Below are 114,844 nucleotides of genomic sequence, written 5' to 3'. Positions count from 1 at the left end.
TTTTGCTCTGAAAGCCATCAAAGAAGAATCTAGCAAAATAGAAGGGAAAGCAGGATTAAGGTATACAAAAGTTTACACAGGCAAAGGGGTTACCAACTAAAGAGGCAGAAATCAAACTCCCAGCTTCTAGGGGAAAAAGTAGTGCCCAGCCTGGTACAACATGGCAAAAGGTACAAAGCGGTCTAGTTAGCTTTAGCAACACTTAGACTCCCTTCATTACCTACCCCACCACCTCTCCTGCCACTCAAAAGCATAGGAACTCTAAAAGCTAGGTCTTTCTCTCACTGTGGCAGTCCAACAGAAGACATCATAGGGAGAAACCCTGTGGCTCCTCTGACCTTACAGTGATGGCTTCTCCAGCAGTGAGAGGGAAACCTGCCCCCGCCCTCCCCTTCTTTGCCCCCAGATACTGAATACTGCAGTGACACTCTACCCAAATCTCTCCTCTGGAGGGTTTTCCTTTTTCCTTGTTGAGCACAGCAGTAGGCATCTTTTGCAATGGTCTCCACAAACAGTTCCTATGAGGGGAACAAGGAGAATTGAATCAATGGGTTCTAGCACAATTCTGGTGAGCACTTCTATTTGAGTGGTGGGAAGGGAGTAAGGGCTGCTCTGGAGAGGTTTTCAGTCCGGGACTTCATGAGTGTCTATTATTCCCTTTCCCCCTACCCTGGTAGCGCAAGACACGTCCCTCCCTCACCTGTAGATCCCCACTCCTTCACTTGACACTCTTACAAGTTAAGTTAGACACTCGAAATGCAACTTGAAGTCGTTGTCCAAACCCCTTATGACGAGGCAGGTCTGTTACGTCTTTCTCCTAGTCTTCCCTCCGACACTTCGTCTCGGAATCTGAGCCGGCACCTTACTCACCTCCTTACCCCCAGTCCAGACCCTCTCCTCCCTCCTCGCTTCCCCGCCTCCCCAAGTCGCCCCAGTTGCCGCTACGCCCCGCCCCCCGAAAGCTACCCGAGGCCCCGCCCCTGGCCTCCACTCCGCCCTGCAACCCCGTGTGGCCCCAACGCTCCCGCCGCACCGCGGCTCGTGCCAGAATGAAGATGGCTTCCTGTCCCGCGAGGGTTACGTCGGGGTCGGCCTTCACCAAAGCCTTCACTCGCGCTAAAGGCAGCCTCGAGAGACGAGCCCCGGGCGCGCTCGTCGGGGCTTGGGGCTGCGGAGCAGCCGCCTCCCCGCTGGGCCCCTCCTCCTCCCGGGGCGTCCCGCTCCCAGCCGCCGCCGCCATCCGGGCCCCGAGCGTGCTGCGCGCGGCCGCCGACTGTGCGCGCGCAAACGACGCCAGCCCCTTTCCCGCGCGCGCTGGGGGCCACGCCCCCAATGGGCGCGTGGCTCCGCCCTTTACGTGGCTGGACGCTCCCGGGACTCCCGGAGGGCGGAGACCGGCTCAAGGCGTGGTGGCTCTGAGTGTACTGTGCCGTTAGGTTCGCGTGTACACTTCTTCCTGGTCCCGGTGAGCGCGGTCAGGCCTAGTTGACCCCGGGCACCGTCCTTTAGTGATTGAATGTGGTTGAGCCGAGCTAGTGCCTGGAGGAGCTCGTCGGTCTGGAGAAACCCAAGACCTGACCTTCAAGAGTCTCAGTCAAGTGATAAGCGAGTGACAGAGAGGACTGAGAAGGTCAGGGGACCATGCAAGGCCCGGGTGTCCCCGGGAGGTCCAGCCTGAAAACAGGGTACCGAGAGGGGCGTGAAATCTGGACCAGTGCTGAAGAGAACAAGATGCCCTCGAAGGGAGGGAGGACCTTGGCAAGCAGAGATCGAAGAATTTCAGTCCTGACAGGAAACCACAAATAAAAATCGTCGAGGTCACAAGCCGTCCACGCCTGTTCAGTCACGAGTTGCACCAGAGCGTTGGCTCTCAAACTTTTGGTTCGCAGGCTCCCTTTACGGTCTTAGAGATTACTGAGGACCCCGAAGAGCTTTGGTTTCTGTGGTTGTATTTGTGTTTATTGTATTCGAAATTAAAAGTTTCCGAATCCAATTTACGATAACTAATATACGTTAACATAAATAACATTTTAAAACAGAATTCCCCCCCCCCAAAAAGAAAAGTCTAATGAGAAAATTCTTTTTTAACGTATGGCTTTTATAGAAGACCACTGGTTTCTCCAGCTGCTTCTGTATGTTAACGTTAGCACTTATCCCATAGATCTGGAAATTCCTCTGCATGTTCTTGAGAAATGAGAATGAAAAGGGCAAATAACCTCTTAGAATTGTTAAGAAAATAGGTTTGACTTCACAGACACCTGAGAAGGGCCTTTAGAATACACTCCACCCCTGATTAGTCCCCACACCAAAGTCTGAACCAGACATAGAGGAACATTCATATTTGCAGTAACAGTTTTAATCTAAGTTCTAATAGCTCACATTTTTTAGCATTTTCTGTGTGCATGATTCATTCTTTTTCATGTGCTCTTACATTTATGTATTTATGTACTAAGTAACATTCTCTTAATACCCTTTTTGGAGTAGGTAATATTTTAACTTTGCAGTTGAGGAAGTTAAAAGACACACGAGGTGGCTAATTTACGGACAACAGAATGCAGTCAAGCCAAAATGAGGTTGAATTAGATAATCTCTATCTCCATTCATCAATAATGTAGTAAACTCTACATAACTAGATTAGCAGAGGCTCCCCTAGAACAGAACAAGAGGCTTGGCCAAGATTAAAATATTCAGAAATGAGGTTGTGTCACTGAAAATTTCACTACAACCTCCTTTAGGACCTCAGTCCCGAGTCCCCCTTCAGATAACATTTGTGGACACTCCTGCACAGGGAAAGCTCCACACAAAATTCCTAAAGGCACAACAGACAGATTCTTGTGTCCCCTTGCAATGGAACACTAAATGGAGCAAAAGTCTAACAGTGTCAAAGTAGTTAAGTACTAATGGCTGTCTAAATTCTGAATTAACACAAAACACGAACACTGTGGGGACAGGAATTTGTTCAGACTAACAGAAGGGTTGAGTCAAACTGGCTTTCTGGGAGGATTCTCTTTAACCTCTTTTTCTTCCCAGTTTTCCCTGTTATCCATTTATTCCCTACATTTCTTCCACTGCTCCTCTTCCCCTCACTTCTCTCCCCCAGTTCCTACTTTTTTTTCCTCATTAGTTGTGTATTTTACCACTTGGCCCAGCTCCATCCTCCTTTCCCTGGTTTTACTATGACTAATAAAAAGAGGTTTATTTAGACCACACAGGAGTTCTTGACTATGAGCCGTGAAAGGGACTAAGTCATGTTAAAAGGGGGAATCATGAGGTGCCTGGGTGGCCCAGTTGGGTAAGTGTCTGCCTTGGGCTCAGATCATGATCCCAGGATCACTTCCCTTTAGGAGATGGCAGTGATCTATCAGGCATATTACTTAACTAATTGATCAGGCAATTCCTGACTGACTAAGATTCCATTTCAGGGAGAGCCAGAAGTGTCTTGGTCTGATGATGTAGGACTTAGCAATAGTGACTCCATTTGGGGCCTGTTGTCTTGCTTTTAACAGTGTGTTAAAGAGCAAGATTCAACTGAGTAAATATAAAGGTCTTACTGGCTTTATTCAACAGTTCATGAATTGGGTAGCATCCAACCCAGCAGATAGACAGAAAGCTGCTCTGAAGAGCTGTACAAGTCAAGGTATTTTTATAGACCGGGACGCCTGGGTGGCTCAGTTGGTTGGGCGGCTGCCTTCGGCTCAGGTCATGATCCCAGAGTCCTGGGATCGAGTCCCACATCGGGCTCCTTGCTTGGCAGGGAGCCTGCTTCTCCCTCTGCCTCTGCCTGCCATTCTGTCTGCCTGTGCTCGCTCTCTCTCCCTCTCTCTCTGACAAATAAATAAATAAAATCTTTTTAAAAAAAAAGATATTTTTATAGACCAAAGTGAGCAGGAATAAGGAAGTTTTACTGGACATCTGCTAATTGGTTAAAGCAGGGTTAGTTTCCCTATATGGAGCAAAGGGAAGTTTTAGAGCCTGATTAGATAACTTATACTGATCAGGCAAGCATTGACTGGTTGACCTAAGTCTTCCTTTTCTAGAAGAACCAAGCATGGAAACTAATTAAGTTTTGATTTGCTGACATGGGGCTTATCATGAGGAACTCCATCTTGGGCCTAATCTGGTTGCTTTAACAAATGTACATATACATATCTATATATATTTATGTGTGTCTGTGTACGCATTACACACACACACACACACACACACATATATTTATAGGGTCAAATGTTAAATAAGCCATAGGGAAAACATAGGGAATGCTAAGGTAAATTTAAAAAAACAAAAACAAAAAACAAAAAACCATCGGACTGTTTAAAAGGGGAAAAAAGTATCATGAACTGGGCCGTAGAAACCTCAGGATGCCCGAATTGCTTAAGTACTTAAAAGTCAGAAAGAGAAAAGCATTCATTCTCTTTCTCAGAAACAGAAAGCATATGGAGAAATAAAAGGAAAAGGTTTTTTTTTAAGTCTTAAAAAGATACAAAGAAAATTTTACCCTTAATTCGGTATTTAAAGAAATTGTTTCTGCAGTGGTTCTCAATCTTTCACCTCCAACTTTGACTGAAATGATAAAAACTCATGCAGTCTATAAAACACTCCATAAGTGGGCTCCTTTTAACCTCTCCAGGCCCATTTCATACCACATCCCCTCCTGTTGTGTACCCAAGCCACAGATTTTGTTTCCAGCTCTACAGCACTTATGCCATGAAAGATTTATCTTACCTTCCTTCAGATTGCAAAAGCCTTCCATCACTAATTCACCCTCCCAGAGAAGAGGTTAAGTTACTCAGACCACTGAGCACCTATCTTTCATAGTATTGATCACAGATTGCAATCCTGCATTTACCTTTATAATTATTTGATCAGTGTTTGGCTCTTCTCTTCCCCCCACACTCCTTAGACTGTAAGCTCATTAGGGGAGTGCCTCTGTCTACTTTTGTTCATTGACTTTATGGTACAGTGCCTGGCACTCAGTAGGTACTCAACAGGTATTTCATGAATGAATGAATCATTAACTGTAGCTCATCTGGAATTGCCATCCCCTGATGAAGCATGTCAGAACCTGGAGAGAGAATTGTTATTTGAAAGTATCAACCAAGAGTTTCTAGAACAGTTGACCCTTGAACAATGTGGGGCTTAGAAGCACCAACACCCCTGCGCAGTTGAAAATCTATGCAAACGGCACCTGTACACAACAGTGCTAAACTTGCCACCTACATCTATAATGTTTGCCTCAACTAGACTAGAGATTGTGAACCCATGTGCCTTCCTGAGCCAAGCTGATAATACAAATCAGAGCCCCGCAAGCTATAGACTGGAGGCCACTTTTTTAAGCCTGCTACTTTTTTTTTTTTAAAGTAAATAAAGGTGCTTGGAAATAGACCATAACCATATGTATTTTCTGTATAACCTAAAGGTGACTGTAGCAGGGATTTAGCATTATGGAAAGAAAGGCACTCTGTCTCAGGATTGCCCTTACTGCCATTTATACTATTTATATAATCTTGTGACCAAGAAGAATCAATCAATGAGCCAATTAATAACATGTGGCAATAAGATGAAAATTACAAATGAAGAAAGTAAGTAATTTAGCATAGTACAAAGATGGGATAAAGGGTCCCTGATAAGTTGCCCTCAAATACATATTTTGAACAAAGTAGGGTAAAACTACAAGAATAGAAGATAACATGTGTGGCTATTGAGAAACTTGGTGGGACCTCCCTCAAGTAGGTGTAAACTAAAGAAATAAAGTTATGCTCTTTGAGAGTTAAGTTCTACAGCTACATAGAACAGAACAGGTATAAAGTCATCTTAAGGAGAAAGAATAAGTCTGAAAATGTAAGCAAAGAAAAAGATAAAAAGGGCCATCAAAGCAAGGCTGGTTGGCCATGAAAGCATAGAGAAAGGAGCATCACAGTGGTGGACCTCAGCAGAGCCCTTTTAAGAAATGCCCACTAGAGATGGGCCCTCAACTAATGTCTGTGAATATTCTGGTGTCATTGGTATGGCCATTCTTATAGTCAAAAATGGCAGTGTCAGGCTTTCCCAGCTTAATGCCATTATAAATTTGAATCATCTAACCTGCTCCCCTTTTTCAGATTCCATGCTCACTCACTAAGCAGCTTTCTGATAATTTACCTTTCTTAGAGGTCTGTCTTCAGTGAAAGAATGTGCTAGCCAGGGCACCTGGGTGTCTCAGTGGGTTAAGCCTCTGCCTTTGGCTCAGGTCATGATCTCAGGGTCCTGGGATCGAGGCCCACGTCAGGCTCTCTGCTCAGTGAGGAGCCTGCTTCCCCCCTCTCTCTCTGTCGCCTTTCTGCCTACTTGTGATCTCTCTCTCTCTCTCTGTCAGATAAATAAATAAAATCTGAAAAAAAAAAAAAAGTGCCAGCCATGCGGCAAGACAAGTAATCCAGACACACAAGTGGTTCTGATCCTCTTGTGAATTGGTAAGTAGACATTCTGGCTTTATGCATCTGCTCTCTGAGCTTATTTAAGAAGAAAGCAATGAGATGGATCCCCATTCATGGTATGCTGACAGATCCAGTTTCTAAACGTACAGGATGGAGACCAGACTCTTGGCAGAGGGAATGCCACCATGTGAAGTACAGGGAGACAACCAAATCCTCATTCTTTTTTTTTTTTTTAAGGCACCTAGGAATGTGCATTTTTAAAAGATTTTATTCATTTATGTGACAGAGAGAGAGATCACAAGTAGGCAGAGAGGCAGGCAGAGAGAGAGAGAAGCAGGCTCCGCTGAGCAGAGAGTCCGATTCAGGGCTCGATCCTAGGACCCTGGAGATCATGACCTGAGCCAAAGGCAGAGGCTCAACCCACTGAGCCACCTAGGCGCCCCCAAATCCTCAACCTCTGATATCCCTTGACTGCCTTTCCAGTGAAATTCCACTAAGTTTTGTATCTGTCTGCTAACTCTGAGAGCATTGATTTATAGGGAAAGAACTAGATGCAGATTGGCAAATTTCTGATCCAGGTTAGAGAAGGATGATAGGTGAATTCAAAGCATATATGACCGTTTTCAATAACCAGCTACACTAACTCCTAATACAACTGGCACCAGAAGATGTTTTTTATCTTGACCCATTTTTAGTTAATTTTGGTTAATAAAATGCCATTTGTGTCTCTGGGTTGTGATTACTAAGTATCTTTTCATACCTTTTAATTTTCTCCACTATATAATGACAACACTAACACTTCTCATCTCATTGATTTACTAATCATTCATTCAACAAATATTTATTGAGTGCCCACCATGTGAGAGGCACCATGCCAGGCACTGGTAATATTGGGGAAATAGAGGTGATGTTGGGGAAATCAATTTCTAATGGGGAAGACATAATTTAAATCAATTGGGTTGGTCTGCTTGGGCTGCTATAACCAAATATTGTAGATTGGTGGCTTTAACAACAGAAATTTACTTCTGGAGGCTGAGAAATTCAAAATCAAGGTGTCAGTTGATTTGATTCCTAGGGAAAACTCTTTGCCTGGCTTGTAGACAACCACCTTTTCACTGTGTGTGATCTCTTCTTTGTGCATGCACACAGAGGGAGAGCTCTTTGGTATTTTGTCTTGCCTATCAGATCAGGGCCCCACTCTTATGACTATAGTTTGTCCTTAATTATTTCTGTTAAAGACCCTATCTCCAAATATAGTCACCTCTCTAAAGACTCTCTTTCCAAAGAAGGTCCCATTTTGAGGTACTAGGCTTCAGGGCTTCAGCATATAAGTTTGAGGAGGACACACATCATTAATGGCAACTGAATCAACCATGGCAACACCTTGAGTTTTGATTTCAGATGTCTAGCCTTCAGACCCAGTTTATGGTACTTTGTTATGGCACAAAACTAATACACTAGTGTTCTAGAGTCCAACCGCAGTATCAATATCCTCTCTACCAATTTTACTCAAGCAAACAGAACTCCCAAAGGCCTGCTGATACACCAGCACTCTCAAAGTCCTCATGTGGATCAGCCTTCCTCTCCACCATGGCTGTTACTTCTTTGTTAATGCATCCCCCTTAATATCTATATGACAATCATCTCCTTGGGAACTAGGGATTAAATAAGACCCAAAGTTTTGAAAATTTAATGAAATCTTGGAATATTTTTTTGTTCTTTATTTTTGAAGCTAAGATGGTACCAAGGAAAAAAGTAGAAATGAAAGCTTAATATAAAAAATTACTGATTGTAATGGGCATTGACTATTAAGGAGTAAAGACAACTAAAGAAAAGAAGAATTACAAGTATAGGGAGCAGCCACTACCCCCCAGAGCTGGGGCAGAAAACCCAATGATGGAATGAACACAGGAGAGCACCCTTACCACCAGAGCTGAAAGTCAAAACCTTGGTGGAGAGGGTATAGCACTCGCTGAGCAGTGAACTCACCGAAGTGCCTGCTGGCAGGACTTGCTGGCAAGTCACCGTCCGGGTGCTTTGAGAAGATGCTTTTGAAGAGGTGTTGCACACTGCCTGCCACTATGCCCTACAAAAGCCTGCTCTGGAAAAAGCACACTGGAACCAGGAAATGTCACCTTTTCCCTCCAGTGCCCTCTACTGATGAAGCACAGCATCATGTCATCTGGCCACAGAGAAATATCCCAACATCACCAGCAAGCAATGAAGTTGGATTTCATTACCAAGAGGCAATGGACTGATAACAGCATGTTAACCCCGGTGAAATCAAATCCTACGCCTGTTCTATACTGACAGCCACCCATGCAGCTGTGCATGACAAGAGAAAACAACACCAACAACAAAAACCAAACTGACAGGTCTCACTAGTCTTGTCAGTCTCAAGTGGGTATCAGGGCAGCCAGCAATCCTACCACATTTCCCTGGCCTGCTCACCCACGCAGTGCTTCCTGTCTCCCACCTCTTCAAACACACATCACCTCACTGTCCACGTGCTCTCTCCGCTGATGATCGCACTTCCTATTTTATGGAGAAAATAGAAACACTGAGAAGAGAGCTTCTGCCCACTCACCTACACACACCTACACACCTGGCCACCCCTGCACCCACATACTTTGCCTTCCTACCCACTACTATGCTAAGATGCCCAAGCCCCTCTTCACGGCCAACCCCATGACCTCTCTCCATTAGGTTGCCATCCCTTCTTGCCCATTCAAGGAAACTGCTCTTGCTCCTACAGCATTGACTTTTCCTCCCTCTGCTGAACCATGCCCATCAGCATATACCTAAAAAAAAAAAAAAAAGGCATATTCTTCACTCCATGCACCCCTCTAACTTCTGCCTCATTTATTTGCCTCTTATTTACAGCAAAAGTCTTCTTAAAATTTAGTCTATATTCATTGTCTCCAATTTTTCTCTTCTCAGTTCCTCTTGCACTTACTGCAATGAGATACTTATCACCACCAGTCCACTGAGACCATTTTCATGATCACCAATGACCCAGGACACCCCTGGTGGGCAGAACCCTGGAAAGATATTTTTTTCAGGGTTCTTGTCCATCTTAACAATTTGATTTTAAAATGCATTTCCCAAAAAAATGTGTTTCAGAATTTGTGGGCCCATGTGAGATGTTGACATTTATCAATGAAGATTTAGAATCATCAGTAGCAAAGAGGGACTTATGTGTTTATTGTTCTATCACTCCACATGAAGATTCTTTATAGAGTCCAGGCACCAAGTACTTCTGTTCAGATGCAGGAAGCATCTCTTCTTGCTCTTTGGGCTAACATTCTATCTCTTGCAGCAAGAACTATTCACAAGGTCATGCTTTGAAACCTGTTTGTATTGAAACAAGATGGTTTGGGGTTGGGTTTTTTGTTTGGGGTGGGGTTTTTTTGGTGATTTTTTTTTTTGTGCCTCTGCAGTTCTCTAGTACTATTAATTTAGTGCTGATCACATCATTAGTTATGACATTGCACCATGCATCACAGCAACCATGCATGCTGGCCTCCAAAAACTCTATTGAAGGTTGTCTCTGTGCTTCACTGATGATGACCAAGAATGTAAGTCTTACCCAGAATGTGCAGAAAAATATGAATGATAATCCATTTTCTGATTATGTTAAATTTTCTGGTTGGAGTGTTCTAGTGCTAGGAAAAAACATGTCTTCAAACATGTATTCTCTAATTCTTTAGGCCATAATCACATTACATGTTCAGAATATTATTACTTCTAGTCGTTGCCTATATCCCTGCTTTCACACACCACTACCAACAGGGAGGAAAGGCAAGAAGACATGGAACAAGCAAGAAAAACAAGTCTCACTCATGTAAGGAATGTCCATTCCTTATTCAGCATAGCCTCAAGACAGACTTGGGAAAGCACAGCATGACCATATCAGTTGCAGGCAAGAGAGGACATCGGTTGGAAGAACCTATAGGTGTGGCAAAGCAACAGTCTTAGTATTCCTCAGAGGGGCTAATGCATAGCCACCCCTGAAGGCCTTCCTCAAAGGTGGTGTGAAGCCTGCAGGGGGTGACGACCTCAAGAGGCAAGGGAGTACACAGAGTAAAGGAAGCCTGCCACTATCCCACACCTTTGGGTGACATAAATCAGAGACAGCACTTAAACACAGACATGTGTAAGCTGAGGCATGGGCCCACACACACGGCTCAAGTGCACATATTGGACTTGAATTTGCTCTGTGTCTGATGTGAGAGTCACCCTCAATTCAGTGTTGGCACTGAATTTGCTCTGTGTCTGATGTGAGAGTCACCCTCAATCGGTGTGTCAGTGCCATTCTGGGGACCCACTCTCACACAATCCCACACCAGCGAGCAGAAGCAATCCCAGTGCCAGACTATCCTCCCAGACCAGGGTCTAGCTGAGAACCCTCTGATGACTCCACTGACACAAACCTGGAGTGCCTTGCCTAACAAGTTAACCCTGCACATAGAGTGCAGATTCAGAGAGTGCTCCAAAGGGGAGAAAACAAGGGTTGGGGTCCACACAGGTCCCTATATAAAGACAAGGGCTGCCATTTGTCTCTAGTCACCTGTGGGGTCTGCTATGACTAAACCATCTCTCCTGGAATCAGATATCAGAAAACCCCACATTATTTTTCCACTGCCATTTATGCCCTAGCTTCCTTCCAGTCATCTCCATTTTTGTTCTGAGCTTGACCGCACCCATGATTGCTTTAAGGCCCAGATACAGAATTTCTTATTGTCAAGAATTATTTTTTTATGGTCTTTGGAGAGACAGAAAAATTCACCAGGAAGTTTGTTTTTTCAAAGATGCAATACAGTCACAGAATTTCTTAGCTTTAGGGGATTTGAGACATTCATAAAATCATAGACATTCAGACCTGGAGGAGCCTTAGACCAAGTCTTTCTTTCTGAATTCACTCTTTCCAAGCCTCCTCTCATTGTTTCTGCAACATCCAGTGCTCTGATTTCCCTCTTATCTCTTTGGCCACTCTTCACTCTTTTTCAGGCTACTCTTTCTAGGACTAAATCCTCATACCCTTGCTCACTCTAGATCCCCAAGTGATCTCATCCAGACCCATGGCTTTAAATACCATCTATACGCTGCTGATGATTCCCAAATTTGTATTTCCAACCCCATACTCTCCACTGAGTTTCAAGCTCACATACCAAGCTGTCTGTTCATTGTTACTGGTATATTTCACAAACATCTCAAACTTTAGTACTTAAAATTAGACTCGAAATTTTACCTATCACCCATATCAACAAGTCCCCCCTCACTGCCCCGCAGTCTTCCAATCAAAGTCTCCATTACACACACAGATGCTCTTGCCTGAAACCTGAGAGTCCTTCTTGCCTACTTTCCTTTCCCTCACTCTCACATCCAGTCTATCAAAAAAATTCTTTCCACCTTTCCCACCTTTTCTCAAGTGCATCTACTTATCTTCATCTCTAGTGCCAGTGTTCTTAGTCCAAGCCATCATCATCTCTCTGTTGGACCTCTCTAGTAATGTCCTAACTGGTTTTCCCTATTCCTGTATCACTTCAATCCATTCTCCATGTAACAACTGGAGGATCCTTCCTTTCAGGATGTGAATTTAAATATTAAATCTTTCAATTGCTCCCACTGCACTTAGAATAAAAGCTAAACTCCTACAGCTGGTTAATATGGTTCTTTCCCTCTAACCTCATCCCATACATCATTCCCCCTTGCTCACTGTGCTCCAGGCTTGCTGGCCTTGCATTGCCTTGAACTCAACAAGCTTTTTTCTACCCTTGGAGCCTTTATATACTAGGACCTCCTGGAATGCTCTTCTTCTAATTTCTTCTTTTAGTCATAGCTTGTCATAGTTTTAAACATATCCGCAAATTCTTAGACTTTAACCTGTCAGAAGGTGGAGTCCAGTTCTCCTCCCCTTGAATATGGACTGGCCTTAGCCACGTGCTTCTATGAATAAAATGCTGTAGAATTGACTCTGTGTAAGTGCTAACACTAGGTCAAAAAAGATGATACAGCTTCCAACCTAGTTCTCCCTTGGGAGGCTCCCTCTGGGAACTTGCCACCGTACTATGAAAAAGATAAGCAACCACATGGAGAGGTCACCTGCAGGTGTCTCAGTTGACTGCCCCAGCTGAGATCCCTGCCAACAGCCAGCATCGACTACTAGCCATGTAAATGAGGATGCCTTCAGATGAGTCCCGTCCCTAGCTTCCAAGCTGCCCCAGCTGATGCTGGGTTGAACAGAGACACATTGTCCCCACCAACCCCTGACTAAATTGTAGATTCATGAGAAAATAATTGCAGTCATTGTTTGAGCCACTAAGTTTTGTGGTGGTTTGTTACACAGCAGCGGACACCTGAAACATACCTAATATTGTCCCTTCCTTCGAACTGTCCTCTGACCATCCTAAGTGCCCTTTGGCTCCATCCATGACTAAAAAGTGATTATTAACCTCACTGCCTAGCCTGGGGCCAGACACACAGGAGGAGCTCAGTAAATATTTATGGTATGATTGGATGAGTGAGTAAATCCTCTTGTCACATTTGAAGTTATCTGTCATTGATAAGATAGAGGTTTGTTTAGTCCTTTGCAGGGTGGTGACAACAAACTTCAATTCAACTAGAGGAAGGATCATCATGCATCATCATGCTGTCCCAGAACTGCTGTCCAGGACTGGGGGGGCAGGTTCATGACCAGAACTCAGGGGCCTTAGATGACCACAGGTCATCTGGGTCTGGGGAGGTAGGTAGGGGTGTCCCAACGGTGCTAGTCTTGATGTCAGTGCTGCAGACAGGATGCCTTATCTTTGTTGAGGATGCGAGCGACTATTCTTGTTTTCTGTCATGCCTGCCCGCACTTGTCTTTCTCAGAAGTGGGCCTATTATCAATTTGGGAGACAGAAGATGGGGGGAATGGAGGCAGAGAAGTTTCAGAGAATCATTCTTGCAGGAGAGGCTGCACTTCGGCAGAGCCGAAAATGACAACATGTCAGATGACTGAGTCTCAGGCTGGCTCCTGGGGGCCTATTCATGGCTTTCTGCTCTGACATGTGGTTTCCTTGGTGACAGGACGGCTGTAGGGCGAAAGGCAGCTTCAGGGGTCACCTGACTAGCTCTGATGCTAACAGGCTCTGACAGCTTTGATTGGGTTGAAAGGATTTAGGGTCCCTACTGGCTTTCTTAAATTAAACCCTCCCTCCTGGAGTGAGTTTGTTTATAAATGTTGCGTTGGATTAGGAGCATTTTCCTGTGAGCACAGAGCTCCTTTCCCATAGGGGTTGACTTGTTGGGGCTGCTGGCAGTTCCTGAGGTCAGGCCCCTCAAAGCAGCCCAGCCAGGCAGGGATCTGCCCTGGTCAGCTTCCAGACCAAGGCCTCCAAGGGTGTGTACCAGGCACTCTCAGCGGGAGCCCAGGACCCACTCCAGTCATTTTAACAGAGGGAATTTAATCTAGGCGATAGGTGAGGCTGGTATTGGAGGCTGAAAAGGCAAAAAGAGACTATCAAGGTAGAGAAGAGCTTCTCAAAGGCGAGAGATGGGGTTCCGGTCACTTAGAGGTTCGGAACAGGGGCCTGCAGAGCTGAGACCCTGACCCCCGATGAGGGGCGACTGCCTGGTATCTCTGATGATGGTGCCGGACGTGTGGAAACAGCTAGAAATGGGGACACATTGCCGTGAGAAGAAACGGTCCCGGCAAGGTGGAGGCTCCTTGCTGGAGCGTCGCTCAAAGGACCAGAAAGCAGCAGGGAAGGAGCAGGCCCACTCACAGCCCCTCACGGACAGAGCCGCTTGCCACAGAGAACTGGTTTGCAGAGTCCCGGCCCTGGCGCCACAGAGTAGGGGATGGAAGGGTGAGTCTGAGCTGAGCGACGTCCACTTCATCACCAGCAGGGAGAGGCTGAAGAAGAGTCATGGTGGGGAGCCAGATGGAACACCTGGCCAGGAACATCCACGCCTCCCCATTCACTGTGGAAACCATCTAACGTTTACCTAGCTCCTTGCACAGTACAGGCAGCTTTTTACATTATCTTTTCAAAGCTAGCTAATGGTAACTGCCGGTGTCTTCTGGCCCTGAGGAGAATTGAGACTGTCCCGTGGCCAGCATAGGTCCCTTTCCCCTCAGCCTTGACCCAGAACTCTGACTCCCAGGGCCTGGAACAGCTTGATGCCCCCTGACCTGTGCTCCCCTCATCTAGTGCACTCCCCAGATCTAGAAGTTTCCACCTTATTCCTCTGGAGCAGGTGGACGTCCCCAACCAGGACTGTCACCTACCCCCTAGCCCTGTTTCAGCCGGACTAGCTCCACAACATTTGCTCCTCACATTGGCTTTCCAAGCCAGCTGACATTTGAAGAGGAGATTCTGCACGAAACAGCTTGGGAACCCTCACCCTAGAGGAGAATCCTTCAACTCACCAGCAAGACTTACTTCCCATAGTCTCCTCTTCTGAGATGTTCTCTATCCCTACCAGCTTCAGGCATATGTCAGTTCCCATCTGTCCTCTATAGAGGCCAATTGTCCCCCCAAATCCCTTAAGAGTATTCTTTCAAAGGCATGTTGGTGGGTGGTCTGCTAAGTGCTCCGTCTGAGCCCGTGGGTTGTGCAGTTTGTGTGAAGTATAGTCTGAAGTACTGTTTTTTTGCTCATTTGTTGATTGGTGTGTTTTTCCTGAAGAAGCCTTTTTAATCCACCCTAAAGGAAGAAAAGTGTAGGGAAGGGAGTTACTCAGTAAGAAGGAAGGAATAGTAATTTTCCTTTCCCTGACAGACCCCAGACCCACACCTGCCCCTAAAATTTGCAAAGCAATCTGCCTGCATTCCCATATTTTCCTCCTACCCCCAGCTCCACCCACATGCCTAAATTCTATCCAAAGCTTTGCTAAAAACAGCTGGCCTTGGTGGTCCCTGAGGCCCGGGTGAGCTCCCCACAGGCAGGACTGATGGGGAAGAGGCCCCTACAGTTCTGGAAGAGGCTGGGGCATTTGAGCAGAGAATTTTGGGTCCCAGGTACCCAAGGGATAGGACACTCAGAAAGGACTGACCCTGTTGGCATTGACTTGGCTCTTGGCCTGTGGGGAGGGATTGGCCCCCGCCAGAGCCAAAACAGGGCTCCTGAAACAAAGGTCCAGGACTGCAGCCTGAGAAAACAAAAGAGGCTTCCCTGGACATAGTGGAGCCCAGGGGAGGGGTTGCCTGCAGCCAGCCTCCTTCCGAAGTCCCCACCCAAGCAAGCGCTCCTCAGCCAGTGGAAGAAGCAACGGTCAAGGTATGGGCCAAAGCTCAGTCGCTTGGCAGAGGGGCAAGAGTAGCTGTGGCCATTTGCTGAGAAGCCTGGGGAAGCTCCCCTCGGGCCTGCACAGGCCCCCAGCATCCCAGGAACACATGTGAAGAAGGCGGGCTTCCAGAGATGAACACTGGGCCCTGCCCTGTCTTGGCTGATGATAGGGGCAGTGCGGGGCTAGAAGGTGGCAGAGAGGAAGGGAAAGAGATACCTGGTTGCATATTAATTCTAGAAAAGCCCAAATATGATATTTCTTCATTTCGGTACACTTGCCAATTTTAGGCATCTTCCCCACTCTGCCCAACATCCCCACTCACCTACACTCAAGAGTTCTTGGGTCTACTGCTCTTTATTTTAATGCCCTTTATTTTAATACATTGTTTTAAATCTTTTCTTATATAGAAATTCAGACAAAGGCAGAAGCAGATGAAGAATACAGTGAACCCCCATGGGCCCTTCACCAAGGCTCAGCCACCAACAACTCGGAGTCAGTCTTGTTCCGTCCAAATTCCCACCTATGTTTCCCCTCCTGTATTATTATTTTTTAATATTCTTTTTTTAAAGATTTTATTTGATGTGAGAGAGAGCACAAGCAGGCAGAGTGGTAGGCAGTGGTAGGCAGAGGTAGGCTCCTCAGCTGAGCAGAGAGGCCGATGTGGGGCTCAATCCCAGGACCCTGGGATCATGACTTGAGCCAAAGGCAGAAGTTAACCGACTGAGCCACCCAGGTGCCCCCTCCTGTATTTTCAGGCCAGTCCAAGTATCCTTGATTTCATCAATTAATGCTTCAGTGTATGTCTCCTAAAACTAATTCTTTTTTAAAAAATATAACCTCAATGCCTTTAGCACACCTAGACAAAGAAAAAACCACCTTAACATCATCCACTATGCAGTCAGTGGTCTCATTTCCGTGTTTCCTATATACCGCTCATGGAGCTATGGGAAGGGCATGGCAGAGGACAATCCGTAATAGGACAACAGTGGCCCCAGCTGTGGCCCAGATCAGGCAGGTGGCAAAGCCTCAAGTGGGGGAGGAGACGGTGAGAGATGTCCAGGGAGCGTGGGGACTATAGGCCACTGCGGATCAGAAGTGGACAGAGTCCTCGCCTGTTCCTTCCCAGCCTGATGGAAAGGAGAGGCTGGAGGAAGAGGCACGGGACAAGAACCCCTTGTGAGAGGTGAAGTCTTCCTGAATGCTGGGGAGCGTTCATTACCAGTAAATGGAAGTGTACACCTATCACCTCAGCAGGCTCTGGGGAGGAAATTGAATTTCCTCAGGAGGTAATCACTGCGCTGCGGTGGAGGGAGGTGCAGGAAGAAGAGCTGGATTCAGTGTGTGTGTAAGTGTCAGACCTAACGCTGCCCCTTTGGAGAGGGACACGGAAAGGGAAAAAGCATGTAGACTTTGTCCTCACACCAACCGAGGCTTAACGTCTGCAGCTGCCAGTTACTAGCTGTGTGACATGAAGCAAGATCTCAACCTTTCTGAGCCTATTCCCTCCTCTCTAAAGTGATAAAAAGGGGAACATAAAGGGCCCTTAAAGGGATAGATTCATGAACACATGTGAAATGCCTCATCAACACTTAGCCAGAGAAAGCCCAGCTGCTTGGTTCTTTCCCAGCTTCTTTCTTCCCTTGACGTCTGAATTCAGTCACACGGGCAGCGGAGGAGACCAGGCTCTGAGAGGGCTCACTGTGACAGAGAGTCTCACTCTTTGTCTCCCATGCCTTGCGGTCCAAATGGCTCTCACCCTGGTGGGAACTCCAGCCTTTCTCCTCCACTCAAGAAAGCCTTCCAGAATGCAAGTGAGGCAGGAGAGAGGTTGTCTGGGACTGAAACATTATGGGATAGCTGAGGACGGCCGATGGAGAGGGCAGGACAGATAGCAGCTCTGAGACACTGGGGGGCGGGGAGGGGTGGGGGACCAGTCAGCCCTGCAAGCTCTGTGAAGGGGGAGTCATGTTTATGACCTAGCATCAGGGCTCCAAGACTGTGTGACTTGTGCAGTCTCACAGAGTCCCATGCTTGGAAGGGCTTGTACTTCGTTTAATGCCTTGGTGTCACCATCTTGAACTTGTTAGAATTTTTTTTTTTAAAGATTTTATTTATTTGACAGACAGAGATCACAAGTAGGCAGAGGCAGGCAGAGAGAGAAGGGGAAGCAGGCTCCCCGCTGAGCAGAGAGCCCGATGTGGGTCTCGATCCCAGGACCCCAAGACCATGACCCAAGCCGAAGGCAGAGGCTTTAACCCACTGAGCCACCCAGGCGCCCCTGTTAGAATTTTTAACAAAGACCCCATATCTTCATTTTGCAGTGGGTCCCACAAATCATGCAGCCAGCCCTACTGGGCACCAACCTGCCAACTGTGTGGATTCCTGCAGCTCCCCAGTGAGGCAGAGAAAGCCGATCCCAGCTGAAGCAGCCTGGTGGACTTCGAGAGCAGGTGTTTACATGGAGAAAGAAAAGTTGAGGGACCATCACAGGGTTCCAGCGACCACTTGTGGTGTGTCTAGGATGGGCAAGCAGCGGACTGATGCATTCAAAGAAAAGGAGAGACTAGCGTCTGCAGGTCTCACAGGCAACACTAGCTGGGGTGGAAGTAGAAGTGTGATTGAGCCACAACAAGTGATTTTATTATTTACTGATAATGAAAACTATCCAGCTCTCAAGCTGGGGCATGAGGACTTCACAGGTGGAGCTCATGGCGTGGCTGGGCTGGGGCCTTGGAAAACTGAGCTCAGCGGAGGCTGGGCAAGCCGCAGCTGTAGGTGATGGAGTCGGGATGGCAATGGGAAAATGTGAGGACAATGGAGGCAGTGGAGGTCCTCTGCAAGTTTTCCAGGATGAAACTGGAGAGGGGGCTGCCTGAGCCCCAACAGGTTTCTAGTACCAAGACTGATGGACAAAAAAAAAAGGAAGACCAATATAGGAATGAGACACCAGAAAAAAAGCCAGGTGGGCTGCCTGGGAAGACAGTGAGAAGGCTGACATCCCCATTCCCGCCACTGTCCTGGGCATCTAGTTGGCACACACACACACACACACACACACACACACACACCCAACACTTTGGTCTCCCTTGACAGCCTGAGGCTCCTGAAAGGCAGATGCTTTCTTTCACCTGCTTATCCCCAAGGCAAGGGCAGGTACTTGGCGTACGGCAGGTGCTAAATGAATGTAGCCTTGTTGGCTGGGCACTAGATGGTTGGGCAGTTGGCCACACAGCTCAGCAGCCAGAGGGAAGCCATGCCATGTTGCAGAGTGGAAAGCCTGCACATCCTGGCACCAGACGGCCTGGGGTCTATCCCTTTCTCTGCTACTGGTTAAATGAGCAATCTTGGCTGAGTTCTTTAACCTCAGCGCCTGAGTTTCCTCGCTATAAAATGTCAATTTTATTTTTTCTTATCTTATAATGTGCCTTTGAATTAATATATGTAAAGCACTTAGAACAGTGCTTGACACCTAGTAAGTGTGCTGGAAAAGTCATGCACTTGCTTTTATCACCATTATGACCGATAAATAACATTTTGTGTGTATGCGTGTCGCAGCTGGCAGCCAGCCGCCAGCAGAGATGGGACTCCTTCGCCTGCCAGCACCAGAGACTTAAACATCACTCAAGAGGCACCGGAAGGCGGCAGCCCTCCTCACCCCTCCCTAGTTAACGTTTCTAAAATATTTGCGAGGTCCAACTGCGTAGGCAGACAACGCACCTCTGACTCAGAAAAAGAAGTGGTGCGTCCACGCGGGCAAGGGCACCAGGCTCTGCGCGGCCGCGATACCCCGCCCCCCAACCCCACCCCAAGCGTCACCACCTCTTGGCGGCGGGCGCCACCTGGAGGCCGCCTCATGATCTGCGGGGAACCCGCGGGCACTTGAGAACGTGGGGGAATCCTTTCATTCTATTTGATCCTTTATTGAGCCACTCCTGTGTGTTATGCTGTGGTGACACGGGTAGAAATAAAGCTAACGTCTGGTCTTCCATGACATTTATGGATTGATGGAGACGACAGATCCTTGATAAATAATCCAATGTGGAAAGTTAGGGCTGGGAAAGAAATGGATACAAAGGAGGGAATAACCAGAGCGCCTGGGTGGCTCAGTCCGTGAAGCCAAACTCTTGATATCCACTCAGGTTTGATTTCAGGGTCCTGGGATCAAGTACCAAGGTAGGGCTCCACACTGGAGGCGGAGTCTGCTTAAGATTTTCTCTCTGCCGGGCGCCTGGGTGGCTCAGTGGGTTAAGCCGCTGCCTTAGGCTCAGGTCATGATCTCAGGGTCCTGGAATCGAGTGCCACACCGGGCTCTCTGCTCAGCAGGGAGCCTGCTTCCCCCTCTCTCTCTCTCTCTGACTGCCTCTCTCTCCGTCTACTTGTGATCTCTCTCTGTCAAATAAATAGATGGAATTAAAAAAAAAAAAAGATTTTCTCTCTGCCCCCCCCACCCCTTTCCCTGCTCAGGGTTTGTCGATGTCACTCTCAAAAAAAAAAAAAAAAAAGGGAGAAACCAACCACCCAAGATAATTTATTGGTGCCAGGTGCCTTTAAAGGCACTAAAAATAAAGAAAGGAACAAAACAGCTCCTACTCTTTTTTTTTTTAAGATTTTATTTATTTATTTGACAGAGATCACAAGTAGGCACAGGCAGGCAGAGAGACAGGAGAAAGCAGGCTCCCTGCTGAGCAGAGAGACTGATGCCGGGCTCAATCCCAGGACCCTGAGATCATGACCTGAGCCGAAGGCAGAGGCTTAACCCACTGAGCCACCCAGGTGCCCCCAAACAGCTCCTACTCTTGAGGAGTTCATCATAGGTAGGACAGCCAGACAAACTTAGAGGGAGGGGACAGAATTAAGAATGAGCCAGCCCGGGATCAGAGGTGTCCAGAGGGAGGTCAGGGACATCCTCTAGGAAAACCTATTACTTAAGTTGAATTTTAAAGAATGGGCAGGATTCCTCCAGGTTGGTAGGTGGGGGCAGGGTACCTTTTGTGAAATAATGGAAGAAAAAAAAAAAAGACATAGGTTGGAGAGTGACACGTTCTGTGTCTGAAATACAAGGAACATGGAAGCTGGGACACCGGGCTGGAGAAGGAGTTGGAGTCAGATGGTGAAGGACTCCGTTTGACAAGTGAAGAAATCTAGACCAGATCTGGAGGACAGCAGGGAGTCTCCCAGCATCCACAACAGAGACCTGCGCTTGCCCCAAGATGCAGAAGTGAGGGCAGGTGAGAATACTAGCAGCTCAAACTTTTAGGTGTCAGAGACAAGCTGAGCTCTTGGCACCCTCTACATGAGCCTGTGGGCTCAGTACTAACATTCCAATTTAGCCAATGGAAAAAACGGGCAGCCCCTGAGCGCCGGCTACAGTGAAGCTGGGTTCAAACTCCTGGGCCAGTTGCAGACCTGGGCAACTCCGTGGACAGCAGGGCCTGCCACACCACTGGGGCGAGGGCCAGAACCAAGACCCGCTTCATGGGGAACATCAGCAGTACAAAATGATTTGCAAGATGGAGAATAGGAAAGCGCTGTGAACCAGATTGTTAGGGAAAGTTCACTTTTGAGATGATCAATTGTCAGACCTGAAAAAAACCTTATGGCTCATCCAGAACAACCCTGTTCTGCCGCCAGTTGGGGCCTGGATTCAAGCCCCACGAAGTCCATACCAGATCTCTGCCTCCCACCCCCGAGTCGCACCCCTCGGAAAGCACAAGCCCTGCAGGTTCCCAAGTGCAGGCCTCTGCCGGATCTCAGCCTTGTGATCCGGCAGAGGATCACAATGGCCCCTCTCAACTACATGAACACTTTTTTTTTTTTTGAGAGAGAGAGAGCGAGCATCTGCATGTGAGGGGGGCACTCAGTGTGAAGCCAGTTGGGGGCTCAGTCCCACTGCCTTGAGGTCATGCCCTGAGCCAAAATCAAGAATTGGTTGCTTAACTGACTGAGCCACCCAGGTGCCCCCACCCCAATTTTTTTTTAATCTTTCTTTCTACTGAAGGAAACATGCACGTGTTCCCAAAACATGCAGAGGTACTGTAATGTCTTCCATCTAAAATGTTCTTTTAATTTTAAAAATCCCATTGACCCCAGATCTCTCCCACGGCCACCATTCTATTACATCAATCCTCTTCCAAGGAGTTAATTATCCTCCGACTACACTTTCTCTCAAGTCTTTGTTGAACCCACTTCAATCAGTTTCATTCCTGTAATGTCCCCCAAATTGCTCTCGCAGAGGTCACTAATCTCTCCACGGCACACTCTCTAGTCAGTGGAGAGTTCTCATCTTAGCGAACTGTCAGCAGCATTCAACACTGCTGAATGTCTTTACTCGGTGCCTTCAAGCTGTCTACGCTTTTCTCCACCTGTACCCACTTCCTCGGGATCTGACCTGGCCTCCTGCTTACAACCCCCAAGTGTGTATTTCCAGCCTGACTTCTTCAAGGAAATCAGACCCACGTTTCCAGCTGCTGACTTAACATCTGCACTTGGATGCCCGATGCCTGATACGATCTCAAACTTAGTGTGTCCAAAAACAAGCTCAGAATCCTTCCCCCCAAATCCATTCCTCCCACACTCCCTCCCGTCTCAAGAAATGAAAAGCCCAATATTCCAGTTGCTCAGAACAAACCCTTCCCTCCTGCGATCTGAATCGTCAGGATAAATTAGGTTGTGCCGCAGTGGCACAGAAGCCCCAGATCTCAGAGGCATCACACACAGATCTTTATTTTGTTGTTTGTGTCCAGCCTGAGCTGGTAGGAGCTCTACCCATCATGATCACTTAGGGACCTGACCAAATAGCTCCACGTGATCTGAGGCGGGAGAAGGCATGTTGCAAGGTCTTGTTCTCACACTTACATGCCACACACATTCCTCTGCTCATATTCTGTTGTCCAAAGCAAGTATGGCCACCCCTAACTTAAAGGAGGGTGGAAAATGCAAACCTACTATATGCCCCCCCAAAAAGAAAGAAAACAACTGAAATCTCATGCACAGCTCCCACCATCCTTGACCTCTCTCTTTCCCCGCCCCATCTTTCACTTGGGTCATTGCAATAGCTTCTTTACTGGACTTGCTGCTTCTGCCCTTGGCCCCCCTGGCTGATTCTCCACATAGCATCTTAGTGATTCTTTTAACAGTGTCACCCCTCTTCTCAGACCCTTCCAATGTTTCCCATCTGAGGGAGGGTAACAGAGTCCTTACCATGAGTCATGAGGCTATGTAAGCTGCCCGCCCTGTTCCCACTTCTCAAACCTAACCTCCTACAGCCTCCTCCTTTGATCGCTCTTCGGACCCGTTGGGCCCGGGGGCTTCTGGGATACCGACCAAGCTCATCCTTAAGACCTTCACACCTGCTTGCTCCTTGCACCTAAAATGTTCTCACCAGGTAACCGTGTGTCTTTCTCCTTCAGATCTCTGCTCAAATGTCGCCTATTCATAGAGGCCTTCCCTGATCACCCTTAAAATCACAACCACACATACAAACACAGACACACACACACCAGCAACACTCCCCATGCCCCACCCCAACGCTGCTTTATTTCTCTTCAAAGAACTTGTCACTGCGTGGCATGCTATGTATTTGGTTTAATCTGCTTAACATCTGTCTCCCCAACTAGAATATATGTTTTATACAAGCAACAATTCTGTTTTATCACCGCTGCATCTCCAGTGCCTGCAACATAAAACGTGTTGAACTTGAGGACATGAGGCCCAAAGCTGGTCACCGCAGAGCTTGAAATAAATTGTCACTCTCCAGACCTTCTATCCACAGCTCTTCCCAGTATACCACGAAGTATCTTGAAAAGCCATAGTTGGGCCCAAATTCCCCGGGGAAATGAAGAGCTGCTCGTGTACCTGAATCAGAAGCCAGACCAGGATGTGGGAAATCTCACTGTGCATGGAGAGCCCCTCCCCACGGGAAGTGGGTGTGAGCAGAGGCTGGGGGAGGCCACTCTGCTCCACCACGTGTGGTGAGCCTTTTGTTTAGGGAGCCACGTGCGGACACCCAGGAAGGCAGACTCAACCAGCGGTGATAGAACATTCATGATTGGCCCCTAAGGGTCTACCAGACCTATTATTATTCACATAATGGAAATAAAAAGAGACTTAATACAAGAACCCATAAGGGCCAGAATTCCTCCAGTGTCCTCATCCCCAGCACCTGCCCTGGTCCCAGCTCCAACCCCAGCCTTCCCTCTGGCCTCCTCCTTAGCCCCAGAAGCAGCATGTGGACCTCCTGCACCCGCACAGCCCCGCTCTCCTGGCTCCTTCTGTAACACGGGGCCTGGCCAGGTCTCATCCCAGTGTCCCCCACCACAGACAACAAGGAGCCTCATTGTAGGGGCACAGCCAGATTCATCTGGCTGCTGCTGGGAAACCGTGCACACACGCTTGTGTCGGACTCAGAAGAAAGTGCTTTGCAGTGCCACCCAGTTCATGCAAGGAGAGGACTTGGCTAAGAATGCGTACACGTTACCCAAGAACATATCCCCAGATGCTCCCAACCTGGGCTGATGCAGCGCCTCACAGAACGCTCTGCGCTGATCCGTGAGCCCTATGCTCAGTGGGGGTGTTGGGGGTGGTGGTGGGCAGGGCAGGGAGCCGCATCCTCATGTCCTCACTGTGGATTCAGCTCCAGAATGGCCGGGGGAGCATCAAGGCTACATCAGCACTTTCGCGGAGCCCCTGGGAAGGCCACAGGCTGATACTCAGGCTTCAGCCCGTGGAAGGTGTGTGTCCTAACACCCAATGCATCCGAGTCAGCCTGCTCAGGGATGACCCCGAGCATCCTGCTGGTAATCGCCCCTCTCCTCCCATCATTACTGATTCCCTCTGTGTCTCTGCTGCATGATTCTCATCAGAACAGAAACATGCCGAAATTCCTCTTGCCCCGAAAACTCAACTGTCCACTGTTCCCTTGCAAAACTCTTCTAAAGATTCAAGCATGTTCACTGCCTCTGGTGCCCTCTGCCTTCTGGAATCCTCCCCATCCTCCCCACCCTCCCCTCAGCTGCTCTGGTCCAGGTCAGGGATGGCCTCCCTAGGCCAATGACATGATCAGCAGCCACACCTGCTTTTCTGCCTCAGCATCCAGACCGCTCAGGTTTGGAAATCCTTAAGATTTAGTCGGTAACATCTCCTTTTTTTTTTTTTTTTTAAGATTTTATTAATTTATTTGACAGACAGAGATCACAAGTAGGCAGAGAGGCAGGCAGAGAGAGAGGAGGAAGCAGGCTCCCTTCCGAGCAGAAAGCCCGATGCGGGGGCTCGATCCTAGGACCCTGGGATCATGACCTGGGCCGAAGGCAGAGGCTTTAACCCACTGAGCCCGCCAGGCACCCCTGTAACATCTCTTTTCCCTTATTTATATTCACTTTTAAAGTGATCTTACCTAGTTCTGTGATTTTAATACACATATAAATTTAGGACTCCTTGATTTTTGTTTCCAACCTTAACACTCTGCTGAACTTCAGGCTCCCATACAAAATGCTTCCGCATGCCTTCCTACCTCCCCCCTCCCACTCACCCCTCGCGCACCCCACTGGTCACACTGGTCCCTCTGTGGCTCCTCCGTAGCCCTTCCCCCACAGAGGCACGTGGCTCCCCTCTATTTGAAGCACTTTTTTTCCTTCCCTATGTAGAATAGCCACACTGCCCCAACACCATCATTCCATCTCCCCTAACCCGGCTGTATTTTTCTTCACAGCACTAACCACGTGTGACATCATAGATGTTAGGTGCTCGCTCTCTCGCTACAAGGATGGAAGGTAGGAGTCGGTTTATTTTGTCCACCGTTGTCTCCTCAGCATCAAAACAACAGTCCTCATCATCATTCAACCAGTATTGGATGAATGAGTGAATTAAGGCAAGGGACAGGAGGAAACATCCGTGGGGGCAAGGTTGAGCCTCTGAGGTAACTGGCTGGTTGTGGAGTTTCAGGCTCTAGGAGAAGCGTTGAGAAGTGGAAGGAGTGAAGGGTTAGACCAGAGAAAGAACCCGCAAACCTGTTGGAGCTGCGGGAGAGGGAAAGCCTCCAAGGAGAGAACACTAGCAACAGCCGTGACAGATGAAATCTGGGACGTCCCATGAGGGACACTTTCCCACTGACCCTAAGCGGAGAAGATGCTGGAGCTAATAGGTAGAAAATCTGGCCTATCTGCGGTGGTCTCTGCCCAGCCACAGTGAGCTTGTGCAGGGAAGGGCCTGGGGACCTCTCTCTTAGCCTTTGGTGGCAGGGTGTCATCCTTGATCTCACTCTGCCTGGTGAGGTGTTGCTAGTAAGAAAGAACACACAGGTCTCAACTGTCCCAGACTCTCTAATTAAAACATCCCTTCCTGGTCTACCACAAAAGTATCCCTTATTTGACCTCGAGACAAGTCACGATTCAGCCCTGAGCCCTAAGCAAGAAAAGTTATCCCAGAGAACTGGAAGAAACAGTATTAGAAAGACAAAAGAAACAGTGTGAGACAGAGAAAAATAAGCACTCCCCTGTTCCCATAAACACAAGAGAGCAAGAAAACCCAGAAAACTCTGTGTTAGTGACAGGTCAAACAGAGCTGGCTTGGCCCTTGGAAGCAACCCAGCGAGAGGCCCAGGGCCACGCGGATGCGAATTTCTCCGAGTGCGTTTCTCCACAGCCAGCCTGCTCACTGCTCCCACCACAGCCTTCAGGTGGGAAATTTAAAGTATTGACTTACAAGAAACTTAACTGACTTTCCATTTATTAAATTGTTGATTTACTGTAAAGAACTGACTCTCACACTGTCCAGGGTTGACCACTTGGGAAGTCTGACTGTCTCTTTAAGACGACCATCTCTCTTCTGAGGCGCCCTCTGCAGGGTGAGGACCTGCGGGATGGGGACCCAGAGGTACTGGGGTAATGGTGGAGCAAGGTAGAGATGGACAGAGCCCTGAATGCTCACACCAGACAAAGCCCTCTGCCAATTCTCCCTGCAGCTCACTACCCTTATCCCTGCCTTCCTGACCATTCTCTGGAATGTTCAAGCCTTCTTAGCAATCTCTCCCTCCTTTTCCCTTTTCCTTGCCCTCCTCCTTTGAAATATTATCCATAAGGAAACAAAGAAAGCACGCACTATTTTAAAATAATCTGCTTATCTGGGGGGGGGTCTACATGAAAAATACCCATCCAGTGTCTGAGGCTGGAGCAGCCTCCAGTCTTTAAGGTGAATTGCAGACCCAGAGCGGGGTTTGGGGACCAGGAGAACGAGGACCCAAACGCTGGGGCAGGCCCTTGGGCTGTTTGGGGGTGAAGGGTGTCGCCGTTCCCATACGTGACCACACGAGGGCGCTTCTGAGTCGGAGCTGCTGACAGCGCAGGGCTGGGCATTTGCCCAATGGGATGTAGGTGCTGCTTCCAGGGGCGCCAAAGCAGGGTCTGGACCAGCGTCTGCTGCTGAGTGAGATGGGTACTTGCTCAGGGGCCCCGGCAGGCTGGCAGGCACCAGTGCTTCTCCAACAGGTCACCTGGGCTTGGAAAGTTGGGGTCCCCTGGGTGCCCAGAACTGAAGGCCCTTTCTCAGGTGCTTGCGGGACTGTGTTGTCCCCAGGGACTGGGTAGGGGAAGGGCACCCCAATAATACCCGATATTGGCCATTTCATCCTCTCGGTGAGGGAGAGTTCAGAGCTAACTTCAAGTGCTGTACCATTTCTTGCATTCGAGCAATGGGAAGCAAATTCATACTTGCTTCATGTATAATGTACATAAACTGGATAATACACAGGGGCACACACACCTCCCCATCCCCACCCCACCCCCACACCTCCACTCTCTGGACCATGGGAAAATGGACTGGGGGCAGCACCTGGGGCTTTGAGATGTGTAGAAACTGGCCCAAGAGAGGGTCACTTGATTTTGCCAAAAGAAGGAGAAGCTGGTCCCGTGGGAACAAGATGAAGAATCCCAAGGTGAAGGCATTCCGGGCATGGATGAGTAGAACAGGAAAATAGAAGCTCAGATGCCTACCAGTACACCATCCCCAGTCCCTAGCGTCGGCAGACGGCCACAGACCGTTCTGGCATGTCCCAGTGTTTATTAAAAAGGAAAACATTTAATAAAACAGAGAGCACACGTTTGTCCCTCAGCAGGCCTGAAGCCCTGGGCCTGCCAAGGGTATGGATACCTGTTTATTTCAGCATTCCAAGCAGCGTCCTTCATGTCTGCTCTCCCTGGAAATGGGCTCGCAGCCTGGAAAACAGAGAACATGACGCAGAAAGCAATATGTTTATCACTAAGTAGAAGAAGGGGAATGGCCACATCATCCCCTGATGTTGCGGTAAGGAAGGCCTCATCCCCTATGTGTGGGTGGGAGCACGCTTGCCCTGGAGGGCCCGGGTTTGTGAAGCTTCCAGCCACGCTGGCATCAGAGCCTGGCCCATGGTGCCAGGATTGTCAGCTAACCACGCCAACAGCAGATGGAGCTTACAAATAACAGCGCATAAACGTTTGAGCTGGGCAGGAGCTTAAATCCCCTCATTTCACAGAGCAAGATGGCGGGCCAGGAAGGAGGAGTGAGTCATCCACCTGGTCTGCAGTGGCAAATGTCACCTGCTGGCCAGAGCAGTGCCCTTATCCGCCGGGGAAAGGAGGGGTGCGTGTTAAACCTCTGACACCAATTTCAAGAACATTTGGAAACACAAACAAAAGCAAATGTTGTCCAAGAAGGAGAAAATAAAGGTCACCTGGGCTTCCACTGTCAATAGCTCAGAAAAGCTGTAGAATATGTCCACTCTGGCTCAGTGTTTATCTTTCCATCTCCCTCTGTCCCGTTCTGTGTCCAACACCAGAGAAGACAGACTTTTCAGACACATATAGAAGGGTTACAGCACTGTCCATGTAGTATGCCACAAAGGACGACTTAATAATTCTGAAAATTCATTATCAAACAGACCATATTCTCAGACCATCATCCCCTCCAAAATCAGAAATGAGTAACAGAGTGACAGTGTGAAAAACATACTACTGGAAACAAATATTGAATTTTTAAAAGGGAAAAAAAAGAAAACTTTTGCCAAATTACTAATTACTTAGAATTCCAGTGCAGTGTTTCAAAATGTGCGGGACTTAACATAGTAGAGGGAAACGTAATTTCAAAGACAAGCCAAACAACTCACTAAAAAAGTTGGAACAGGAGCAGCAAAGCGAGGTCAGGAAACAAGAAAGGAAGAAACATACAAGGGCAAACATTAATGAAGGGGAGAAGAAAAAAGAACAAAAATTAACAGAACTCATAAGCTAATTCTTTAATGAAATAAAATTCTGACAAGACTGATCAAGAAAAGGGATGAGAAAGAGAAATGATACATTGAAATATACAAATATACAACGAAGGGGAGGACCAAGCACAGACACAACACAATATGTAAATAATGGAAGGACCCCTTTGAAATAGTCCTGCTAAAATAGCAAATGTGCAAGGCGCCTGGGAGTCTCAACTAAGAGCCTGACTTTTGATTTCGGCTCAGGTCATGATCCCAGGGTCATGAAATAGAGCCCCTCGCTGGGCTCTGCATTCAGCAAGGAATCGACTGGAGAATCTCTTTCTCTCTCTCCCTCCACCCTTTGCCCCACTCAAGCTGTCTCTCTAATTAAATAAAATCTTTTGTTATGCTCCACAAATAAGTGAAACCATATGATAATTGATTCTCTCTGCTTGACTTATTTCACTCAGCATAATCTCTTCCAGTCCCGTCCATGTTGCTACAAAAATAATGAATACTGTTATGCTGAAAATAAATTAATAAAAATAAATAAATAAATAATAAAATCTTTTTAAAACATATCAAATGTGTATCTGATCAAGAGTGGAGACTACACAGAGGTACCTGGATAGCTCAGTCAGTTAAGTGCCTGCCTCCCGCTCAGGTCATGATCCCCAGGATCCTGGGGTCGAGCTCGTCCACATGGGGCTCCCTGCTCGGTGGGGAATCTGTTCCTCCCTCTCCCCTTGGTGGCCACTCTGCCTAATTGTGCTTTCTCTCTCAAATAAGTAAACAAAAATCTTAAAAGAAAAAAAAACAAAAAAAAAAAACAGAATAAAGCCTACCATAATTAATAGTGTTTCTCTGCACCAGTGGTTCTCAACTAGGACCGACTATACCTCCCTGGTAAGGTTGATAAATTTAACAAAATTTAAAAGGACCATCCATTAAATCTGAATTTCAGATAAGCAATAAATAATATGTGGTCAAACATGTCCCACAGAATATTGGGGATAAAATACTAGGTCAGTATTTTATACTAGGTCAGTATTTTATGGGACAACCCCACCCCCGGAGGACATTTGGCAATGTCCGAAGCCATTTTGTCACAACTGGGGAAGGGGATGCTACTGGTGTCTGATGGGTATAGGCCAGGGATGCTGCGAACATCCCACAGGGCACAGGACAGCCCTCACAACGAAGGATCGCCAGCCCTAAAGGTCAGTAGCATTGAGGCTGAAACACTCTGGGAAAACCAACCAGAAAATATAATAAAAATCAAGGACCCTGCACAGCAAGTATAAACTATCTGGGGATTAATTTAACAAAAGAATTCACAGAATCTCTATAGAGAAAACTCTGAAACTCTGAGAAAAGGCAGAAAAGATTACATGAATACACAGAGACATTCTATGCTCTTGTGAACATGCAAAATGTCATTCTACTCCGAAAATCGCTACGGTCTTTGTAACTCTAATCAAACTTGAAGCTGATTTTTCTTCAGAGATTTGGTAGACTTTTTCTAAAATTTACATGGAGTAATAATGGACCATGACTCACTAGAGTCTGAAAAAGAAAAGAGGAGAGACTTGCTTTGCTAAACACTAAGGCACCCTAAAAGTTGTGGTGTTAGAAACTCAGTTACTGGCTCAAGAACAAACAAGGGAGATCAGGGCAGAAAAAAGCAGAGCCAGACCCTGGCAAACTTCGTATGTTTCCGAAACGCTGCTACAAAACAATGGGGAAGGACAGACTAACTCACCCGACCACATAAAAAAAACCAAACCCATCCTCTCTCTCTGCCTGCCTCTCTGCCTAGTTGTGATTTTTCTCTGTCAAATAAAATTAAAAAAAAAAAAAAAGAAAGAAAGAGAAGAAAAAAAGTGGGGGGGGCACCTGGGTGGCTCAGTGGGTTAGGGCCTCTGCCTTTGGCTCAGGTCATGATCCCAGGGTCCTGGGATCGGGCCCGCATCCGGCTCTCTGCTCCTCTGGGAGCCTGCTTCCTCCTCTCTCTGCCTGCCTCTCTGCCTAGTCGTGATTTCTCTCTGTCAAATAAATATTAAAAAAAACAAACAAAACTGGACCTTACCCATTATATGGAAGGTGCACACGCACAGGGTTTACATTATCCCTTTTAAGTGAAAAGTTAACACTATAAAAAAAAAAAAAAAGTAACACTATACCTAACAGTAACAAGACAATGTCAGTGGGCTAAGGATGAGAAAGGTCAAGCCATGTGAGTGGATTTGTTTACACCAAAAGAAAGGACTCCTAGTCAAGAAAGGATGCCCGTGGCACGAGTAACAGACTAGGAGAAGCTAGTCATACCTAAGGCAACAAGAGATTGAGTCCTACGTCCAACTAGGGACTCTGGTCAATCAGCAAGGAAAAAGAACCCTGCTTACAAAGTCAGCAAAGAATGTCGACGGACAGTGAACTGAAGACCTTAAAAGCTAAGAAACATCCAAAGAGATGCTCACGCGTCTTGTAGAGAAATGTAAATTGGGCCAACCATGGAATCTCACTTTATGCTCAGCACATTAATAAAAATTAGGAAGCTGGATAATGCCCAGGGGTGCCAGAAATTCACCGTTGGCGTCTGGGGGCAGCCTTTCAGGAGAGTCTGAAATGGATCAGATGAAGGAAATGAATGATCTGTGATCCCGCTCTCCCGTTCCGCATACATGCCCTGAGAGATCATCCAAAGATGATTAAGGGGACATGTGCAAAGACACTTGCCGCACGGATGTTTGTTCAGCCAGAGCGGGCCGAGCCACAACGTCCGTGCGTCACTGGGAGCGTGGGTGGGAACACGGCGCATGCGCACATGGGAGGTTGCGCTGTAGTGGGAAGGAATGGGTTAGAGGGCCTTACAGCTGCAGCTGTGGGTCTTTAAAAGCGTGATGCTTAACTTGAGGGAAAAAAAGACTTTCAGCCAGTAACATTTGTAAATTAAAAAGCATGCCCACAAAGCAATATACGCTTCAGACACACAAATAAGTTGCACATCACATCGATGCAGTAACTGGATTGCTGATCTTGAGTGGAGAAGGGGAAAGAGAAAGGAGGATAAAGGAGAATAAGATAAAAAAGCAAGAAGGATCCTTGCAAAGATTAAAAAATAAATGCGCTGAACTGAGGAGCGTGAGTAATTCAGCTCTTGCACCTGGGGCCTAAAGAAAACAAAGTTAACAGAAAAAAAGGCACAATGGGCTTGACGGAAGCTGGAAAAGCTATTTCCCAGCTCCAAGGACTTGGGTACAGACCATCCAATTGCCTGAAGGAAATGGTTTTCCTAGTGGTGAGGGGCTCCCCCTCCACCCCCCAACTCAGGAGGCGGCTTCGGGAGCTGGGCAGAGCCCAAGGAAGGGGAACCGGTGAGCGCAGGGGTGCAACACGGAGGGTCTCCCATGGCGGTGCCCGAACCCCAGAGGGGTGGGGGGGTCAGCTGAGGGGGTGCTGAGGCCATTACCACAGATGGAGGCCTCATTCGAGCCCGCTGTCCAGCGAGGCAGAGGGGACATTCAGGGAACTATGATAATCCTCACAGGCCACATCATCTCTTAACAAAACCAGGATAATGTGTTGTATAACATACTTTCAGCATGAAACAGCATGCTGTCAACACTCCCAAATTAAATGTTCTTCTAGAACATTGTCAAGGTTTTAAGGGGTCCATGCAAGTTACTTACTGCTCGCAGCCAGGGCTCACCTCCTCTGCTCTGCTCAGTCTCCCTTCCCAGCTGGTTCCCTGCCAGGTTTGGCCAAGAGAGACACTGCAGAAAACTAGACAGGAGGGCTGTTTCTAACCCCCCTTTTCCCCTGTTCTGTGGTTCCACCCTCTCCCCAGCTTTTGGCCTCTGGCCCAGCCACTGGGATAGAAAGGCTAATTCTTTGGTGTTACTCTCTGGCTTCTCAGCTCTTTCATCACCTGTATAACCAAGCCCCTGCAGCAAAATCTGAAATAACAGGCATGGATTGTCTTCCTGACTGGACTCTAACACAGGATGGGCAGACCCACTGGATAGGGTGCTCCTTTTTTGTTATTATAAAGCACGTAATAGTCAATACCCTCAAAGCTGATTCTTGATCTCCGTTTCCTCTGTACAAATTTCTAGAAAATTACACAAAACATGCTTTTGGTGCACGTTGCCTCTTTTTCCCCCATCTAAATGGTTGTACCAGCTTGCACCCCACCAGCGTAGGAGATACTTCCATAATCTCATTGTCAAATGGGACCATGACCGTGGGGGTCAGTAGGGTCTCATGTGGAAGGGATTGCCCAGGTTTGTATTATGTTTATTGGAGAGAGGGGAAAGGCAAGGAGAGGACAGAGGTACATGCTCTTCAGATATTCTAAGTAGTGGCTTTACATCCTGAATTTGAGTCACATACCTACAGAGACCAGCCAGAGCCCTGGAGGCCTCTGCTAACGGCTCAGCCAGACTCCTTCAGTGGTAGTCTCCTGTGCCTGCCACCCTTCTTCCTGATGCTTGAAAGCTAGGGGCTCAAAAATGGCCTAGGAAAGGTCATCTATCCTCCAGTTCCACTGGAACGGAGTTTCTGGGAAGAGAAGTATCTGGGGTCAGGACAAGTCTCTGCCACATGCCTATCAAGCAAGCCTATTACCATTATCGAGACAGTCATCCATCGTTCAGACCAGGCAGTAATGGGCCCACACTCTTAAAAAAAAAAAAAAAAATCCTCATGAACCACACGCTGGGTATTTTGAAAAATGTTAAAATTTATTAATAGTTAACATCACATAGTTAATTCAACTAGCTCTTTACTATACATGACAACACGTTTACTAGACTGAGTGCTCAAAGATTTGAGATTCAACACATCCCAGCTGAAGACTGAGACTGTGTTTACACCAGGCAAAGCAGCATCAGCAAGGAACAGTCACCTAACTGTGGGAACACAGACGTTCAAAATGCATTTCCCATTTTGGAAACCAACAACATATTTTGAATAGCCACACGCACACACACACAGCTCTACCTTAAAAAAAAAAAAGGTGCAATTTCACAGACAGAGCCTAATTTTCAAGTTTAAAAGTTAAAATTCATCTCTACTTCTTGGGCGTTCTTTAGTGATACTTGGATCTAGACGTTCTTAGTACAAGTATGATAAATGTGCAAAGTCGGGTGCTACTCAGCCCTGTTTTTGCTTCCTTGTTGTGATCCTTGACTCCTACTCAGTAGTGTTCTAGGGCTATTCCCTCTTTACCATGTAGTTGCAGTGTGAGGGTGTGCATATTTTAGGGAGGAAGTGGCCTTCGGGTTCAGAATTAACTGCATCCCTGAAAGGTAGAGCGTGGAAGATCTCAGGCCACCCCACTCCCCTCACCCCCATCAACAGTTGGAAATAAATACTGTGTACAAAAACAGCTCAGCCTCCAGAAGCCCTCGGACAACGCTTCTTAGAAAAACATTTACAAAACACATCAGTTTTGCCAGGAGGGCACAAATCCGCCTTTAACGGTGTTGTCCCTGAGGTTTTCTGCGTTTGATTGTTTCATTGCTTGGTTTTGGTTTGCTATTAACAGGGAGACAGAATTTTTTTAAGAAATGCTCTTGGTGGCTTCCTTTATCTTCTCAGAGAGCTTAAAAATACTGACTGCCCTAAGAATAAACAATTCTTAAGCGAGTCTGTCTGAAAGGATTCCTGTCTGCTTTGGTTAAGAGCCCGTGTTCTGGTGCCCCAGGAAGGTCTACAGAGAGCAGCCAGTTGCTGCAGTTTCTTCCATCCATAGACCCAGCTTCCCTCGCTGTGCCCTGCCTTCCATGGTTTCCGGTCTGCAGGTTAAAAAGGAGCCGGGAAGGAGCTACTTGGCCATCCACTCACCCTGAAGGGGCTTCCCTTCTCTTCCCGCAGGCGAATGAGGTATTTCTAGTAACCTGTCAGTATCTTCACCTTCCATCCTCTAGTGACGCTCGTCTACAACAGAGGCCAAGTCTGGAAAGACTCTGTGTTTATGTACATCACACACTGACATATAAATACATTACATACAACCAATCATTACATACAGTGTCAAGGTAAAGGAACGGATGTACTTCATGAACTAAATAAATTTCAAACATAAATTAAAATGAAAGTAAGAGTTGTTTCCATTTCTGCAGGAAATATTTTTAAAAACAGACAAAAAGTCTCCCCTGCCCCCAAAGGTCCATTGCTCATGGATGACTCAGGAACCCACGTGTGGCCTTGGTGTTGCTTTTTCGGATTCAGGATGCTGTAATTCCAGAGATGAGCCTCTCCTGGAACTCACCAGGCACGTAAAGGAGGTTAAAGAGGGGGTGCCACGTGGCTATCCATGGATTCCCCCATTGCTGGTCTTCTCCCACCCCTGCCCCTTCTGCCTGTGGGAGTATCAGGCTCAAGTGAGTGGTGGTCCCTCCAGATCTCAGAGGAGAAACATTATCGGCCTCTGAGCGAGGACTGCTCTTCACCTAGAAATACCGTGCTCAGAGTCCATGGGGAAGCCACCGTATCTTCTCATTAGTGTCCCCATCCTGCAGGATTAAGCAGGGATGTGGAATTTGGCCAGGGGGAGGACTAAAGGTTAAAATCTGTCTTGAGTTTTCAAAGAACCAGTAGGAACAGTTGTGACAAGTATAAACAAGTCCTTATTTTAAAACATACGGATCTCGGGAGGGCCAAGACTTGGGCACTAAACTCAACAGTGAGTATCCAGAGAGACCACACCCAGTCCCCTCTCTGCCAAGGAAATGCCCAGGGGCCCATCTATGACACAGGGGGTGACATTTTATAATTTAAAGCAGGGAAGACGGGGAACCAGAGGAAGTCCCTTCCGACTCTACCGCTGGCCAGCATCGCGGATGCGGCAGGCCACAGCAGTGATGAGCGCTGCCCCCTTCCCGCTGCCGTCCTCTGACTCCAGGAAGGACACGTCACATTTCGGAGCCAGGTCCTTTACCGTCTCGTGCATCACTTGGGCAAAGCTGCAAACATGGGGAGGAAGACACGGGGGAAAAAAGAACACCTCAGTCATGATTGATTTATGTCCCCCAAGGTGAGATCCTAGGAAGTGATCCTGGAATTACTGAGGTGAGCAAAAGGATGATAGCTATCATGTATTAAATGCTATTATTGTGTGTATCAGAAAACCATGGCTTCGAGCGGCTGGCAACATGCCCCACGTCTATGTCACAGTGGGCCAAGTGGGAGCAGAGAGCCACTGGGAGGCAACTGTCTGAGATTCTGGGGTTGTGTTCTTAAAATTCAGTGGAAGACAGGGTCAAGGGTCATGGGCACCACAGGTGTGCCCTGTGGAAGTACACAGCCTGTCCACGAACTCTGGAAGACCAAGCCTCATGTATGTAATAACTTGATTTTCCAGGAGTATGGACTCACGCAGACCCACATCTAATCCAAAATGCCATTAAAGATGAAAGGAGCAGGCTCAGGAGCTTGCTGTTGGCACATTATGGTGATCATCAAGCTTTCAGTATGGGATCAGAGAGAGAGACAGTCACCATGTCCCCCAACACAGCAGGATACCATACTGTTTGGTTTTCTTTCGATTTGAACCTGTCGCAAGGAGAATTCCTGCCCTCTCTCCTTTTGGGACTGGCTTCTCCCCACAGCCTGTAAGTTTTGAGATGCATCCACATGGAAGTATGGGATTGCAGTATGTGAATTTTCCAGGCTGTGGAGCGTATCTTTGAATGAGTATACTGCAGTTTTATTGTAAAGCTAATGGATAGTGGTTACGGCGATGGCCTCGTCATCTATGGAACACACCTAGCATCAGGAGCTTGACTTCTGTCCCCCTCCCCACTCTCATCTGGGACGAAGATTCCCACTTACAAGGCACCGATCAACAAGAGAATGGGCTTGGAAAGGCAAGCTTCTCTCTGAGGCAACATTTCCATCGAGGAGTCTCCCTGTCCTCACTCTTTCCCACCTACTGCCCAGACCAGGATAACAGCTCTATTCTTTTAATTTTGAGCAGGGACGCTTCCAGGGGGAAGGGATTGGGGCAATTCCTGAATTCAGGATCATTTACTCAAAACATATGCAAATGAGTGAAAAGGGAGATGGAGAGACAGGGTTAAGTGTAGAAAGAAAAGGGAATTCAGTGCTTCCACACTGGGGCTGGGGAGGTTCGAGCGACACACTTTCTATCAAGAGCCAGACAGTAGATACTTTCAGCCTTGTGGGTAACTACTCTGTCATCGTGGCGTGAAAGCAGCCAGAGACAACACATATGTGAGTGGGCAGGGCCGAATTCCAATAAAACTTTATTTACAAAAAGTGTCATGGCTCTAGTCGGCCAGCCCCCATGCAAGACTGCAGAAAATACCCCACTCTGCAACTCCAGCATACCTTCCCAGAATGTTCTCAGGAGCACTGTTTGTAACGGACACAATCTAGAAATAACCCAATATCCATTAACAGTACAATAAAACTACAGTATACTCGTTCAAAGGTATGCTCCACAGCCTGGAAAATTCACAAACTGCGATCCCACACTTCCAGGTGGACGCATCTCAAAACTATACATTCTGTGTCGGAGAAGCCAGTCCCGAAAGGAGAGATGCCCAGGGGGATTCCCCTCCCAACTGGTTCAAATTTAAGGAAAACCAAACAGTACGGTGCAAACACAGACACACAGGGAAAGGCAGCTAGGGGCCGAGTCACCAGAGGACCTTCCCCCAGCAGGAGCCAGGGGTGCGATACTGAGTTCTACAAGCTGGGTGGTCAAACACAGGCCTACTTCTGGTTATTAACCTTTAAACTCAAGCGTCTATGCTATGAACACTCACTTGAACACTAGGCGGTTTGCTGTAAAATGGCGGGGAGGCGGTAAGGAAAGAGCTGGACAGAGAGAGAGAGATGGACGGGAGAACGTGGCGTGAGGTCAGGTACTCACTGGGGATGCAGCTTGTACAGGGTCCCGTCCACGCCCACGGTCACTTTGAGGGTGTCCAGCCCCCGGTTTTCTCGTATCTTGTCCACCACGGCGGCCATGCCTGCGCCACAGAGCTGGGCTGCCCGCCGCGCCACCACGATGCACACCTCCTTGACGATGATGCTGTCGTCACAGGTGCTCTCGAGCCCCAGGTGATGCAGGATGGCACGGACCTGGAGCAGCGCCAGGCAGTCACTGCAGGGGGTGGGGTGAGGGAGGGGGTACAGCGAGCGGTCAGTCACATACATGAGTGGCTGGCAGCCCACACGCCAGGGGTCTGGCCTGGCAGTGGCCCCCACCAGGTGCCTCCTGTTCTTGAAGTTGGTCCAGAAACCAACGCTCATCCCACTGGATCCCCTGGGTGTGACAGCAATGCCAGGACACAGCTCCTATTTCCACCTGGCCCACGTGAGGCATGGCCCTGCTCTCCACAGCTGGTACTCAAGAGAACAGTCTAGGGAAAGTCACCGTCTAGTGTTCCACTTGTTCGGCAAGAATAAAGGCAGTGTGGATGCCGGGAGTTGGTATTTTCAGCTGCAAAGCTCTTTCCTACCCATCTCCTCCACGTTGTTCCCGGGTCAAGAGGACAGGCACCCCCTACCTCCCAGCACAGATCCTCGCTCCAGCTCTACTCCCCCTCCCAGGGGGGGTCTGATGGCAACTTGCACACACTCTTCATGAAACAAGACATGAATCGAATTGTAAGAATATACTTGTTATTCTATCAAGGGAACTGTCTTAGGAATCGGCCCCCTGCACGCAAACGGACACGCAGACGTGAACATATGCCTTCTCTTCACTGGTGCAGAAGCGCTATGGCCCCCAACCCGGCCGCCCGCCTGCCTCCTGCTTTCCCACGCACCAGAGAGTGATGCACAGCAGTCATTTGTGAAGGGCTCCGAAAGGCTCTGTTCTAATTTGCAGTGGACCTTGCTGCCATTACTGGCCGTGAGGAGAGAGCCTATGTTCTAAAAAGCCACTGCACAGCCGGATTTCTGACTGCCGGGTACGCCAGCCCTCACTCGGCCCTGCTTCTCCCATCACCGCGGCCGTGGTCAGAAGCGCCCTCCTGCCAGGCATGAACGCTTGAACAGGCCACATCCTCTGTGCGTTCCCAATTTATTGCCGGTGCACAGGTTATCTTCCCACCTTTGAGAGTTGGCCTAAAACCCAACAATATTACTTTGCAAGGACTCCTGGCAACTCAGCAGGATTTCTCATGCTTAAAATGCCAACTATCCATGCGTTACTCAATAAACAGTACAGTAGGACTGTCTCTGCAACCAAACTGACCTGTAATAGAAGCCATACCCCTGGTCTTACTTGGGGTCTGGAAACCCTGCGGCTTGCTGTCCCAGGAAAGGGAGGACAGAGGTCCCACCCAACCCTGGGCCCTAATTCTCACCTCTCAATCTGAGACAGGAACTTGGTCTCAAAGATCCCTCTTGTCTTGAGTCGTTCTGAGATGCGGCCACGGAAGAGGAGCCCACGCTTGGTGAAGTCGATGAGGATGTTTCGGACAATCTCACCCAGGTACATTCCGCTGATCATTTTCTCGAACCTGCAATGCCGGTAACATTCACGGAGGTTACGGAGGAGAGAGGGAGCCACCCTGGGCATCAGCAAGGAGAAGGCATGCTGAATCCCTTGGGCGGGAAAGGACGTGTTGCTTGACTGGCTTGGGCAGGACAGCTGCTGTCTGCACACACTGACCCATGGCCTTTGGCAACACCGGCCACAGCGCCTGCCTGAGGCCCGTGGGGTTCCCTGGGATCGTTCCCATCTTCTGGGCTCACTACCTTCCAGTGCTTACTCCCAGCCCCTCACAGACATGTACCAGGACCCACACGCACTGGGGCACCCACCTCTGTCTGCCGGGGTTGAGGGAGAGCTCATCCACGGCCACATCGAATTCCGTGCGGAAGTCGTCGAGGCATCCGTTGTCCCCGAAGGCCCCCCACTCCATGTTGACACACATGCGGCCCTCTTCCCCCTCCACCAGCTCCACGTTCCGCATCTCCTCCATGTAGCAGGCGTTGCTGCCCGTGCCTGCCGATCACAAACACGTCGGCGCCTCACCCGGCACCGTCCTCCCTCCACGCGAGCCTGTGGGTCCCGAGCCAGGTCCTTACCTACGATGAGGCCGACTTCGCAGTGAGGGTCTTCATAGCCACAGGTCATCATCGTCCCAACCGTGTCATTCACCACAGCAACCACATCCAGGTCAAACTCCTGAGGGGGCAAACGAACCCCAACATTTTCCTTCAGACGCTTGCAAGGGAAATTTGTGTGTATATGAAGTGTACTTTATACAGCATGGCTCGTTCTCTCTTTTCATTCATGCCCCTAGGGGCTCAAGTGTCACCTCCTCAGGGAGGTTCCCTGGTTGTGCTATTAAGAAGGCCCTTCTCCAGACCACTCACCCTGTCCTCACCCGACTTCCTTTCTTGTCCCGGTGCGACAGCACCTGACATTAGCTCATGGGTTTGTTTATAGCTCAACAGTTTGTTGTGGTCATTCCTGAGTCCCCAGTGCCAAGAGCAAGGCCTGACACACAGGGGACACTCAATCATCACTGAAGGATCACGTTCATTCTCCCCCTCACCCACACGCCTGCTCCCAGCGTCTCCCCACTTTCTGAACAAGGTCATTCTGGGCCTCGTCCCGCGCCTGTCCCACCTCTCGCCGGTGGATGGCCTCCTTCAGCAGCGTGACCACGTCCTCACCCTCGCAGCCCGATGCCTTGAAGCCTTTAGTCCACTTGAGGAGGATGCTCTAAAAAAAAAAAAAGAAAATCACACAGGACCATCCATAGAGGAGGGTATCAGAGGATATGTGTGCCTTCCCCGCAGCCTGATTGTGTCCCCGGTTCCCAACCTCACCACCAAGTAGTACGGTCCCCCCTTCAGTGACCAACGGTCTCTCCCACACGCCACGCAACGGCGCACCTGCCAGGCACGTATTCCATCATTTACTCCTCACAGCAAAGTGGTGAAATGTCATCATGAGGCCCCTTTTCTAGGCAACTATAGCTCTGGGGTAAGCTGCCCAAGGCCCGAAACCAACGGTAAGGCCCAGGCACCCCAATTCCATGGGCCCCCAAGCACAACACCACTGCCCCAGCCATGGAGCCAAGCTCTGTACCCGTTTCTTTCACTGGAAAAGCAGTTTGCTCTGTCATTGTCCTGTATTTACATCAGAAGTCAAAGTATGTCTCTTAATTGTCAAACTCCCCGGGCATGAATGAGTGCCCTGACCCTAGGTGAGTGACAGCCAGGCTTCACACCACCCCAGGGAGGGACGTGCTCTCCTCTCCTCACAGACCACGGGAAGTCACTCGTCTCTAATGTGGCCGTCCGCTGTGTCGCAGGGCCCTCTGGGGAACAGATGGATACGTGGCGGTTTTCCATGTGGGAGAACTGATTCGTGTTATCGTCCCCTGGTCCCTCTCCACTGCTGGAGCCCATCGGGAAACAGGCACTCAGGGTTCCTGGGGCCCTTCCTGCAAGGCCAAAATCCATAAGCGGGCTGGAGGCTCACTATCCACCCACATCTGGGTTTCTCCAAGCCTTGCCTGGCCTCACCACGACCTTGGCATTTTACAGCCCAGGCGAGTTTGGAACCACAAGTCAGCCTGGCTGTGTCACACTGTGCTCCAATCCCAGGACTTTTGGAAAACAAGCTAACGTCCATCCCAGCCATGTCTGGCTTTGCATACCTACACCCTAGTGACGGTGTGCTCATCTCCACCTGACTGTCTTGCCCACAGATTAGCTCCGTGTCCCTAATGAAATTTTGTATTTGGCACTTTCAAGTTTATAGAATGATCAAATGACATTATGTCAGGTGGTCCTTTATAGTAACACACGCAGAGGCCTCTGCTGCGGGGAGACACGCCCCAGGCCACCAGGTGGTTAAGGCAGCATGAGGTCTCTGGGCCGTGGCACCTGCTGATTTCCCACTCAACAGGGTATCTTAGCAGAGCAGAACCCAGCTTACAGACAGATGGAATGACAGAGAGAACCCAGCTCCCACTTTATCTGCTCTTAATTTTTATAAAGTTCAAGTATATACATGCCCCCTACAGAAACTTAGAACATATGGAATGAAATCTGATACAATGACCCAGAATCTTATCATTCGGGTAAAACAGTGAAGGTGTTCTTGGGTCACCTGATAAATACTTCAAAATACATACATGTTAGCATGAAAAGGAAGGCATGTTTATTTAAAAATATTTCAGTAGGAAAAGTTTTATAAATTGCAGTTTTTGTGGGTTTTTATATTGTAGAGACTACCTTTTTCTTAAAAAATTTGGGTCTTACCATTCAGTTTTTTTCCCCCATCATTGAAAAAAAAATTTTTTTTTTAAGATTTTATTTATTTATTTGGCAGAGAGAGATCACAAGTAGGCAGAGAGGCAGGCAGAGAAGAGGAAGCAGGCTCCCTGCTGGGCAGAGAGCCCAATGCGGGAATCGATCCCAAGACCCTTAGATCATGACCTGAGCTGAAGGCAGAGGCTTAACCCACTGAACCACCCAGGCACTCCATCATTGAAATTTCTTTAAAAAAAAAAAAGGAACAACAACAAAAAAAACTAGTTATTGATACGAGACAGTGGATGGCTCGGAATTTGTTAACTATTTCCCAAGTGTCGAACAACTGGGTTTGTTCCTAATGTTTTCATTATAATAAGCAATGTTTCACTAAGTATCACGTAAGTATGTATCTCTATGTTCCCTTTGGTAAACTGAGGCAAACAGAGACATTCCTATACAATATATTTGAAAACTGTGAAAGAGAAGATCCTTAAACTTCTTACAAGAAAAAAAAAAGGCCCACTTTTTCATTCTTTTTTTTTCTTGTTTTGTCTCTATAGGGGATGGCAGATGCTAACTAAACTTTTTGTGGTGCTGGACTCCTTAAACCTCTATGGCATGGATGTTACCAGCTCAATAAAACCAGTAAAGAACAAAAAGTGAAAACCAACACTGCCCTAGGGACAGCAGACACATGATGACACAGGTGTTGGGAAATACTACATTAGGCAAAGTTTTTCATTGTCGGACACCCCCAAAGCCTTCAGCAGACTGGGGCACACGATGAATTCAGCTGAGGGGAAGAGGAGGAAGCACTTACAAAACTCAGCTGAGCAACATGGAGGCCCTATTCTGGAACCCTACACCAAATGCTGGCCTTCCTTCCCCGCCGGACCAAGCTCCCTGTACCTGGGACACTTCCCACCTCCGTCCTCTCCTGCACATGGCCAGGCCTACCTGCCCTTCTTCCCCATCCACTCCTTCTTTGGACTTGGAAGACGATCCAAATCTCCATGCTCACCGGGTATGTGCTCAGATTAACATCACACTGCGTGTCCTCGGAACTCTGGCGCCCCGTTGCTGCCCTGTTCCCACCAGCAGCTCATGCCTTCCCACCCTTGCTTACTTGCCATCAGCACAGTTCGTGCCTCAGCCCCTAAAGCAGGGACCAGGCCTTGTGGACCCTGGCCACTCTGTCCATGTATAAACACGTATGCACGCTCCAATCGAGACGGGGAACAACTGCTTAGACAACAGTATCCTAACATCTCGTACGCCTACTGTCCGCCCAGAACAAGCCCAAGCACAGTACTCAGCTCCCCTCTGTTCTCAACAGACCGTGACCAGAACGGCAGAGCACACAGCTCTCAGCCTGCCTGCTTCACTCACGCAAGGCTGGCAGAAAAGGCATGAAAAGCAAAGCTACGACAAGAGAAACACCGGGGCATCTGAACGCCAGGAGGTGAATGAAAATATCCTGCAGGAGCTGGTGAGCTTCCCTGAGAACACAGACTCGGGGATCAGGAACCAGAACTGAAATCCTGGCTTGGCCACTCCCAAGCCTTCTGATCTGGGGCAAGACACCTGGCATCTCTGTAGACTGTTTTCTTTCCTGCAAGATGGGCATGCAAACACCTACCTACCTTCTATGGTTGCCATGAGGGTTAAATGAGGTGACACACATAGGAAGCCTAGCACCATGCCTGGCGTCAAATGCTGTAAAAACATTTGTCCTTCGTATTTTGGTAAGCACCATCTTCATTTCCCCGAAGATTGTGCCCTAAGTAATCTCCAAGCCCATCACGAGGCCGGTCACCATGACTGCTGACTCGTGCCCTTCTTTGCCTCCTCTCAACTCAACCTTCTCCCCAGTTCCAAACCCAGGCTGGAGTAGGGTCAATAAAGCCCAGAGGCCAGTGCCCTGGGAGACTCTGTTACCTCATCCAGGCTGTTCTGCTGGCAGGGGAAGGAGAAGGTAAAACCCAGAGGCAAGGACACGCCCTTCATGCCCATGTATTCCAGGAAGTCGGCGATGCACTGGACAATGTGGTCAAAGAGCTGCAGGGAAAAGTGAGGCAGTGAGGGAGGGGCCTCAGCCAGGGTAGGCTGGCCCCCCCATAGTGCCTGGCCACGAGCCCGGGGGCTCCAATGGGGACAAACTCACGCTCAGGCACAAACCTGGGGGGGGAGACCAGGCCAGAGCCCCAGGCCCCTGGCCTTCCCTGGGACCATGGCTGAGAGGAAGCACCGTCCTCCCGGGCGAGAAGGGGTATCCACTGGGGTCCCCTCCCAGAGGTGACACACGCCTGGTCTCACCTCGTCCCCTGTGCCGTGCATGACCTCCTGCGGGATAGAGTAGATCTTGTTGTGCATCTCCACGCCGCGCCGCTTTCCATTCCTCACGCGCACCAGCAGGACCCGGAAATTGGTGCCCCCAAGGTCCAAAGCCAGGAAGTCACCTTTCTCTGAAAAATAAACAAACCCAGGAGGGTGACGGGCTGGAGCGTCAGCATGTCAGCACCACAGAGAGGGATGGTCTAAAGCCCTTTCCCCTAACACAGACCTCTCCTGTCAGCCCCAACCCACTCAGGGGGGATGGACTGTGTGTTCCACCGAACAGGAAAGAAAATAAGATCCCTGGGATGAGATCCTGCTGCCTCCATAGTGGTCCTCAGATGAGGTCACAGGTGGCCCCAGAAGTCACAGTGAGTTCCACAGGACACTGGAGATTATGATCTGTGATACAGTACACTCAAAAATATCTAGGGGCACCTGGGTGGCTCAGTTGGTTAAGTGTCTGCCTTCGGCTCAGGTCATGATCCCAGGGTCCTGAGATCAAGCCCCGCATCAAGCTCCCTGCTCAGCAGAGTCTGCTTCTCCCTCTCTCTCAGCCCCTCCTCCCTGTTTGTGTTCTCCCTCATGCACATGCTTTCTCTCTCTCTAATAATCTTGAAAAAAAAAATCTAAGTGTGTCATTCATGCTAAATCAAAGGCCACCTTCTCTTAGCTTCTAGAATAGAGAAGAAACAGCAGAGGTCAACTCTTCAAATGAAATAGGAAATCTTTTCACACAAGAAAACCCTCCTCTGTTGGGCAATCATAGTTAACGAGCTGCGTGCCTCACGCACACTCCTCCGGCAACCCTGAGGCAGCCCTGAGGAGGAGACACTGCCTTTCCCTCGAACGGAGGAGGGAGACCTGGCTGAGCTAGGCTGAGTCACTCCCTGAAGCCCACGGGGTCAGGAGAGGGTAGAGCAGTCACCGTGGCCTGGTCTCTGCCTGTCACCTGCACCAGCTGTGTGACGCTGGCCTGCTCAATGTTAGCTCTCGCGGCACTGGGAAAAGACCACCATTTCTTAATGTGCAGACCCAGACCATGGGTGAGCAGTATTCTCCTGTGAAGTGTTGGGCTGTAAACCTTTTAGGTCTCGTGAGGCACAGTCCCTGCTGTAACCACACATTGTCACAGTAGCGCAGAGCGGCCGTAACAGTATGTGAACAAACCAGCACGCTGTATATTGGTCAAACTTTATTTAAAAACAAAACAAACAAACAAACAAAAAAAATTGGCAGTGGACCCGATTGAGCTCATGGGCCAACTGGCCCTGGAACCAAAATTCCTGGGTTCAAATCCCAGCTCTGCTGTTTTCCAGCCGTGGGAACGTGGGCAGGTTTCTTCATTTCTCTGTACCTCAGTTTTATGACAAACGTCATTAGTTTGTTAACAAAAATTAATTACGAAATCTGCTAACAGTTAAAGATGAAATAAATTACTTATGTGTGTAAAATGCTCACAGAAGCGTTTGACCCTCCGTAGGCATTCAGTAAGTGTTTATCATTATTCATTATTTTTCAGTTTGTAGCAGAGGAACGCCTGGGCTGAAGTTCTCGAACACTGGAATTTTCTAGTACTGCAGCTAAAGAAACATATTCTGGTCCCAATACCCAGTGCTACGGCGAAGGGAGCCCTCCCGGGGCATCAACACCAATCAGGATGAAGGCCACCGCAGTGGGCTGGGTGGCAGCCCCGCAACCTACCTGTGCCGTCAGGCGTGGCACACACGTACGTGGGCAGCATCTTGACGGGAGCAAGGGCATGCGTCTCCTTGCTCAGACCGCGCTGCATTTCCACGTTCATCCTCCTCTTGACCTCCAGCAGCTGCTCACGGCTCAGCTTCAGAGCCTCCAGCGTTTTCTGGCGGGCTCGGTGCTGGTCAGCCAGCCGGTAGGCCACCGCCGTCACCATGGCTGCCCCCTTGCCGCTGCCATCCTCCGAACGCAGGAAGCGGACATCGCAGTCTGGCACAAGGCGCCGCACTGCCTTGTGAAGACGCTTGGCGAAGCTGAGGGGAAGAGATGGGGGAGGAGGGAGGTCCGCGGTGAGGGTCAAGGGTACAAAGGGCTCACCGCCTCAGCCCCAAGGCCGGGAGGCACCCGCAGAAGCAGAGGTGGCCCTGAATATCCTCTCCCCACTTGCCCAAGTTCGCACTCAACACCGCTCAAGCTCAGATTAACCATATGGGGCCACTGTGGCTGAGGGAAGGGGAACAGCCCAGTGCACACAGTCACACGAAGACCTCCCATCCCACACACCACGGCCCCTCCACCCAACACATCAGCCTCCGAATCAGGGGATTCTGAGACCAGCTACAATTCATGCTCTAGTGCTCCTTTCATTAGATGCTGCCTGGGAGAACCCCAAAATAGAAAAAGGAGAAAAGAAACTTTGGTCTCTTCGGGCAGTTTCTGCCGACAATCCCCAAGGTGTCTGAACAGCTCAAGACAAGTGTGTCCAGCAAGAAATTCTCAGGTCATGGCTGTGCTGAGCCACGGTCTCCGGGGCTTCACATTCCCAGTGTGGTCTGTGGGCAGCAGCACCCCCTACAGGCCCAGATATAGGGTCCCAGGCTGGACACTCCTGAATCAGAATCTGCCTCTTGACAAGAGCCCCAGGTGATTCACATGCACATTCAAGTCTCTGAAGCCCTGGACTAGAAGACCAGGTGAGACCTTTGGCATCAACCGATTCAGATAATGCAGGCACACGAACTGGTGCTCATATCCGGTGAAAAAGAGATAGTAAGTGGGCACAAAAGAGAGATCAAATCAATACCCAGGTCAGCCAGAAAGGCTTAGCCAGGGTGCCCTCTGGCAAAGAACACAGCACCTGAACTGACCACCCAGAAACATGAGGAGTCAAACAAGTAAGGAAACAAGTAAGAGAAACCTGAACTCCTCAGCAAGAGGGTGGCAGACAGAGCCTCATGGCCAGGAGAGCCCTGGCTAGAGCGCCAGTCATCGGGAGCCCTCAGAAATCACCCCTGCCCAGGAAACTACCCTCGCAACCCCACACACCCAGCTGGGAGCTTATTCTGCAAAGCCCCTCAGTGCCATGGCCCATCTCCACGGCCCCAAAAGGCCAAATGGACCTGGCCACGGCGTCACTAGGGTCTCTCGCAGGCTTGCTGGGGTCCCGGTGTGCTCTGGGGCCAGGGCACGCTGACTCACTGTGGGTGCTTCTTGTAGACGGAGCCATCCACCCCAATGGTAGAGCGCAGCCGCTCCTCGCCCTTGTTCTCCTTGATGCGCCGCAGCACGGCCGCCAGGGTCGCCGCACACAGGCTGGCCGAGCGCGTGGACACGATCTGGCAGATCCGGTGAGTGGCCACACAGTCCTCCTGTGTCGGGTCTAGGCCCAGCCGCACCAGCACCTCACGGGCCTTCCGGGTGCCATCCTTCTCCCTGGGAAAGAAAAGGACAGTGCATGGGCTCAAGTCCAACCCACTGGGGCCAGCGGGAGGGGGTCTGTGAGCTGACAAGGAAACTGCTCAGCTCCAGCAAACACCACCGCCTGGAGAGGACAGACATCCCGTTCGTGGCTCTGCCCATCGATGGGGAGGCAGAACAAGGGGAAAACACAACAGAACCAACAGGAGGCTCTTCTCCCAGACACATAGACACACACACACACAGTGCTCAGGAGCTTCTTTTTCCCAATGGGAAAAGCAGTATTTTTTATGTATATACTATGTAAGGACAAGGCGCTATTCTTATGGCTTCACACACCAAGCTCTGTGTGTGTGTGTATGTGTGTGTGTGTGTGTGTTGAGAAAGAGAGAGGAAGAAAGAGAGAGAAAGACATGAAGAACGAGCTATGTTTGGTCGTCTAGGGATAGACCCAACACTGTCCCTGCTACCAGTCACGCCACTGGGGATCCCATCCCGTTCTCTCACTATGAAGCAGTCAGCTCACCGCCTCTCCCTACAGAGCAGGCACTGCTTTAACCTACGCTATAGACTGTGCTAGTGTCTGCTGCCGTGAACTCCGCAGTCTTCTCAGGGGAGCTAAATGCCTCACAAGTATGCACTGTTCCATTCCATCGGGGTTTAATAAGCAGGCCCAATTCCCTCAATAGTTTCCACTTGAGGTCGCTGGAACAGTTTCACTACTCTCTTTAGCACCAAAGTCCCCTCCTCTCCACCATCTGGTCCCTGAAACAAGGAGGCCTCCTCAAGAGACAAGTGGAACTCTCAAGAACAGGAAACCAGGCCCAACTCTTTGGATACTGTTAACTGAGAAACAGGGTTCAAGGCTATCCTTACTCCCACCCGTGCCACTCTGTGAAATGCAGGCCTCTGCTCTACCTACTGGAACTAAATGGGTAGATCTCAGGGCCATCTGAAGACCTATTCTTCTGTTAGAGAAGGGGTCAGGACAGAGCCCTTTTGGAGAATCACCAACAGAGAAAGAAATGTCAGAGCTTCAGAAGAAAGTAGATGTGTCATCAAGGAACCCGCTGGGAGCCTCTGGCATCAAGCCAAGCCCCACCCATGCAACATCAGAAGCCACTTGGGTAGCAGAGAAGGGTAGAGACTATCTGAAAGGTTTAAGTCAAGCCAGAGGCCTGCCATGGCCCATGTTGCACAAGACCCTCTTGCTATCCAAATCTGAAGGGTCAAGGGCCAGTTCTTGTTCCTCATTCCCCAACAGCCCATCCCCCCTTCCAGAGATCCAGTGAACAGAGAGGGACCCGGAAGCTTACCCTTCAATATCTGAAACGTCTTTGGTCTCAAACTGGCCAGTGGCAAGAAGCCCTGGGCTGAGCTTCCCCCCGAAAAGCAGCTCTTCCTTGGCCATCTTTACCAGGATAAGCCTCACCAGTTCCCCCATGTACATCCCACTGATCATCTTCTCAAATCTGCAGGGATACAGACCAAACAATAAGGAATAGTCCTTGCTGTCAGTGAACTCCCAACTTCCCCATGAAGGCAAAAGGCACGCAAGGGAAGCTGGGGCACAGCGCAGTGCTAACTTGGGTGGCATTGCGGGGAGCCTCAATATTTATATCCAAGAGAAAAGGGCCAATATGGTCCAATTAGCAGCATGGGCCCAGCAACATCTCACACTGGCCTCCCTTTGCAAGGTCATTTGTGGATTTCTAGAAAAGCAGGTGCAAAAGACCCAGGGGTGGGGTGATGGGCAAGATTAGAAGGGCAGCCTGGGACAGACGAGAAGAAGTTCTGAATATCAGATGGTCCTGGGAATCTGGGAGTGGGACACGTTGACAGTTTCTGAGCAGGCAGGTGACAAGAGAAAGGCATGTTCTAGAAAGGCTGTCCCCAGGCTGAGAGCTATCAGTTAATTTATTTTTTCAACACTAGGTGATGCTGTTTTCTTTAGAAGCCAGTCTTTTTGGCTCAAAGGGTGTGACCCAAGAAACTGAATCTTCACCATTCTTTGTGGCCAAGAGGGCCCTTTCTTGGTACCTAAGGATATGGGGCCTAGAAAGGAGGCTCCCCCAGGGCCAGTGGACACTACTAAGCTGGGCTTCAGCAAAGAAACCCAGGGGGATGGGGTGAAGGGATTACGATGTCGGCTGGTACAATCTACGAGAGAGGAAGCCAGGCCCTCCAGAAGAGACTCGCTCAAGACCTAAGGCCAGGTATGTCAGGACTGGAGCTCAGGGTAGAGCTGGCCAACTTGCTTGAGCAGAGGGTGCACGTAAAATGTCCAAGCACCAGCACAGGCAGGTGGTGCGGGGGGTCACCGGACTTTACCCAGTAAGCAACTTGTGTGTCTGCCTCTCCTCTCCACCTTCTCCAGAACAGCCAGGGGACGGGTCCCATGGGGCTTGGAAGTGCGGGTGGTTACAAAAGCTTCTATTCCCCAGTTTCTTAACCAAAACTTTGTTTCAGTCACCATTTAGGAAAACATTTATCTAGAAATACATCAAGAGGCGGGTAAAGGTTTCTCCTGGAGTCCAACAGTGACTCCAGGGCTACCACGGCTGACATGTCACAGTCTATGTCCTCTCAGCCCTTGATCTGCCTCAGGCTGAGCCAGCGGTGTGTTGCCAAGGCTGGGCTGGCAATTCTGCCTGCAGACACTTCGAAGGGCCTACGACTCCTCTCAATGGCTTGGGTGTGCCTCCTTCTTGGAAGCAGACATTGAGTGAATGACTTTTCAGCCCATAAATTTTCACTAGCCATGGCAGACACAGCCAGTGTGTTCTCTGAAAGTTACAAGTAAGGGACTTGTGCTTCGGCGTGTGGGAGAAGCTGTTGACTTAAATAAACCATGCCTAGAAGAAGCAAGGACTCTCTCCCTGTAAAGAAAGACAGCCCATTGCTGAGCTGGCTTACAGAGTTGGGTTTTCCTCTCTCCGAGCAGAGATCAATGCCAGAAGCTTTCCTGCAATAGTCATAGCAACGAGAAGACCAGAAGGGGCCTGAATTGCTCAAAAACATTTTGTAATTCGGAGCTTACAGCAATCCCTGTTTCAAGATCTTTGATAGGGACATTGGGCCAACGTTGGTGTGTAATAATGACAGCGAAATAATGTTTTGTAACCATCAAAAGTACCTCAAGTCAAGTCTAGCCAGGCTGGAGAGTATAACATTCAAGGTGCAAAACACTGGAGGCCCTCCTGGTCCAGTCCGCCCAGGAACCCTGGCTGGGCCACAGGTCCAGGGAAGCAGCCAAGGAGGCTTCTAAACCAGCTTTTCCAGAGGCCTTGGGTCTGCCTACAGCTGGGTCCAGCTCAGCTCACAGGCGGCTCTTCTAGAGTCAGAGCCTCAGCCCGTGTGCAGGAGGCCAAGTGTCATAGCCCAGTCCTACGCAGGGGTAGGGGCAGCAGCTAGGGAGACAGCTTTCCGGGACCCTAAGCTGGGCCATCCCAAGATGACTTCTCTTCTGTCTCTCACAAACTATTTCTAGAGACACATTGAGGGTGGAGGAGAGAGCAGGGCCAACACTCAGGAAATGACATTCTAAAATGATGGCTCTGAAGGACAGAACCAAATTATTACCTATAATCTGGTTTGCCCACTTGTTTACTGGATTATAGAGCCCTCTCCACAATTTATAGTGACGACACATGTGAGGAACGCCACTCAAGGCACCAGGGGGTGCCTTCGCAACCTTTTGGGGACATAAAACTATAAAGCAATAGTGATAGCCACACCCGCCCCCGCCCTGGTCAGCCCCCTGCTTGGTTCCTGAGCCCACCCCGACGAGCCCACCGCCCACAGGTTGCTGCTCACAGTTGCTTCCCGGGGTTCAGGGAGCCCATGTCGATCTCCTGATCAAACTCAGTGCGGAAGTCATCAAGTGCGCCGTCGTCCCCAAAGGCCCCCCATTCCATGTTGATACACATCCGCCCCTCGTCGCCCTCCACCATGTCAATGTGGCGCATCTCTTCCATGTAGCAGGCATTGCTGCCCGTGCCTGGCCGAAACAAGGGACTGCTAAGCACCCATCTGCACTGGCCTCTCCCCAGCCCCCATCTCCCTCTTATTCCAGCATCCTTGGCCTGCCTCGAGAGGCTGGGATTCCTCAGTGTAGGCTCCTGAGGCACCCCAACATGATCCCATCCACAAGTACCCCCACCCACAGGTTCTGGCTCAGCCCTCCACAGTGACTGTACCATCATCTTCTAACACAAAGTACAAAGAATCATGCAGTCTATGGAGCCCTCCTCCCTCTCCTGCCCACATCCCCATCCGTCAGGCAGCACCAGCCCCCACACCCAGTGTGCTCACTCACCTACAATGAGACCAATCTCGCAATTCTGGTCATCGTAACCACAGGTCATCATGGTCCCAACTGTATCGTTCACCACGGCCACGATGTCAATATCAAAGTCCTGCAGGGATGCAAGAGGGGCTCTGGTCTCTACCATCACAGAAAGGTCACAGTTGTGAAGATGGAGAGAAAGAGCAGCAAGACACACAGCTCAGGTGCCTCAGGGCTACCCCTTCCTAACCCTACTTGGTGCCAAAGAAGGTTAGAGCTGGGAATCGGGTCCAGATCCCAGTCTGACAGCAATGACTCACTCCCTACCCTGCCTGTCCTCTCCACTGAGGCCACCAGCCCTGCGGTCAAGTCTATTGACATCACTGCATTCACAAGAGCCCCTCTTGCCACTGCTGTCCCCTTCTCCCTCTTCTCTTCTTCTTCTTTTCTTTCTCTCCCTCCTTCCCGGTGACCAGACCATGATCCCTGCCTCATTCCATCCTGATGCCAACATTATGCCAACATTCTTACTTGAAAATGATTAATCATGTCTTCTTCAGGTTTAAACCTGAAGGGTTTTTTGCTTGTACCAAGGCTGAGATTATTTATCCACCACGCTAATCTGAAGACCCCAAAGGCAAAAGGCAACTGGTTATTATCCATCATGATAATCTGAAGACCCCAGAGGCATCTCCTTACATATTAAGATCAGCAGTGTGGCAATCATTTCACAGTGTATGGATGCCAAGTCATTATGAGGCATGCCTTAAATTTAGCCATATGTCAACTGTATCTCAGTAAAGCTGGGAAAAATTTATTATTATTGGGTAAACCCAGCAGGGAAGGAAAAGAAAATCTCTCCTTTACAACTACAAGAAAGTTTTCCTGTTCATTTGAGGACAGACTGGGAAAGATTTCAGAGTAGACCCAAAAGAATATAAAGAGCCTCCAGACTCCATGCTCCTATCTCCCCATCCCTGCCCTCCCCTACTCACCCCTCTCCTCTGGATGGCCTTCCGGATCAGAGTAACCACGTCTTTGCCTTCCACACCACTGGACTTGAACCCCTTGGTCCAGGAGACCAGGAAACTCTGAAAAATGGACCAAGGAATGAATACTGATTCCTCACCAAACTCTGACCATACAACTCAAACAACCGTTAGTAAGCGGAGACTTCAATCACGGAGCTCAGCTAAACTACAACCGTGCTTAAAAATATTCATACTGCAGGACGCCTGGATGGCTCAGTTGGTTAAGCTGCTGCCTTCAACTCAAGTCATGATCCCAGGTGCTGGGATCGAGTCCCACATTGGGCTCCTTGCTCAGCGGGGAGCCTGCTACCCCCTCTCTCTGCCTCTGCCTGCCACCCTGCCTGCTTGTGCTCTGACAAATAAAATAAATAAATAAATAAATAAATAAAATCTTTTAAAAAATTTTTTTTAAAAATTCATATTGCCTCCTGACTAGCCTAGGAAAGAGAAATCGGGGCCCCATCGAAGCCCCAGAAAGATTAAATGAATGATTCCTTCATGATCTACTGCCTCCAAGAAGTGAGGAGAAGAACAGTCTTCAGAAATGCCACAATAAGAGACTCTCATCATGAACTCCCCAGTCATCGCTCTTCCAAGGAGCTGTATCATGATATTCTCCAACAAAGGAGTTCCTACTTTCCTATTCACTGTCCCCTACAAGGGATAAGGATAGCACACATATTGTCCTTTGAGGACGGGTGATCAAGACCCTCCCCAATACTTCTTCACCACACCCCCCACACCTGCACACACTCACCCACAAGACACAACTCTCAATACTCAGACCTTGTCCATGCAACTATCAGAGTCGCCTCTAAAAACCACAGAAGCAGCTGGCTCAAAGTTCATCCCAGACCTCCCAGCCCAGAAAATGAAGCAACAGAAGCGTCTGAAGAACTCAATCTTACCTCATCTAGTTTCGTTTGGACGCAGGGGAATGAGAAAGTAAAACCCAAGGGGAGCTTCTTGTCTTTGATTTGTAGCTTATCCATGAAGTTAGCCAGGCATTCCGCAATGTGGTCGAACAGCTAAGAGCACACGACACAGCAAGATGAGTGAGAAGGGAGAACAGCATGGAGATTAAGAGCATACCTAGACTTTAAGCTCAGAAACAAATTAGTTGAATGTGTATAAGATATTTACCCCTCTGAAGTCTTAATTTGCTCATCTGTAAAATGGGGGTAGATAACTGCACCTGCCCTCAGAGTTACCAAGGGATTAAATGAGTCAATGCATAGAAGGGCTTAACAGTAGTTAGTGCTTATTAAATACTGTCTTCCACTCAAACCGTTTATCCAAACCACTGTCAAAATAACTCTGAGAGAGGCAGAGGAAATCATAGGTAAAGCTGATCAGAAGTCGTCACATACCCTGGAACAGAACTCCCCTTGACATGAGTGCACTGCTGACTGGGGGCAGCCCATCTCACTGCCAAGAAGGATTCCAGCAGCCCTGTTAGCGTTCTATGAATGAACTTATAAGAAACTCTTATTTTTCCTCCATGCTGGAAAAGTAATTTCCCATGAACATTTCAAAGAAGTTATCTTTTGTTTTCTAACCTCAAAATGAAACATCAAGTGTGTCCCTGAAGAGCACTAAGAATAAACAGCGTTTTGTGGATGGGCAGCCTTACAACTGTGACCATGCCAAGCAGGACCCACAGCTCCTAAGAAAAAGCTGTATTTACAATTATCCAGCCTTTCAATCAGTCCCAAGGCCTCCAGTCCCATGGCTTCCTTCTTGCCTACTCAACATGCTCAAAGAGAGGCAATGACACCCCCCCCTTCCAGATGCTTACAGGGTGAGGCAAAGGGCATTCTGGAACAAAAAGTAAGCAGAGGCCAAAGAGACCAAGTAGATGCCAAGAGCCAGGTTGACCAGTTGGCAAAATCTAAAAGCCAAGGAAGGGGTGGGAGGTGGATGAGAACATACCTTTTCCTCTCCAGACAGAAGCAAGATTTCACTAAACCACGGGTTCCCAGGGGGCAACAAACATCACCACCATCATGTTACAAATGTAAATTCTAGGGCCAAACCCAAACCCACCGAATCAGAAGCTGTAGGGGTGGGGCCCTCCAGGTGATCCTGAAGCAGTGCTTTGAGAGCCACTGCACTAACTATGAAAGTATTTGCATTTACAAAGGAACTGAGAGGTTGGGGGTGGTAGAGTAAACTGAGAGGCCCATTGGCTCCCCAGATGTCTGAGATATGCTTCCTGGGAGCAATCCAGGAAGATAAGGCCACCCCCATCTAGAAGGGGGATAGCTCTAACAACTTCCTGCACTGATCATATCCCTGTCTGGTCACATGCAAAATTAGCCTCAGAAGATGCTGAAACTCTCCATCTCGGAACCAAAACATTCTCAAGAGCAAAGACTGGGGCAACGAAAAGGCTCTTCTCGCCAACAGGATCACCAATGCGTTAAGGGCCAACTATCCTGAGCAGAAGCCAAGTATTTTAATATGTACATAAGGTTTCTAGACAGACACTCAGCAAGTTCTGTCCGTCTGTTGGAAAGCAGACCAGAGACAAAATTTACAATACAACCCAATTCCCAGCACTTCCTTCCTGGTAGTCATGTCAAAATGATCTTTAGTAAAAATAATGTAAAATAGTAAAAATAGGAAGAAATAGTAAAAACAGGAAGTTGCAGAAGCTCTGCAAAGAGAGGAGGCCAGTCATCAGAGATGAAGGGAGGAAGAGCTTAAGAAGGGGGAAAGGCAAAATGGTTTCCCTCCTCCAGCTCGATGCACTGCTCCCTTTCCAACTGTGCTGCCAACAAAGAGAGGCAGTGAAGTACCACAAACTTACACAGTAGCCACTAGCCACCTGTGGTGATCTTAATCACTCAGAATCTTAAAAAGGGGAAGATACACTGTGAGAAGTTCTCCAGGTCAGTGCTCAGTTAGAAGAACCTACAACTCTTTAAAAGCAGGGAAGAGGTGACCATCTGCTCCCTTAACTGGAAGATTATCTTCTCCTGTACTAGCTGATGATCTGAGGATAAGATACCAGGACAAAGAGCTAACACCTTCCTGTCATAAAAAGGCTCAAAGGGCACCATTTCATGAGGTTAGAAAAGGTTTCCTTTTCCTTATTGGTCTGAGAATGCTCACGCCCTTTCCCACAAGATACACTTTAAACATCCAAAGTGGCTGCTATTATGATTTGAAATTCACTGCTCTCAAGCGGGAAGTTCGTTTGCTAGAAGACAGATTTTATCCTGGGACCCACACTGCCCAAGTTCACAGATCTTCAGAAATCTCTGCAAGTTTAGGGCTTGGTGATTTGGTCTTGGTCTTAACTAAATGTTATGTTTAAAATCCATTTGTTTTCCACCAATTAAAAGATTGATACCTATGATCCAAAAGAAAAGGAAAATATGGGGGGGAAAAGCACCAGTAATTCCACCATTAAAACCACCACCATAGGGGCGCCTGAGAGGCTGTCGGTAGGTAGATCATCTGCCTTCGGCTTAGGTCATGATCTCCGGGTCCTGGGATTGAGCCCCACATCAGGCTCCCTGCTCAACACAGTCTGCTTCTCCCTCTCCCTCTGCCCCTACAACCCACTCATGCTCTCTCTAATAAATAAAATCTTTAAAAAAATAAAATAAAATAAAACGGCCACTACAAACTTCTTCCAGTTTTTTGACCAACTGTTTTCTGCTTTTAAGCAGAGTATGCTTTCAATTCTTTCGAGTGAAATAAACACCTATATTTTCTTCTAGTTTTTTTTAAATATTATTTATTTATTTGAAAGAGAGAGGGAATGAGAGCAAGCACAAGTAGGTAGAAGAGCAAAGGGAGAGGGAGAAGCAGACTCCCTGCTGAGCAGAGAGCCCAAAGTGGGACTCTATCCCAGGACCCTGGGATCATGACCTGAGCCGAAGGCAGACACTTAACCGACTGAGCCACCCAGGCGTCCCTTTTCTTCTAGTTTTATGTTTCATTTTTATATAGCATTTTTCCATTTATTCAAAGTCTTTGAACCATCACAATAGCTTTAGTTTCCTCGAAGTGGGTCTTTTTTTTTTTTTTTTTTTTTTAATTTGTACTAAAGCGTTGTTTGTGGATACTGGAGCTAAGTGACCAACCCCATAGAGCTAAAATTTGTCCAGCCCCAACATAAAAACAAGGAAAGCAGGTTTCCCCTCAGCGCTGTCCCCTGGGACAAATAAAGAGTCTAACAGCAGTTTCTCCCTCAACAAATTCTCTTCATTGTCTGAAATTCCCTTCTGGGGGCACCTGGGTGGCTCAGTGGGTTAAAGCCTCTGCCTTCAGCTCAGATCATGATCTCAGGGTCCTCAGATCGAGCCCTGCATCAGGCTCTCTGCTCAGCAGAGGGTCTGCTTCCTCCTCTCTCTCTCTCTCTCTCTCTCTCTCTCTCTCTGCCTACCTCTCTGCCTACATGTGATCTCTGTTTGTCAAATAAATAAAGTCTTAAAAAAAAAAAGATTTATGCAATTCCCTTCTGAAGTGGGGGGTCCAGTAGAGTGGGAAGAATAGTAGACCAGGAATAAGAAGGCTCTGCTCCTTCTACACCCTAAGGCCTAAAAGGTAACCACCCTGGGAGGGCATCTTACTGGATTTCATGTTCTCTATTCACTCTTCCATTGAGTACATGCTGGAAAGAAAATCAGCAGGGGGGGATCCAGGACTCCCATACTGCCTAATTCCAGGAAGTACCACTCACGTGGACCACATCCATCACACAGCCTACCAACAGGACAGAGCCCCGGAGAATTGGGACAACACCTCAATGTGGCTTTGTGTTGTGACTCTGCCCTTCCCACCCCTATGATCTAAGGCCAAGTCATTTACTCAGGGTTTCAAAACCTAATTCGACATCTGTAAAGTACGTTAACAGAGGCACTCAGCCTCATAGGGTCCGGGGGTTGGGGGGGGGGGGCGCAGATAAAAAGAAATGCACACATAGCCTTTGCTCAGCCTGTCACACAACAGGTCATCACGGGTCAGCTCCTGAGGGTCCCTCATCCACTCCAATGCATGTATTACTTTCTGCGTAGGGTGGGCTGTGTCCCCTGAGGTCCAACTGCACTGTAAGCCCAGGAGGGAAAAGGCCAGGGGACTTTGATTCCCAGCAAGGGTCACTGCCCCATGCACAGGAGGAGCTCAATACATGTTTGGAGATTATCACAGACCAATTCCATCCTTTCTGCTTTTTCTCCTGGCTATTACTGAGAGGATTCTCAGTATGTGGATTTCACATTTCTTCTCTTATCCACTCCTTTCACTGTTTAGATGCTCCAGAAGCCACAGGACACGAGGATGAGGAAATGTGATTCGGAGCAATGTGGAAGCATGCGGTGCCCACTCCAGTACCAGCTGGGGCAGACACCCCAAAGCCAGATTTTGATGTTTTCTCAAAAGGCTTCTATCCCTGTGCGCAAAACCTCTTTTGTCGTAGACAGGCAAGAAGAGAGAGCAAATAACCATAAAGATAAAGGGCCAAGTTCCATCGCCCTGTGATGCGATGCTAACAAGTGTGAGACCAAGAGGGCTACAGAATGACCACAGGGGCAGACCTGACTCTGTGTGTTCTGCCTCGCCACTCGATGGCACCAATAACAACCACAAGTGTCCAGTAGGGCGTGTCAGGCCTCCCGACAGCAGGCTTTCATCAATTACCAGCCCGTGCAAGCAGACCTCCAAAGTCATGGCAATCAAACCACCACCCACTGTGGCCCATCCAGACTCCGGGGTCTCACACGCATGCTCTCCGCGCTCTAGTCTGTGTGCACCTCTCCTGATGCAGGTGCCTCACTCCACCTCCAGGCACAGAAAGGGATCACCAGGCAGAGAGAGGACAGAGAATCTGGGCCTCAGACAGGGTCTCCTCCCTCCAGACCAGAGGAAGAGCAGCGTCTATGCCTGTGGGGCCCAGAGCCCAAGCAGCCACTCTGGGGGTAGGGTCCTACCTGGGTGCCGCTGCCTCGCATGAGGTCCTCGGGGATGGCATAGATCTGGTTCTCCATCTCGACCTTCTGGAGCCCATTGTCTGTTACTCTTACCCGAAGCACACGGAAGTTTGTCCCTCCGAGGTCCAGAGCCAGGAACTCTCCGTGTTCTGCAGAGAGACGAGGGACCGCTGTGAGTTCAGGAAAGAGAAGATCCTCACAGAGCCCAAGACTAAAAACACATGAGTCCCTCCATAAACACTGGCCATCTCCCAGTGATAGGTAGCCAGTGGGTCTTACTTTTTATCACAGACATTTAGGTATGGTCTGATCCTTTTTCTTCATGCTGAGCACTTTTATATTACTTTTAGAATTCACACAATAATGACACAGTCTTACACCCAAGTATGGGGTACCCAGCCTCTCACAAAACTATTTCAGGGGCTTTCAGCCAAGTCCCCATCAAGCTCAAGAGGCCTACCAGGCCCTATCCCAGGAGGTCACACCTCAGCTTTGTTCTTCGTGCTCCCAGGACATCCAGCACACTGTTCTAGGCCTGTGGGCCTCTGGGCTTTCAGCCAAATCGGGGTCCCCATACAAAATTTACTTTTTTTTTTTTCTTTTGAAGATTTTATTTATTTGACAGAAAGAGACACAGCGAGACAGAGAACACAAACAAAAGGAGTGGGAGAGGGAGAACCAGGCTTCCTGCAGAGTGGGGAGCCTGATGCAGAGCTCGATCCAGGATCCCGGGATCATGACCTGAGCCAAAGGCAGACGCTTAACAACTGAGCCACCCAGGTACTCCCAAAATTTACTTTTAATGTCTGCATACAGTGATCGCAATGTCCTGTGGCAGGATAAAAGGGTCACGTGATAAAGTGAATGAATACAAAGAGCTGTTAACTTAGGAGGCCTAGCAAATCGGCCAACCAGGTGCCCCCCCAAAAGATCCCAGGCTTATGTGAGAGAATGCTGACCCAAAAGTATGCTAGAGTCAGGCCACTCAGCTGTTCCACTCAGACAGGCCCCAGAGCTGGGGTACAGGGGGTACAGGGAGACTCCACAAACACAAGTGGGTCAGGATCTTCAGGTGTCCACCAGGAAGGCACAGTCCCTTCTCCCCAGGAAACAAGCCGCGTAGACAGAAAACGTCCAGATTCTAGACAATAATACAGCTGGCTGCAGGGACATGCTCCACTGTATGGCACAGAATAGAAATGCTGGAGAGATGCAGGGGCCGGCGACAGCTCGGGGAGGTGGGCGCACCATCTTGGCAGCCTCCCTCTGCCAGCAGGGGCTCCACCCTCTTCAACGGCCCTGATGCACACCTTCTTGAAAAATACAGTGTTACTTTCTGGGGAATTCACTTACAGGCATGTTTGCCAACACTCAGCCCATTTCCCACCGGGTGACTGGCCACTGAAGTGAGGCAGCATGGGCTGGTGGGGCAGCGGTGCGCTCTGACCGGAATGAGCCAACAGGGTTCCCTTCTGCGCCCAGGCCCTGGGAGGAGCAGGAACTGCTCGGCCCTGAGAAAAAAATACTCCTACCCAGCTCCCTGAGGGCACTACCCACAGCCTCTACAGTCCGAAGGGGCAGCCTGGGGGAGAGGGATGTCATTCAACCAAGATTCCGTGGGACTTGCCTCTACACATGTGGCCATCTGGCAGGAGCCAACACGCACAGCCTGGGTCTGGAGCCCACGTTACCTTGTCAGCTATCCGGCCACGTTCTGGCCGTGGCAAGTTCCTGAGGCTCGGCCACCTCACCTCTGTAGTGGGGGCATCATGACTCAAGTGGTTGTGGGGAGGCAAAAAGCTAGAGAATGTGCCCCAACTGCCCAACACAGTCCCGAGAACTTAGTTTGGGGCATACTCTGTAGATTCAGGAAACGTTCCATCCAGGCATCCACACAAGGCCCAGTGCCACACTGGAGTCCTCTGGGCTCTCTGTTAGGGCTGCCTCTCGGGCTGAAAAGCAACATCACCCTCACCAGCGGGGACTTAAGAGACCTAAGAAAAGCCATTGGCATCTGCTCCCCACCCACACCCCCACCCCGTGACTGCAGCATTTCCTCCTCAGGGGCACTAATTTCCTGTCCCCTCCCTGGCATCTGGAAAGTCTCCCAACCCCACTGTGCTCGACAGCCGGGACACCCTCAACCCCTCCGGGTGATTCTGCCCTTCTCGTGGCCATGGGCAACTTTTCCAGGCACTCCAGTTCCAAGCCTCCCCTGGTGGTGGGAACCCAGCCAGACTGCAGGAAAAGCTATGTGGTGGTTGTCATGGGGGATGAAAAGGAAAATCAAAGACGAACTGCCTGCATCAGCACTCTGGGGCCTAGGACGCGGGCGATGCGCTGAATCGGCGGCCACAGGGGTCATGACTCAAGGCCAGCCCAGCCTCCGTTCCCAGGAAGGAATGTCATCCCTTGCTTTCTTTTCAGACTCTGCCGGAACAGACATTCCTCTTGGCATGCCTCCTCCCCGGCACCCCTGTTCTGCAAACACGTACGATCACAATTACCACAGCCTAGGGCTGGATTCCTTCCAGGTCTAGTATCTCTGAGGCAGACCCAGCACCATGACTTCTAGAGCAAATACGAAGGTGACTCCCCTTCCCCCACCCCGGACACTGAACAGATCCTTCTAGTGCCCAGCCCCACACCGTGCATGAGAGGCCCCTGCAGAGCCGGGTGAAAAGCTGGGCCTTCAGCAACAGGCAGACAGGCTTTGATCTGATATCCAGCTCAGCTGCTTCACTACTTATGCGGCCTGAGCACGTCACCTCCCCTGTAGAACAGGGCCCATAGTACGGACTTCTCCCAGGGGTCATGAGTCTGGCACAAAATACAGAACATGCTATGTGTGAATATGAAGGCTCACAGGAAGCCGTCAGTAAACGGCTGCTGTCATCACTCTTCCTATGCCCCTTTGGTTGATTGTGTAGTTCTCCTCAACCCCTCCAATCCCCACTTACACCTACTCGTAGCACAAGTCCCACATCTACTATGAACTTTCCAGAACATTCCAGAAGCCCAGGGCAGACAGCATGGGTGTGTGTGATGGGGCGTGAAGGAACATCACATTTATGGGCCTGGGACTACCAAACTGGACAGGTGGGAGCAAAGCTCTGGGGCAGAAAAACGTGCTTATGGTAGGTTTCTTAAGAAAGTGCACAGGCCATGTGACATGGCCATGAGGACCCAGGAAGATCCAGAGAGATCATTCTGCTGAATGATGGCTGCTATCTGAGGCAACACATTAAGAAAACATCTCCTATTGCATTTGCTCACTGATGGTTCATTTGTTAAGCAAAATGTCTGAGTACCAACTGATTAATAACATGAGACCATCAGGCCAGAGGCAAGGTCTCCTTCACTGCTGAGCATGTCTGGAAAGCAATTAAACTTTCTAAAAGTAGTAAAATACAAACATCTGATTTCTTAAGAAGCTCAAACAATACAAAAGTGGGGAAAATTAAAAGCAAATATCCCTTTTCTCCATACCCCAAAAGTAATCATTATTAATGTTTCTCAGGTGTCCTTAGGTACATTTATTTTATAAAGACACAGAGGCTGTTAACAGATACCCTCAGAGAAAAGGGACTGGAATTGCTGGTTCTTAGGATGTATGCTTTTAATTTGAAGACACTGCCTAAAAGTTCATTCCTAAAAGTGCTCAACGATTTCCACACAAACCAACGTCTGAGTTTTGTTCTCACCAAGGTCTCATGTTATGTGGCAATTAATCTTGGCCAACCTCCTTGGTCAACGTGGTATCTCATTTTTTAAACTGGGTTTCCTTCTACTGTGTAAGGTTATACATTTTGAATTATCTGTTGTTGACTGGCCTTTTTGAATTCCTTGTTCTGTGAAATTTCCTATTCACATCTTTTGCCTTTTTAAAAAATACATTCAGGGACACCTGGGTGGCTCAGTTGGTTAAGCGTCTGCCTTAGGCTTGGTGGGGAGCCTACTTCTTCGCTTGTGCTCTCTCACTTTGGCAAATAAATAAAATCTTTAAAAATATATATTCATTATTTCCTTAATAACCTAAAAGCACTCTTTGCATATTAAAGAAAACAGTTTTATTGGTGGTAAAATTACAACTATTTTTTCCAGTCCAATGTCTGTCTTTTCACTTTATTTGTGGTATTTTTGCCATGCAGAGAAACACTTAATTTTTATGTTGTCAAAATATTTATGGTTTCTGGGTTTTATGTTAAATCTGTACAAATTCTAAAGATTACATGAGCTTGCCACCTTTCCTAACTCTCCCCAGTTCCTCCTGAATGTAGCTACCACCACTGCTGAAGTGAAGGAAGCGAAGTTTGAAAGTGTATTGGAAAGACCAAATTCATCTTCTATTTTCTTTTTTGTTGTTTAAGCCCCCATCCCGCCCTGCCTCTCCCTGGGGGAAGGTACCCCACTAGGGACACCCAGCTGCTCACTGCACAGCCATCATTTTGGGCAAATTGACCCAGATAGGCGGCCGGCCCCTCCCTTCATAAAATTCAGCTGCAGAGAATGCAGGCATCCGTCCGGCTACCTCTCACATGCCAACCAAGTACTCTACCAGCTCCCATTTCCTACTTTTTAATGGGACTTCTTTGGAAAACAAAGCCCAGCACCCTGTCTTCATCTCTCTCATCCCTGGGACAGAGCTCAGATTTCATCACTGGCATCTGGATTACTGTGGTGATAAAACAATGGAAAGACAGAGGCAGGTGTGGGGGAGGTTTAGTTTTTGAGGGCCCGACATGTAGGGGGTTTTAACGGAAGAAAAACATTTGTTAAGTGATGGTCACTTTGTTTATAAGCTTTATCTCATCAATCTTCAGGAGCCCTATGGGGCATCATAATAGCCATTTTCCAGACGAGAAAACCGAGACTCAGGTCAAGTAACTGAAACCAAGATCCAAGTTCGGGTTTGGTTCTCCAGCAAAGTTTTCTCCTTGACGAGCAAGGAGGCTGCTCATGGGAAAGTTGTAAATCCTCAAATAAGGAATTCTTCATGAATAACTCCAAGAGCATAAAGCCCAGAGGTCACCAGCAGCCTCCAAGCTGGCCTAGGTGGCAGAGGAAGTGACACTGTGGTTTAAAGTTCAGTCATTTGGTTTAAGGTCACAAAGGGGTAAGTGACTGCTGGGTTTCATGAACACATGTCCATCTGACCCCAGTGCCCGTGCCTGTCCCACCACACCACACCCAAATTGTTCCTGGAAGCTAAGGAGGACCTAGCACAGAATGAGGCACGTAAGCAATAAAGTGGTGAAAAGGAAAGCCAAGATGCCCTCATCTTTATTAGAACTGCAGTCCATCCCTCCCTCCCCCAGGCCTACTGGAAGGCAAACACACACCCGCTGGATGGAGGTGACATCCCCCCATCCCACCGGAGCCCAGGATCCCAGGACCCTCTAAAGCTTGTTGATACAGTCTTTACTGATGGCCACAAATCACTGCCATCTCTCAATCACATGGGACCTCTGTTCCCACCAAGCCCTCTCTGGCAAAGGTCCTCCTCATTAAAAGCATCCCCCCCAAAACCAGGTAAGAGAAGGGGAACCGACGCTCTTCCACAAGAAAGCAAGGACTTGAGCCAGCACTGCCAGCCCACGGTAAAGTGGAACTGGCAACAGGAGCATCTGGTCGTGTCACCCTCCATCCAATTGCCCAACAGTCAAGATCCAAGTCGTTCATCTGGCGGAGGGTGTGTGCTGACTCATTTCCCACCCTGATCTACCATTCTGCCCACTTTCAGTGGGGCTCTTATCAAACACTGAAGGTCAGCAAGATAAAAGGGTTTCAGTTTCCCCTGGGAACTCACCTGTCTGGGTGGGGGGTGAGGGGGAGGCTGTGGAGGACTAGAAATGCATCAGACCGGCCGCCTGAACAGGACAGTCACCGTCATGTTCTCGGATGAGACCTCAGGAATGGGTCCCGAGCAGGCCATAACTTCAGCATTGTTAGTAACACAGAGGTGGCCAGCACCTGGCAAGGTCTGCACAATTTTTGAGGAAGGAGAGGCGAGGGCCAGCTGGATTTTCCAATAGGATCTATTTTACATCATTAGGTACTTGTCACTAATTAAAATAGCTCACCACCTGTTCCTCCCATCAGGCCCTTGGAGCACTGTGTCTACCAGGGCTGGACTTGCAAACAGGCTGCGTCTGGTTTTGTATTTTGAAGCAGCAGTGCCCTCTGTCAAAGGTAACTATGTTCAGAAGGGGCAGCACCCTGCCCGTCCAGGGTTGGAGCCAGAGCTTTTTCAGAACACACTCTAGAAGCCCCTCTTTGAACAAGAGGCTTTTAGGCAGTGTTCCCAGGGTTCTCGGGACCAGTGCAGGTGGCAAGGTCTGATCTTTGTGGGTTAAGGAAGGCCAGTTAAGGCACAACCTCACCTCCCACCTCCACACTTCCAAGTTTGTATCTTTCCCTTACTGTTATTGTCTTAGATACGGGGTTCCATAAAAGATTTCATTTTGTTTACAGTTGGGAATGGGGTTAAAAGAAAAAAGTTTTAAAAGTCACTATTTTAAGAGTCAGACCCAGAATCTATTCTAGGACCTGCCAACAAAATACTTCCCATTCTGCAATCAGCTATTTCAACAGTGAGCAGCACTGAACATGGTACTAAAAGCTTCTCCGCTATCGGGTGCTGTACGCAAACCCAGTCCCTGAGAAAGGGAGCAGTGAGATGCACTGTGGCAAGCCCATGACAGAAGGAATGACTTGCTTTGCTGGGACAAGCAAAAGTTCTAGCCAGGCCCGAATGATGGTATGAAGTTGCCGGACAGGGAAAAGGGGACACAGGTAAGGGTGTAGAAGTTCACAGAATGTTCAGGGAATGACATGTCAGGAGTGGCTACAGTGTAAGGCTCCTACCACATGTAGCAAATACCAATGCCGAGGACTCTGGATTTTAAGCACAGGGTCAGCTTTGTTTTCGAGAGGGCTTTGGTAGCCCTGCGGACCACGGATCTAGCACTAGGGACACCAGTGAGGAGGATGTTGTGAGATAGTCGGGCCAAGCAGGGTTCTGGGGCCATGTACAGTGGTCAGTCACCCAAGTCTGTCCAAGACTGACATGCAGCTTCCAGTGCTAAAACTGAGAGAACCCTAGGCATACCAGGATGGCTGGTCACCCCCGACCTTGCTAGATCCAGCCATAAAGGACATCGCCTCTTATCACCTAATGCCAGAGGCATGCAGCCTTGAACTTTGAGGTAGGTCAAAGACCCACATCCCATACTGTCACATCCAGTTCCTAAGTGGCCCTTTAATAATTCAATGCCCCCAGAGGGACTAGCTCCTGCCTGCTGTACCACAGCAGGAACATTTCCAGGGGCCCCAGATGACTCCACTGAACATTCCAATCTTCCCCGCCATAGCTCTAGGTTGGAGAGCTTGTTTATGCTCTGCTTTTCAAGTGCCTGCTAGGCTAGCACGCAGCCAAGAGAATGCTTGCTCTAAGACTTTATGGCACAGACTCCAATTAAGAGGACTCAAAAGAGCAATTTGCAGGTCCTGGACAGGTAAGCCAGCAAAACTACCTTTGGCAGGCCCAGGCTTTGAGGCCCGTATTTCCCATGTACCTGGAACCACCACAGCTACTACCATACCTGGTGGCCTCTTTTTAAGCTCTAGGATCCCAGCTACTCCATTAGAAGGCAAAGCAAGCAGGTCTCCACTCAGCTCAGAAATAAAGTCACTCCATGTCATTAAAGGTATCAAATCCCAGTGAATGCGGGTGTCTAGTACAGTCAAAGAACAGGGTAATCGCCTCTTCTACGATCTTCTATGACGTTGGTCTCCTAATCATCTTAAGCGATAGGATACCAAATGCCAAAATGGAAAACTAGAGAAAAACAGAGCTGCTCCAATTGAAAGAAGGGAGCTGGAACACAACTAACACATTACGTACCCCCAAAGCTCCCAACACACACACCATTGGAAAGCATCATGCTGGGGTTCTGATACTGAAGAAGCGTTTCTTAAGCTCAAAAAACGCTCCAGTCACAGAAGTGTTCCCAGAGATGCGAAACCACTTTTCAAAGGATTAAAACGTGTTTTAATCCGCTGGGTGTGTTCAGATTTTCAGGCAGGCCCAACAGGAGTTCAAGTCCTGTTTCAGGATGTATTAGCCGTACAATGTCAGGTAAATTACTAGAAACCTCGGGTTGCATCATTTTTTTAGAGGAGATAGTAATGACCTCTCTAGCCAGTACCTCCCCTCCACCCCCACCAAACAGGGACGCAAACATGCGTGTGTGTGTTTGGCCAAGAGTCAATGCAATGAATATGTAAGGTGTTTGGCACAATGCCTGCTACGTGTAAATGTTTAATAAACTACAGCTACTCTCTATGGAAACCACTTATCGATACAATCTTTGGTTTATACTGTCGGCGCCATATAAATCCACTAACTTGTTTGTGTGCTGGTTACTGATCAGTCCCCACTGCACGTCCGTTGATATAATGCTGAGCAACCAAGATAAGGGTTCCTTGCGGGTATACTCGCCTCCGTGCAACTTCCCGGCAGCCTCGTCTCTCTCTATCACATTGTGTGCTTACATTGTATGACTGGGTACCATTCTGTCATCATTGGAACCGTGGAAGCCTTATCTCCCCAAGGACAATTTTCACTCTTTGAAGGTGGGGTACAAGGCAGTTTCAGCATACTGCTGCCCCAAAGGACCCGCCTTGGTGGGGACTCTACAGAACCAAACCCAAGAAACAGGCCTGAGTTACTGGCCGAAGAATGCATGCATTGTGCTAGCGGGCAGCAGGGGGCGAGGGGAGGGGGGTAGGAGGCAGAGAAGAATGACATGCATGGCTAGTGGTGTGGCTAAGCCCCTGGGCATTGAGACTTGGTGGGCGGGCTTAAAATCAAACACTTCCATTAGCTCACCATGTGACTCTGGGCAAGTTGCCTCATCAAACGAATCTAGTTTTTCTATAAAATGGGTTTCCTAGTGCCTACCACTGAGTCACGATCCAAATTAATGAGATTGCTCAACGTCAGTGCTCAGCATGGCAGCTGGCCTAAGCTTACAGCCTGTCGTTGTCCCCCCCATCTCATCGCCCCCTGCTCTCTCGGCAGTTCAGTCTTGCTGGACGATATACTCACCTGAGAAAATAACTCCCAATTCAGGGAATTGGGAAAGGACCAAATGACTGATACAGCGAAGGCTTCAACTCACTGGGCCTTACAAGGCATCTTTATAGCTAAACAATCTTGGTGCGACAAGAGGATAACAAAGACACTTTACTTCTGGAACTTGCATCTGGGATATGAGCAGATTCTCAGCTGGGTTGTACTTGAGCTTCTTATTTTAATGGTACCAAGCCAACCCCTATCTGGGATGCATTTAAAAAGATGATAACCCAGGGGTGCCTGGGTGGCTCAGTGGGTTAAAGCCTATGCCTTCGGCTCAGGTCATGATCTCAGGGTCCTGGGATCGAGTCCCGCATGGGACTCTCTGCTCAGCAGGGAGCCTGCTTCCTCTTCTCTCTCTCTGCCTGCCTCTCTGCCTACTTGTGATCTTTCTCTGTCGAATAAATAAATAAAATCTTAAAAAAAAAGATGATAACCCAATCTGCTCTGGAAACTTTTTCAGCAATAGGAGTGGATGTAAATTATGAATCCTATGGCCACGGAGTCAGGACGCCCCCTGCTTAAGGCCTAACCTCTTCACCTCTTCACCTCTGCCATTCACTGGCCATGTGTGACCTTGGCAGTCACCCACTGCCTTTGGCCTTGGTTATCTTATTTTTAAATTGGAAGTCTCTCTTGGAGAGTCTGCATGGGGAACTAAACAGATTATGTAAATTGCCTAGCAGACACTATGGGTGCTCATTAAATGGTATCAATTATTCCCAAGTTTTTACTCTGCAGATAGAACAGTTCCATTCTCCGAAAGTCGGATGAGTCCCTGGGATGCATGTGGTAAGCCTGCTGACAGGACTGGGGCTAGCACCATGATCACACACCCAGCTATGGCTTAGGGAAGGGCTGCCTATGGAGAGCCCAGAGATGGCGGGGTTCCTGGCAGATAAAAACACATGCTTTCTTTATTCAACTCTGCACTGAAAACAAACAAACAAACAAAAAAGCAAAACAAAACAAAACAAAACAAAAAACAAGAAAAGGTTAAGGAAGGGTACAGACAACAAATACTGGTGAGGAGGAGGGGCAGGTGTCAGTCTCACACTGTTGGTGGGAGCATAAAATATAAAACAGAATGGTTTGATCACCTTGGGAAAAAAGTCTGGCAGTTTCTTGTAATAAAAATTTACCCACCAAACTTTAAGAGCCAGAAAGTCCACTCCTACTTGTTTACCCCTGAAAACTAAGGCATGAGTCCACAAAGAGGCTTGTGCAAAAATGGCTATGGCAGCTTTAGTCCTAATGGGCAAAAACTGGAAAGAGCCCAGGTGTCCCTCAATATGCACCCCACATAGGCTTCCAAACATACCATGAAATCAGCAACCAAAGGGAATGAACTACTGATAAACACAACCTAGATAAAGCCCATGGTATCATAGGTAGATGAAGACTTGCATAAAGAGTAAATACCAGATGACTAGATTTATGGAAAGCTGTTCAACAGGCAAAACTCATACACATGGAAAATTTAAAAGTGATTGCTTCTGGCAGTCAGGCTCAGGACTGCCTGGGGAAGGGGCACAAGGGAACTTTCTAGGCTGGTGGTAATGTCCTCTCTCTTGATGGGGGTTGTATTAAATATATACACTGTTATTAAAACTGTATGTATCTGTCAGCTCATTGGATGATACTTACAATTTGTCATCTCACTGTATGTAAATTTTATATTAAGAAGGAAACAAATACTGACATCTAGTGAGTAAAGTGCACACTGAAATTGTGGGGCTGAAATAAACTTGATTTCTGTAATTTACTCTGCAGATGCACCAAATAAAACAAGATAGACTGATGGGTAGAAGCGTGGATGAGAACGGTAAAGTAAATTTGGTAAAATATCAATGTAAGAGAACCTAGACAGTCTGTATATAGATGTCCGTTATACAATTCTTTCAACTTTTTAAAACTGGGGGGTGGGGGAGGCAGAGGAAGGGGGAGGATTTTTTTATATACCCTGACGGCCATCTGAATAAGATATTCTTGGCCCATCTACATGTATTTCATTTTTCTCTATGCCAATGACATTTCTGTACAAAGATGGTCCACACAATCTATGAAGTGTGGCTATTTTAGAATCAGCTCCCCTGGGCTTGGTGTCCACTTTCGTTCCTTTCCTTCTCCCACAGACCTCAAACCACTACATGGAGGTTCATTTCCCTTCAGTAGAATGGAGACCTGCATCATCAATGGCCAGCCTAAAGCTTCCTGAAGTCTCTCCCACACTTTCCACCAGGACTTTCATTACCGTTGGGCAGCTGGGGCCCACAGAAATAAGAGTTAGAACCTGGTCCTCGCTCCCAAATGCAGGGGTTCTGGTGATAGGGATGAACCCTCCAAAAGGAAGGACCCAGAAGGCTTACCCACCCTGCCTCAGTGAACTTGGTGCTGGCCATGGCTCTTGCAGAGGTGAGTGATGGCTGCACAGGACTTCATTTATAGAACACGTGGGAAGGTCACGTATTTGCTTTTCCCTTAATTCTTGGTCCTCCAGTCCCCTAATGGTACAAATGAGGAAACTGAGGATCCGGGCATATATGAACTGCTTGAAGGCCCACAGCTTGACTTCAACCCCATTTAACATAGAATTCTGATCCTCACCCCGCTCAACACTGCCCTGGAAACACCTCCTCACCCCTCACCCCCAGAGGAAGCCGATTTTACAAACGCCCACTAGGACAAAAACTGGGGGACAAGCTTTTAAGGCAGCATCGTTCACACTGCACGCTGAAAAAAAAAACCTCAGGGGCTCCTGACCAGCAGCTTTTTTAAAGGAATAGACAGCAATATCCAACTGCACCACATATAAGAATAGACATTGGTCCTTGCAACTTGTTTCAGCTCTGTATAAATATTTATACACGGGTGCTGCTTGGTGTAAGCACGCAGTCCAGAAAAGCTAGAAAGCTAGATTTAAAGATTAGGTCCCTCTAGATCAGAGATTTAGATCGGAATTTTAATTTCCCAGTTTCAAAAAGGGAACGCCGGAAAGGAATGCGCTGAGGAAGGCCATCGTGGAAAAGGCATCACTTGAGCGAAGACCCCCTTGCCCCCTCCTTCAATGGGAGAGACACATCACCACAGCAACAGAAACCAGGCTGTGGCCTAGGCAGGGAAGCTGGTGATGCACCACAGACTGTCTGGGGAGAGGCAGAGATCCCTATACATGACTGACCCACGGTCTCTCTTCCAGGCACTGTACTGCAGTGCCAATATCAAAGCCGAATTTTCATTTCAGATCGGCTTTATCTACTGAAGGGTCAGATCCTTATCACCACAGTCCGTAACTCAGAGCTACAACTCACAAAATATGGAACTGAAAGCCTTGACGTTGTTCATTCGAAATTACGTCCCCTCATGTTCCCCTCCCCACGTTCAGTCTCCTTTCTTGATTTTCCAAGGGCAATTCCTATTCATGTTGGATATATATTCCAGTTGAGATCCCAATAATTTTACGATGTGTGTGTGTCCATAAGCAATGCCCAGCATCGTTTGAGGGATCTGAAGTTACATCCAGCTACTAGGAGGTACCAGTCCTTCCTCTCGGGTGTATCCTTATTAATACCCACACATTTATGTAACACTGCTGCATTGTATCCCTCCACAGGGATAGTCCATTAACTGTTTCCAATATGCTGTCATTATAAGCAACAATGTCATAAGGCGCGGAAAAGGCATCATTTGCACAAAGACTACCCCCACCCCAGGCCAGACTGTTCCTTTTGAACATTCTTAAACATGCCTTGTAGGTTCATAAGGGAATCTGTTCAAGTTACGATACAGCTGGAGACAGCATTCCTGAGTTAACATATATGCACACCTTCCACTTTACTAGTTACTGCCAACCTCACAGACCAGGAAAACTGCAACTAATAGTTCAGTGTGTGTCCCTGAGACTTTGTATTCCTTTATGCACACATAAATACATGAGTTTATACCGTATGAATATGCGTAAATCGATCTCGTGCTTTATAATGGGTCGCAGAGGACCATTTTCTGCACAAACTGACCAGTGCCAAGCTGATGGACATTAAGGGTTTTGCCCTCATCACAAAACGTCAAAGAATTTTTTTGGTGCATAAGTGAACAGCACGCTGGTTCCAGTACCCACGTACAGCAGACTGAGACTGCCAGATCCACCTCTTCATTGTACAGAGGAGTAAATGCTGAGTCCCAGAGAGCCAGGGTGAGGAGCTGGCCCAAGGACCCCAGCAGGAGAGAAACGACAGGGCGGAGCGCTGGAGTTCCTACACTTGGGGCACTTGCTCCACTTAAGGGAATAAAGCATTCCAGTACACGTTATTCCTTTTACACACCATCCCCATTTACCCTGTCGAATTCGACATTAGCAAGAGCTACTCTGTGCATCACCCAAGTCAGGTAAAATCTCCCTGTGGAGGTCCAGCAGAAAGTCTTGCCCCAGACCCTTCTGCCCAAGAATGCTGCAAGGCAGGGTCAGCCTCTGGCTCCCACCTCAGTCCTGGTGGCTCATGGGCACACAGGCTAAATGCCACTTTTGTCTCCACCCTGGGACACAGACAGGATCCCACGACTCCAGTGTGAGGTCACGGAAGAAGACCCGATGACATGGCACAGTAATCAGTGCAAACTCTTACGAGGCACAGGCCAGTAAGTGTCCAGGTCTCCAATCTCAGGAAAGCAGTGAGAAGGTTCAAAGCCGGTCCCATACCTTTGTATTTGTATTTGTATTCACAAATGTATTCACCTGCTGAAGCCGGACATCTGGCCCCGCATTTCAAACACTTTCAGCGGCGCTCAGGCCGTGTGACTGGCGCTGAGCGCACAGCCTCACGCGTGCACGCACACACATAATGGACCGGCGGCAGTCCTGATGCCCAACCTTTGGCATATAGGAGTCTGAATCCTGACTCAGCTTCTCATTAGCTGTGTGACCTTAGGCAAGTATCTGACCATCCAAGCTTCAAATTCCTCCTCTTAAAAAAATACAGATAAAATGTGTCCCTCTCTTACAGGGTTTTACAAAAAAGGAAATGAGTTACCACACGTAGGTGCTCTGCAAAGTTCTTAGACCGTCAAAATGTAGTAGGCACTTGAGGTACTTGCCTAGTGGTGGTGCCTGAAATAAAACAATGTCCCTGGCCCTAAAGAGCCAGTAAATTTATCAGAATGTCAAATAAAAACAATAGAAGCGGGTGTGGCCGCCAGTCAGAGGGAGCGACAGGTACAGACAACAGTGCTGATCTGGAAGGCATATGAGGGATACCCAGGGATCGGGGCTGGCCGCTCACCTCAGGGAACTCACTGCAGGGCTCACATACACACACTCGGAGGAACCCCGAACTCAGCCACCCCCACAGCGCTGGGCCCAGGCTGAGTCCCAAGGCAAACATACAATATTTTCCAAATTGTTGGAAGGGCCAAAGTCTCATTAGACAAACCAGGTCCCCCGAGGCTCTCAGGCAGGTTAGCCTCAAGGAGCCTGTGCTTGCTGGCTCCTCCCCTTGGGCTCTTTCCTACCGTCCCCATGCGGGTGGCTATCCCACACTGCTCCCCCATCGGGCCCCCTCAGGTACCTCACATGTACCGATGAACAGGCACTGACACGGCCCCATTCTGTCCCTTGTCGGAGGATGCGGCCGCCTCCGGACAGCAGGACTCAGCATCCTAGGACACACTCGAGCACATCCCTCGGGCCTCGCCCTGTCTCTGCCAGCAGCCCCGTCACTCTGTCGCACACGGCAGATGCTGCCGCTGATGTTACCCAGACAGTTCTGCCCACACCCCTACGCTGTTACTCCCCTGTGCTGACTGAAGCAAGACCCACTGTTCTAGGTGTGCGTGCAAGGCTCTCTGGCCCACTTCCAGCTCCACCACCCCCTTTACTCCGGTTTGATTAAACCACCTGCTGGGTGGCCCTCCACAAAATACAGGGTCTGCATCCAGCCAGAGAAGGGGATGAAACCAAGCGTGACAGATTCTCGTGCACACCCTCAGAGCCTTTAATACCCAGAGAGGCACTGTGGCTCTTCACATTCTCCCAAGTGTATATGGGCTTCAAGTACTTTTTTTTTTTCCCCACAGAGTTCCAGAAACACATTAAGGACAATCTGTACCATACTGTTTTTCCAGCAAGGCTGTGGAATGTGCCACGTAGAATGAATGCCCTGGCCTCTGGCTGTGACCACCTCAGACATGCCTGATCTTCCTCACCATGACTGTGCAATCTCAGTGGGACTGTGAGCTCCCAAACTGAGCCGATCAGCCTGTCTCAGCACAGGGACAGGAGAAAAATGGGTGGCAGCAATGTCTCGGCAGGGATGACAAAAACTTACTTCTACCCTGACTGCCACAGCTGCCTGCTTTCCAGTCTTCCTGATTACCTCTCCCCATCAACTTCATTAAATTTCCTGTATGCTTCAACCAGCCAGGGCTGGTTTCTGAGGTATGAAACCAAAGAACTTTTGCTGATATATTGTTCTTTTGGTCCCTGAAGAAAAGCCACCCAAATCTCCCCCAGGTGATGGAGCGCCCAAAGCCATCCCCCCAGGGGCAGCACCTGTCCCATCTGGAGTAGACCTCACAAAGGTGGGCAGCATTTTCACCGAAGCTGTGGGGTGGGTGGTGGCTCCAAGCCCTTTCTCCATCTCCTTGCGGAACCGCTTAGAGATCTCCAGAAGGTTCTCATCCGAAAGACGCATGTGGTAGAGATACTGGTCGACCTGCAAAGAGCGGGAGGGAGGAGGGGAACAAGAGTTAGAGATTGGGAGGTTCACTCAGTGTGGTATCCATCTACGTCATGGAACATCACTCAGCCCTTCAAAAGAATAAAACCTGTTATGCACAGAAGGTTATTATTCAAGACCACTTAATTGGAATCTATTTGACAAGGTATCTTTAAAAATAAGAAAGAACTAAACTGAAAGATAAAATGAGAAAAATAAGTTTAACTTTACTTCTGAAGAGTGGTAAAGATGAGGGGAAAGGCACATTAGGGAAGAGGGAGAGTTCTTTCCAGAAAAGCTGCGTTTAAGGGTCTCTGACAATGTTCTAGGAACTGGCATTTATCTGACCCTCCTTGTTCTGCACACACCTCGAGGCCAGTCATGGCAATCCTATTATCCCCACCTTGGGCCCAACCGCCAGCTCCCTCCTCTTGCCTCACTTACACAATCCTCAAGTCTGCCGTTCCCTCTCCCAACCATTTTCTACCCCCAGCCAGACTCCCACCATTCCCCTGCTTTAAAAAAACCTTTCAGTGGCTTCCCATTAGAACCAAACCTGAAATCCTTCCAAGGCCCCACATGATCTCCGCCCCACCCCACCCTCCTGAGGCTCACTGTATGTATTTCTTAGTGTCTAAGTCATAAGCACGGAGGGTGAGAAGAACTGTGTGTTATCTGTTCACCCCTGCATCCCCGGCAGGTGAGGACACAGACTAGAACTTCTACAGAAATAACAACTCAAGCTCTCCTCTCCTCAGAGGCAGAGCCGGCTCCCCTAGTTAGTTCACTCATCTTTCCAACATAAATGTACATGAACTTTCCCCAGATTTACTACCACCAATCAAAGAAGCACCAGGAGTCCCTCTCACACCATTTCCTTCTTGGAAGCTCCCATCTGCCTTGGCCGTGGACATTCCCAGTCTTTTCCTATCAGGAAGAAGTCTGACAGAATCCCTCCCATGAGGCACGCAAGTTTCCACAACACCCGTTCTCGGCAGCGCTGTCAGGGACAGGTGACGCTGCTGGCCACAGCAGGGTAGGGGTCGACAATCAGGAACCTCCGGCCAGGCCCCAACTATCCCCTCAGGGCTAAGAATCACAGTCCTCCCAGCTTCATCAGCAAACTGTGGGACTCCAAGCAACCCTGCTCTCCCCAGCCCTGAAACGGGGGTCCCCAGTGGCCAAGCTGGCTGAGGACCACTGCCTGGTATTGCTGTAGGAAACAAGGAAATTTCTTGCCTGCTCCCTGCCCTTGCTCAATTTTGACAAAAATGTGCACATTTTTTATAATTAAGAGTTCCCAGACAATGTGCCTGTTGGCAGTACAGCCTATTCTACTTTCCAGCCTTTTTGGTCAGGACTTCTTAAATTTCTTTCTTTTTTTTTAAAACCAAACCTGCAGCCTAAGATTTCCAGAGGAAGGGCACAGGGTGCTTAATCCTTTAAGAAAAGAACCAACCCAGGGTGCCTGGGTGGCTGGCTCAGTGGGCTAAGCCTCTGCCTTCGGCTCAGGTCATGATCCCAGGGTCCCAGGATCCAGCCCCGCATTGGGCTCTCTGCTCAGCAGGAAGCCTGCTTCCTCCTCTCTCTCTGCCTGCCTCTCTGCCTACTTGTGATCTCTGTCTGTAAAATAAATAAAGAAAATCTTAAAAAAAAAAAAAAAAAGAAAAAAGAAAAGAACCAACCAGTTTGGTCAACAGAGACAGTCCCCTTACATCTTCCTCTGTTCCAGGCTGTATCCTAACTCCCTATGCAATCGAGGGTACATCCTTCTCTTAGGGCCTCTTTCTTCCCCTGTGGAATAAGGAGATCAGCCCCTCTTGTTTCATTTCAAATATCTTGCTCAGGACTCATCTTTGATCATTCTTCTAAAATCCCAAAAGCTCAAAGATCAGAGTTTGGAGTAAAATGCTGAAAAGAGTAAAATGCAAGCGAGTCGAACGACAGTCCCCGGTGTGTCAGTCCAGCCTGCTCTACAATTACCACGTGGTTAAAATACCACACTGAGACGCGACCCTCGCAGGCACACTGTGAAACAGAACAGGGCAGGCGTGGAGAATGGTATAGGCCTTCAGCCCCTTCTCCTGTCTCCCCCCTCACCCCAGCCAACAGAAGGACCAGGTTTGTCATGCAGGGTTTCAAGTTGGCAGAAATGAGGAATTCCCAGAACTCGTCTGTGGCCAGCATTTACTGCAAACCAGAGTGCCTAAGTCCATCAGTCTAAATCAGGAAGAACCCAATCATCCTGTTTCCTGACCTCACGCCTCGCGCAGCTCATTTGCTTTGACTGCACCACCGTCTGCTGCAACCTCTCAGGGCTGTGTCGACACCAGCATGGTGGGCAACAGTAAACCCTTATGTGGCACGGACACTGCTCTCAAGGTCTCACAGCCATTAATTCATCACATCCTCACAACAACCCTGGGAGAGGCAAGTAGTGTTATCTCCATTCTACTGGGTTGGGGGGGGGAGGCGACAAGCCCAGTCAGAGCTGCAAAGGGGCAAGCTGGGACTGGACTGGGCAGCCCGGCTTGTCCACTCTGCTAGTTGAATGCCCTCTTCCGCTGGCCAACAGCGGGGTCTCCACAGGCCAAGGGGCACCGTGGTGCATTCAGGCTGGCCATCCCCACGGAAAAGTCAGGTTCTATTCCAGTCATCCCCCAGGGTCAACAGGAAGGGCCAACGGCAGAGCACAGTGTTCAGTGACAGATGAAAACAATAATGATGATTGTTACAGTAGCTAAACATGTACCGAGTATTTCTTACCTGCCAGACACCATCCTGTGACTTTACTGCCTTCATCTCCATTGTCCTTTTGTAAAACTTCTATATCCCTGCTTTACAAGCCACTCGATGTGAAGGGACAGAGCTAGGATGCAGACTGGGTGCTTCGGACCATCATCTTCCCTTCACCTGTCTCATGGGCCCTCCTGGTGTGGGGGGGCCCTCTCTGCCTTGTGATTTCTTGAGGGACCCCAAGGCCTTGATTTCCTCTCTAACACAGGAGACTAAGAGAAATGATATGGGGACAGCTTTGAAAAATGCAACCAGAGCACCTTGGCCCAAATTTCCCTTCTTGCACAGCATGATGATGTGGCCGCCCTGAGTTTATTAGGGAAGGGCTACTTAATCATGGAATGTCACAGCTTCCTTAAACACACCGTGGGGCCCACCCAGCCTTGGCGGGCACTGCAGTGTTGCATGAAGGGTGGCCAAAGGAAGCAGAAGCCGGAAACAATCAGTAGTCTCCGTACAAAGACAGTTTTCCTAGACTGACTGGGAAGGAAGTGAATATACTTTGCAGAACCCTGCCAACTTTCACCCACGGTGTAGCCAGAGGGAGGGAGCACTGGGCCCAAAGTCATGGGACAAAGTCATCCAAGAAATATCAAATACAGGCAAGGGTAGTACAACCACAACTAATAAATACTCACCTTTCAAAATGCCCTCGTCATGTTCAAAGAGTCCCACCGCAGAGAGCATTCGAGTATGTGTTGTTTGCCTCTCTCACCCCAACGGCCCATCAGTCCTTGGTCTAAACACTTCTAAGCATGACACACTCAGTACTCATGAGGTGGTTAGCTACTACTATTGGTCAGTTCTAGTTGTTAGAAAATTTGTCCTCTAAGATGAGTCTGCTTTCTGGTAACTTCTGTCTAGTCTCCGTTCTGCCATTTGGGTAAGGGTTCCCAAACCTGCCCGCACGCCGGCATTACTGACATGAGGACCTTTTTAGAAACATAAAGAAGCCCAAAGATCCTTTCTAGACTGACCAACTGACCAACCTTTGGCCCTGGCGCTCAAACACCGCCCTTCGCCTCTCCGGCAGCTCGTAGCCCCCAGGCCAATCACGGGATAATGGTGGGCTGGCTCTGGCCAAACATGGCCTAAAGTCAGTTTTACCACTTTTCTACCCAGAGTCTCTGAAAGGCAGCAGTGAAGACAGGAGGCCAAGTGTGAAATAATCCTGTGTTGATTCTGGGGGACTGGGAATTGGAAAGAGTAAACCCTGTTCTTGTTGGAAACACTTAGGTCACTGGAAACTATCAAAGCAGAATCAGTCAGGTTAGCCCTCATTTCACAGCTAGCATTAGTCAAGTACAGGCTCGGCCATCAGGAAAACCAGTGTCCGAGTCCTGGCTGTGGCACCTGGACAGGTGTATAACACTGCACCCGTCATTCTGACGGAGATCCGGTCTCCTCCCTATAAAACGGGATGAACGGCCCCACACAGTTGTCACTGGCATAAATGGGGAACACAGAGATCTATCTACTCCTTCTCTTTTTCTCCTACACTCCCCCGCCTGTCAAAGGGCCAATGACATTTCTTAACCCTATTCTAGTCACAGTCAGGGTTAACAAAACCCTGTTTCCCCAAATTGTTCCTTCTCTTTCTGTGATGAGTGTGCAGCCGACCACACTGAGCTGTTTCTCTTTAAATTCCTAACAGGGGGAAAAAACAAAACAAACAAACAAAAAAAAACAATCCTATCAGGGAGAGGGAGGGGATGGGAGGGGCTTTCCAAGCTGGGGAAACAGAGGCAAGCTGGCAGCAAGGCCCAGTTGAGGTATAGAAGGCCACATGCCTGCCTAGAGGCAAGCTTGTGTGTGAAAGAGAAAGAGATAGTAGTTTTAAATGACAGCTCTTTAGCAATCTTGAGATTAGAACTTCCTCATTGGGCAATTTTGTTCTTTCTTCCCATATAACACGCCAGCCCAACACGCCCCTTTCCTCTAGAGAACTTGAGTAGATATGGGAGAAGTTCGAAAGAGGAATTAACCCCATCCTCTTTATGAAATAAAACAGCACCCCAAATGAGAAGTCTGTGTCCACACTTAGTGTCCACATTTTCCCCCAGACTAGCACTAGAAGGAGGGGAACTTACGCAAAGAATGGAGAGAGCAGGTCACCCTCACACAGATCGACTTAAAAAGTGTGCAGTGGCTTGGGTGGGCAAGACACAGCCTGGCCCCATATGGATGGGGAGACCCTGAAAAGAAGGACCTGAAGTAACCGGAAAGGGACCTCAGAAAAACAAGAGGCCTGGAGGCAGCCTAAACCAAGGTCACCCAGTTGAGGTTACAATCTGGATCCCCCAGACACCTTCCTGTATTGTCAAGAACAAGAAAGGACAGTCTTCCTGCTGGTCTACAAGGACCCATGTCATCTTACAGGCCAATCCCAACTGAATGCCTGTGGCCACCACTGAGATCCTAAGGCCACCCTGTCTGGTCCCAGAGGGAAACTGGTCCTGACTGAGCTATTCTGATCCAGAAGAGAACAATATTCCAGTTTTGGGTTTTGTTTTTTTTTTTTAGTATTTTATTTATTTATTTGACAGAGAGAGATCACCAGTGGGCAGAGAGGCAGGCAGAGAGAAAGGAAGGGAAGCAGGCTCCCCGCTGAGTAGAGAGCCAGATGCGGGGCTCGATCCCAGGACCCTAAGATCATGACCCGAGCGGAAGGCAGAGGCTTAACCCGCTGAGCCACCCAGGCGCCCCGAACAATATTCCAGTTTTGACGGTTATATAAAGTACTGCAAATCCCACCTTGAATACCTTAAGAGGTTTCAAAGAAAAGGGTAGAAGAAACCTCAAATTTCAATACCTATAAGATCTGCAGCATTCAACCCCAGAATCTTTGGCCATTGCTGCCACCCCAGCTTCTCCCATTGTAGAGCCTTCATTGAAAGCCAATTATATGCAAAGCACTACAGTGTACAGAGCAGGATTTTAAAAGAAATCAATTCTGGGGGCTCAGTCGGTTAAGCACTTAACTCCTGGTTTGGGCTCAGGTCATGATCTCAGAGTCCTGAGATCAAGCACCCCCGTCTGGTTCCATGCTGAGCATGGACTCTGCTTAAGAGTCTCTCTCTCCCTCTACCCCTCCCTCGACTCCGTTTGTGCTTTGCCTTTGCTCTTGCTCTCTCTTGCTCTCAAATAAATAAATCACTTCTAGAAATGGATGGATAATGATGTTGTATACAGTGTAAATGTACTTAATGTCATTGAACCTTACACACACACACACACACACACACACAGAAATAATCTTTTTAAGAACTCGAGATTCCTGTTCTCTAGGACTTTACCAGGCAGCACAGAACTCAACTCATATTGTAGACCCCATGAATGTCTCTGAATTGAATGGAGAGATGGATCTCAGTAGATAACAAAGGCAAACACCCTGCGCAGGGGTCCATGGAAGTGTTAGGTGTACGTGGCCCATGAGACCAGCAGGCAGGGGAGACCGTGTGTTCTGGGCTAAGAACATACATATCCAACGTACATGTCAGCTAGAGTGTAGAGGTACCATGTGAAAGGGCTCAGAAGATGTGGGCCAAGATCCTGAAAGGGTATTATGAATTCCAGGACCAGAATTCAGAAGACTGCAATGTCCTCGGAGGAGTCTTATTTCAACCGACCGTTTATCATCACTGGATCATGGGAAGGAAGGAGCGTGAAGATCACCTCACTATGTCAAGTCGCTGTGCTGTTTACCCACCAGTTAATTCCTTGTAGGGTTTGGCACCAGGAGAGAGTCTGACCATCCAGAGTCACCGCTTCCTGCTACGGGCCAACAAAATTCAAACCCCTGACTCTAGGAGAGCTGTCCTTTTTACCTGGACTGTCAGGGAGCTCTGAGCTCGGTTCGCAGCTCCAGTGACCTATACCTAGTCTAAGTGCATTGGTTGCCCCTCCTTGCCAGTCCCTTTTACAGAAAGCTGAGCTCCATCACCTAATCCTTTTAGAAAGGTGACGAAAGAACTAATATGGGATCAAGCAACTGCCCATCAGTCATCCCCTACAGGACACATCCTCTTGAACAGAAGATGGAATTCCAGCGAACAAACAGCTAAAAAAGCAACGCCACAAGCACGTAAGCATCAGGGCCAAGGTCACAAGGACACCCTGAAGTGCTACTGGACTCTCTCCCCACGCTTTGTGTATTTCTCACAGAAGACCTAGAACCTTCTCTCCAGAAGGTGCTGGATGCACAGCAGATAATTTCTACCTTTTAGCTTCTTCCTGACCCCGCGCAGAGTGTCTGAATTTCAGCTTCCCTAGCACATGGGTCCTGTCCCAAAGATATAATCAGGTCATGCATACAGACAGGAGACAAAGGCTCCAGGGCTCCAACCTAACTTCTCCTAAGAAATTTAGGAAAGACCACACCCTCTTGCAGGGCTTTCACTGGTCTGTGTGTGCTTTACTAGGACCAGTCAAAACAGGGGAGGGTGGGGGGGGGCAGGGATACTCTACCACAGCAATTAGGAAGACACCACCTAGGGGGAGCCTGGGTGACTCAGTCAGTTGAGCCTCCACCTTCTGCTCAGGTCATGATCCCGGGGGGTTCTGGGATCGAGTCCTGCATGGGGCTCCCAGCTCAGCAGGAATCCTGCTTCTCCCTCTGCTTGCTGCTCCCCCAGCTAGTTCTCTCTCTCTCTCTCACACACAAATAAATAAAATCTTAAAAAAAAAAAAAAAAAGGCACCACCTACCATCACATAGAGCCACATACAACAAATGAATCTCACAATATAAAGCTGGGCAAAAGCAGTCAGACACAAGAAGAGACGTATCTTACGAGTCCGTTCATTTGAAGCAGAAACAGACCCCTGCTGACAGAAGGTGGGATAGTGGTTACACTTTGGGCTGCTAATGTTCTGTTACTGGATCTGGGTGGTGGTTACCTGGTGTTTTCAGTTTCCTGTGTAGATTGTAGTTCCATTTTAAAACATAGGAAGGAAAAAGGGCAAAGCCCTAACTAGGCCCTGGTCTACCCACTCCACATGGTCAGAGTGGCCAAGGAGCTCAAAGAAGTGTGTAAGAAGTCAAACCAGAGGGAAGACCCATGATCTAAATAAACGCATCCATACACAGCCTTCCAGTGACTCTATCCGATGACACGGGCTGACAACTTCGTTTTCAGAAAAATTTCTTATTTTTGCACTATTCCTTTGCCAGCGTCACCTCAAAATCTTTGACGAGGACACCAAGCCTTAGAGAAGCTTCCCCAAACCACAGGTCGAGTCCCCGGCATGACCCCCTACATCCGGGGGTGAGCTGAGCGCCCGAACCTGGGGCACAGGTGTGCCCGAAGTGGGAAAGCCAGATAACTACCATCAGTGACCTCATTAATAATACCACCTTCACAGACTTCTGGGAGGACCAAGGCTGAGCAAAGAGCAGCAAGTTTATCCTGTCATGGTGCCAAGCCAAGGCCAGATGTTTCTGATTAAAAAAAAAAAAAAGGAAAAGAAAGAGAAAGAAAAGAAATGGATAAACTGAGGAGGGCAAGACACAGCAGATCCTCGATTCTGTAAGGCCCCTTCCTCTGAAAGGCAGCTGCCCAAAAGTAACAGATCTGCCACAACACTCTCCTCAGATGGGACCAGGGAGGAAGGAGCCTGCCGGGGCCACCAGGCTACCTCAAGGAGATTCGAGCTGACGCACCATGCGCTCACCAGCCCCAGTGAGCCTGGGGCGCCTGGGAAGTGTGAAGCTGACCTAGGAGGCCGACAGGCCACTCCCCCAGGATCCTGTTGCACCTTGGTGAGTCATAGGCTTTCCAGTTCTTCCAGTTCTTGCCTCAGCTGCCTGGAGTTGCAGCCAGACCGACTTTGGGCAGCAGCACCTGCCAGGGGTCCAGAAGATGGGCATCTGGGACATGGGTCTTGGGAGCCTCTTATACTCAGACATTCTGGGCCGTCTAGGGGGAAGCTGTGCAATCCTATGTCTCAGACGTACATGACCCCGGCACAGTTCACTGACCCAAAATGGACTTGAGTGCTAAATGGAGTGGGCCCAAGCCAGGGGTTGAGGGCACCAGGGGAAAGGAGAACCCAGTCTTTGCCTGCAAGGGGCACAGTCTACTGGTAGGAGGCAAATACGTCAGCAAGTAATTACAAACTGAGGGGAAGGGCAAAGAGGCAGTTTCTTTCACAGTAATAAAATACAGATTTATAATCACTGAAATCACGCAGGCATCAATACAATTCTCAGGAGCGTCTCAGAAAGGTTGCATGTGCGTGTATGCTGACCCCACACCTACAATGTTATCCTCTGGCCTAACAAACTCCCACTCTGCCCTTCAGGGCCCAGCACAAATGGCCTCTCCCAAATTCCCAGCTGCCAACATACTTTTGACACCTTCTGTCTCCTGCCCTTGCTGGTCCCAGAGGACTAAAGACACCAACTACATACATGCTCCCAAATTTACGTCTGTGGTGTCAGCAGTTATCTCAGTAATGAGAGTAGGTGCTCAAGGCCTAGGTCATGGTCACTTATAAGGGGCTACGGGTGTGCCGAAGGGGTGGGAGAGTAACCTGGGTGAAGGGGAGAACTGGCCATTCCAGAATGCCCAGGAGCTCAGAGCCTGACCCTGTTCTTCAGGCCTGAGCCCTCATTGCACATGACGTTGGCGGCAGCAGGGTTTTGTCTCCAGCTGTATGACTGTCCTGTTTGGTCACCCAGGTCCCCTAAGGGTCTGACTCTGCCTCCCTGAACAGCCCCATGCCAGGGGACCAGAGTCTACCCCCTGAGCTCCTGAGCCTCCAGCACAGGGATAGCTGAACTCCCCAATCCCGCCTGCTGCCAAGCGTCCACCCGCCACACCAAACCCCCGCACATCTGGCCCTCCGCCCCACATCAGCCCCAGACCTTCCCAGTCGGCCCCCCCTACCCCACCACCACCCACCCACCCACCCACCAGAAGCAGGACAGCCCATACATCCCAGTTTGCCCAGGACTCAGTTTACACTGAGGTAGCAGCCCAAGTATTAACAGTGTCCCCTTTTATTCTCAAAAAAGTGGCCCAGTTTGGACAAATTATAGGGTTACTCTAGGTTCAGACCACAAAGCAAATCCTGCCTTTGTTCTTAGGGAGCCCACACCTGACTGATGAGAAGAGCTCATGCCGCACAGTTGGTGCCAAAAGGGAAATAGGGACCAAGAAACTGGGTTCCTGCTCTGGGGCTTGCCCTATATAAACCTGGGCTGGTCACTTAGTACACAGCACCTGGTTTCCTCATCTATAAAATGGAAGGACTGGAATTAGATAATCCAAAGGTCCCTTCCCAACTGACACCTGACTCACAGCGCCATGAAAATGAAATACAAGTGGCCTGTCTCCAGTTGTTCCAGGCAGCCCCATGCTGGGGTTAAGGACCTGGGTTCTGGGGTCAGACTGAATTCAGGCTTGCCTTTGACCAAGGTACTGTCCCTTTCTATGCCTTGGTGTCTTCATCTGAATAATAGCTAATAATGTCTACCAGGGAGGGCTGCTGAAGGATGGCCTGAGTTAGAGAGTATACACGGAGCCCAGCACTTAGTAGTGCTGGTTATTTTAAGTATACACAGAGCCCAGCACTTAATAGTGCTGGTTATTTTAAGAGCTTGAGAAATTGCAGAATGGGGGATGGAACTGATGAGACATGGCTAGAAGGCTTCATGGCAAGGGGTTGAGACAGAAAAATGTGGAAGGAAGCAGGAAGCAGGAGAAGGAAGTCTCTCAAATGGGAGAAAGGAAAAGTGGCAGCTTCGTGTGCCCTCATTTAACTCTGATGGCCTATCTGGCTCCCTTCCTTTATCAGACAGTATGAAGACGCCAGAAGGAAGAGTCTAGGAGCAAGGTCTTTCAAGAACAACAGGGATCGACCACACCTCTGGGGCAGAACCACTGAGCTAAGGGGAGGAGAGTCAGGAAGGCCGGCTGGGAGGGCACCAAGGGCCAGATTCTCGGCCCTGACTCACTCTTAAGTTAACTCCAAGGTTTTAACCAAGGTCCTTCCAAGTAAGGAGGGTCAGACTATTGCTTAGAGACCCACAGACAAAGCGCAAAAAGTACAGCCACCCTAACAGAGGGCTGCATCTCAGGGAAACAAGGCTTCCCAACTGGGTTTGGACGATGCAAAGCCTGTACAGGGATGGGGGAAGGGAAGTGTCGGAGGGCCACACTGGACAGCCTGGAGTCCGTATGAGGGGCAAAGAGCTCTCTGCTGATACCCAAGACAGCCAGGGCCCCTTCTTCTGATCTGCCGAAAACTGTGGGAATAACGGTTTCCTTCAAACTCCAGGGGTCAGTGAGACCAAAACCTACCATGACCTGGTCCTAGGACTCAACAGCCCAGGATATCCCCCACCCCCAGCAGTTGCCCCAGTGGAAAGGCAGAATCTGGGGCAGATGTGAGGAAGGCTAAGCAGGCATCTCACTGGCCAAATGTAGCATAAGTGGCCTCAGCAATGCCCTGGGCGCCTTTGGTCTGTGGGAGAGGGACTGAAGAGGAGGGAGGACTAGGTTTCTACAGTGAAAAGGGCAGAACTACTGCTGTGATCAGTCACGCCTTCCACTGAAGATGCTTCAGCCTCTGGTACAATCATCGTGGCATCCCACAGACACCCACCCCTCCTACCTCCAGTGGGGAGGTTACTTCCCACGGGACCCAAAGGAAAGCAAGTCAGAGAAAGAACTCAAGGATGGCCCTCCCAAGCCTAGGAAAAGAAACTGTTTCAGAAGGCAGAGAGGGCAGTGAGGATGCTTCCTTACTCCTCAGCTTCAGGAACTTTCCACCCTTCTGCCCTCCCTGTCTTCTCCTCTAATGCGACATCAGACAGATGGAGACAATGTTCCAGAACCCATTATGTCCTACAAGCCCTTGGGGAAAAAGCAGGGCCCCTTTCATCTAAGAGTATAGTTACTATACAGATGTAGTTCTCCATGTACTAATATTTAATACATAAAGAGTTGACGACTACGTGTCAGGCAATGCTGTAAGAGCTTCACATATATTTACTCTTTAATCCCTACAGTAACCCTATTAAGGTGTTATCCAAAAACTCTCCAAGGCCTAGAAAGGTTAAATTAACTGACCCAAGTTCAAAAGCCAGTTATATAAGCCAGGATTCAAGGCCGGGAGACGGCTCTCTCACTCACCCTACAACCTCTCCCAATGTGACCGCTGGACTGGCCCTCAGTGAGGATCACGGGCCCCTGTCCTCTGTCCCCAGCGCCAGTGGCTCCTGGACCCACATTCTGCCAGCTCCCCCGCCTGCGGTGTTCAGAAATCTGACAGAGGCCTGGCCTCCATGGCAATCCCAGCAACAACCAGGGGAAGATTCTCCTGGGGACAGCTGAGCCAACTTCCCTCCCACTCACTACCTGCCCTGGTAACCCAGGTACCCCACCCTTCGGCCAGGGGGCACAGACATCTGCTGACTGCAGTGGTCTGCGACTTCATCTCAAATGCATCTTTTGTTCAAGAACACGTGCTACCGTGACTGTCCCAGGACCTGGCACGCTGTGAGCTGAGAGCCAAGGTCCTAGTTACAGCTACTATTAACTAGCTGGGTGAGCAGGAACAATGCGCCATAAAACTGAAGGGCGGGATGAACTGTGTTCTTTCTTCTGATGCAGTTTCTCAACCTACAGATACTTGGGGCCAAAAAAGTCTTTGCTGCAAGGTGGCTGTCCTGGGCACTGTAAGACGGCGTATCTCCTTTGCCTCTACCTACTTGAGGCAGCAACCTAACATCCACACCCACCCAAATGGTGACAGACAGAAAGTTCTCCAGACATTACCAAATCCACTGGAGGGCAAAATTGCTAGCAGTTGAAAACTACAGCTCAAAAGTAGTAGTAACCAAAACAAACAAAACAAAACAGAATACAGGTTTTGCCCCTACAGACTGAGATAGGGTGGGAATTCTGGCTCTTTATTATAGGGTTGGGCTACAGACAGCCCCTCATAAAGGATCACAGGGCCCAAGATGCCAAGAGTGGTGAGGCTGGAAGACCTGCTTCAGGAGTGAGCAGCAACAGCCCCTCCAGCGCAAGGAAGCAAGGCCTATGACCCCTGACCTGCGATATTAAGATGCAGACAAAGAACTCTGGGATCTTATCTGCTCTCCACCCCCACCCCTCTCCCCCCCGCCCCCGCCTCCCCCCAACACTGCTTTGGAAAGGGAAAGCCAGACAACACAGTGCTGGAAAACAAACCAAACTTGCTGACTTCACAACTCAACAATGATAATGAGGAACCGTTATCAGGAGTCGTCTTTGAAAGAAATGTCTGAACAAAGGAAGTCAGTTTTCTGGGGTTCCTGAGGTCTTTCAGTGTATCAGATCTCCTTAGTCTGACTGCCAGGTTTTGAGAAAACGGTTGTGGTTTGTGTTGTTTTGATTTCCCCTGGAAAAGGGCCCCTAACTGCCCTCCAACTCCTCAGGGTGCTGGAAATGGTCATCTTTGAAAAGTGAGGTTTTAAAAAAAAGAAAGAAAGAGAAAAAAGTTGGCTCTGAGGAGCCTCAGAGGGTATTTTAATTAATTTGATGGTAAAGGAAAGTACTTCCCTAGCACTCTCTGAAATCGAAATTTGGTGATTCAAAAAAAAAAAAAAAAAAGATGGTTAACAAAAGCTACAAAATATTCCTACTACCATCAGCTGCTTCTGGGCAGGGAAGGGACAGTATTAGGATGCTAAGTATTATGTACACATTGAACAAATGAGAAACTGTACCTGTCCATGTCCACTGAGTTGGTCAAAAATAATCTTAGTAAGGTTGTAATCAGTAGCTAAGTCTTGGTACTTTAACCCTTACCAGAAGATTCATGGCACATCATAGGTACTCAAGGCATACCAAGGAAGGCTCCCTTAAGGTCTGCCACTCCTCACTGTCTCTTGACTTACTGCCTTATCTCACCAGACAACTGGAACGTGTCTTGGTTTCAGTTTCCCACATCATAGCCAGAGGACCTGGTACCCACAGTAAGCTCTCAAAAAACATTAAAACTCTTATCTTTCTTGACTCTTGGGGGCTTTGCTGAATTTTTGGCTTCCAAGATACTCCCTGCCCCCTCCCAAGTCCAGAGTTGAAATCCACCCCTCACTCAACAGGGACAGGAGCCCAAGCAAGCTATCTCTGTTCCATAACCGGAGTGAGAGTATGTCACCAGTCCATGCATGTTAAAAAAAATTGGCCAATGGCTAAAGGAAGGCATGCATACCTCATTTGACTTTTATGGTTAGAACAGATTAAAAAACAAAAACAAAAAACAAAAAAAAACCACTATCTCTCCACCCAGAGGAGAGCCTTGATTGCTGGAAGAGAGGAAACTCCCTCACCCTCCCTATGTCACCGAAACCCTCCCTCCCTTGCCCCTCAGAATCAGCCTCAGGATCAGGATCAGCTTCCGGTCTTTATGAAAATAGAGTCTAAGGCCTTTCTTTATGTCCCCCTATCCACCCATCCCCTTCAGCCCTGTCCTAGCAATCCCCCAATGTGCCTTTCACTCCCCTCCCCTTCCTGCAGCCCTTGCTCTGCTTCTGTCTCGAGGAAGGATTCCTCCCTCATCCTCACACTCACTGAGCACCTCCCTGGTGGCCAGAAACTGTGGCTACAAAGGTGAGCAGCCAGAACTCTCCCTGCCCCGAGGAAGGAACCGGAACTGAAAACTACCAAGTCTGATGCATGGTGGGACTACAAAAATGCCATGATAGGGCACCTGGGTGGCTCAGTCAGTTAAGCACCTGCCTTTGGCTCAGGTCATGGTCCCAGGGTCCTGGGATCAAGCCCTGCGTGGGGTTGGTTCCCTGCTCAGTGGAGAGTCTGCTTCTCCCTCTGCCTCTTCCCCTCCCCCTACTCATGCTGTCATTTCTCTCAAATAAATCTTGAAAAAGAAAAACAAGGAAAAAAAATTGGTCATGAGAACTCCCATTTAAAAAAAAAAAAAAGCCATGATAGGGCAAAGGTGCTTTGTGTGAAGAGCATGGCATTTAACGAATGGTGATGCAAGTCCTCAGGGAATGAGGTAGAGAACATGGAGGGGTCAACGGGCCTTCATTCAGTATGCAGTGTTAAAAAAGGGTTCTGAAATGTTCTAGTCTCGCTCCAGAAAGAGACTGGAAACAGAGAAACACTAGGAGGCCTCTGAATTAAGCCAGAGACAGGTTGACAAATGTGTAGCGATCAGAAAGGAAAGTCAATGAAATGCGTCCAGAGCTCCCAGCCAGAAGAGCCAGAGGGTACTGATGCCATTAATGTAAGCAAGAGAAGAGCTAGTTGCATTTCTGGGCATGCTGGGTGACGGTGCTGCCAGCATCCCAGAGTGAATGCAGACAGGGGCCAGGATGGAGTCCACTTTTGGTCCCAGAAGCAGGTGAGCGTGGTCAAGAGCATGGGGCTCTCGAGCCTGACGGCAAGACTTCAATTCCCAGCTCTTACAACAAGAGCCAGTGACCTTGGACAAGTTACTGTGCCTTTGTTCCTACCAGTAAGACAGCAATGCTGATAATAACTGCTTCTGCTTTGTGAAACTGTTGCGAACATAAGCTAACAAACATAAAGAACTTAAACCAGGGCCTGGCACACAGTAAATGCCGATGTGTTTGCTCTCAAGTTTCAAAGTGTCAATCAGCAAATGTGAGCAAATAACTCTTACTCTCCTGCTAATGGTACAAAACACTGGACTTGTGCATCAGAAGACAAGTTGGGGGGAGTGAGGGGGCTAGTTGTGGCTAAGTGCATCTAAGTTTTCCATGCCTCAGACTACAACCCAGAATAGGCAAGATAATGGGGATTTCAGAAGAGTCCAAATCCAGACCTTTTCAAAAGACTCTCTAAAATTAAACTCAAACTTCACCCTTCTCTAATTCATCCTTGTAGCAGGAACTGGAAAAGAGGCTTCCAGGGATACTGGGATGTCTCACTGAGCTGAGAGTCTTCATCTCAGGGTCAGGAGTTCAAACCCCACATTGGGTTTCACACTGGGTATGCAATGGAGTCTACTTAAAAAGAAGAAAAGATACTTCCAAAATATTCTCTGACTCTCTTCCTACTTGCTACAGAATGGTAGGTGGAATCAAACCCCTTTGCTCACCTAAACCTAGAGGCCAATCCCAGGTTCTGACACCAGGTAAATTAAAGGCCTGACTCTATTCTGCCCCCATCGGTGATTTAGAGGAAATACACCCAGAGTCCACCCAGACCTTCACAGGCTAAAATGAAGCTGTGTGTAAGGGCCTCCTACAAAAAAGACAAGGCTACATTACCCGGTTTTATCCTCAGAACTCCCTAAAGTGGACAAGGCTGCTGCTGTCACTCCTGTTTTACAAAAAGAAACCAACAGTCCAAAGAGGCAAAGTGACTTGTTCAGGGTCCTGTGGTTAATAAATCACAAAACAGATTGGAACTCATTTCCAGATACCCTGGCTTACGCTCTCTCCACCCTGGGACCAAAGTGATGACTCCCAACCATACCTAGACAGTCCGAGTTTAGCCTCCTTCCTCTGGATTAGGGGAGAGTAAATTAGTAAAGGAATTAAAATGTCCTGGAGTGATACACAACCAAGACCTCCCCTGGATTAATAATCCTACAATTTCCTACTTTAGGATTTGCCAAGGGATGACTCTTCCCCAAGGGTTAACTCACTTCTTGGGCAGAGAACCCAAAGAAGTTGCCAAGATCCTGCCGGCTCACAGACACATTCTTAAACTGAATTCAAGTGCAGAGCTGAGCCACATCCCAGGAATGAGAGAGCAACAGTCCTTTATACGCAGAGTAAATGAACTCAAAACCAGCGGCCCTCTCCTCCCTCCTCCAGTCTGAGGCTAAGTACTGCCATGTTTTATTTGGGGGTTCATCTGCTACGACTCTGAAAAACACCACGAAGGTAACCCACCACCCTCTCCTTTGCTCTCAGAATCCCCAGAAGGGGAGTACGAGCAGGTCGCATCACCCAACAATTATGTCAAGACACTACCCCCAAATGTGTTCCCTCTAAGACACAGAAATTTCAAGTATGTAATTAAGCAACGCTGCCACTGCCTCACAGCTCTGGACACCCCCACTCTCCCTCAGCCCCTCCCTTCTTCTCAAGTCCTAGCTGAGGTCCACGGTCAGGTGCCAACCCTGAAATCCCGTCTATTTCAGAAACCAGTGCTCGGCAGAGTGATAGCGCCTCAGGCCCAGCCCCACCCCCACCCCATACCCGGAGGCACCTAGAGCTTGGCTCCCGGCGGGGCCCGAAGCTCTTTCTTATGTAAATGACCTAGCCCAAGAGCACTGGCGGGGGCGGGGGGGCTGCAGACAGCGAGGTGGGCAGACCTGTCGGAGTCTCGGACAGGAAAAAGCTCGTTTGCCTACCGAAAACTTTTCAAAGACAGCAAAGCGGGAAGCGGGGGTAGACTGGGGGATCCTTCGTGTAACTTTTAGGAGCACCAGAAGTATTAACCAAAGTTCGCCCCCTACTTGGAGGCTGGCGCCGGGTTCTCAGGGCCCGGCCGCCCCGGGGCACGTCTGTGGGTAAATGTACGCCCCTCGCGGGGCCTCAGTTCCGGGCGCCTCAGTTCCGGGGAGGGGGCACGGCGGGCGGAGTTTCTCCGCTGCTGTCCCGGATCCTTCCCCGATCGGCCTCTCCCCAAGCGCACCTCCGCGAGGCCCTGAGGAACGCCGAGGGGAACCGCACGTCCCCAGAAGGCGATCCTTTGGCACAGGAGACCCCGCGCAGTCCCACGTGGCAGCAGAGCCTCCCCCCACCAGCCACGATTCTCCCCCCACGTGCTCTCGCCGGAACTCCGGCAGCGAGAGGGGTTCCTCCCACGTGGGACCCGCAGTCTCAGACTACGTGCCGGGAGACCCGCCCCTCCAGTGGGGGAAAAAAAAAAAAAAAGCGCGAGCGCGCGCAGAGTGGCTGGAAGGCAGAGAGCCGCGCGGTGCGCGAGCCCAGGCGCCTCGCACGCGCGCACACGCCTGCCCGTGCCTAGCGGACGTGGCTCCTCGCGCCCAGGAGTTTCCCGGCAGCCCTGACTTTTTCCGCGTCCTCGACCCCGAATGGAGAGGAAGTGGTTCCCCGCAGGGTCAAGGAGGAGAGTCCCGGCCGGCCGGGACCCCCGAGTGAGGGCCGGGGACCACACAACTTTGTCAAAGGCGAGCCAGCCGCCCCTGCAAGCGCTTACTTACCTTCTGCACCTGGTCATGGTTGAGCTCCGTGAAGAAGTAGGCGAGCAGATGCGAGGCGATCATCCTGTCGCGGCCCGACGGCGCCGAGTTGGGAAACCGAGGTTGGAGCGCGTGCGGGGGAGGAGGACAGCGCGGTCCGACCGCTTTGTATCTGGGCTTGGGGGCCCGGCCGGGAACAGTGAATCCGGACGGCACAAAAAGAAGGCGATGGCACGCCCAGCTAGAAAGTCTAGGGTCTCTGTAAACAGGTTTGGGGAGTCCTGATTGCTAGAAGGCGCCCAAAAATTACTGCTGGCGACGTGTCGGGTTGCCCCACCGCCAAGGCGCTAACTTCGCCAAAGGATCAGTAAAGGCTCAACTTGGGAAGAATCTCGGTCCGGTCTCACTTGGGCGAGCGGATCTCTACGGCTCACACGCGCGCTGCTCTTGCCCACGGATCTTCTCCTCTTGATGACACCGCGGCGGTAGCGGCGGCCGGGGACTCCTGCTCCGGAGTTTCGTGCAACAATGTGGCTTATTGAGGGGCTGCCGGCTCGCGGGCCTCCTGGTCAGTGACGCGCGCACGCCCATTGGCTGCACGGGGAGGGTGTGTGTGCCCACGGGCCGCCCGCCGCCGCGGCGCAGCCAATCCGTGCGCACGGCCCGCGGGCGCGGCCCCTCCGACACCCGAGCCGGGAAACTGGAGGGGCGCGCCCGGGGCAGGGGGCGGGGCCGGGCGGCTGGGATGGGACGTGTGGTCCGTGGCTAGAGGCTGGGGCGGAAAGGCGCATGAGCCACCGCCGCGTCAGGCTTAGCTATGGGTGGGGGGCGCGTGATCACAGACCCGGCGTGTGGGACGACTGGAAAGACGGGTCACCCGACCGGCACGTGCCTTGTGCGGGGACAGGGACACCGTCTGGTATCTCGGGGTCATGTGAGGGGCCCCCAATGCTGGGTCACATTTCTGAAACATCTTAGTCCTCACCTGTCGTGGCTCAGCGGGGTGCAGCGCTGAAGCAAAATTGAGGCGCCACGGTAGCTACTGCTTGCCCTATACCAGGCATCACAAAACGGATAGGGTGTGGGTTTTACTAACCTCGTTTTACAGATGAGGAACTCGAGGCACGGGCCGTTAAGAGACTTGCCCAGAGTCCCATAGCTATATGGCAGATGGGGGAAGGAACCCGCACACCCATCTGACTTTAAGCCCAATTCTTTTTCCCTATTTTCCTATTCTACCGCTCTAAGAGCCTGGGGAAGTAAAGGGCAGGAAAGGAGGTTTATCCGTAGGACGGACGCGTGGGTGAGACGGGCTGGGTGATAAGTGTGTACTGGAATGATCCTGGACATATATGGGGTGAGGTGGTTTACAGATGCTGAGAGGAGGGGGAGGTCCCGCCACAGCTAATGTCTGGCACCAGACTGAGTTGGTATATGGGGGGCAGCTGGCAAGAATGAAATACAGACTGATGCAGGCAGGGGACTTGTGCTTGTGGAAAGGAGCAAGCCTGGGGTTGGAGAGGTCACCGGGGAGGGAAGATGAAAGGCTTTGTGTTCTACTGAGGAGCTTCTCCTCTCATAAACAGTCGGGTGCTATCTGCACTGTATACATTATTATAGTATTATGTAAGTAATATATGTTCATGTCTGGAATATACAGAATAATAAAAAACATCCATGATCCAGCCTCTCAGCAAAACTTCTTGAAAGCTACATACCCTTCCCAACTATACATTCACGCCTCTCTTTCCTTGTACTCCAGTCAGGCCTGCGTCCCAAACTGCATTTGCCACACTCACCATAATGTCTTAACCTGTGGCCAAATCCCGTGTTCTTATCCCCTTTCCACCCTTGTCTTACTCCACTTCTGGTGATGCCCACACACAGTTGACCACATCCTGCGTCTGGAAACACCTTCCTCAGTGGGAACTGGGGAAGCTCCACCCTTCTGGTGTCCCTAGGCTCCTCAGACCCTGTTTTCTCGACCTGCAAATGCGGGAGTACACCTGGGCTGTCCTCCACCCTCGGATCTGGTTATGCTCTCTCCCAGAGTGATCCCTCCCAGCCTCATGACTCCTTGCTGGTAATGCACAGATGGAAATCTACAGCAAGGACCTCTCTAGGAGCTCCAGACTCAATTCTCCAGCAACCATTTGTCATCGCCACTGAATGACTAGCATCTCACACTCAACATGTCCAAAGCCAAACGCAACTTTTCTTCCCTCATCTATCCCTTCCCAGTTGTCTCAGCAAATGACATCACCACCCACCCTAAGTCACCCTTAATTCCTTCCTGCCACTCACCCTCATTACCAATCAGTCCATCAGCAAGCCATCTATCTGACCCATAAAATAAATCCTGTAAGTGACCACTTCTCTCCATGTCCTTGGACGGCTTGGACACAAGCTGCCAGCAACTCGGCCAGAGCCAATACCACATCAGCCTACCTTGCCTCTGCTTCCATTCATGCCTTCTCTCCCTCCCTCACTCCAAGCCATCTATCTAATGGTTTCTAATCCTACAATAAAATTCAAAATCCTGACAATGATATGCTATAGCCTTTGCTGGCATTCATCCCGTCCCATACTACTTTCCCCAGTACCCTGCTTGGCATTCACACGGGCATGCAGTCCTCAAAAATGCCAAACTTGTTTCCCATCCAAGGGCCTTTACTCTTTGTTTTTCTTCTGTCTAGAATATCCTTCTCCAGATCTGTGTCCCGCTGACTCAGCTTAAATATCAACTCTTCTTCGGAGGACTTTCTTCTGATCAGTTTAATCTCAAGTGGTTCCTCTAGTCACTCTCATGTGACCCTGATTGACTTCCTACTGACTTTCCTATTGTTCTTTCTCTCCTTGCTAGACTGTAAGCTATGAGAAAGTAAGATCTGTATCTGTTTTGTTCCCTCATACATGCAGTGCTTAGAATGGTGTCCAGCAAACAGTGGGCACACAATAAATATTTGTTGAATACCTAAATGAGTAGGAGAAATTTTAGAAATACCCATGGTTTGGGATGCCTGGGTGCCTCGATTGGTTAAGCCTCTGCCTTTGGCTCAGGTCATTGATTCCAGGGGTCTGGGACTAAGTCCCGCATCGGGCTCCTCACTCAGTGGGGAGTCTGCTTCTCCCTCTGCCTGCTTGCTCCTGCTGCTTGTGCTCTCTCTCTCCCTCTAACAAATAAAAAATCTTTAAAAAAAAAAAAAAGAAATAACTATTGTTCATGTTTTGTATAATGACACACACACAGAAAGAGTTCATAGTTTCATATATTATTTGTCTAATCTTATCCACCTCTAGATCTTTTCTAGTTCACACACCCAACATCTCTCACCTGATTGAAAACAGCTGGGCTTCCCTCTTTAGATAAACACCATAGATATATAGGTTTAGATAACCAACAGAGCTTCTTAGAGCAGGGATGTGATCAGATTTGTTTTTTAGGTCAATAGCTGTGCTCCAGGGTGGGGGTGGGGGGATTAGAGACCAGAGACAGAAAGAGGCCTAAGCTGTAAGGTAGGACCAAGACCTGAACCAAGGTGGGGGTGGGACAAGGTGTCAGGCTACAGGTTTAGAGGTTTTAAAGTCAGGTAGAATTGACCCCCTGGGCTAGGAGTGAGCTGTCAAGAGGAGGTTGCCTGCTACCTGGAAATACTTGGAAGTCCAGCGCTATAAAACATGTTGGCCCAAAAAAAAAAAAAAAAAAAAAAACATGTTGGCCCCAAGGCTTAGTAGGTTAAGCATCTTTTAGCTCAAGTCATGATATCGGGGTCGTGGGATCAAGTCCCACGCTGGGCTCCCCACTCAGCAGGAAGCCTGCTTCTCCCTCTGCCTGCTCTCCCCGCTTATATGCATTCTCTCCTTCTCTCTCTCTTTCTCTCTCTCTCTGACAAATAAATAAATAAAATCTTAAAAAAAAAAAGCCCTGTTGGCCCTAGGAGGGTGGGTCCAAACCCCATGGGTCATGTCGGCTATGATCCCTTTTCTGTACACTGACTTTAGAGCCTCTTCCCCACTCCCCTCTCTGGTCCCATTTCATATAAACCCCATAACAATCACAAAGTGACTTAAGTACACATTATGTCTTCTGTAGGCCCCAGTTCCAGGAAGTAGGGTAGATATTGTTATAAGACCCAATTTATACGTGACAAACTAAGGCTAGGTTACACACAAGGCTGAGGCTTGTGTATTGGGTCTTCTACTTTTCTAGCTCTAAATGCCATGCCTGGAGTGTATGACTTCTTGACTCTCAGATCTTTCTCTCTCTATCTCTTACACACACACACACACACACACACACACACTTAAGAATAACGAGACACCGGGCACCTGGGTAGCTCAGTGGGTTAAGCCTCTGCCTTCGGCTCAGGTCATGGTCTCAGGGTCCTGGGATCGAGGCCCGCATCGGGCTCTCTGCTCAGCAGGGAGCCTGCTTCCCTCTCTCTTTCTCTCTCTGCCTGCCGCTCTCCCTACTTGTGATCTCTCTCTGTCAAATAAGTAAATAAAATCTTAAAAAAAAAAAAAAAGAATAATGAGACACCCATGTCATTTACCCTCAAAGCCCAAAGAGAGAAATTAATCAGCGAATATTTATTAAGCAAACCCTTACAATGTTCAGGACAATCTGTTCAGTGCTGTAAAAATTATAAAAGAAACACAAGATGTGGTTCTTGTCCCCCTGAGGGATTAATTGTTTAATCAGAGGTACAAAGCCAACACATAAAACAATTATGGGAGAATGGAAAAGTCTATCACTGAGAGTCAAACGTGTGTGTGTGTGTGTGTTTCTGTGTGATGGAGTTTCAGAGGAAGAGACAGAGCCGCAGGCCAGAGTGGGCCAAGGGTGGTCTGATGGATATAAATGTCAGCTTTTTCACAGGCTGGCTCTGGCCTTACAAATAGGACAGACCCGAACCTGGCCATCAGCTTTTAGGCAGCTGTCCTGGGAAGAGACAGGGCAAAAGACCTCTGTCTACCAAATATTCCTTTCTCTAATTAGGATTTCTTAAGTTTGAAGCAAGTTATAAGTGATGGGATTACATAGATTTTAAGAGGGAGGGTGGGCCTTCCCTGAATGTAAATACTTAAGACTCCTTACACTGTGTTATCTTTAACACTGGGCCCTAAAGACCTCCATGATCTCTCGTCTTTCAATCACAATGTGTGAATTTGGGAGACTGGGGGGAAGTGGTATTGAAAGTAGTTAAAATAGAAAAATGGAAGCCACAAGATACACAACCTCATTTTATCTGTCAGGTTTGCAAAAAGAACCTATTCAAGATAGTTTAAACAGAAAAAGAGTTAATGGTGGACTATTTAGTCTCTTTCAAAATCTTGAGGATGGCCAGAGAATCAGGCTGACCCGCTTGCCACTCAAGAGCGATGGCCAAGTGACGCCGTCAAACTCTGCCAGTGGAAATGCCGTTGCTCTGGCCATTGGGTTCAGGTGTCTCGCCCACATTGCTGATGCTGGACACAAGATTAGCCAGGACAAGCCACAGCCACCTTTGACAATTGGATAGTTGTCTCTCAGCGTCCTTGCTAGAAGGAATTCCACACAGCACTTCCTTTATGGTGTTTGCATCCAAACTGACATCTCGCAGCTGGTTGCTGGAGCTTAGGCATGTGCCCATGCCCTAGCCGCAAGGGAAGCTGGGAAAGCAACCCCAGGAGTCAGGAGTCGTAACTTGGAAAACTGGGCTACAGGAGCCCAAAGCTTGACAAACATCCACCACACCCAGCAGTCACTAAATAGGCTACATCATGAAGTTTAAAGGGCCCTTAGACAAATTGGCTTCCTAAAAATCCAAAATATATCAAAAGCATTAAAAAGCATGGTGGCACGCTGAGACTCACATGGGAACACCATGTGGTCTTCCGCCTCTGTGAGCTCCAGTTTCCTTATCTGCAAAGTGGAAATCACGAGATGGAATCTAGTTCAGGACCCAGTAATAGTAGATCCCGAATACCAGTTTCCTAAACCCATCACTCATAACATCAAGCTTTCTATGCAGTAAGAACTCGATGATTTTAAAAAATTCCAGATGTCAGAAATAGTGAATGCAGAGTCTCAGGGACATGGGAGACTGCCATGTTCCAGATGACATGCAGTGCTCTGCTCTAGAGAGCCACTGTCAGTGGGGAATGGCAGGAGGAAGGTTGGGCAGGTAGGCAAGAGAGTTCAGCAAAAAGGGAAGTATTAGCACCCCGTCTGCACCTGGGGTAGAAGCAATGTGGAGGACAGATTGGTGGGGAGTAAGACCAGAGTCCTGGGGCAAGAGGCAGGGGAGAGATTCTACAAGGTTTCTGGCAAAAGGTCACAGAAGTGAAAGAAGTGAGAAAGGTAACAGGTAGCTCAAGCAGAACATGAGAGATGATGAAATGAAATGGGAGGGGTGAGGACAGGAAAGACTAAGCCGGTGATTCTCACCCTTGGCAGCTTTGGGGAAGAGTGGTGTGCTGAGGCGTGGAGGCCGTTGGCCCTGGGTACAGACAGCAAGGGGTACCTTGCCATAGCGAATGTATAAATAATAGTAAAACCTTTCGTCAGTTTGAAATTGAAATTTTGGTTGAAAATGTCAGATGCCTAAATATTTTGGATAAAAGAAATGTAAAACAAAGATTTGGATCATGTACAAAAACAAAGGCAACAAATGTTTTTATTATCATCATGGGCTGGCAATTCTTAACAATGGCCTTGACAAAGAATGCTTTCCTGGATTACAGCTCAGGGCCCTCTCTGCATGCCCACTTCCCACCCTGCTGTAGCCACTCTATTAGAATCATCTAGAAAAGGCACCTGGGTGGCTCAGTTGGTTTAGGGTCTGCCTTCAGCTCAGGTCATGTTCCCGAGGTCCTGGGATCCAGCCCAACATCGGGCTCTCTGCTCCGTGGGGATTCTGCCTCTCCCTCCTCCTCTGCTGCTCTCTGGGACAGATAAATAAATAAAATCTTAAAAAAAAAAAAAAAAAGAGGAATCATTTAGAGAACTTTTACAAATCCTGATGCCATATAAACAATCAACAGATGTTAATGGCACCTTTTCTTCCGTTTTAAAAGTGAACAAAAAGACAAAATGTCTAGGCATTTAAATAAACGGACAAGGAACTTGGGAGGCTGACTAGTACAAGGAGGGAGGTGCACCATGGCTTCACAGAACTTCATTTTGTCTTATGTAAACTTGTAAATTTTAAATATGATCCAACTGAAATAATGGATTTTTTAAAATAAACAGGCTGATTATAACATTCATATGGAAACGTAAACAAGACTTTCCTCCCAAATTCTGGAAACCACAGGAAGAAGCTTGTTCATTAGCTTTTTCTAATGTCAGAGCAGTGAAGTCTTTTCTGAGAGAGACAAAAATCTAAATGTCCTAAGAGAAGAGACCCATGTCCCTGCTCAGCAGGGGGTCTGCTTCTCCCTCTGTCCCTCCTCCACTCATGGTTGCACTCTCTCTCTCTCTAAAGAATAAAAAAAATCTTTTAAAAAGAGAGAGAGAGAAGACCCTTAAAAGAGTATCCATTATGTAAAATCAAAAGTCAACCTAGACAAAAATACAGATCAGACATAAAAGGCTCATTTTTCTATTATATGAAGAGCTTCTTCAAATTAATAAGAAAAGGAAATAAAAAACCCTTGGGTAAAGAACACAGAGAGTTCACAGGAAGGGAGCAAATGGCTATTTGATATATGAAAAAATTATTAACGTTACTCAGAATGGGGAAAATGCGCCTATAAAATATACTGATAGGCCATTTCTCACACATCAGGTTGGCACAAATCAAACAATGATAATACACCTTACCATGAAGAACGAGGGTGCTCTTTCTCCCAGCATATTGGTTTTTTTTTTTTTAAACATTTTATTTATTTCCTTGAGAGGGAGCAAGCACAGAAGGAGAAGAGTGGGGAGCCCCAAGTGGGCTTGATCCCAGGGACCCAGGGATCATGACCTGTGCCAATGGCAGACGCTTAACCAGCAGAGCCACCTAGGCGGCCCCTCCTAGCATATTATGGATGAAGAAACACAGCCTCCAGAAGGTCCGCATGACACTCTCCATAAATCCCAAGTACACTGGCCCATTGACTCGGAGAGCCCATTTTTCTACAGGTAAGCCTACACAGGCTGTGTGAGGTGATTCCCTGGGGCATCCATTGTTAAAGCAAGGCTGGGGCCAACTTAAATCCTATCGCTTGGGGACTGGTTAGGTAGAGTAAGGCATATCCATAACATGGAACATGTTGGCCGCATATAAAAAAGGAGAAGACGCTCTCAAAGTATAAGCATAGAACAATCTGGAAGGTACAGTGAAGTCAAAAGTGTTAGATGTAGAAAGTATGCATACAAAGTCCTGTCAAATAAGAAGGAACTGAAAATAAAATAAACATATACCCACACAGAGTTATAAACTATCCTCTAGGTGGAAACTGAGTGACAGGAAGACAGGTACCTGTATCAAGTACAAGTACAATCTATTCACAAAAAAACAGGATGAAGTTAAGAGAAGAATCTACTGGTGTAAAGGTAGGGGAGGAAAGGAGATTAAAGGGACCCCGTGAAAAACTGCTTTTCTGCTCCTTTTCCTGATTCTGTTCTTGCTAGGACCTACAACCCTCCCCTCCCCCGCCGTACACACGCCTCATGAAACAGATAATGTGGGTCCCCCTTGTACAGGTTAAGGAGTTAATGATTTCTTTGGAGTTTTCCAGCACAAGTCAGCACATCTTAAGGGGTGACCAGGTGGGGCCATCAGGAACATTTTCTAAGACCTCTAACTCACCAAGACCCCTGGTTCCGGGGCAGAAGTGACATGGAGGACACCTCAATGCTCGTCTATGTTCCTGGACACCTGAGAACGCATCTGCATCAAACTACAATCCTCCATAAAAACCCCAGACCCAGGGCGCCTGGGTGGCTCAGTGGGTTAAAGCCTTTGCCTTGGCTCAGGTCATGATCTCAGGGTCCTGGGATTGAGCCCCACATCGGCTCTCTGCTCAGTGAGGAGCCTGTTTCCTTCTCTCTCTGCCTACCTCTCTGCCTACTTGTGACTCTCTCTCTTTTTGTGTCAAATAAATAAATAAAATCTTAAAAAAAACAAAAACAAAAACAAAAAACCACACACACACAACCCAGACCCCACGCAAACACCAGACACGATTTTCTTTCTTTTCTGAGTATCCCGGATACTCTGTCTATATCTGCTTTCTCTGTGTCTCAGTAAACTCTGCTCTCACTTCCTCTTGGCTCAAGTTTGATTTCTATCCTGCATGAAGCCAAAACCCGACCCTCTTGGCTGGGGCTGCGGGCACACCGTCCTCCCCGCCCCCACCCAGTTGCTCCAACCCAGCCAGCCTGCTGCAAAGGCAACACAATAGAGTAAAAAGGACACGGGGACACCTGAGTCCACCAAATAAAATTTAAAATCTTAAGTTAAAAGAAAAAAAAAAAAGGATGCCCAGGTCACACCCCAGTCCAATTATACCAGGATGTGCGTGGGTAGGGCCCAGGCATCGGTATTTTTAAAGCTCCCGAGGTGATTCCACTGTGCAGCCAACAGTAGAGACCATGGCTGTAGCATGACTCTGGGCTCTTGGTCGGGGTAAATTTGCATCTTGGTCAGGGTAAATCTGTATCCAAGTCTGACTCCTCCACTCACTAAGCCCTATCCCTTTGCACTTACTTCTCTGATCTTTGTATCCATTCCTGGTCAGGGCTATCTAGTCCTTCTCTTCTTAGCTGCCTCATTCTTCCCCTCTAGACAGTAGGTGCTCAGTTTTCTTATCAAGTTGCCAAGAACCCAAGTAAACTCCTGACCTCCTGTCACTTCGAGGATGAGAAATGTATTACTTTTAATTAAGAGGGCACCTGTCCTGGTCCGAATGGGCAAGGATGCTGCCTCTCTCTCTGCCAGTTTGATAGTTTAAGGTGCAAGGAACAGAACACTCAGGCTCCAACAAAAAAGTATTTGTTGTTTCAAATAAAAAGCCACCCAAGGATAGGCTGAGCTTCCTGGGAGCGTCAGCTCCTCCTTCTCTGAGGAGCTCTGGGCTTCCTGAGTTGGCTTCATCTTCATGCTAGTAGTGAGACGAATACAACATTGCCTGCATTTCAGCTACAAACTGCAAAATCCAGAGAAAGGGAAAGGAACTGCTTCCTCCCAGGTCTCTCTCTCTCTTTTTAAAGGATTATTTTATTTATTTGAGAGAGAAGAGAGCACGCGCATGAGCCGGGGGAGGGGCAGAGAAAGTGGGAGAAGCAGACTCCCCACTGAGCAGGGAGCCCAATGGGAGTGGGGGTTCCACATGGGACTCTATCCCAGGACCCTGGCCTGCTGACCTGAGCAGAAGACAGACACTTAACCAACTGAGCCATCCAGGTGCCCCCTGGGTCTCTTTTTTTATAAGGAAGAAAACATTTCCTCAAACCCTCCTGCAGTTTTTCTTCCCCCCCTAATCTCATTAGCCAAATGGTCACATACCCATTCTTCTGCCAGCTATCTAGAAAGAAGAATGGATTATCATGGTTGGCTTACACCCATGGCTTGGAGGGGTGCACTTTCCCTCCCAGGATACATTTGACAATATCTGGAGACACTTTGGGTTGTTTCAATGGTAGCTGGGGTTCTACTGGCAGAAATGCTGCTCAACATCCTGTCCTACACACAACAGTCCCGACAACATAGAATTCCCTGGGCTCAACGTCAATAGTGTCAAGACTGAGACACCCTGCCTGAGACTAATCAGGGTCCACCCTACAGCTGAAGACAGGGTCCCATTCTCTTAGTCACGTGATGGCTAAAAGAGCAGAGTTTTTACACAGAGAAGAACTGACCAAACTTCCCTACATCATAGGTGTTGGGCTCCTGTACCAATTTCCTGCAGAGTAATCCAAATGGAGAATTTCAAAATCAGTGGTCTAATCACAATAAATTATATGGATCTACAGTTCTAGAACCCAATGAGGTTAATATTCTTTTTAAATTTTTCTATTGAGATATAACTGACATAAAACATTATATTAGTTTCAGGTGTACAACATAATGATCCAATATTTGTGTACATCAAAAAAATGAAAAAAAATGATCACCCCAATAAGTTAACATCCATCACCACACCATTTTTCCTTGTGATGAGAACTTTTTAATATCTACTCTCTTAGCAACCTCCAAATATACAATATTATTAACTATACTCACCATGCTGTATATTACATCCCATGATATTTATTTTATAATTGGAAGTTTGTACCTTTTGACTTCCTTCACCTATTTCATCCACTTCCATACCCCCTAACATTCTTGATTTAATATGCATATTTCTGCAGAACTAGAAGGCTAGGCACTCAAGATGGCCACAGGACATTTGCTCACTGGTCAATCGAAGAGCATTACAAATGTGTTCACTAAATCTTTTCAGAGAGGGAGGTATGACTTTACTATTGGTAGAATTTTAGCAATCAGGGAAGATGTGAGGTTGGCTGCTTCTACTTGCAACATTGGCTGGTATCTCAAGGAGACATGGGAGTTCAGGGAGTCAAGATTAAAGTATCAGCTGAAACACCCAGGAGAACAATATATCCCTGTTCTTTGTTTTTTGCTGAGACAGTTATTTACCCAATATCTCTCTGGCCTGAAAACAAAACCATTCATTACAAAGACCAACTTTTCAGAGCAAAGAGCAGGGTTAACATGCCATCCCAACAACTGCATATGTCTGTGTAGATTTCTAATTCCTACACTTCTGGAAATCTCAAGAACAAACTCATGCCCATGGAACAGGCACAGATTCCTGGTGTATCAGGACTCAGCCACCCTCCAGTGGATGGCAGCAGGCTTGCATGCCAACAGAACTGTCCCAGAGTTCTCTTCTGAAACTTAAAGGCAGATTCATTCACTCACACCCCTATAAGTTAGTCACTACATGTGGTAATCATTAGTTCTAGTCACCAAATATTTCTCGTTTTCCCTCAGGTTCATGGTAGGAGTGCACATCCTGTTCCTTTAAATTTGGGGGTGGTCACATGAATTGCTTTGTTTAATGAATACTCCAGCAAGTGCACACAAAAAAATTGAGCTTTAGGGGCTCCTGGGTGACTCGGTTAAGTGTCTGCCTTGGCTTGGGTCATGATCCCAGAGTCCTGGGATGGAGTCCCGCATCGCATCGGGCTCCCTGCCCGGTGGGGAGCCTGCTTCTCCCTCTCTCTCTATCCCACCCCCGGCTTGTGCACACTCTCTCTCCCTCTCTTAAATAAATAAATAATTTTTTTTTAAAAAATTGAGCTCTGGCTATCATGGAAGCATAGAGGACAGTCTCCATCATCCTAGATCCCTAGGTAAGGAGGACATGGAGCAGGGTCCACACCAACCCGTAATGGACAAGTAGTATAAGCAAGAAACCACCATTTAAGCCACTTAGATTTGGGGTCATCTGTTGCAATAGTAGAGACTGTTATATCCTGACTGACACAGTTCCCAAAATGATAACTCACCTCCCGTCTTTTGTGCCCTCCATCTCCTCCCTGTATTTCTCCAGTCTGATCTTCTACTTCTCTTTTCACATCCCAACACAGTGTGTCTTCTGGAGCCCCAATCTTGCACCAAACAAATTCCCTTGCATCCTTGTCTTCTCCATAGAATGTGTCCTTCACCTTTGGGCCTTACCTGATCCCCCGGCTCTCCTCTAGAGGCTTCTCCTCTCTCACATCTCAGACCCGAGGGTTGGGAGGTGATATTGGTAGTCCCAATGCCAACGCTGCTTTTACCCTTGAGTAAAAGTTCCACTCCTTTTAGGACTCCTGGTCTCCAGCTGGGTCACCCCAGGCCTTTTCATGTTTGACAGACATCCTGGTCACTCCTCTTCCACTGCCCTCTTGAGCATTTGGATCACAGTTCTCTTCTCTTCTCCAAGTCCTGCAGAATCCTGGGAGGCTTCAGTTAGCCTATGGACAACTACCAAACACCCTAACCTCGTAGCTTCCTGACTTTTCCAAGTGGGGCAGTCTCCACCTTGTTTGTGCTCTGGGCACATTCTCTGAGGTTACGTTGTAAATTCTGTCTCCACTCAGAACGGCTTCCCTTTAGCCGTCGAAGCTGTGATGACCCACCATGGGGGTACAATGAGTTGGCTCAGTAGATTGAGCTGCACTGGACACTAAGCAACCTTCCACTTGCCAAACCATGTCCTAGAGCAGAGGTTCTCACATTTTAATGATTTATTCTAATCACCTGGGGATCTGGTTAAAAGTCAGACTCTGCTGAAGCAGATCTGGTGTGAGACCCTAGTGTCTGCATTTCTAACCAGCTTCCAGGTGATGGCCGTGCCTTGAGAGCTCACTTTTAGTCACAGGGAGTGAAATATCCCTGAGATGGGGCTGTCCTGTACTTCCCAGTCTTCCTTGGAAAGAGCCGGCTACCACCTCTGAGCTGTCATCACTTCCCATGGAACCCACCCAACAATGGGAGACCTGTCTCAAGAAGTCCACACCAAATGGTGAGCTCTGCCTGTAGTCTTCCATTTTGACTTTTAATTTTTGAAAGGATCCCAGATGCAAAGGGTTCACTGATGTTCACTGCATAGCACACTCTCGTCAGCCCATGAAATGTCCCTCCACTTGTGGTTTATTTCTTTTTTGCAACCTTCAATCCTGATACCCATACCTCTTTCCTCCCCAGCCCTTGTCATAGGTCAGCACACTAATATGTTTGGTATAGGTCCTTAAATATGCCTGCATTCAACCTTGTAAAATGAGTTTTATATGTTTACGCTTTTAAATTAGGTAAATGAGCAATTTAAAAAGAAAAAAAAAAAAACATAAGAGACCTTCCGTATGCGGTCTTGTTGTATAGCTCTTCCTGATGAGGTGGCTGATATTTATGTCCCCCTTACTTATACAGGAAAACAATGCACCCCTTATTATTTGAACCAGCCCTGGCAAGTCTGTCTCTTGCAACCAAAATCACCTAAGGAACACTTTGCTTCGTGGAGGTGGTTGTGAGGCTTAACTGAGAACAGGATGTGGTGTCAGACTTCCCAGACCCATGGATCCTTAATGTCAGATCCTCTTTTGTTGTAGTTGGCAAAGGGCTGAATGAAGAGTGATTTAGGCCAGGATTAAGGATTCAGTCTCCATATGGCCCAGTTAGCTCTGCCAGATACCAAGAGCACCCCTAACACTAGCTTAAAATATCATTGCAACCCCTTTGACATAAAGATAGAAGTAAAAAGGTTTAAAACATGCGGCCAGACTTGATTAGACAGACAAGCCAGTGAGCAAAGTAAAAAGTCCAGAAACAGACCCAGAGACATACAAGGGTTTAGTTTATGCTAAAGGTGGTTTTTCAAATCAGTAAGGAAAAGATGGATTAACTCGTAAACGTTGGAACATCAGGGTAGCCATCTGGAAAGACAAATTAACTTGGATTCCTAACTTACTGCTTATAATAAAATAAATTCCAGATGAAGCAGAGAATAATATGTTAATAAATTATTAGAAAAAATTATTAAAAATTAAATTACTAGAGAAGTTTTAAACTAATTTCCAATTAAAGCTTTTCTAAGCACCACACAAAAACCCGGATACCTCAAAAGAAAGATGAATTTAGGTACATTAAAATTTTGTAATTCCTCAAGACAAATCCACCATAAACAAATGTCCTTAAAACATAAGTAGCCTATATAGGTCAATAAGAGAAAGATCATTGTCCCATTTGAAGAAAAAGGGGGGGTGCGGGAATATGAAGAGTTCATAGGAAAAAAATACATAAATGCTCTAAGTATATGAAAAAATACTTGAGACGGGGCACCTGGGTGGCTCAGTTGGTTAAGCAATTGCCTTCGGCTCAGGTCATGGTCCCAGCATTCTGGCATCGAGCCCTGTGTCAGGTTCCTTCCTCAGCAGGGAGCCTGCTTCTCCCTCTCCCTCTGCCTGCTGCTCTGCCTGCTTGCGCTCTCTCTCCGTCATAAACAACAACAACAACAACAAAACTAACCTAAAAAATACTTCAGATCAGTTATAAAATGAAAAAGGCTAATAAAAATTACAATAAAAATGTATTTTTCAGCTCAAAGTTTGACAACATTGAAAGATTTAGAAACCACACGACAAAGATGTGTGAAAATAGGCACTCTCATAAATTTCTCCAGAGGATAATTTGACAATATCTATCAAAGTAAAAATGAGGACACCTGGGTGGCCGAGTTGGTTAAGCCCCCCACTCTTGGTTTCAGCTCAGGTCACGATCTCAGGGTTGTGAGATTGAACCCCACTCCAGCTCCTCATTCAGCAGGGAGTCTGCTTGGGATTCTCTCTCCCCCTCCTCTGCCCCGCCCTCCCTCTCCCACCCCAGGTTCGTTCTCTCTCTCTCTCTCTCTCTCTCTCTCTGTGTCAAATAAATAATTCTTTTTTTTTTAATTTTTTTTTAAGATTTTATTTATTTATTTGACAGAGAGAAATCACAAGTAGACGGAGAGGCAGGCAGAGAGAGAGAGAGGGAAGCAGGCTCCCTGCTGAGCAGAGAGCCCGATACGGGACTCGATCCCAGGACCCTGAGATCATGACCTGAGCCGAAGGCAGCGGCTTAACCCACTGAGCCACCCAGGCGCCCTCAAATAAATAATTCTTTAAAAAATATTAAAAACGAACATAGCCTTTTACTTTTAGGAATGTATTCACAAACATACTTGAATACGTGTGAATTACATGTGTCATTTTATTACCGTAAATTATGATTTGTCCAAGTAATGGAACACCATACAGCTATAAAAAGTTGTGAAGCTTTGGGATTACTAACGCGGAACATGTCATTTAGAGAAAAGAGCAAGATACAGAACAACGTCGAGTAGGGGGAGGAGGAGAGTGAAAACACAGGCCTGCTTGCAAGTGCAAGGAAGATCTTGGGAAGGTGATGAAAGCGACTATGAGGGGAAGAGGGAGCAGCTGGTATGGGAGCGAAACTTCATGTTTCACGTTTGCCTTTTGTACGAATTGAGTTTTATAGCATGGACACCATTATGAAATGTAATATAAAATTTAAGTAATAGTAAATATCTCAAATGCTACCGGTTTTTCCAGCAGAAATCTTGGTGCCCACTGAGTTTTGGTTCTCATTTCTGTGGACTGTCTAAACAAATTAAAAAAGGAAGCTTAAAAAAGGAAGTAGAAAGAAACTCTCTGGAGAGGGTCTGTTTTTATTCTGCAGTCTGGGTGTTCTAGGTATTTGGTGATGAAGTTATGCCTGCTTTCTCAAACCAGGAGCAGGAGAAGCGGCTCTTCCTCCCTCCTTCCTTCCCTCCCTCCCTCCCAAGAGGAGGGTGCACACGGACACAGAGAGTGGATGCCAGGTTGTGAATCTGACCGACTGACCGAGGAGAGCTGGTGCTGACTGGTGGGGACAGGCAGGCAGCAGGGGCTCTCTAGACCAAAGGGAGAGACAGGAGCCCACAAGCTGCTGATTTAGCAACAAATCAAGAGCCAGAATGCCTGGGACCCCTCTGGAACACAGTTGACCAAAAAGAAAGGGAAGCCTTCTGGGCCTGGAGAAGGGAGCACAAAAGAAATAAAGAGATAGATGAATAGCAGAGGCAGAAGCCAGGGGCTTGAAAAGGCAAAGAATATCAGGGTTTGGAGTGGGGACGTGAGGACTATGGGAGAGGCAGGGGTTCAGTGCAACTGAGGCAGGGACTCCTGATCTCTCTTCATTTTCTGTGTGTGGGTGATCAAGTCGGGAGATAAGGCCTTCCACTAGCACTGCAGGGCTTGATCTCACATTCAGGATAATGACAGCGGGTTAATATTTAGCCCCACTTGGAAACCGATCAGCACAGTTCTTTCACAGATGGGCCTTTCACAGATGGGCCTCTAAGAGCAGCACCAAGTGTACATGCCCTCAAGCTTCAAAATTCTCTGGGTACTGGTACCGTGTTGCTGCTCGGGTCGTCTTTACCCAGCCCTCTATCACCCTGCTTCCCTTGCCCTATAGACTTGCATTCATTCATTCAACCAGACCTACAACACCAAGCACTGTACCAAGCCCAGAAACACAGTGGTTTACATGACACACCTCCATGGAGCTTACAGTTTAGGGAGGAAACAGACAGTTGAAAAGCTAAACCCAAATAAGTGTGTAATACAAATTACGACACGTGCTATGAGCAAAAAAGAAAATGTATTCTGAGAGTGAGAAGCTGGCAGCCCAGTTTAGATCGTGTGGTCAGGAAAGAGGGCTGCCTCGATGCATAGCTCTAGGGGACATTGCCCATGGAAAACATTGTGCACAGCATGCTGGAGGTCAGCCAGGCAGAGTGGGGCCAAGGAGCCTTCCAGGAGAGGGAAAGGCATGCTCACAGACATGAGAATAGGAAATATTTGGACAAGGACAGGCCACTGCAAGAAGTACAAAGGAGGGGCAGCATAGAGAAAGGGAGGCATGAGATGAAGCCCAGATTCATGGGGAATATAGGAGACCATGAGAGGAAAGTGGGATTTTCATTCTAAACTGAGTGGGAAGACTCTAGAGAGCACTAAGCAGGTGAGTGACATGGTCCAAGGTATAAATGCTTACAAGCCACTCAGGCTTCCCTCTGGGACATGGGCTGGAAAAGAGCAGGAGAAGAACTGGGTAACCAGTTTGGAGGCCACTGAGTCCACTGGGCCAGAAATGAAGGTAGTTTGGCAAGAGATGACAGCTGCAGAAAGAGAGAGACCAGGGGATGGAGTGGAAAAAGTTCTAGAGATGGAAGACAGAACACTTGCTGGTAGGGTGAATGACTCCAGGTTTCTGGCTTCAGCAAATGGATAGTTCCATTTATTGAGACAGGGGAACATGGGGAAGAATGGGTTAGTTAATAGTTCCAGAGTTCCATAAGCTGAAATGCTTACAGTAAGTAAGGAGACAGACTTTATGAGCTTGTGTTCATATCAGAGATCTGGTTGGAGACACAATATGGACAGCGTAAGGTTGTATTCAAAGCCTTGTGAAAGTCTGGATCCTCTAGTGAGGGAGTGTGCACAAGGAAGCCTTATTTTCTTTCTTTTTTTTTTTTAAGATTTTATTTATTTATTTGACAGAGAGAAATCACAAGTAGAAGGAGAGGCAGGCAGAGAGAGAGAGGAAGGGAAGCAGGCTCCCTGCTGAGCAGAGAGCCCGATGCGGGACTCGATCCCAGGACCCTGAGATCATGACCTGAGCTGAAGGCAGCGGCCTAACCCACTGAGCCACCCAGGCGCCCCAGGAAGCCTTATTTTCTAACGTGTTTGAAAGTTCTTCAGGGTCTCCCATATATTGCAGACCACACCCTATGAAGTTTTTCAGGAGTAGCTGAGAACAGTTCTTCACCTCTGCCTTCAGCAGTGCAGACAGCTAGAGCACAGTGCCTCACTTCCCAGCATCTCTGCTCATTCACATGTGGGAATCCTTCATTTATTCTCTACCTCTGATTCTGGGTCTAGTCACACATTAATTAAAAGGCCTCTTAATTGTCTTAGGACACAATGATGTCACAGTGCAAACTTTCAAGCATGGATTGGAAACAGCGATGAGGGTACAAGGGAGTGTAAGGGCATGCGGGATCTGTTCATCCTTAACTATTTCTCCCAGGTTCCAATGGATCCTGGACTGGGATGCCCAGCCTGCTTCTGGGAGAACTGAAACACCCAGAGCTTTGCTTACTAAGGGTACGCCAGCATCTCTCTTTGGCTCTGACGTTCGTACTTTTCAATAGAGAGGATTTGTTTGGGCTTATTGTCCCAGCCAACGTGGGTCCCCTGCACTGGGTTAAGTTTTTCTCACGGCCGCCTTCCATGGGTTGAGCTCCATCATGTCCAATCTATACCAGTTTCCTTTAGTATGGGTGATGATCCCCATTTCAGGCAGTCACTGTGATGGAAATGAGGGCCATCGCACTCCTGGTGCAGGCTTGGACCCCTGCAACAAATACAGCCTCTATTTGAGCCTACTGGCCTCTGAAGGGGCTGGGGATACAGACCTTTTAGAGCATTGGCTTAAAGTAACTACAGTTCCCGGTCCCAAAGTCACAGCTGTTGCTACAATTCTTCCTCATCTGAAGGTGCCGATGTGTGAACCTTCAGTCTGGTAAGGTTATAAAGTGACATGAAGAAGGATCATTGGAAGGCAGGCAGGCAGGGACAAGACCCACCCCGTTCCCCAAGAGGAAAACCACCCTTAAAAGGATTTTACCCTGCCCTGAAAGAAGCCCTTCCCCCTTTCCCATAGGACAGACAGGTAACAAAAATCTGATAAAATGATGGGCACAGGGAGGGTTAATCAGATTAAAAGTTGATTAAAAACCCCTAGCCATACATACTCCAGGGGCAACCCCTTCAAGTCCCCACCCTCCCCGGGAGCTTTGTACTATCACTTTGCTATTGTTTTTTTTTTTTTTAAAGATTTTATTTATTTATTTGTCAGAGAGAGAGGGAGAGAGAGCGAGCACAGGAAGACAGAGAGGCAGGCAGAGGGAGAAGCAGGCTCCCTGCCGAGCAAGGAGCCCAATGCGGGACTCGATCCCAGGACGCCGGGATCACGACCTGAGCCGAAGGCAGCTGCCCAACCAACTGAGCCACCCAGGCGTCCCTCACTTTGCTATTGTTAATAAACCTTGTGTTGTTGCCCACCACTCTGTGTGGTCTATCTCTTCATTCTTAAAGCAGCATGACCAAGAACCACAGGCAATGATGGAGAAAAAAATCCTCCAATGCCAAGACTGGTGGTTTACAAGAACCTTCAATAGCCTCATAAACTCTTTCCCTGGGGTATGTGCTTGCTCTATTTTACAACTCCTATCTGCCAAGTTCTACATGCATTTTATTTCTCTCAAACTTGAGAAAACTCTGTAGGAAAGTTTCTGAACATTCCTCAAACACCTCTTAATTATGGGCTCAGCCTTTGGGTTCAAGTAAATTAAGACTGATCCAGTTTCACAAAATCTCAATCTAGTCAGGAACTGGGGAGCTCTGAGGCAAAACAATCAAGGTAGCTTGAAGTCCCAAGCAGTGAAGGGTCATTAAACTACCCATGTACAGACAAGTTGAACTTCCCTTTAGGGTTGAACTTCAGTTACAGATGGTCAGATCTTTGAGACATTTTAAAGAGTACCCAGGTAATAGAAGTTCCCACCTTTGAGGTCAACCAGAAAAGTCACCTATGTGTTATGGATCCAATGGAGGAAAGGGATAGGGACTGAAGGGGTTTTGTCAACCCTCCAGGACATCATCTTCAAAGCCTTGTCATTTTAGGACACCTCTCAGTTTCCTGACATTTCTGAATATCCTGGGGTCACAGGACTACCTGATGGTGAGACAATCTTCTCAAGGATATTGGTCTAGCAAACAGCCTTGGAAAGCAGAGATAAGGTCTCTTTCCAGAGCACTGGCAAGTTTATTTACTGTTTGGTATAATAAAGATAGTGTCTCCCTCCAGGCCAAAGTTCAGGTAGGCTTACTGTCCATTATAAAAGATTCAAGTTCCCCAAACTTGGGGTTCCTCTCTTCTGATGTAACCCTCTCCCTGTGCAAGCATTACCTGGCCCTTTCATGTATTACCCTGTGGAAATTGAGGTCTAAGGAACAAACACCAAAGTGATGTTACCTGAGTTACTGCTGTTGCTGTAAGTAAGAGCCTGTGCTTTATCTCTGACCCAGGAATCTTATGTCTTCTGCTCATACCTGTGAGCAGGCTTACTAGCTTGCAGGTAAGGACAAATCTCAAACGCCTCATAATTATTGACAGTCAGGCACCTGTCTATGTAATCCTGGCCTGGAACTCAAGGCCAGTGTTTATTTTAATTTTTTTAAGACTTTTATTTATTTATTTGACAGAGGGAGATCACAAGTAGGCAGAGAGGCAGGCAGAGAGAGAGAGAAGGAAGCAGACTCCCGCCAAGCAGAGAGCCCGACGTGCGACTCGATCCCAGGACCCTGAGATCACGACCTGAGCCGAAGGCAGAGGCCCAACCCACTGAGCCACCCAGGCGTCCTCAAGGCCAGTGTTTAATCTTCCAAACAAAATTCCCTTGACAGCCCAAGTGGAGGGATTCTTTCCCTTCTTCAGATTGGCAGACTGCATGAATGAGTGCACAGTATTACAATTTCCTTGAGACTCTAAATCTGAAAGCTTATTCCAGAAGTTCTTCAAAAAAGTCCCAGCACTGATCAAAGGTAGGCAGGCAGGAATGACCATCTGTGACAGTGACCGCACATCTGGACCAGGTGTTTTCTAAGTTTTCCTCCCTGGTGGCAGCCAAGAGCCTCACCCACGACCATACCAGAAGCTCTCCTTCCTCCCTCCTGCCTGAGGTTGGGTTCTTCCCTCTCCTGCCTGTTGCTTCTCCCTGCTAAGTTCTTCAAGGTCACCTTGTTCCCTTCATCTCTGCTGCTTCCTCCATAAACCTCAACATCTCTTTCTTACCCTGACCCCAGCTTCTACCTTCTCCCACTCCAGTCTGGATCCCATGCAACCATCATAGTTTCAGCTTCCTTAGCTCCCCATCAACTTCCACAGGGACTTTCAAGCCAGGAAAACCTGGTGTTTGTTTGTGTCTGCTTGATTTATTGGACTGCTTTACAACATTTTGAAAAAAAAAATGCTAGCGTGAAACATAACACTTTAAACCTTTAGCGTATCACTCAAAGCCCTTCCTGCTAGTGCCCCACCCCATCCTCTCCCCATCCTCAGAAGCCCTCATTTGAGCCACTTTTCCAATACCCGTATCACCTATATTTTTGTTTCTTGTTTTGGTTTTGTTTTGTTTTTACCATACTGCTGTTTTGATCAAGCCTCACTGCCCACAAGATTAGGTCCAAACTACTTAAGTTTGTATTCATCACTCTCCCTGTTCTGCTATGTGTCCTTCCTAATACAAACTCTCTTCACCAGCAAGTTT

General features: G+C 48.4%; 2 protein-coding genes across 2 annotated transcripts in view; both read right to left on the bottom strand.

Annotated features, from left to right (window-relative positions):
- POLE4 (DNA polymerase epsilon 4, accessory subunit) overlaps positions 1 to 1,263 on the bottom strand; it is a 10,150-nt gene extending 8,887 nt beyond the window's left edge. The window contains exons 1-2 of the mRNA XM_044261494.1: positions 1,034 to 1,263; positions 434 to 518 (exon numbers count right to left, since the gene is read on the bottom strand). Of these exons, the coding sequence (XP_044117429.1) occupies positions 434 to 518; positions 1,034 to 1,240 (292 nt within the window). The 5' untranslated portion in view covers positions 1,241 to 1,263. The remainder of the gene's footprint in view (positions 1 to 433; positions 519 to 1,033) is intronic.
- A 32,369-nt stretch (positions 1,264 to 33,632) lies between these two features.
- HK2 (hexokinase 2) lies at positions 33,633 to 93,497 on the bottom strand. Its single transcript, XM_044261493.1, has 18 exons — positions 92,966 to 93,497; positions 74,843 to 75,005; positions 59,160 to 59,308; positions 54,126 to 54,245; positions 53,182 to 53,277; positions 52,217 to 52,316; positions 51,715 to 51,898; positions 49,215 to 49,370; positions 47,680 to 47,913; positions 46,210 to 46,514; positions 44,488 to 44,636; positions 44,110 to 44,229; positions 40,532 to 40,627; positions 39,985 to 40,084; positions 39,718 to 39,901; positions 39,258 to 39,413; positions 37,814 to 38,047; positions 33,633 to 35,879 (listed from the first exon to the last, which is right to left on the bottom strand). The coding sequence occupies exons 1-18, from the start codon at positions 93,026 to 93,028 to the stop codon at positions 35,735 to 35,737; spliced, it is 2,754 nt and encodes a 917-aa protein (XP_044117428.1). The 5' UTR covers positions 93,029 to 93,497; the 3' UTR covers positions 33,633 to 35,734.
- Positions 93,498 to 114,844: the final 21,347 nt, after the last annotated feature.

The sequence above is a fragment of the Neovison vison genome, chromosome 8 (genome assembly GCF_020171115.1).
Source record: "Neovison vison isolate M4711 chromosome 8, ASM_NN_V1, whole genome shotgun sequence".
NCBI lineage: Eukaryota > Metazoa > Chordata > Mammalia > Carnivora > Mustelidae > Neogale > Neogale vison.
Note: the sequence above shows the minus strand (reverse complement) of the source record. Positions and strands in the feature narration are given on the sequence as shown.

Coding starts and splice junctions, on each gene's coding strand:
- HK2 (XM_044261493.1), bottom strand. CDS start 93,028: ATGATCGCCTCGCATCTGCTCGCCTACTTCTTCACGGAGCTCAACCAT. Junction 47,914..49,214: donor GACGTTTCAGATATTGAAGG/GTAAGCTTCCGG, acceptor TTTCTTTCCCAG/GGAGAAGGATGGCACCCGGA. Junction 40,085..40,531: donor AGGCCATCCACCGGCGAGAG/GTGGGACAGGCG, acceptor TTGCCCCCTCAG/GAGTTTGACCTGGATGTGGT.